General features: G+C 38.8%; 1 protein-coding gene across 1 annotated transcript; it reads left to right on the top strand.

Moving 5' to 3' along the window:
- The first annotated feature begins 11,326 nt into the window (after window positions 1–11,326).
- On the top strand, window positions 11,327–121,637 carry NID1 (nidogen 1). Its single transcript, XM_036754231.1, has 20 exons — window positions 11,327–11,730; window positions 30,126–30,422; window positions 33,322–33,548; window positions 35,535–35,959; window positions 41,835–41,984; window positions 47,767–48,018; window positions 53,422–53,622; window positions 55,154–55,399; window positions 55,823–55,966; window positions 70,845–70,970; window positions 77,522–77,671; window positions 79,164–79,286; window positions 102,159–102,386; window positions 104,743–104,915; window positions 109,444–109,570; window positions 113,337–113,508; window positions 114,476–114,633; window positions 115,644–115,767; window positions 116,367–116,479; window positions 117,808–121,637. The coding sequence occupies exons 1-20, from the start codon at window positions 11,479–11,481 to the stop codon at window positions 117,927–117,929; spliced, it is 3,810 nt and encodes a 1,269-aa protein (XP_036610126.1). The 5' UTR covers window positions 11,327–11,478; the 3' UTR covers window positions 117,930–121,637.
- The last annotated feature ends 259 nt before the right edge of the window (window positions 121,638–121,896 follow it).

Consider the following 121,896-nt stretch of genomic DNA (forward strand, 5'->3'; position numbering starts at 1 on the left):
GAAAGTCAGATACTGAGGCTGAAGCTTAAATTTTTTGGCCCCATAATGAGAAGACAGGACTCACTGAAAAAGACCTTGATGTTGGGAAAGATTGAAGGCAAAAGGAAAAAGGGGCAGCAGAGGATGAGACAGATAGATAGTGTCGTGGAAACAATGAACATGAGCTTGGACGGACTCTGGGAGAAAGTAGAGAATAGAAGGTCCTGACATGCTACAGTCCCTAGGGTTACAAAGAGTCAGACACGACTGAATGACTGAACCACAATGACAAGAACAAAACTTCCCCTCCCAGGTAGGCTTCTGACTCTTCGTACTTTGCCACCCCATTGGTGAATTTTTTCCAGGGCTTCCATTTTGGGGATGGTCCTAGGCCAGCCATGTTATACACTCTAGCTGTGCTTTTGACTCTCTGGGCTTGCCCACCAAGGTCCCACTTCCAGCTCTCTTTTATGTGTTTTGCCCCAGAAATTGTCTTTCTTTTTTGTGAATATTTATATCCTGAGCCCTTAGGAAAATGCCTAGCAAACAAGTACTTAATAAATGCTTGTTGTCTGCTTGTCTATAAAATGATGGAGTTTTACTAGATAACCTCCAAAGTCCCTTCCAATTCTAAATGTATAATCTCTTGATAGAAAGTATCTTGTTTACTCAGTTACAATGAAAGATTGCAGGAAAGAACTCTGATTTGGATTAGGAATGAAAAAGAGAATGAATTAGGAAATAGAAAGATATATCTCCCTGAAAACCTAATCTATTTAGGATTCTATTCCATACTAGGGAAAGAAATGAGATTTTTCAATTCTACAGATAGCTCATATCTACATAGTTGTTGTTCCTTCCTTTTTGAAGTGGACTGATGACATCATGGGATGATGTCTTGACCTGTGTCTGAATTGGATTTAAGTGAGGCAGAGTTGCACAAAGTTGCCAGCCTCACTCTCCCTTCCAGGGTCATTGAAGTCCAGTGGCAAGACAAAAGTCAGGGTGACTGTCGATGGCCAGGGCTGCAGCAGATGACCTGGGTAACTTTGATGTCCGACTAGGCTCTAAGGGCTCCACAGCATCTGCTTTAGCCACCTTCACAGCTGCTGCAACAAATTGTTAAATCAGTCTTGCTCTCTAAATAGCTAATTGCATGTAGGAGATACTGCAGCCAGTCAGCAGAAGGAATGGGATGGTACAAGGAGGGGAAGATTATGATACCTGGAGCTAGAGCTTTGGTGAGAAATACCTTATCCCCAGGGTGGTAACAGTGAAAATTACCCAAATGGTGAGTAGTGGTCAGGGAGCCTTCTGTTGGGAAGCTGTCTGGCCTGAATTTAGTTACAGCTGGGTCATTTTACAGTGATGTATGGAGGTTTTGACAGGCTGAACAAATATTTCCTGATTTGGTTGCCACTAGAGGGAGAAAGAAGTGGGTCACACAAAAGCTGAAGGCCAAGATTCTCAAGCTACAGCTTTGAAATATTTCAGTCTGCTAGAATAGATGTTAATATTATTGCCCCCTCTTATTATCCTGTCCAACTATTCTGTGTTGTTAACTCACCCTTTTGAAATATGGAGCTCGTTTCCTTGCTCTACCAACATGCCTATTGTATTTTCAGTACCTCTCATGTTTTCACAGTGAGCAGCAATAAGAAAACCACCTAGTTCAAAAAGTGGAATCTGGTTCAGGTTAGTTGGTAGATTCCTTATGTCCTTATTATCATCTATTTTCAGTTTAGTTAAAATGAAAGAAAAGCTGAATTTCTTAAGCAGTCTCCTACTACTTCAAAAAATGAGTGGTTACTAATGAACCCTGTTGGAATAGAAAAGTAAGGCATGGATACAAGATTTTGGCTTAGGGATATAAATAGTTAAGTTTTATGTTAATCCATTAAGAGTTATTTGTAGTATTTTGTAGGAAATAGAGTGAAATATTCTTTTAAAATGTCTCACAGAGCCATTAAGATCTCTCTCACAAGTTATTTGAGAAAATGGGAAACAGAATAACATAAGAAGCTGGGTTGTGGGGAAGTGAGTGGAATGAAATTAGAATCTCAGAATTGAGAAAAGACTTGGAGGTTATTAGCCCGCATTATTGACAAATGCAGAAGTCCCATCTCAAACATTCCTGATAAATGATCATCCAGTTCCTGCTTGAATAGTTTCAGTAATGGGTAACTCACTACTTCCCTAGCAAGTCCATTGCACTGGTATGGCAGAATGCTACAGCAGAAAGTTATCATGTCAACAAACATTTATTAAGCACCTACTATGTACCAGGTACTGTGCTAAGTACTAAAGTTTAGAGCTCTATCTTTGGCCAGAGAGCTCACTGAAGAAAACATTTCCTTTAAAATAAAAATCGGGCATCTGGAAGCTAATGACTCCATGAGACATCAAGAAACAGTAGAACAAAGGTTTGCCTTTGAATGAAAAAAGTAGGAGAAAATGTAAAATATCTCATTGGAAAAACAATTGACCTGAAAAATAGATTGAGAAGAGATAATTTAAAAATGATTGGAAAGCCACAATAAAAAAAAGAGCATAGACATCATATTTCCAGAAATTATAAAGGAAAAATACTTTAATATCTTAAAACCAGAGGATAAAATAAAAATGGAAAAAATCCACCAATCACCTCCCCAAAAGATCCCAAAGCAAAAACTCCCAGGGATTTTATAACCAAATTACAGAGCTCCCATGTCAAGGAGAAAATGCTTCAAGCAGCCAGAAAGAACCTATTCAAATTTCATGGAGTCACAGTCAGGATCACTCAAGATTTTGCAGCTTCCACATTAAAGGAGTGGAGGGCCTGGAATATGACATTCCAGAAGGCAAAGGAGCTAGGATTACAACCAAGAATAACCTACCCAGAAAAACAGCATAATCCTTCAGGGGGAAATGGATATTTAATGAAATAGAGGATTTCCAAACATTCTTGATGAAAAGACCAGAGCTAAATAGAAAATTTGAAATTCCAGCATAAGACTCAAGAGAAATATAAAAAGGTAAACATGAAAGAGAACTCAAAAGAGATTCAATAAAGTTAAACTGTTTACATACCTATAACAGATGATGATACATTTAATTCCTAAGAACTTTATCCTAGTTAGGACAGTTAAAAGGAGTCTACATAGATGGGGGCACAGGAGTGAGTTGATTATAGAAAGAAAATACCAAGTTTGTTTGTAGATAGATTTAGTTGTTAGAAGATTTAGATCATATGTATGTGCCCATAAGACACTCAGTCTCCCCCTCAGTGGGATGATCTCTAAAAAAGAAGGGATGAAAAAGAGAGATGAAGAAAGAGGGAGAAAAGAGGGGAAGAATGGGAGAAATTAGGTCATTTAAAAGAGGTGTGCAAGGAAGAGCTATAGTGAAAGGGAAAATGAGAATGGTGGTGGCAGGTAATGTTTAAATCTCACATTGAAATTGGTTCAAAAAGGGAAGAATATGTGTGTATATGTGTGTGTATACATATATATGTTATATTATATTATGTTATATTACCCAGAAGGGAAATAGGATGGGAAGAGAATAAGAGAAAATGGCGGTGGTGGTGATAAAAGGCAGAACAGATTAAGGGAGGCAGTAGTCAAAAGCAAAACACATTTTAGCAGGGAGAGGATAAAAATAGAAAGATGGATAAACAGAAGAAAATGGGATGGAGGGAAATAAACAGTAATCACAACTGAATGTGAATGGGAGATAACACTCATAAAATTGTGGTGAATCGCAGAATGGATTAGCAACCAGAATACAACAATATATTGTTTTTAAGAAACACATTTGAGACAAAAAGACAAACAGAGTTAAAATAAGGGGCTGGAGCAAAATCTATTATGCTTTAGGTAAGGTTAAAAAAAAGGCAAGGGTAGGAATCATTATCTCAGACAAAAGAAAACCAAAAGTAGACCTAATTAAGAGATAGTCGGGGAAACTATGTTTTGTTAAAAGGTACAATAGACAGTGAAGAAATATCAATACCAAAAAAATATGCACCAAATGGCAGCACATCCAAATTCTTAAAGGCACAAACAAAACCATTGTAGCCAAAATCAGGAAGAAAGTGGGAAACAGGTAGAAAAATTTTACAGCAAGTTTCTCTGATAAAGGCCTTATTTCTCTAATATATAAGCAACTGAGTTGAACATATAAAAATAAGAGCCATTCCCATACTGATAAATAGTTAAAGGATATGAAAGGCAGTTTTCAGAAGAAGAAATCAAAGCTATCTATAGTCATATGAATAAATGTTCTAAATCACTATTCTTAGAGAAATACAAATTAAACAATTTTGATATTTGACCTTATACCTATCAGATTGGCTAACGTGAGAAAAAAGGAAAATGACAAATGCTGTAAGAGATATGGAAATATTGAGACACTAATGCACTGTGGATAGAGTTGTAAACTGGTCAAACCATTCTAGAGAACAGTGTTCAAAGAGCTATAAAACTGCATCCCCTTTGACCCAGCAATACGACTACCAGGTCTGTAACTCAAAGAGATTTTAAAAAAGCCTCTGTCTATCTACCTATCTATCTACACACACATATATGTATATGTATCTATATCTATCTATCTATCTATCTATCTATCTATCTATCTATCTATCTATCTGTCTGTCTGTCTGTCTGTCTGTCCATCTGCCTGCCTGTCTGTCTGTCTGTCTATATCAGCTCTTTCTCTGGTGGCAAATAATTGGAAATTGAGGGGAATGGTTGAACAAGTTGTGGTATATGATTGTGATGGAATACTATTGTGCTATAAGAAATGATGAACAGGATGCTTTCAGAAAAGCCTGGGAAGACTTACATGAACTGATGCAGACTGAAGTGAGCAGAACTAGGCAATCATTGTACACTGTAACAGTAATGTTGTAATGATGATCAACTGTGGAATACTTAGCTACTCCAATCAATACAATGATCCAAGCCAATTCCAAAGTACTCATGATGAAAAATGCTATCCATTTCCAGAGAAAGAACTGATAAACTGAGTAAAATTGAGGTATAATTTATTTCTTGCTTTTTTTGAAACATGGCTAATATGGAAATATGTTTTCCATGATTTTATATAATTGATATCATATGGCTTGCCTTATCAATGGGTGGTGGAGAGGCTGGAGGGAGGGAGAGAATTTGAAATTCAAGAAAAATTTTAAATGAAGGTTAAAGGCAAATACAATTTTTGAAAATTGATAGAAAAATAAAATAATTTGAAGACTCGAAACAAGAAATTGATTATATTTTAATAGATAGAAAATGAATGATTCATTACTTATGTGGGAGTCATTCTGGAATCAGCTGTCTATGTACTGTCAAACAACTGGTTTATTAAAGCAAAGGTCAAAATTAGTACAAAAGCAAAACAAAGAATAAAAATGAGAAAAGGATGGCAAGCAATTAAAACAACTTGCTCCTGACATATTCAAATAAGTGATGATAAAAAGGAGCTATAGATGGAAGAAAAAACAGACACACGCTATAATAATTTCACACAGAATTTTAACTAGATAGTGTAAAATGTAAGTTAATCAACAACTCACCAGCTGAAGTGGAGATGGCAGCCTGGAATAAAACATGTTTATAATATAAATTTGTTCACAAAACTTTAGTAAGGAAGACGGTGGAAAATTAAGAGCAACGTTACCTCTTAAAATAGAGAAAAGCAGAAGAGGATAAAACCAGTTCAAATAAATTTGGTAAGAGTTACAAATAAGCAAAGTCATCCCAGTTTAAGGAGGAAATTTAAGATTTCATGGAGGACCTGAGGTTTCAGTAGCTATTTGAATAATGGAAAGGGAGAAGTTGACCAAGTTGGAGTATTCTTGGCACGGGACATAGTCTTAAAAAGGCTCTGAAAAGGTAATGAATTTTTTAAAAAGGATATATTCAACAGATTTGCCTGGGGGGTGGGGGTGCAGAGGGAAGAGGCTGAGCACAGATCAGAGCAAAGGAAGTGAAGTAATTTGGGAAAAATCTGGTTGAATGCTTACAGCAGTGAGAATTTTTAACCTGACTCATTGTTATAGTGAATAATATATGTAGAGAGGGAGAGAAAGGAAGAGGAAAAAGAAGACAGAGAGGGAGAGTGGGGAGAGGGAGGGAGAGGAAGGAGGAGAGAAAGGAAGGAAATAGGAGGGAAGGGGAGGGGAGGGAAGAGAAGGGCAAAGAGAAAGAAAGGTAGAGGAGGGAGAAGGGAAAACAGAGAAGAGGAGCAGAAAGAAGGGAAGGGAAGGGAAGAGGGAAGGGAAGGGAAAAAAGAAGAGAAGAGGAGAAGAGAGGAGAAGAAGAGAAGAGAAGAGGAGAGAAGAGGAGAGGAGAGAAGAGAGGAGAAGAGAGGAGAGGAGAAGGGGAGGAGAAGGGGAGGGGAGAGGAGAAAAGAGAAGGAAATTCAATGACCTTGGCACCAGGAAGACTTGGGTTCAAGTTCCATCTCTGACAGTTAGAGGCTATGTGACTATGGGCTATTCATTTAACCTCTGAGTAGTCCAGGCATTTCCATGACTATAACTTGCAGAGCAAGTACTTGATCTATACAGCAGGGATTTCATCTGTAACTTGTAGTTTTAGAAAGCTATGTGGAATGCTGGGAGGTTAAATTAAAGCCACCATTCTGATTATCTTTCCAAAGGGTGAATACACCAGCAAGTGGTATTGGTGTACACATAGAAGGGGTATTGGAGGTGGAGAGTGAATCTAGGGGTGTTAGTGTAGTGATGTTGGAATTAGCCTATAGAAACTTTGGCATTATGGTTTAGCTGCCTTCTCCCTTCATCCCCGCATCCCACTGGTGGGTGGACTCTCACTGGTACACTCTTCCTAGAACCTCCATTCTGAGGAAGGCCCCAGACCCACCATCGTTTATTTTCTGAAGTTCACTACCATAATGTCAAGTGAATTCATTTCCTTCCTTCCCCCTCATTCACCTTCTTTCAACATTTATTGTTAATGTGTTGTCTTCCTCCTTGAGCATATAATATTTGAAGGCAGAAAAGGCCTTTCTTTTTAGTTGTATTTGTATCCCCAGTATGGGGATACAATATACATATAATGATTATATTAGTTCTCATGTTTAAGTACACTGCAGCATGTAATCTTGAAGAGTGTGGTAACAGCATTGCATTCTCCTGGTACAGTGGCTATACCTTCCCATCCCCACCATTCATCTGTGTTGCTCACTGTAGTGCTCACACACAAGGTCCTAACTTGTGAGCAAGGCAAAAAAGAAAGAAAGAAAGAAAGAAAGAAAGAAAGAAAGAAAGAAAGAAAGAAAGAAAGAAAGAAAGAAAAGAAAAAAGGAAAAAAGAAAAACAGAAGAGGAAAAGAATTAATTTTTAAAAAATTATAGGCTTGGTGATTCTTGTAAATTCTACAAGACAGAGTTGTGCTACAGTCTTGGAGCCTGGAAATGAGTAAGTTGCTGTAGGCCAGGATGGAGATGACGATGGCTTTAAGTAACTTTAGAGATAAAGAGACAAATCCAGGAGATACTATGAATCAACCAATCAATTAACAAACATTTAAAAAAACATTTTCTTCATTCCAGCACTGTGCTAGGTGCTGGAAGATATATACAAAGAATGAAATGGCTCCTACTCACAAAAGACTAACGGAAGGAAAAAGTCTCAGAATTTTATTACCAAAGTATACAATGTTAATCATTATTTTAAATTATTATTAAAGTAATACGGTTAAGGGTTAAAAATGACATGAGGAACCTGAAGGGTTTCTATTTAGAAGATATATTTAGTATTCATTCATTTAGGCTGCTGGTTCAAGAACAATATCCTTTTATGTTTTTGACTGAACAAGTTGTGGTATATGATTGTGATGGATACTACTGTGCTATAAGAAATGATGAGCTTGATGATCTTAGAAAAACATCAAAAGACTTGCACAAAATAATGAAGAGCGAAATGAGCAGAACCAAGGGAACACTGTATAGAATAACAGCAATTGTTTCAAGAACGACTTTGAACAAATACCCAAATTAACTGCAAAGGGCATATGAAGGAAGATACTATCTGCATCCAGAGAAAGAAGTGATAAATAGGAGTATGTATAGAATGATTTCACACACACACACACACACACACACACACACACACACACACACATGTACTTGTTTCTAATAATATCCATTTCTAGGGTGAGGGGGAGTGAAGGGGAGAAAATAAATTTACATAATAACTTTATTATATATTTAAATGGAATAGCAAGTTGTACACAATAGATTCGCACACATGTACAATATACTATGTTATGAAAATGCTTGTTTTATGCCATAATTTAAAAATAAAATAAATAAAAATTTTAAAATAATAATATTCTCTTGATATTGTCTGGGATTTGAGGTTAGCTTGGAGAATTTAGCATAACTCAAGGGCCACTTCTCTATTTCCGTCTGCCTACAGGAGACTTCCACTTGAGCTTCCAATTATCACTTCAAATTTGCATTCTAAAACTCAGCCTTATATTCCCATCCTAACTAGATCTCTTTCCCAACCATCTAATTATCCAGTCTCTGAGGAGTTACATTTATGTTCTTTACTTATTCTTACTAAATTTATCATAGATCCTGTTGATTGTTCCTTCACCATTTTTTCTTGGAGTTTTCCCTCTCTTTCTCTCCATTGGTGCTACTATCACTCTATTCCATGTTCACATGACCTAATTATTGCAGCAGCCTTTTAACTGGTCTCCTTTCTCCCACTATCTCCTCTCTCCAACCTATCCAGGCCATTGCTTCCGGATTAGCAATTAGGTAATTTTACTATCTCCAAACTCTTCTCTTGACAATCCATTCTTCAGAGGCTCCCAAAGTTATCTAATGATTACTTAGTCAGAGGTTTAATCAGTCCACTTATTTTGATCAGGCCAATATTTTCTTATTGACTAATAAATAAAATACAAATTCATTAGCATGGAATTCAAGGTCCCAATGGATTTTAGTCTTGGTCCCTTCTGTTTTCCTTCACATCCTCCATGCTCCTGCCTTTTTATCTTAGCATGTTATCAGCCATGCCTCTACCAGACTTCCCTACTCTCTATCTCTAATTGTTCATGTTTTTCCTCTCCCTCAAGAACTGAGTTACTAATTAGCCTGTCTTGATCTTTTCCCCAGTCAGAAATCCTTCTCTTCTTGAATTTCTCAGGCTATTCTGCTTGCCCTTTCCTTCACACTTAAGAAATTTCTAACTTGTATTAACAGTTATGTGTGTTTATGACATCTCTTCCTCTCAACTTTGTATACACACTGGATTATAAGGTACTTGAGGACAAGAATGGTTATTTTTCACCTTTATGTTCCTAACATCTTGAGCAGTGCCTTGCACATAACATTAGCTTAATAAATAAATGCTTGTTGAATTGAATTAAATTTAAATGACTACTAGGTTTTTTTCCTCTCCAAATAGATTGTAAACATTTGGAAGTTAGTCAGGCAACAAGCATATATTGAGTAGTTACAGTGCAGCAGATACTGTGTTAAGTGCTAGAGATATAAAAAAAAAAGGAAGAAAGAAGAAAGCACTAGTCCCTGACCTCAAAGACCTTCATTCTAATGTGGGAGACAACATGTAAACAACCATGTACATCCAAGATACATACAGAATAGATGAATGATAATCTGAAAGGGGAAGGCCCTAGTAGCTGGGACAACCGGGAAAGACCTCCTATAGAAAGTGGGTTTTGAGCTGACACTTGAAGAAAGCCAAGGAAGAAAGCCAAAAAGCCAAGAGGCAGAGATAAGGCGATCGAGTGTTTCGAGCAGAGGGGAAACCAAAGGTTGTCTTCATGGAACTGGAAATAGGCCAGTTTATCTGGATTGGAGAGAATGTAGTGGGGAGTAAAGTCTAAGCAGAATGGAAAGGTAGAAAAGGGGCTGGATTAGGAAGAGCTTTAAATGCCGAACAGTAAAATACATTGTTATTCTAAAGGTAATAGGAAGCCACTATAGTTCATTTAGCACCAGGGTGATATAAGTGGACCTACACTTTAGAAAAACCACCTAGCCAGCTGAGTGGAGCATAGATTGAAATAATAAGAGACTTGAAGTGGGGAGGGAATCCAGTTAGAAAGCTAGAGCAGTAGTACAAGCAAGAAGTGATGAACTAGGCTTGTATGAGAGCAGAGAAATGTGAAGATAAAAAGGATAAGGTCTGGTTACAAATGGGATATGTGAGGTTAAAGTGAGGGCTTAAGGATAACACTGAGGTTGTGAGCCTGAGTATCTAGGAGTATGGTTGTGCGCTCAACAGTGAAAGAGAGTCATAGAATTTGGTGGAGTGTGAGTTGGGAAGGGAAGGAATGAGATAATGAGTTTTATTTTGGGCGTGCTAAGTTTGAGATACCTACGCAATATTCAGTTTGAGCTGTGCAAGAGGCTTGGGAGAGAGAGAAGGACAGGATATGAAAATCTGGACATCTTTTCCATAGAAATATTAATTGATCCCATGGGAGCTGAGGAGGTCACCAAATTAGGTTCGAAGTACTATAAAGGCAAAAGGGAAGAGGGCAGAGAACATACGTTATACGTCCTTGTATTCATGCCAGCACTGAACACAGGGTTGACAAATGGTAGCATATAGAGACAGCTGTGCTGTGGTGTAAAGGACATTGGAGTTATGATCAGAGACCCTCTGCTACTTTCTATCTCTTCGATGTTGGGAAAGTCGTGTAACCACATGGGGCCTCCTCTGTGAAATGAGGGAGCTAGACTGGAGCATCTCGAATGTCCCTGCCAGCTCTAGATTCTATGATAACTACACGCAGCTGATGCTTAGTTGATAAAAAGAACATTGCCCTGGCACGTTCCTTTCTTAACAAATAGCTGGAGATAGCACCTCTGAATTAGCAATTTTTTGACTCTACAGCTCCCAAGGCAAAGGACTCCAGCAGCCTTGTAAAGAGACCTTATTTGCAAACCAGAGATTTCTTCTACTTAAAAAAAAATTCAATTGCCAAGCCAATTGAGGATTTTATAAAATATAAAACTTTTAACAAAGTCCGGAGATTAACCCCCTTCCTCCCCAAGGGACAATTCATTTGCCTTCAGAAATTATCAAGTCCTAATATTGAGATGAATAATGATGGAGTTCAATGAAGAACGCTGGAAAAAATACGGGGAGAAAAAAAAAAGAGAAAATGTACACAAGAAAGGGTCCCAAACCTCTTTACTTCAGAACAGCTGCTGGACATGGGAAGGGGTCGGAGGAGTGACCCCTCCTTCCTCATTCCTATTGGTTCTGCTCCTCTGAGGTTGATTGGGTAGATGTCCCTTTCCCCTCCTCTCTCCATGCCCCCTTTGGCTCCCCTCCCCGATTTCCCCGTTTGGAATTTTCTAAACTGGAGGCTTGTAGGGGCTGTTGAGGGGCTTCTGATTACAGATCGGCCGCGGGCGTCACCCTTCCTCTTCGCTGCTGGGGACCCTGCTCAGCTTCTAGGTCTCTGAAAAGTTTGGATTTGAGGGGCACCTTACTGGGACATGTTGTCCCCCAGGGATCTTAAGAGGAAGAGGGGGGAGATGACTGCTTGGACAAGGGTTGCGCTACTGCTGCCTTTGGCGCTGCTTCTGCCAGCCGTGCCCGGGGGCTGCCTGAGCCGGCAGGAGCTCTTCCCTTTTGGACCCGAGCAGGGGGACCAAGAGCTGGAATCTGGGGATGACTCCATCTCCCCAGCCCTAGAGCTCCGTCTGCGGATCCACTTCTATGACAAATACGATGTCTCCTCCATCTATGTGAGTACGGTCCTCGTGTGTGTGTGTGTGTGTGTGTGTGTGTGTGTGTGTGTGTGTGAGTGTGTGTGTGCGCGCGCGTGTGTGAGGGTATGTGTGTGTGTGTTGCAGTCGGAGTGTAAGGGAAGATGGGCAGCAAAAGAGAGGGGGATGGTGAGGGATATTCTGGGCAGGGGAAAGGGCGCTTGGAGCAGAGGTGAGACCCGACGTGGGGAACCTGGCGCTAGGGGAAGGGCTCGTGGGGCAGTCTCCGGGCCTAGTGTGAGGGGAAGCTCTAGGGTCTCGTTCACACCCCTCGGGTGTGTATTTTCCTCGCCCCCACTGCCTCCTGTGCGCCGCTCCCATTCAGCCCCGGCTTTGCCTTCCTCTCCACTTCTCCCAAAGTCTATCTTTGGGAGTTGCCTTTCAGCTGGTTTCCGCCGTCCAGGGAAGAAAGGGACCCGGGGAGCCACACTTTTCTCTACTTTGGCATCCTATCTTAGCTGCCCTTGAATTGCAGACCGGAATTTGCATCTCCTCCAAAAGAAAGACTAATGTAAGGAGGACTTAGCTCCTGGGAACTTTGCTGGTAATTTTTCCATTGTCCTGTTAGTTTGGGGGAGGGAGCACACGACCTTCACCGTACAGTTTGTACTCTGTACAAGCCCAGGATTGAATCACCTTCGTCAGACTTCAGCCCTGCATAGCCTGAGAGCTGAGAACCGAGTCATGCCCAAATGCCACATGGTGCCCAAATCATAGGAGGTCCGGAGTGCTGACAAGAAGGGGTTAAGCCTGATTCTTTGCCCCAGGGTAATTAACTTGAAGAAGAAATCTCTAAGTACTTCCAAGGACTGATTTCCGGAGGCATTTTGTGTGTGACTTTCAAGGTATCTCTTGGCAATGATTCACCTCCCTAAATAGGCTTATTTTAGAGCCCAGACAGCAGTATAATGGACTGAGGGAACCCTTGTGATCTAATTTCCTGTTGCACTGTATTATCACCATTGTAGGCCCTAAAAGAAGAGTTAAAGCAGGCAACCTTTAGAGTTCTAATGAACTTCATGTCTGATGACAGAAAATCTGTCCAGGCTTCTAGTAAACTCCATATGTAAGCTAGGTTCCCCACCCCCATGTTACTGATCCCAACCCAATCTCATCCTTTTCCTCTCCCCACATGTGTATTTTGTATTTATTGCATGTGTTCCAGAAGTGGGGAAAATGAAACAAAACACACATACCATTGTATCCTGCCTGTTAAATGGAAGTGTTTTGTAAGAGGACTGGTTGAACTCTGCCTTTGACAACGCCCACGTGTAGCTTGTCTCCTTTACATAAGAATGCTTAAGTCAAAAACTCTCAGAGAATTGACTCTAAGCAGGGCTTTATTGGAGAACCCTCCAAGGGTTCTTTCTATCTATTGTACTGCTGTCTGTCCTATAGAATAAGCCTACTCAGGGAGGTGAATCATTGCCAAGAGATAACTGAAAGCCACACACCAAATGTCTGGAACTAGAGACACAAAGGGACCTTAGAGGTTGCTTAAGTGGCGTGGTGGACCAGATAGAGAGGTGGGTCTGGAGTCAGGAAAACCTGAGTTCAAATGTGACCTCAGATGCTTACTAGCTGTGTGACTGGGTGAGTTACTCAATCTCTGCTAAGATTTCCTCAATTTCAAAATGAGGATGATAACAGCACCTACCTCCCTGGGTTGTCGTGAGGATTAAATGAGATAATATTTTAAAACACCTGGCACATAATAGGTGCTTAATAAATACTATTTCCTTCTTTCTATCACAGAAGCAGTTTTAAATCTGGAAAGGACCTTAGAAGTCATCCTATCTCTCATTTTATAGATTACAATACTAAAGCCCAGAAAGGTTATGCGACTTGCCCAAGGTTACCAAATCCAAGTCCTCTGATTCCAGATCCAGTACACTGGCTATCTTGTCTCTTTCATTTATACATGAGAAAGCTGAGGTTCAGATGGTCCCACAGATGACACATAAAGCTTTAAAGTTTGCAAAACACTTTGGATACATGACCTCATTTGATTCTCACAGCAACCCTGGCCTGCAAGTACTAAAGATACTATCATCCCCATTTTACAGAAGAAGAAATTAAGGCAGTTAAGAGGTCAAGCAGCTTGCCTATAGTCACAGAGTGTGAGCAGCAGAATTTGAACCCAGGCCTCTTCTTATTTATGTGCCTTACTCTTTGTGTGGCTCCAGTTTGCCTCTTTACTGTGGCATTAACCTAAATATCTGGGGATTTGGAAACAAGCTCTGGGATTTGATTGTTTCCAAAACAAATTCCAATCATTCAGTTACCCAGATGACTGGGTAGGTTTTTATTTTTTTGTGTATATGTGAGAGAATTCCAAACTCCTTTTTGGATATTGGATAGTATATGTAAGAACTAAATATTTTATGAGCAGTGCTGAAAGTCTTTTGGTACCCTAAGAAGGAAGAGGGTAAGGTTGAGCCTTTATTCTTCTCTACTCTGTGCCTAGATCTCTTCTAGGAGGGGTCTAGGCACACCTAAGATACAATGAAGGAAGTCCTTATGCTCAGGAAATTAACAATTTGGTTGAGAAGATACAAGTAATAACATTACTAATACATAATGGTCGCAAGTACAGTAAGAAGTCATTGTGAGAGTTGGTCTGGATTGGAGTAATTAGGGAAGGCTTCATATAGGAAGAGAGACTGAAGAAGAATCTTGAGAATAAGGCTACACTTGAAATATCATGGAAGGGGGAGGAGATTCTAGGCAGGAGGATCAGCATAAGCAAAAGCATGGAAGCACATGCTGTGGGGGACAATGAGGACTGATTGCTCCTTTAAGGGATGTCAGAGATCATATAATTGAACTCTATCACCCTAAAGATAAAGAAACTAAGATGATCTGTCCGAGATCACACACATTATAAGTAGCAAAGCTGGATTTGAACTTAGACCTTCTGCTCCCTCATCCAAGGTACTTTCTACATGTTGGAGGAATATTAGGATATGAGATTGGGTAGTTAAGACAGAGTCACTTGATGAAAGCATCTGAAAGTCATACAGAGGAATTTGGACTTGTGGGATAGGTTGTAAGGGAAGAATATTAGGTCCTAAAGACAAAATGAAAACAGTGATTTTGGAAGGTTAGTTTGGAAAGGGTGTCTGAGACGGGCTGCAGCGGGAAGAGGCAGATGGTAGGAAAGCTAGGTGTAGGCTGTTGCAGTAATCTGGGCCTAGATCAAGGGAGTGGTAATGAGGAAGAAAAGGAATGTTTGAGTCCTATGTATATTTCAAAGAAAGAATGATACAACATAATGACAAGTTAGATTTAGGAGATGTGTCAAAGATGGTTTCATTATGAAGATGTGAGAAGGTGTAATTGGAAAGGGGCTCTGGTTTCAGAAGAAAGGTGAATTCTTTTTTAGACTTGAATTTAAGGTCAAGCGTGGTTGGACATTCAAGTGGAGGTGTCCTGTAGGCAATTAGGAATGTGAACCTACAAGTGAGGTCTGCAGAAAAAGAATGGGAGTTGAAACAACCATACGTATTTAATGTTATTTATAGAAATAGTACATATCAGGTAGAATATCATAGGTTTAATATAGTGAAAATTTAAAGCAAGGAAAATTTAATGTTTATGAATTAGGCATGAAGGATGGTCTGGTAGAAAACTTAGATTTGAAATCGGAGAGTATGGTTTAGGATCTTGGTTTTGTTACTTAGCATCTGTGTGACCTTGGGAAAGTCATTTAACTTTGGGTCTCATTTACTTATCTGTAAAATGAAGAGGTTGGAATAGATGGCTCCTAAGGTCCCTTTCATCTCCAATTCTATGATCCTCTGAAATAGGTTGGAGTGATTAGCCATTTTGACACTCAGCACTTTCTCACTGAAGGCTTATTCAGTAGGCCCCTACATTATATTGTTCTAGTGTCTTCACAGTACCCCATTTCATGAAAATGCAAGGTCTAAGTTCAGTCTCCCTAGTGCATGCTCAGCAGATGTGACCAGCTGTTCTTTGGACACAAGCCTATACACTAAGGAAAAGAGGTCACGCCTGGATACTCATTCCTGAGTCAGATCACTGAGTCACTGAAAATGTAATATGAGATCTGCCACTGTGATCAATGGTCATGATAATAGGTTGGTAAGCTTGATTTTGTTTCCTGGGAAAATTTTAGAATGGATCATTAATCATCAAAGAGATGATCAGTGAACATCTAGAAAATGAAATGTTAATTATGAACAGTCAGGATAGCTTTATCCAGAACAGGTCATGCCAGACTAACCTTTTTTTCCTTTTTTTTCCCCCCCACAGGGCTATGAGATTGTCAGATGAGGGAATGCTATAATATAATTTATCTAGATTATAGCAATGTTTTCATGAAGTACCTTATATTACTCTGGTGAAAAAAATAGAGGATAGATGATAACATACTTAGATAAATTTGGAACTAGTTGAATAGCCAGATTCCAAGAGTACGTATGAAATTAATGGTTCAATATCAACTTGGTCTGAGTTTTCCAGAAGAATGTCTCATGCTTGAGCTCTGTGTGTTTTAGCATTTTTACTGGTGATTTGGATAAGTCACCAATATATATTGGCATATTGTTTAGTCATCTTTCAGGTGTGTTCGACTCTTCATGATGCCATTTGGGGTTTTCTTGGTAAAGATACTAGAGTGGTTTGCTATTGCCTTCTCCAACTCATTTGATGGATGAAGAAACTGAGGCAAACAAGATTAAGTGACTTGCCCAGGTTCACACAGCTAGTATCTGAGGCCAGATTTGAACTCAGAAAGATCAGTCTTCCCAACTCCAAGTTCAGCACTATAATCCACTGAACCACATGGCTTCCAGGTCATGCAGGTCCGAGGCATTATTATTGTTCAGGGTTATCATTCAGAGGAAATATGGCATAGTACATGGAATGCTGGGCTTGGAATCAGAAAGACCTGTATTCAAATCTTGCCTCTGACTCCAGGCCGGGCACTCTACCTACCATGCCACCTAGTTGCCTTTATATCTATCTATCTATCTATCTATCTACCCAATTTGCAGATGACACTAAGGTGAGAGAGATAGCTAGCACGTTGTATGAAAAAGATGAGAGTCAAAAGATTGTACTGAGTCTAAACAAGATGAAATCTAATAGGGACACATGTAAATTCTTTGACTTGGATACCACTCTAAGTCAGTGATTCTGTGGGATGAATGCCTCTAGAATACATCTTCAAAAGGCTGAAATCTATTGGTTTCCTATTCCTTACCCTCTTTCCCCTACTTCTGACTAATATAACTTCAAAATACAGACATTCTGCTCCTCCAAGGTATCAGCAGAAGACAATCTTCATTACCCTGCAAGTCATTTTCCACATATCTCTCCTGTTAGACGTATCTATTCTAATATCTTCTATAGATTTTTTGCATGTGATATTTTTCAGATTAATTCCTTTTAAGTCATCACAGTCACTTCCTAAATCTAGGACCTTATTATATCTTTCCTACTTTGCACATAGTAGTATAACAGAATTCAGAGTTAAAAGGAAACAGCCTAACTCTATTGTTTAATAGCAGAGGAAAATGAGGCTCAATGAAATTAAGTGCTTTGTCCAAGGTGACACACAGGTTATAAGCACCAGAGTAGAAATTTGAATCTAGGCCTTCTGTCACTAATATTTTTATCTACTATAATAATGTTGTGTTGTTTTAAGGTTTGCAAAGTATTTTATGTATCTTATCTCATTTGATTCTTACAACAACACTGTGAGGTAGGTGCTATTATTATCTATATTGTACAGATAAGAAGACTGAGGCTCTGAGGGAGGGTTTGAAGTAGGTTAGTCAGTCAATAAATATTTGGTTTTTAAATTTTTTTTTCTTTTCCCAGTTTATTAATTTACTTATTTTTAGTTTTCAACATTCACTTCCATAAATTTTAAATTTACTCCCCCTCCTTTCCCAAGACAGCATGCAATCCGACCTTGGCAAACATATATTCCTATTAAACACATTTCCACATTAGTCATGTTGTATAGAAGAATTATAATGAATGGGAGAAACCAAGAGAAAGAAAACAAAACAAAACAAAAAAACAAACAAAATAGTCTGCTTTGCTCTGCATTCAGACTCCATAGTTCTTTCTCTGGACGTGGATGGCATTTTCCATCTGTTTTAGGTCTTTGCATTTCTGAGAAGGGCTAAGTCTATCAAAATCAGTCAATGCACACTGTGGCTGTTACTGTGTACAATGTTCTCCTGATTCTACTCACTTCACTCAGCATCAGTTCATGTAAGTCTTTTCAGGTTTTTCTGAAGTCCATTTGCTCATCATTTCTTATAGCACAGTAATATTTACTACAACTCATTCCCCAATTGATGGGCATCCCCTCAATTTCCAGTTCTTGGCCACCACAAAGAGAGCTGCTATAAAGATTTTTGTACATGTGGGTCCTTTATGATCTCTTCGGGATACAGCCCTAGAAGCAATATTGCTGGGTCAAAGGGTATGCACATTTTTACAGATTTTCTGTTTGCAGGTGGTTGTTCACTCAATGCAGCCTCTGAGGCTGAGATACAACAAAGTATGGATCAGTTCTCTGCTGCTTGTGCTTGTTTTGGCATAACCAAGAAAACACAGGTGCTCCATCAGCCACCACCACCACCATCCATATGTGGGACTATCCGTTACAGCAAATGGAGAAGTTTTGAATGCTGTGAATGAGTTCACTTATCTTGGTAGTGTACTTACCAGGGATGTACACATTGATAATGAGGTTGATGTACCCATTGCCAGAGCTAGCTCAGTGTTTGGGAGGCTCGAAAGCAAAGTGTGGGAGAGAAGAGGTATTAGACTGACTACCAAACTGAAAAGAGAAGGAAGGAGAAAGGGACCCCAAGGGCAGGAGTACTGACTACAGTTATTCCTGATTCCAGATCCAGCACACTTATCTATGATGCCATCCAGCTCTTTCATAATTAATTTCTCTCCTATTGTTTTTCCTTGCTTCAATCCAATTTCTACACAGTTGCTAGAAACATCATTCGGCTACTTACTGCCTCTCAACTAGACTATGGCAATAGTTCCCTAATTGGTCTCTCTGCCTCTAACCATTTTCCTCTCCAGTCCATCTTGTCAAATCGATATTCCTAAAACACAAATCTGACCATGACTCTTGCCTGGTCAAGAAGCATCAGTGGCTCCTTATTACTTCTGGAACAAAATACAAGTTCCTCCATTCGATATTTAAAAAGGCTTTCAGGCTCTAGCATTAACCTGTTTTTCTAAACTGGTTTCGTATTAGACTCCCCTGTGTTTTAAAGAGGTGATTGATGAATATACAGAAAAGGAAGCACTGATTACAAAGAGCTGTCCGTAACACATCTCATTTCCTTTTTTTGACAGGATTACTAAACTAGGAGATGAAGGGAATGCTTGGATGTAGTTTACTTAGATTTTTAGCAAAGCTTTTGACAAAGTATCTCATATGCTTTTTGTGAGGAAGATGGAGAGAAAGGAATAGACGGAAATCAATCAGTTGAATTCAGAATTAGTCAGACAGTTGGACTCAAAAAGTCATTGTTAATGATGCAGTGGTATTGTGAAAGGAGTCCTTCAGTGGAGTATGCCAAGTAATTTGTCCTTGGTCCTGTGCTATTTAATGTTTTTATTAATGACTTAGATAAAGGCATAGATGTATGCTCATCGAATTTCAAATGACATAAAGCTGAGAAGACATGATAGTTGTCTTCAGTTGGTATAATGGAAAGAGCACTGATTTTGGAGTCCAAAGATCTCAGTTCATATCTTGGTTACACAATATTAAAATGTGAGCTTTTTGAGGGCAGGAACCATGTTTTTGCCTTTGTTTCTACAGTCTTTCTAGAATTTAGCAGATTGCCTCTCACATAGTAAATGTTATGTTTGATGATGTTGATAAAATGAGTATCAGAGCCAGGATTCAAACCTGGGACTTCTGATTCCAAAGGCAGTGCTTTTCCCACTTTCTATACATTCCCAGGTTTCATTGTCTGTTCACTATAATGACTTGAATTTCTGAAGACCTATCATGTGCAATTTCTACACTCTTGTTCAACCCTGATTGGGTAATCTCAGTTACTTTTTTTTTGTAGGAGGGAAGCAGGGCAATTGGGGGTTAAGTGACTTGCCCAAGGTCACACAGTTAGTGTGTCAAGTGTCCAAGGCTGCATTTGAACTCAGGTCCTCCTACTCCAGGGCCGGTGCTCTACTCACTGCACCACCTAGCTGCCCTTAATCTCAGTTACTTGTGTGTGTGTGGGGGGGGCGGTGAGTCGGGGAGTCTGAGGACTGTTGAATTATTGCAGCTTCATTTCCATTCTGGGTTTGCCACGAAGCTAAATGTATTTGTTTCATTGACCATTGTATTGATTTGAAACTAAAGAGTACAAAATCTCATTTTAAGAATCCATATGCTTGTATTTAACTTTCTTTAATGCTTAATTTAAAGAAAAACTTTGAGACTGGAAGTGCCTTTTAAAAGGAAAAGACTACCCTAGTCTGTGTCATCTGACATCTTAGTGGTGGCCAATTGGATTTAAACAATTGTAAAATAAGTGACTCCAGCTGTTAGTCATTAGACACTTATGTTTTCAGCTTTTGGATCCTTGACCTATGGGAGCAGGGTGAAGAGCAAATATTATTTAAAGGTATTTAAGGGTTGTTTATGCATGTTTAGTAAAATCTCATTAATTTTGGTAATTTAGACAAGTTTAATTTTGCTAAGGAAATCTGGTTTTGTGATATAAATGAATATAGTAAGCTAGATTTTAAGGTACTTCAAAAATGCTAAGAGAACAAATTATTTCCAAATATGTTGAAAGAATCTATTTTCAGGTGGCTACTATTTTCAAATCATTCTTATTTACTCTGTAAAGTAAATCTAGGACCATTACTGGATGTGTTCAGCTTTCTGTGGTGATACCTTACTAGGTGTTTAATGTTTCTTGAGACAAATTGTGTAGTAGAAAGAGCACTGATTTGAATCAGAAACTGTCAGTTTGAAGACAGTCCCTGATACTTGACAAGGTATGTAACTCCAAATCAGTCACTTTGCCTTTCCCCATCTCTAAAGCAGGGATATATTTTATATTGCCATACTTCACCCCATAATCATTGCAGATTTTATGCTAAATTTTTTGCAAAAAAGTGGGGTGGTACCATTTATGTGAAGCTTTGAAAAAACTTGTGCCGGTATTACTTAAAAAACTGTCATTGTGCAAGATGAGGTTGCACAAATATTCGTCAATATATGTTAAAATTGGGAAGATGAAAGTTTTACCATATCATGTGACTTACTCATGTTCCCCTTGCGCCTGCCTACGGCTCTTCGTTGGGTTGAGTGACAATACTGTTGGTACTGCAGCCTTCTAAACAAACCACGCAAGTTGGCTTTTGGGAATATGCTGACAATGAATTCTAGGCTTGCTGCTCACAATGCTCAAGACAGAAATGCATATCCATATGCCACTGGTGAATACATTGCTGCTCTGTTTTACCTTTTAAGCAACATGATGAACAGAATTACACTGTGTGTTGATTACACAATGAAAGGTTATAAACCAATTTTTGGCCTGAAAAACCAGTGTGTGACAATTATGTGGTGAAATACGGTACCATATCTAACTGAGAGGCAGTGAGATGTAGTAGATCAACTGCAGCCTTGAAGGCAGGAAGCCCTAGGTTCAAATCCTACATCTGACAAATATCACCTGTGTGGCCCTGGGCAAATACTTAACCTCTTAGGGCTCTAGGCAGCTTCGAGGCTATAAATTGCAGAGAAGGCGCCAACCAATCTTGGCTGGTTGATCCCTTTTGATTACCAAATCTGATGGACTTTTCTCAGTCCTTATCATTACTGACCTTTGATAAATCTTCCTCTTTTCCTTGAAACACTCTTCTCTCTAGGTTTTTGTGATATGCTGTCTCTTATTTTTCCTCTTCCCTGTCTGACCTCTCTTTTTCCATTTCCTTTACCAAAACTACATCCTAGTCTGGCCTCCTTACGTGACCCCAGAGCTCTGTCCCAGGCCCTCTTTTCTGTTCCCTCTATCTTATTTTACTTGATGACTTCATCATTTCCCATAGATTCAATTATCATCTCTATACTAATGTTTCTCAGATCTGCCTATCTAGCCCTAGCCTCCAGTGTCTCATCTCCAACTACCTATTGTACATCTCAAACTGAATGTGCCATAAGTACTTTAAACTCAACATGATCAAAACTGAACTCGTCTTTCCCTCCAAATCCTCCCTCCTTCTGAACTTCTTTATTAAGGCTGAGGTATGGTATGAGGATAGTTTTCCATCCTCCCAGGCACTTAGAAGTCTCCCCCCATTGCAGTCCACCATCCTCCACTTAGCTGTCAAATTGATCTTCCTAAAACACAGATCTGACAATGGTATCCTCCTATTGAATATAAAACCCTCTGTTTATCACTCAAAGCTCTTCATAACCTGGACCCTTCCTACCTTTCAGGCTTCTAAGACTTTAACCGTGCCCATGGACTCTTTAAAGCAGCGACAGTGGTCTCTGCAATTCTTCAAATAAGACTCTCCATGCCCTGGCTTCAGGCATTTTCACTGGCTGTCCCCCATGCCTGGAATTCTCTCCTCGTCTCCATGTCCTAGCTTAGTCGGTTTCCTTCAAGTCACATCTAAAATCTCACATTCTATAAGAAGTCTTTTCCAGTTTTCCACAATGCTAGTGCCTTCCCTCTTTTGATTATCTCCAATTATATATATATATATACATACATACATATATGTATATATACATATATACATACTATATATATATAGAGAGAGAGAGAGAGAGACAGACAGACAGACAGACAGACAGACAGACAGCTTGTTTGTACATAGTCACTTGCATGTTGTCTCCCGCTTTAGATGGTGAGCTTCTTGAGAGTGGATCCTTAAAAAAAAATCCCAAACTTTCTTTTTGTCCCCAATGCTTAGCACAGTGGCTGGCACATAGCAAGCACTTAATAAAAGGCTTATTAAATAATTGTCTACAAATAATCAGTAACAAGAGAAATACAAATTAAAACATCTTTGAGGGTCCATGTCACATCTATCTGGTTGTCGAAAAATATAAAATAAATGAAAATGGAAATTGTTGGAGAGGCTGTGAGAGGACAGACATACTAATGCATGTTAGTGGGGCTGTGAATTAATCCAAGCATTCTCGAAAATGATTTAGAACCATAACCAAAAAGTCACTATTCCGTGCATAGCTTTTGACCTACCAGGCATATACTCCCAAAGAAGTCAGAGAGAGAGTGAAAGTATCCATAGGTACAAAAGTATTTATAATAGCATTTTTTGATATTACAAAGAAGTGGTATTTAAATGTAATAGGATAGTATTGTTTTGTAAGAAACAATGAAGGGGATATATTCAGAGAAACATGGGAAAACTTTTGTGAACTCATACCAAACGAAGTGTACAGATCCAGGAGAATTAGTACAATACACAGTGAGTACAATAGTATAAAAGAAAACAACTTTGAAAGGCTTAAGAACTCTGATCAATGCAAAAACCAATCATGACTTTAGGTGAAGCATGCTACCTACCTCTTGGTAGAGGATTGCTGGATTAGAGGTGCAGAATGAGACATCCATTTTTAGATAAAATTAACATGCGAATTTTTGTGCTTGACTGTATTATTTGTTACAAGAAAGGTCTTCTCTTTGGGAGGGAGAAAGCATGTGGTTACTGAGAATTCTATCAGCACCTACCCCCAAAGGAGAAGAAACTATCATAGGGCCATGGGATCACAGATTTTGAGTTGGGATGGAACTTAGAAACCATCTAATCCAAAACCATCATTTTGCAGATGGAGAAGCTGAGCCCAAAGAAAGAAGTGTCCAACATTGCACACTGATAAGTGGCAAAGGCCAAATTTGAACCCAGAACCTCAGATTCCATATAGCATACTTTCCTCTTAGAAAAATAGCATGGCATAGTGGAAAAGGTTCAAAACAACAAATAAGAGAAAAAAGCATTCATGAAATATTTAAAAAATTGAAGAGAGGAAAAGAAAGTTTAGAATAGGACATGCATAAATAGATTAGTTTTCTTAATTTCATGTTCAATTTAATATAGGGATTGCGACAAAGTAATTATACGTATTATCTCATTTTATTCTCATAACCACTCTGTGAAGTAGACATTTTGTTATTAACCTTCTGGATGAGAAAACTGAGACTCAGAAATTTAATATGAACTTTAAAAAGTCTGTTATAAAAGTTCACAGTTCTACATGCAGTCTTCTTTTTTCTGATCTTAGTCATCTGAAATGTTCACGTTCACTAATTTTTTTAAAAGTTCATAATAAAAACCCTGAGAAGCCAGAAAGCAGAGATGAGGAGGGAGAGAATTCCAGGCATGGAGGAAAGCTGGTAAAAATGTATGGAGTTGGGAGATGGATGGTCTGTACCAGGAATATCAGGGAGTCAAGTTTCACTGGATTGCAGAGCATCATGGGGGAATGGGGGGAGTAAGTTGTAAGAAAACTGGAAAGGTAGAAGAAAGGGAATTATATCATTGGTAACTTTGGAGAGAGCAGTTTCAGTTTAATGATGATATCAGAAGCCATACCACAGTTAAGAAGAGAGTGAGAGAAAAGGAAGTGGAGGCATTTTTTCATATGGTTGTTGATAGTTTACTTTTCTTCTTTGGAGAACTACCTGTTCATATCCTTTGGTCATTTTTCAATTGACAACTGTTCGTAAGTACTTCTATTAATTCCATATATATCTGAGATATAAGACCTTTAAATTTCATCTTATTATGATTATGTTATGATTATTTACATAGATATAATATATAACATATATATATTTTATATTATTATTATTATTTTGTATGTTATGATTACTGTCCTAGTCTGTTGAGATATTCTGCCATCCAGCTTTGTACTTCCATGTTCCTATCATCTTTTTCATGTAGGTGCTCCTTCAAATGGTGCCAATTGTAATCTCTATATATGCTTTTTCTTCCTGTTAAGTTCTTGTCTGTGACCTCCCTTAAAAGTCCATAAAGTCTGTCTAATATGCAGGAGGGTTTCCTCTAAGTCTTTTGACATTTTGTCATAACATGACACAACATAACTTTGAGCATAACAACTCTCTGTTATTCCTTTCTCATTACATGATCAGCTGATTCCTTTTTCTGTTATACTTTTCCTGGATAACTCTTTTGAAACCTCTTTTTTTTGCACAGGTCCTTGTAGGTAATTCACAAACTGCTCACACCCACCACAAAAATATCCTTTGCCCTTTGAGTCACTTACAATTTTGATTCCTTGGATATTATGGTGTTCCATGATTTTCAGTCATACAGCATCAGGAAAGGCTATTGGGGTTTGAAATATGGGTTTTTATATCTGAGGGCATCTTGGGAATGGTTGAAAGTACTATGCTGTGCCATTTCCCAGGGCAATCCAATATCTCCTCTTTAGGTTCAGTTCCAGTCACAGTTCATGAGACCTCTACAAATCTTGTCCAAAATATATGTATTGATATGCTAACTTGATGGACTGCTCATTCAAGTGCACGATGTAATCTGAATAATAGGTATTCTTCATCTATTTGGTTCTTCCTATTTGACTTGTTAGGCTCTCCTCCTTTGGGATGGCCACAGACTTCATTCACTTATTACACCCTTCAGTCAACTGTGTGACTTACAACGAACATGGTTTGTTGTAGAAAATTGTGGCTGAGAGTGTATGTGTTTCCTTTTCGTCAAGAACAAAGTTGATAAATATGTAGATCATTCTCATAAAGAGTATATAGAGATGAAAAGGCAGTTACATGAGTCAGTGGTTATTATGCCCTATCAATCACTATTTTGGGATAATATTAAATCTGTCATTTTTCTAATCATTCAATATCTACCCTTCATTGAAATATCTTGAAAAATATCCCTCAATGCTTTTAAAACAGGGTCACTTCCAATACAGTTTTCTTCTATATATGCTTGGCCTGGTTCAACCATTCTTTTTCACTTCGACTTATTAATTATAATTTCCATTTCCTCCATAAGATGTCTGTAAAATGCTTTGTAAGTCTCCAAAGTCAGTCAGCTATTATTAGAGAACACACTTGGTACCGAGGTGTTAGAGTCCTAATGCTGTGGTTCCATTGTCATCAATAGGGAGAATAGATGGCCTTAGAAATTCTGGCAATTTTTTTTCCATTTTCAGTTTGGGGGAGAGGAACAAGGGGAAGCGAATAAGCATTTATATAGCACTTACCATGTGCCAGGCACTGTGCTAAACACTTTGTAAATATTATCTCATTTGATACTCCAAAGCAACCTTGCTTTTAGGTGGTGTTATTATCCCCATTTTATTGTTGAGGAAACTGAGGCAAACAGAGATTAAGGGACTGGTCCAGGGACACACAGCTATTAAGCATCAGAGGCCAAATCTGAATTCAGAACTTCTTAACTCTAGGCCCAGCATTCTATCTACTGAACCATCTACTAGTTGTCCTACCATCTATATTTTAGCTTCATGTTCTGGGCAAATTTGATACTCATCAGTCCATCTATGTTCTCATCCAAAGTCATCGATTATAAATGTTTATCAGAATACTGACAAGGACAAAATAAATACCTAGGCACTCTACTAGAGATATTCCACCGGACTCTCTGGGACGAATTGGTCAGTCTCTTCTGAATCCATGTAACTGTTTACACCTCTCTATCTTGACAAATTGTGAGAGATTTTTGCCAAAATGCCTTGCTGAAATCCAGACACATTATATCTATGACATTTCCCTGATCTACCAGGTTATCAACTTTTTAAAATAAGAAAATAAAATATAGGCTACATGAGTGGTGTCCAACTCGTAGATTCCGGCATCTTCGTATTGACTTAGAAAACCACAACTTAACACAGTTTTGTTGTGCTGTATTTTTTATTTATTTTGCTAAACATTTTCCAAGTACATTTTAGTCTGGTTTGCAGCGGAACTTTCAGGCCCAGAATTTAATACCTCTGGGCTACATAATACATCCATTTCACAAATGGGAAACCTAGGACCAAGAAGCCAAAATGCTTGTCCAATGGAACATTAAATAAGGTAATATATGTAAGGCTCATTGCAAACCTTAGAGTGCTTTATAAATGTTAGCTGCTATTTCTTCTTCCTTTCTCCTTCTTTTCTTCTCCTTTCCTTCTTCTTCTCCTCTCTTTTCCTCTCCCACCTTCTTCTTTCCTCCTCTCTCCTCTCTCTCTCTCCTCTTCCTCCTCCCTCTCCTCCTCAACAACCCTGTGAAATAGTTCCTTTAGTTTTATTTGATTATACAGATGAAGAAACTGAAGCTAAGTCAGATTAAATGACTCACTTTAGTTTACACAACTGGTGAATGTCAGAGCTATAACTCTAAATAGGACTTTTGTGATTGTACATCTAGTACTTTGCCCAATATACCACACATTTCCATACTCTTCCTCCAGGGAGTTCATAGAACTTTATGAATAATTATTTCAAAATCAGTGTAATCTTCCCAGCACCCCAGTGCTGGGTCCATTTCAGGGATAATGATTCATGTCTTGAGACTGCTGTTCTTGCATCCTGGAGGCCTTAGAAATATTTTTCAAAGTTGCTGCATTGATTTAAACTCCATTCAGAAATGGCCATTTAAATGAAAACCCATGTGGTCCCCAGAAGCATGTGCTACAGTTGCCTACAAGCAGCCTGTAGCTGCCAAAGTCTTATTCTTTAAGAAAGTGAGTTCCTTTCCCACACTCCCACATGTAACTTTAACTGTGATGTTTGTGCAATACTATATCTTTGGGAGGAAAGAGAGAGAGGGCAAATGTGAGAATGTCTGTGTAAAATTCCTTCCTTAACTTCCTTCTCCATAGCCTGTCCATTTGCATTTGGAAAATAATGTCTGTACCAGTTAATTCTGGGAAACTTTCACCCAAAGTTTGGTCAGGAGAAGGTTTTTCCCTCCACTTTTTTCATAAGTTTCAAAGAAAAATATTTCTTCTTTGGAATAATGAGGTAGCTCAGACAAATCCAACAACTCCAAAACTCTGGAACTCTTCCCACTGCTTCCGCCCCACCCACCAAATATTTTGTCCTCTTTTTCAAACAAATTATGAACTTGCTTTATTTTAGTTACCCCTCTTTTTCCTTTCTCCCATTATGAACATAGACATCATCAGAAACTAAGGTAACAAAAGATAAAAAGAAAAGACAAGTCTCTCAAACCTACAAACTTGCCAATCAACCCAGAAATGGTTAAAGAGTTGACTGCTTAGATTTATGGTCTTGATGTTTATGCTGTTGCCCTTTGAAGGGTGCATGGAATGCTAAGTTTGATTCCGTATGTTGGGGGAGGTCTAGAAAAATTAATTTTAAAAAGTTAAGACCAATAGAGATGAAAAAAGGCTATAAAAATGGGAGTTCTTTTGTAATAGTGGAATTTGTCACCATCTGTGAATTTGAAAGAACAGTGAAGTTTATAAATATAGTACCGGGGACACAAATAGTGTAATGGGGGATTGCCAAAGCCTTTTTAGCGACTTTCTTACAAACTCAAGAAGAGCAGTAATTTGTAGCATAAAAGAGAATGCTGGAATGTGCTGATATATATGAAAATCTACAGAACTGTTTATACCCATTGACCACCCACGGCTGGAAGTATTTCTAAAGACTGTTACTAAAAGGAGAATGAGGTCTATGTGTACAAAAATATTCATAACAATTTTATTTTTAATAGGAAAAAATCTGACAGTGGTCTATATGTCCAGTGATTTGAGAATAATCGAATAAATTGTGGCATACCAGTGGAATGGAATATAATTGACAAATTAATGAAGATGCAGCGAAATAAAGATTCTCAAAAAATGATGTGGAACAAAGAGTCAGAACAAGATTCATACGAATGACAATGATATTTTTAAAAGCAATAAAATCAGTCAACCAGCAAGCATTTTTATTAAGTATCTTCTGTGTACCAGACACTGCTAGACGCTAGAGATACAGAGAGCTGAGAAAAGATTCATAGAGCAAACAAGATGGAGCAAACTGCAAATCCTTTGGAGTTCGTGATTTTACGTGTGATTTTATTCCTTTTGTTATTGTTGATTTGCTCATGTTTGTTGAGATAGTAAGTTTATAATAAAAAAACTATTTAAAGCAAAAAAGAAAAGAACTCTGATTTCATTCATCTTACTGTGGATTCGTCAAGTAGAGAACAAGCTGCTAAAAATCTGGTTTGGTAATTTTTTTTATATGCTTAAATTCTGAAGAAATCTGGTAATAAATCCTCAGGCCTTTTACCATTCATATTTGTTTCTTTCTACCAACCCAGCTCTCTCAGATCAATGGCCGTGGTCTCGTAAATGCATTCAGGACAGTTTCCCCCCTAGGTTTATGTAGGAGTGGAGACAATTTGGCTCATTAGTGACAGTACACCAGAGCTTCTCAATCCTCCCCAGCCTTAGAATAAAGTTTTCTTCTACTTCAATAATTAAATTGCTTTGAATGTTATCTGTGAAGGACTCACATCATTAATTATATCAAATGAGATACTGTATTTAAAGTATTTTGCAAACTCTAAGTGCTACATAAATGTCAACTATCATGGAAATAGAAATAACAGTTCAGTATTGAGTACAAATGATACAATAGGCACTGTGACTTTTGCATTCTCTGGGGTGGTTGTCATAAGTTTTAAGAAAAAAATGAACGTCATACTCATTTATAATTGCCTTTGAGGGAAAAGGACCCACATGTACAAAGATATTTATAGCAGCTCTTTTTATGGTGGCAAAGAATTGAAAATTGAGGGGATGTTCATCAATTGGGGAATGGTTGAACTGAATGTGACAGAATACTATTGTGCTATAAGAAACGATACACAAGCAGACTTCAGAAAAACCTGGAAAGACATTTATGAACTGATGCTGAGTGAAATGAGCAGAATCAGAACATTGTACATAGTAACAACCACATTGTGTGATACTGACTTTGATAGACTTAGCTCTTTTTAGCAATGCAAGGATCTAAGACAACTCCAAAAGACTCACAATGGAAAATGCTGTCCACATCCAGAGAAAGAACTATGGAGTGTGAATGTAGATGGAAGCATACTATTCGCTCTCCTTTTCTTTTGTTGTTTTGTTTCTTCTTTCTCATTAGTTCTAATTCTTCTTTACATCATGACTAATGTGAAAATATGTTTAACATGAATGCATAAGTAGAGCCTATATCAGATTGCACACCATTTGGGGAGGGGGAAGGAGAGGAATGGGGAGAAAATTTGAAACTCAAGATCTTATGGAAGTGAATGGTGAAAACTAAAAATTAATTAATTTTTTAAAAATTGACTTTGGCTTTTTTGTACAGATCACTACAAATGGCCTCATTGCCATGAGTGAACCTCCTCTTGAAGAAGCCAGCCCTGGTCGATTTCCACCTTCCTTTGGAGCTGTTGCACCCTTCCTGGCTGACCTTGACACGACAAATGGTGGAAAAGTTTATTATCGGGAAGATTCTTCCCCTGCTATTATTCAGCTAGCTGCAGATTGTGTCCGAAAAGGTTTCCCTGAGGTCTATTTCCAACCCCAGAGTGTGGTGGTGGTCACCTGGGAATCCATGGCTCCTTATCAAGGCTCAGAAAGGGACCCTACCCAAGAAGGCAAGGTAAGTATATTCTGTTGGGTTCTAACACAAATATTCTTAACATATTCATCAGTTAGTCAACTAGCTTTTATTGTTATATCCCTGGTACTGTGCTAAATACGGGGAATACAAAGAAATGTGAAAACATGGTCCCATAAGGATCTCATATTCTAGTGGGGGAGATAATATACAGGTATCTAGGTAAATACAAGGTTTATACATACATATATGTACAGTGTATGTGAAGGAATCTGAAAAGGAAAAGCATTAATTGCAGATACCATAAGTAAGGAGAAATTTAATGAGATTAAATAGAAAGTTTTAGAGAACATTCCTTTCTTTAGTGAAAATTTGCCTTTTTTTGTATCATCAGCCTTAGCGTAGTGCCTGACACATAAGCACTTAGTAAATATCTGTTGACTGACTGACATCAGCTTGTACGTTAGTTGTCAGTGGAAAACAGTGAGTCCATAAAATAATTTTGAATATGATTGTCCATGGTGTAGTGCTACCTCATGGGTAAAATGATTTATAGTGAAATCCTTTCAGTATTTCCATAAATTAACCTGCAAGAATCGAACCCAAGACAGACCTGCTTGATTCTTAATTCAGTGATACTCCTTTTGAGAGCTAGTGTCTCTGTCTATGCTCACTTGTTACTTAAGTAGCATAGCCATACAAACTAGCACTGGTCCCAAATTTTAATTAAAAGTGATCTCAACATTGGCAAGATGTTTAAATACACACTGGATTGACTGGTGGTCATGTTTGCTGGCCTGAGTTATTTTTGTACCCTATCTGCAAGGCTCTATAAATTGTTTTATTTTTTATGGTGACTGAATAGCTATAAACACAATTTATCTTTGATGAGCATTTTGTTCAAATGGATCTATGATCTCATTAACTCCTTCCATGAACGCAGATCACTATCCATCCATGCCTGCCTATCCTGTATTATTCTCATTCATGTCCACTCAAAGGTTCATCGTAGGAGGTCCATCCCATGGATAACATGGATAACAAAACACATGGCTGTTTAAAACCTTAAGAAGCTTACTACCACCTGGCTATGCTTATAGATATATATATATAACATCTTTAGTAGATATCTTTTAGAATATCAGATCAGAAGTAAAGCTTAAAATACCAAAGGTTTAATGATGGGAAAGTCTTCTGTCATATTTGTATTCTTATGTCATAATTGTATTCTTATAAAGAGAATAATAGTTACTCTTGTTTAATTAGCACTTAACAAAGTGCTTTTCTATAAAAAAGTGTGAGTATATAGGTATACATATATACAACGCATATATATTCAATTTAATTCAATAAACATTTATTAAGTGCCAATCATATGACAGACACTGTGCTAAGTGCTGGAGATACAAATAAGAAAAAGATAGTCTTTGCCCTCAAGGAGCCTACAATCTAATGGGGGAAGACAACACAGAAAAAGACACTGAAGGCAGAGGACAGGGAGAGCTAGGTGGGAGAAGCAATGATATTTCAAGGAGTGGAAACCAAGCAGTTCTGCTGATGGAAAATGGAGAATTACCTGGAAAGTACTGAGCCCTCCCATAAGGAAGGCTCTGGGAGGAGTTTATGATATATTTATATATGCATGATATACACATATATTGCAAATATTATTATCCCTGTTTTACAGAGGAGGAAACTGACGCTCAAAGAGGTTCGTTTTGAACATTTATTAAAGACCTACAGTATTCAGAGTCCAACAGCTAGGAAGTGTTGGGGCCAGAATTTGGACCCAGTCAGGTCTCCTGACTTCAAGTACACTGTCTTTTCTGCTATAGCATATCAATCAGGCAATAAATATTTATTGAGCATCCATGTTTTATTCAGATGAGATCTGTGTATTCATTGGTTCAAGAACTTCTCAGTAAAGAACTTCCCCCACCAACACAAATTGGCACCTTCTCTGCAATTGATGATTTTGGAGAGTTGCCTGGGGACCTAAGAGGTTAAGCGACTTGCTCAGGGTCACATCAACAGTATGTGTCAGGAAGTGACTTGAACCCAAGTCATCCTGACTCTGTAGTCAGCTCTCTATCGTTTTGGAACATTGCTTTTCATGTTTATTGTAAATAACCAAATAATTTTAGAGATACAGCTCAGTTCATCTTTGAAGAAAAAATAATAAAATACATTTTCTACTTGTTAATTTTATTAGATCATCGACCTGAAAGGAATCTTGTGAGGGAATCTAGTCTATTTCCATGACTTTGTCTAGGATGTCATTTATGTTTAGAGCGATTGAGCCCTTCATGAAACATGTTTTATTTTACCAATTTGTTGGCTTTTTGTTGTTTTATTGTTGACTGCTCCTGGAGAGCTCAGAATGAGAGTTTCCTTGATAGCAAGGTCTTGGGCCACACTTTAGAAGTTCCATTGCTGCAATTCTTGGCTAACTTTAGCTATATGGAACTCTTTGTCTCTATATGTGTGTCTCTCTATCTCTCTCTGTATCTCTGTCTCTCTCCATGTCTCTGTCTTTCTCTGTCTCTCTTCTGTCTGTCTCTCTGTCTGTCTGTCTCTCTGTCTCTGTCTGTCTCTCTGTCTCTATCTCTGTCTCTGTCTCTGTCTCTCTCTCTCTCTCTCTCTCTCTAGAGAGAGAGAGAGAGAGAGAGAGAGAGAGAGAGAGAGAGAAAGGTTAGCACTGAAATACTCTTAGACAAAGCTTCAGTTTTGAATATCATGGAAGACTTGTAAATCACTATCTCTTCATTTGGCTAAGATGTTTAATGGTGGAATGAGGTTTTTGAAACAAGGTCAAGGTGCTGCCCTTTCACTGCCTGCACGGGACGTAGCCTGTTGAAAATTATAGGATTGAAGTCAGTCAGTTTGAGCATTTGGGGGTGTTTTTCCAGATTTTAAACTGAATTTTAAATTTTCTCCACAGAGAAACACATTCCAGTCTGTCTTAGCTTCCTCCGACTCCAGGACGTATGCCATTTTCCTTTACCCAGAAGATGGTTTGCAGTTCTACACCACTCACTCCAAGAACGATGAAAACCAAGTTTCTGCTGTGGTTGCATTTAGTCAAGGCTCAGTGGGTTTCTTATGGAGAAGTGATGGTGCCTACAACATATTTGCTAATGACAGAGAATCCATTGAAAATTTGGTCAAGTATGTTTTCTTTGTTCTTGAGTAGACATTCCTCTCCCTGCCATCCTCTGTCCTCGGCTCTTCTCGTTTTTCAAAGTGGCATGGTTATATGCAAAGTATACCACCTGAGGATATTTGCCTCCTATAAATTACTTTTTTAATACTATAATTTTAAATTTTTATTGATAGTATTTATTTTTATGTCAGCTTTGTTTCTAGATATAGCCCTCTTCCTCCACTATCCATGAGTCATCCCTTCTGACAAAGAATAAAACAGAAAGAAAAAAGAAAGAAAAAAAATCAGTTTCATAAAACTAACCAACCTGGGCAGGGGGAGGAAACTGTGGCCTTGAGACCAAATGTGGCCTTCTAGGTCCTCAAGTGTGGCCCTTTCATTGAATCCAAACTTCACAGAACAAATCATTGTTCTGGACCAACATATAGGATCATAGCTCTATAACTGGAAAGAACCTCAGAGACCATCTAATTCAACCCCCTCATTTTACATATAAGGAAGTTAAGTGACTTACTAAGGGTCCTATAGATAGTAAGTGTCATAGGCAAGAGTTGAACCTAGTTCCTCTAACTCCAGGATGAGTGCAATGCTCTTTCCACTGAGTCTAATAATATCTCTAATATTCCACAACCATAGACTATCACCTACTTTTTAGATTTCTATAGTTCCTTTTTCGGGAAAGAGTTCATTCTGCTGTGAGTCAAGTAACCATATGTCCTATGTTTATGGGATTGTCCTGACTGCCAGCAATTTGTATTAGCCTCCCAAAGGGTATGAAGCATGAAACCTTTCTCTTACTGTGAGCCCAGGCTCTGAGAAAAAACACCCCAAAACTTTCTACTAGGACTGGCTTTCAGAGTAGAAATGTACAGAGGCAGCATGTTTCCTTCAAAAGAATACTGGTTTGGGAGTCAAAGGACCTGGATTAAAATTTTGACTCACTCAAAATTTTTGTGTTTGTGGGCAAGCCTCTTAATCTCAGACGTCTCAGCTTCCTCATCTTTAAAATAAGGGGGTTGGGCTAGATGACTTTATGGTCTCTACTAGCTCAAAAATCTATGGTCCTATTTTGTTGTGCAGAATAGGGCAAAGGGGAAAGATATTTATACTGGAGTTTTCTGGAACCCAAATTGTCTCTTTCCCTTTGATTCCCCTCTTTATAATGGGCTGGGCAAGGGGAAACCCCAGCAGCTTTCATGTAGCAAGTTCTGACTTACCCTTTACCTCTCCCGGGGCCTTCCACTGCTTGAGCCTAAGGCATTTGGGTTGATCAGACAACCTATTCAAGATTAAATTCAAGATTACCTTGATTTTTCCAACTTTTCTTACTGTACCTCTAAAACCTTCCTGATTGATGGCACGTCCCCCCTTTCCAATCTATTTGCCCTATGTAGAAATAAACTCGGTGTTGAACATTTTAAGATGTCTATGATATAAGCAAAGTAGTGAAATTTTGAGGAAGGAGTGGGGATTAAAGAGGAAAAGAGTAATCAGGGAAAAAGGGATGGGTTTAAATGGGAGGGAGGATGGGGTATTTTTAGTAGCTTTGGCATTAATCACTAAGAATCGTATTATATGCCAATATAATTTATTTTCACCAATATTTCCACCAATAAGAAGGGAATCAGTAGCATTTTAAGATAAAATAGCTTCTCTTAACTTTACTTTCCAAATATCTCAAAGGGGATTTGTTTAATTGGGAAAACTTTCCTTGGTATTTGTGAGCAAAGAGCTTCCATGCTCATTAATACATAACATAGCGCTGGAAATTCTTGGTCCTGTGGCAGGTCAGATATCCATCCATTTGAACCCATTCTCCCAGTCCCTGCCACTTTTGATAAGCGTGCTATTTTGGTACACTACACTTTCAGATGCAAAGGTCTCAAGGGTAGGGGAGAGTCTGTTTCATATCTGTGTGGGCTATTTATGATTTGTTTACTAATTTTGGATAGGAATGCTTTCTGAGAGTTGCTGTCCTATTTTGTCCCTAGGAGCAGCAATGCAGGACGTCAAGGTGTCTGGGTTTTTGAGATTGGGAGCCCTTCCACTGCCAGTGGTGTGGTGCCAGCTGATGGCAGCCTTGGATCTGATGGAGCAGAATATGAAGATGAGGAAGATGAAGACTATGACCTGGTGAGCGTGTCTGAGAGGTCCCTGGGCTTGGAGGATGTGGGCACCACAATTGACCCCTACGATGTCCCCAGGAGGGGGGATGAAGACACATATGATTTGTTAAATCCCATCTCCCCACGTCACACCAGTACGGAGAGACCACCTCCAGAAGAACCTATTGTGGTGGATCAGTACCCGGATCCTTCTACTAGGGGAACAAATTCATTCCTCTACCCAGCTGAAGGATTTCCCCAGGAGCATCCACAGGTCATAGACGTGGATGAAGTAGAGGAAACGGGGATTGGTAAGGCCATTCAGCTTGCTATGGGTCCATGTTTGGAGACTTTCCTTTGAGAAGGGAGGATTAGTGTTTGAGTTGCCAGTGGTACAAAATACAGATAATACTGCTAGGTTTGCAATCTGGAATTCATAGAATTTATAATTGAGAGTGAACCGAATGATTATATAGATCAAGAGTTTTTAACCTCATTTCCAAAGGTTCTCCAAGGTATCTGTGGCTAGATTTCAAGGGGTCTATGAATTGGGATATTTAAAAAAAGCGCATCTTTATTTTCATTATCCTCTAATTGAAAGTTAGCATTTCCTTCAATTATTTAAAAGTATTCTTTTGAAAAGGGGCCTGTAGGCTTTACCAGAATACAAAAGGGGGCCATGACAAAAAAAGGTTCAAAATGGCTAGTCTAGTCCGGTCCCCCTCATTTGACTAATAAGGAAACTGAGAGTTGGGTAGAGCAGCAGTGTGCTGGTAAATGTTTAACAACTGGCTCTCCAAAAAAAAACCCCAATAACAACAAAAACCATGTATACACAACATGTTCTTTAGGTTAATCTGCATCATTAACATTTTCTCAATCACTTTCTTAAGTCTAAAAAAATCAACAAACCAATGAGTCAAGCCCTGATTTGTAGCATTTGCCAATATCTAAGGTGTAAATGCTCAGACTAAAAATTTAGCAATTGACTTTCTCTCATGAGCCTCTTTGAGCTGGCTCTAGCACACCCCTGTGATGCAACATGAGATTGGAGCAGAGAATGTGGCCTGATGGTTTGTAAAACCCACAGTTAGAGAGAATTGTAATGTAGACCTCAGGCCTTCAGAGACTGAATAGCTTTTTGGAGTTGGGACCATGCCTGGGGAGATGATGTCAGAGTGCTTTCTCATCTCTCCTAGCATTCCATCCCACCCATTTGAAGGGATGCTTAGAAAATATGACCTTGAGAATCATATTCTCTTATTTATAACTCTTAATGTATAAGATAGAATGTAAGAGTGGAAAGGGTCCTTTGGGTCATCTTGTCCACTCAATGAAAAAGTCTCTTCCATCCAATGTTTTCTACTAATGGAGAACTCTCACAAGGCAGCATGTTCCATTTTTGTTTTAAAAAAAAGTTATTTATTTTATTCTGAACTTAAGAAATAAAACAAACATTTCCATAACACAGTAGAATAAAAAAAGATGGTTGTACACAAAATTGCCAATCTATTGTGTACAACTTGCTATTCCTTTTAAATATATAATAAACTTATCATGTAACTTTCTTCTTTTCCCCTTTTTTGTTTCCTCCTCCCAACCTAGAGATGGCTACCATTAGCCACAAATATGTATATATAAGAAAAATCATTCTATACATACTTTTATTTATCAGTTCTTTCTCTGGGTGCAGAGCAGCTTCCTTAAGAGATCCTTTATAGTTAATATGAGTATTTATAATAGTCAAAATGACTTAACAATATTGCTGTTACTGTATACAATGTTCTCCTGGTTATGCTCATTTCGCTCTTCATTATTTTGTGCATTCTCAATCACCTCTAATTGCTAAGAAGCTCTTCCTTATATTGATCTGAACCTTGCCTTCTCCTCCTCCTCCTAGTTCTTACCTTAGCACTTAAACATAATAAGTAATTCTTCTTCCATATTATAGCTCTTTAAATACTCTAAGATAGCTTGATTTCGCTTCTGAGTCTTTTCCTTGTCTGACCTGAGCATCCTCAGGCCTTCCCTTTATCCAACCAGAAATAATTTTCTAAGTTCTGTCCATGGTATTTAGGGTAGCGGGTTGTTTTCCTTTTGTAACGCCTACATTTATTGCTGCTGTGGTGATCTGTAAAAACAACAAATACAATATGACAAAACCCTGTTTTTAAGCTAGTCTTGGGATATAGGATTTAGTAACCTGTCAGGATAATAGATAGGATTTTAATAGATGGAAAGGACCTTTGGGATCACCTACTACCCTCCTATTTTATAGATCAGGAAACTGAGTGTGAAAGGTTTCGCCTAAAGTCCCACAGGCAGCAGGGGACAGAATTGGTATTTGAACCCAAGTGTTTTGGTTCCAAATCCATTGTTCTTTCCACTAAACCATGTTGGTCATGTGTATGTTTCTGAGGCACAAAATCTGGCCTGCAGGCATCTGCATCTATGTTATAACATTATATATATGCATATATATATATATATATATAATATATATAAAACATTATATACATAATTATATATAATAACATTATATAATTAAACACATATATAATTATATATATAGCATTATATAACATGTTATAACACAACCCAGGGCTGTCCAACCTCAGGTTTTTATTGAAACAATAGACAGCATATTTTGATTTGCCATTTTAGTGAGAGCTCTGCCGTAGCTTGGCTTCCTTTACTAAAGCATTTATGTAAATTTCTATGCTTGTAGGCAGGCCTCATAAATCACACTGCCAGCCTTTGCCCACGGGCCGCATTTTGGACAGCCCTGACATAACATAACTTCTTGCATTTCCACCAAAAATAACATGTTCATTAAAATTTTTTTAATGACAACATGGTATAATTCAGCAAAATAGATTTAAATGGGATGGACCCAAGTAGAAAGAACTCTGGGCATGGTATCAGAAAAACCTGGGTTCAAATTCTACTTTAGACACAAGCAGTGTGACTCTGCACAAACCACTTAACCACTCAGTGTCTCAGTTTCCTCATCTGTAAAATTAGGGGGTTGGGCTCGATGGCCTCTAAGCTCCCATCTAGCACTAAGTCTATGATCCTATGATCCAAAGATACATGAAATGCTTTATTCATGATGGGCCCATGGAAGGTTAAGGCAAGTGTTATCTCCATGTTAGAGATGAAGGACTAAGGGTCAGATGAAAGATTTGCCTGTGACTACATGGCCAGTCAGGATTCTGACTCCCCGACCAAGGCTCTTTCCACAGTCTCACCCTACCTTTCTAATGACACTGGCACAGTCTTATCCCCTTCGATAAAGTTATTACAAGGCCTTGGAGAAGTTTTATTGTTTCATTTTTATCTCCTTATGATTTACTACATGGCTAATAAAGGCAGTCGTAAGTCATATTTTGTAATTGAACCTCACTGGAAATTCCCAGTGAAAGAAACAGGCAAGACGTGGAGATGTGGTGATATTCTGATTTCATGAAGGAGCTGACAGAGGCAGAGAAAGGTGCTGATTTACTCCAGATCACATAACAAACTGGTGGCAGGATGAGGAAAAGACTGCCTTATTTTGACTCCTGACCGAGAACTCAAGGCATCTGTGTTCCCTCCTTTAAACATTTCATCATTGGTGTCTTACACGATACTAAAAGTTCTTAGGAACGTGGCAATCTGCCGCTTAAAACTATGTTTCCAATTAATCTTCACCAGATGTTTTGGATGCATTTCCCTCAGATGTACTTATTCACTTGCAGATGTCTACTTTGATTCTCATTCTGTTTCCTGCCATGTTTCCACCCTATCTAGGTATGTCTGAATTTCTCATTTGTGAAAAGATCATATTTTAAGCAAGACCACCTCCACTTCTCCTAACCTATGGTGGGATAAATTCATGTCTGTTAAAAGGAGATTTTTGCTAGTAAAAGCCTTGAACTGAAAACCAAAATCTGGCCTAAAATCAGGTGTTATTCTCTCTCTTGCTCCTTCCCAGCTCTTTGACTGTTTTCTTTAGCAAGTGAAAAATGACTTCACCCTAGCCTTCAATGTATTTGTGATGTTATCTGTGGAGACCCCCACTGACAGACAGGCAATGGGGAAACTACTTGAAAGCTTGGGGCACAGTTGGAGATTGGGTAATCAATAGCATTACAAGTGTGTTCGTTCAGTTAAAGGCCCTGATTTCCTTTCTTCCCAGCTCCCTCTTTATGCATGCCCTGAAAATGTCCCTTATGTGATGCCATTCCTAGAGGATTAATAGAAATTACATGTGATTAAATTTCTATTGCTTTTGACTTCACTCATGTGTTAGCTTCTAATTATGCACGGGATGGTTATCACAGCCAGAAACTTGCTCCCTGTTGTGTTCAGATAGACCACATTCAAAATTAATTTGCTCTGGATTGTTCAATTAAATGAGCTAGTTGTGGTAAGAAGGAACCTAAGAGATGCGATCTTTAAATAGGAAGTTTTTTTTTTCATTTTTCTTTGATCAAAGGTTTTTAAGCCAGGTGTGACTATGTATTGTGTTTGTGAAAAATATCGGGGAGTAGCTTACCTAGGTGTCCTATGAATGCTATCTTTTGATTACTGACTAAGATTTTTCTATTTTGCCTGTGGTGAGATGTCGTGGTTGCCCCCACACATCTGACTCTACCTTCGGATTTATTCTCATATATCTGGCACTTTAAAGTGGATATTAAATGTGGCAGCTTTGATACTAACCCACAGAATTAATTTGTTCTTCAGTGATATTAAGTATCCCATATAACAGTGTAAGCTGTTAAGCTACGTTGTAAACTAGTAAAAACAGCTAAGTTCTCTGCTGTGTACCACCCACTCTGTTTTCTGAAGTAGGGTTGGCAGTGGGGAGAAGGAGGAAGGAGTCATTAGATTTGTTAAGCTTATTTAAGAAATAAGTATTTTTAATCATAAAAGTTTTCCAGTTTGACAAAAATTGTTGTACTTTAGAATTTGGGAAGCAATGTGACAGTATAGGATAGGTCTTATTTAAAAAGTCATGGCATTTCGGATGGAGAGTTGGCCTAGAGTCAGCTCTCCAGGCAACTCATTGGTAGTAGAATTTTTTTCTCTTAAGAGTTCTCTGTACCAATGAAATCAGAGTTCTGCCCACCCCCTCCAAAAAAAAAGTTGTTAATTACCTTATGAACTCAAACTTTCCTATCTTCCTTGGTTATTTGAGTAATGGTACCATTCCCATTTCAATGAGTTTCTCCCTCTCCCCCTTTTTTGTCTGTAGTGAATTTTACTCTCTATAGCTGTTTCATTTCTCCTCTGGTAAGCAATTATGAATTCCTCTAAGTCAAAAGTTCTTCATGTTTCTTTGTGTTCAAAAAGACTCATTTTGGCAGTCTGGTGAGCCCTATGGACCTCTTCTCAGAATGTTTATTGCTTATATTCAAAGTTGAAAAGCAATATTAAGTTTCAATTAGAGGTTAGTGAAATTAAAGACGTAACTTTTCCCACCATCCAAGTTCATAGACCCCCTTGAAATCCAGTGGTCAAGACCCTACGTTCAGAACCCTTGCTCTGATGGAATACTATAATGTGCCATAAGAAATGATGAAAGAGGTGGTTTAAGAGAAACTTGGGAAGGCCTACATGAATTGATGTGGAATGCAGTAAGCAGAAGTGAGCAGTGAGGAGATCATTGCACACAGTGACAGCAACATTGTAATGATGTCCAGCTGTGAAAGATTTACCTCCTCTAGTCAAGACAATGATCCAAAACAATTCCAAAGGACTCATGAAGAAAAATGCTGCCCACCTTGAGAAAGAAAACTGATGAACTCTGAGTGCATATTGAAGCATATTACTTTTCACTCTATTTTTCTTGGTTTTTTTTTGTGATATGGCCTAACATGGAAATGTTTTGCATGATTTCACATATATAATTGATGTCACATTGCTTGCCTTCTCAATGGTTGGGGGCGGGGTGACTGGAGGGAGGGAGAGAATTTGGAACTCAAAATTTAAAAAAAAGAGTGATAAAATTAAATAAAGAAAGAAATAAATATGGGTGTGTGTGTGTGTGTGTGTGTGTGTGTGTGTGTGTGTGTGTGTGTATTTAAATAAAGAAGAACCTATGCTCTAGATGTGGTATGAGGAAAGGTACCCCACAGGATAGTCACAGGTAACCTCCACAAAGGCCCTCACTGGAGTGTTTCTTTTTCTTTTAAACAGTTTTCAGGTACAACACTGATTCTCGACAGACTTGCGCCAATAACAGATACCAGTGCTCCATTCATGCACAATGCAGGGACTACCCAACAGGTTTTTGTTGCCATTGTGCTGCCGGATACACTGGAAATGGTAGACAGTGTGTTGCAGAAGGTGAGTAACTCACTTTCTTATAATGGATATGATGGGGTGTTGGGGGTGGGGTGTCAGGGAAGGGAATACTTGCTTTTAAATTGCTGGCTTCACCCAAATCTCTGGAGATATTTAATACTTTTAGAAGTGGGATGAGAGGCAGCTAGGTGGTGCATGAGTAGAGCACTGTTTCAACAATCCGGCTAGCAGCTGCTGTGGGGGTGTAAGATCCACCAACAGCCAGCATCCAGAAAGCTGCCAGCACGCTGCAAAAGCATAGGTTCTTTTGATCTGCTTTAATAAGGAAAGCAAGGTTAAAGGGGTTGACAAGCTTACTTTAATTTGGCATACAAATATCATTCACTTAGTTCAGGGGAAAAAGCCAGCACCCTGAACTTCAGAGCAAATTACAAACATCAACAGACAGACCAAATACAGATTCATAGTTACCAACATCTAGGTTCAGCCTGGGAGCTCAGAACAAGGGCTGGCCCAGAATCACACGAGCCATCACTGCTGTGGGTGAAAGTTCCAAAAAAGAGACAGCCAGCCCCTGGTTTTATATCTTTTTCAGGGTCAGGGGTGAGTCACACATGCGACTCACCCGCGTGACCTAGAATCATCACAAAGAGGGGACTTAAACCCACGTGGTCTAAAAGTCTCTGCTGTCTCAGACATGTAAACTAGGCCCTCCCTGGAGTTAGCCCCACCTTGGGCCCCACCTTAGTTGCCAATCCACACCCACTAAGGTTTTACACCTAATAGGGATTTGGGCCTGGGGCTTAGCACCTAGTAAGGCTCATGAAATACACTGAATTACTCAAAGGGAACAAAAGCCAAACTATTCAAGGGCACTTGCTTGACCTAAGTGCTAAGGAGACCATTTTGCTTACCAACACAAGCACTGGCCCTGGAGTCAGGAGGACCTGAGTTCAAATCAGATACTTGACACACTAGCTGTGTGACCTTGGGCAAGTCACTTAACCCCAATTGCCTTGCCTTCCCCACTCCAAAAAAAAGTGGGATGAGGAGTCTCTCAATACCAGAAAGAAAGTTGGTCACCAAGTGATGGAATATTTAGTTATGGGGCTTCATGAAGTATGTCTCCTGAAGAGGGTAAAGGTTATCATTTGCACCAGTAGAGTGAGTCTCAGGTCACTGAAATCACAGACCCTTAAAGTACTAAAACAAACAAACAAACAAACAAAACCCTAAAATATGTCTAGATGATGCAAGTGAGTTTGAATCTCCTACTCCCTGCACTTCCTTTATACTTTGCTAACGGGCTAGCCTTAAATCTGCTTGTTTTGGTTTGAGTAGGCCTATATCTTTCCCATACTATATACTTTTTTAATCTTAGATGCTTCAGCCCTTAGTGCAGATAAGCCTAATGCAAGGACATGGGCAGAAATAGTGAAATTAGGTAAGTAGGGGCTAGTGTCATTAGTACCTTTTCATTTCCCCTGCTTTCCACTCTTCCTTATCATCCTATAAACACTACTAAATTCTACTTGAATTTGCTAGCAAAGCAATATGTTTCACAAATGTAGTTCTGTAAACCTGATAGGTCGTTAGATTCTGGGGCTGTCCTTAAACACATTGTGAATTTGGCAGTCTGTTAAAACACGCCTCCTCTTCCAGCTTCACCTTTCAGTTCCTTTTGTCTGGTGCCCTTGAATCAGATAGGACAAGCCGTGGTACCTTGGAATGCAAGGGGGACTAAATCATTAGGCTCCATGGGTATACGCCCAATGATTGAGATCTGCTTTAGCTGTGTCCTGCCCCAGAAAGATGTGGTTTGGTTCTTTTTAAATTTTTTTTTTGCAGGGGTGAGGGCAGGGCAATTGGGGTTAAGTGACTTGCCCAAGGTCACACAGCTAGTAAATGTGTCAAGTGTCCGAGGCCGGATTTGAACTCAGATACTCCTGACTCCCGGGCTGGTGCTCTACTCACTGTGCCACCTAGCTGCCCCTGTGGTTTGGTTCTTGACAGACCTAATGATCAAAAAGGTTCCTGACCAATTGTATTGGTCTTAGCTTCTCCAGTAATGCCGGTTCTCTGAAGTGGCTCTGGGGGCCCTAGAACCAGCTCAGCATGCTGTCACAGCCAAAATAGCTTCTGTGTATTCAGAATAAAGGTGGTAGTAGTCTTCTTTATTTTGACAGTCATAGACCTTATCTGTATAACTTTATTCAGCTTTGAGAGCAACATTTTAGGAAGGACGTTGACGACAGGAGATTTTTCTGCTTGAGGAGGGTTGGAGATCATGGCATATGGGGAAGTAGGAATGATTATCCTGGAGAAGAGGAGACTAAAGGGCACCAAGCTAGCTGTCTTCAATTTTATGAAGGGCTGTCATATAGAAGGCTTGTTCTTTTTGGAAGGGCTAGGACAAAACTAGGAACAGTGGTTTGATGTAAAGTAAAGCTTCACAATAATGAGAACTATCTGAAAGTAGAATGAGCTCCCTTGGGATGTAGTGGGTTCTTCCTCACAGCAAGTCTTCACATGAAGGCTGTATGACTTGTTGGGTATCTTGTAGAGCAGAGGATGCCTATTTAGATACAGGTTGAACTAAATGACCTCTGTAGTGTCTTTGAATTCCATGATTTTGTAAGTTAGGCCTCAGGAACCCTGAAGGCATTTACCAGGATAAAGAATGATTTTTTTTTTCAGTTTCCTACAATCCATTTGTTTCCTTTTTTAAAAAAAAAAAAGTTAAATTGATGCCTTTTGTTTTTGTATCACAGTCATTTCTGAATATAAACCTCCCTTCTTGACCTTCCAAGAGCTTTCTTTTATAACAAAGAAAAGGGAGTAGAAAGCTACTAATAAATCTTCAGGAAAAAAAATCAACCTTATCAGTGCTGGAAGCAAAGGTTTCCTATTTTACAGCAAGTTCAGAAATTAAACCCTTCTGTAATTTATTTTTCAGTTGTGCACACACACCACATACTTGTACCAAAAAATGGTTTTGTGGCTTAAATATTTGTTGGCTTTCTTCTTATTTTTAAAAACTTAATTTTTCAGTTGAAGATTTGACATTTCATTCCCTCACCCTCCCTTTATTAGCTTAGCTTGGCTCAACTCTTTATTGTAATTGTTCCTAGGATGCATTTTTTTGGTATTAGTCTACTGAATTCATAACATTCTCCAGTGTCATGAAAAATTTGTGTGGAAAACTATGCCAAGCTCAAAATGCCATGTAGTAAACTGTCTAGTACTCTAGATTAGTTACTTGTAGGTGTGGAAAACAGCTAGATAATAATGTAGATATGGAATCCACCCGGATGTGAGTTTAATTATTCTGTGCTCATTCATTCAGTTGTTTCTCTAATAAATTTTCATGGAACACTTACCATATTCAAGATGTAGAATCACAGAATCTCAGGGTTGGAAGAGAATTCTAAGGTTATTTAGTCCAACCTATTGTAACAATAATGTGGCTAGCAGCTACCGTGGCTGTGTAAGACCAACAATAAGAGCACACTGAAAGGCTGCTAACACAGATTCTTTGATCTGCTTTTCTAAAGAAAGCAATTTTAAGGGGTTAATAATCTCAGTTTAGTTAAACACACATATATCATTCACTTAGTTCAGGGGAAAAAGATCAGCCCCCTGAACTTCAGGGCAGATACAAACAGAAATTACAAGCATACATTATAAACACAGCAAACAACACAAACCAGTCTATCCATAGCAATACATAGTTATCAGAGAAGCACCAAAATCTATCTGTCTGGGTTATCAAAGCTGGGGGGCTATTTCAACGGCTTGCCCAGAGTCCTGTCACCCTTTCAATGAGTGTACCCCCACAACTGAAACACTAACCTTCCAACACATATGCTGTGCTCAGGGCCCTGGGGGCTCAACATCCAGGGTATGGGAAAGTACCACATCGTATACAAATCAACGACTCTCCCTTGTGCTAAGAAGCACTCCAAGGCAAAAGATCCCACTTTACCTGCCCCATTCAAACAAAGTCCAGACTCATTAAAGGCACTTGATAGTCTTAGCATCCCAAAAGAGAAGAACTGCAAGAAATCCTTCCCTGATTACCATTACACCCATCCATACCTTATCAAGCTGTCCATCAATCTTCCACTTGAAAATCTCCAGCTAAGGGGAACCTACTACCTCCTTTAAAAAATTGTTATCTGTTGTTGTTAAATCATTTTTACTTCCAAATGTATGCCTCTTCCTGCTTTACTTAGCTAGCCATCCTTTGGAACAAATAAAACAGAGGTAAAAAAAAGCAGTTCACCAAAACTAATCAATGAGTGGAAAAGATATGTGATATTCCACACTCATAGTCTCAAAACCTCTGCAAAGAAGAGAAGGAGTGTGTTTCCTCAATTCTTTTCTGAGGCTGAGCTTGGTTAATTACACAGACTTCAATTTTCCTTCTTTTTTTTTGTACTTTCTGTTTACATAGTTGTAGTTCCTGTGCATATTGTTTTCTTGGTTCTGATAATTTCATTTTGCATCAGTTCATGTTGATCTTCCCATGTTTCTCTGAATTCTTCATATTTGTCATTTCTCACAGCTTAGTGATCCATTACATTCGTGCACTAAAATTTGTTTAACCATTCCTAAATCTGAGAATATGACAATTTCTTGGCCCCAGGGTGGAGAAAACACTCTGCAAAGTAAAAACTGTTTGAGTGAAGTCTAATTTTCTTTTGTGAGGAGACCTTTTTTGAGTCAGGTCACCCCTGCCCCAAGGAGATTGGTTTCTTAGTTCTAATAGAAGTCCTAATCTGTATTGAGCAAACTTCCAGTGTTAGACATCACATCTCTAGGAGGTTGGAACATTTGTGGGGGAAATGGGAGCTTTGGAGGATAGGTCTAATTGTTTGGGGCCATTTAGAGGTTAACTTCTCTGGGTCTCTATGTATATTTCAATTGAGTCTATGCCAGAAACTTAAACTAGGCTTACTCCATTGCGTGAGACCACAGGAATTCTTTGAATCTAGGACCAAGAAAGAGAGTCAAATGGAATATAATGAACAGAAATATTTAAGGACTTATTGTGTGCCAAGAACTGTGCTCCATGCTGGGAATACAAAAAAAAAATCAAGACAGCTCCTGCTCACAAAGTGCTCACCCTCTAATTGGGGGCAGATAATATATATAGAACAGTCTAGCTAGGATGCAGTCACAGGACTAATGGTGAGGTCCAGAGATCTTTAGGGTATACTGTTGGGAGGGGGAGGGCAGGATTTGCGGTTAAGCTTTTGGAGGAAGAAATCTTATAGCGGTTCCAGTTCTAGGGCCCTGGAATTATCTCTGAGAGGGCAAGGCTTAGGCTGGGGTGGTCGGGATGGGACATCTTAGGATGAATGGATCCTCTTCCATTCAGAAGTAATGATGGATTAGATAATATTCTGGTGTCATAGGCTTTTCGTGAATTTTCTGGATGACTGTGATGTATTTTGTTGTTGTTCAGAGGCTTATTGCAGATGTGTTCCAAACTGCCACCTGTGGTGTACACAAAGGGATTTCCCTGATCTCATAACAGTTAAAGCCCCAGTTGCATAATGATGTTTCATATCATATTTTTCATTTCATTATCAACCTTTTCTTAAATTTAGTCCTAGAAAAGGACAAGCTTCTTAGCTTATCCTAATGTAGTGCATCCTGGTGCTGTTATCATGGTTTGGTTTCTCCAGGAGTAGGAATTTATGATGATAGATGTGGTATAACTTCCCCTCATCCCTTCCCCCCTTTTCAAAAGACTGCCTTGAAACTAAAATCTCAGTGGCTTGTGGGTTTTTTTTTAAATCTTTTGTTTTCCAAACAGGTTCTCCCCAACGAGTTAATGGTAAAGTTCGAGGAAGGATCTTTGTAGGGAATAGCCAAACTCCAATTGTCTTCGAGAATACTGACCTCCATTCTTATGTTGTGATGAACCATGGGAGATCCTACACAGCCATCAGCACCATTCCTGAATCTCTGGGTTATTCTCTAGTACCTCTGGCTCCTGTGGGAGGCATCATTGGATGGATGTTTGCTGTTGAGCAGGAAGGATTTAAGAATGGATTCAGCATCACTGGTAATTTCCTTATATCATAATCTATGGATCAACTGGCCTTTTCCTAGAGTGCCTGTGGAGGCTGGAAATGGGGTTGGGTGTTGGACATCAGAAAGGAACACTAGATCATTTTGGTCTCTGTAGGCAGAGCACACTGTTAATTCTATTCTTTATAATAGTACAAAGACAAAAGGTTCTGTCAGTTTTCAATGAGGGATGCTAACTGACAATGCCTGGGGAGACATCATGATCCAGCTGAGATTTCATGGCTGAGGTAACTGGTAATTTGAAATTCTTTGGCAGCGCACCATCAATGCATACATAACAACACAATCCTGGGCCTGAGCTCACACAGACTGCCACATTTTGTAGACTATAACGTTTCAGGTTCAAAATTTAAGAGGCATTTGACATTTAACCTTTTCTTGATATGTTAAGAGGGAAAACAACCATCTATCCTTTCTTGAGCTGATTTTTTTTTAAATCTTGAGGCCTCAGTTTCCTTATCTTCAAAATGAGGGGGTTGGCCTAGATGACCTCCAAAGTTTCTTCCAGCTCTAGATCTTATATTCAAAGAAGGTCATTTAGCAGTAGCTGATTGTTTCACTAATAGGTCTCTGGAAATAAAGGAAGCTCTTTTATAACTAAGTCATTGTCTTGGAAAATCTCCATTAATCATTCAAAGCATAGAAAAAGTATGTACACAGAGCTTCTGTTTGTTCCCTCCCTGATGAATATAAATGGGGAAATCCCACATAAACTTGTAGTCTTAGAAATTTGTCTTCCTCAAGTCTCCTCCAGCTTCTGGTGCCCAATGCCCCCTAGTTATTTTTTCCCTTTCTCTCTATCCAAACAATAAAGGATCAGAAATCAATCTTTATATGTACCCATTAGCTAATTGTCAAATGAATTACTTTCACTGTGTTACCTCCACCTGCATTTGCATATTGTTTTCCATCTTTAACTGTGGAATAAAAGGCTTCCCTTCTTACATCCTTCCCTATCTGTGCTGACCGCAAAAAAAAAAAAAAGAAGAAAAGAAAAGAAAAGTTAGCTTCTTCGCTCCACTCCCTGCCTCCACTAACGTTATCCCAGTGGCTCACCTTTCTTTCCCTCCCTTTTATTCTGGCCCTAGACTTCAACTTTCATACATCATGTTTTCTACCACTTCTGGCAGTATTTTTGTTACTACTTAATAATATTGTCCTGCTGGAACCTCCTGGGATGTGTATTTGTACTGCCTGGGTTACAAATCTCCCAGTAACAACCTTTCTTATAAAGAAATGTGTCATTAAAACTCATCCTCTTTGTTAATGGAGCAATGCCTGGGGGCAGAATTAAAATTCTTTTATTTCAAATTATGTCTGCTGAGTCTTCACCTCCCACAACCGTTTGTCAATTAATTAGGATAATGTCTTTCTTAAACATTCTCCTTAGTTATCATCATCACAGATGTTCATTTAGTAAACATTTATTAAGTGCTTGCTGTGTGCATTCCATGTTTCAGGATACAAATGAAATGGAAGACAAGATTCTTCCCCTTAGGTTGTTTATAGTCTAAGAAGGGAGACATACCAGAAACAACCAGAGAATATAAACAAATTTTAAAAAACACATTACTTCCCTAACTGTGACCATATTTGTGAGGGGCCACTATGTGTTTTTTCAAATGGGTGATCCAACCTTTAGAATATTTCGATTTCTAAATGTTAGCATTTTCTCTTCCTGTCTTGGTCATAGTCCAAGGGCTATTTCATGATCGTATTGTGAGAAACGTGGTTTTGGTGATCACTGGACTTCCTAGGCAGGGCCAAAGTCCTGAAGAAGAACCCTGTGATAATCCCTAGGGAAGGCTGTACAGACCACAGGACTCCCAGAGGAAGACCAAGTGGTAGCCATCCCTTAATCTGTGGGGATCACAGGGCCTCCTAGGGGTCAGACCCTAAGGAAGACCCAAGTGATGGCCCCTTAGGATGGCAGTAAGATCACAAGGCTCCCGAGACAGGGCCGGAAGTCCCATGTGATGTCCCCTTAAGAAGGCCGTGCAGACCACAGGGTTCCCCAAGGGAATCCAGACTGGTAGCCCTCTTAACACCGCAGTGGGGATCACAGGACACCCCAAGACAAGATCCAGGAGTAAGCCTGGCGAGCTTCCGCTGCCTGTTGCTTCCCTTCACTTGACCTTAGGAAAATCCATGTGATTTGCCCATTCACACCCAAAGAATTCAGGACCAGAGTGGGCAGAGGAAGGCATTTTATTACGCTCCCCGGGAGAGCGGGTGTAGTGCTCGCGGGAACACTCACACTGATACAGCTGCAGGAGCAGGGGCAACCATTCCCTCCACTCCTGCTAGAGTCATGGTTAGTTTACAATCTTTGTTTTTTACATAGTTTTCCTAGGTTATATAGTTTATATAAATAGGATAATAAGGATACAGAAGCAAAAGTGAAGTTAATTAGATTTTCCTTGTCTTAGTTTAGGATTAAACTATATTCTTTTACTTCCCCTACTTTCCCTTTTTAACATATGCAAATTATGCAAATCAGTAGGCCTGGATTCTTGACCAAGACCAGACCCTAGATAAGCTTGAACAGGTTCAAGTGGGTTTGGCCTCTCTAATTCCCCAGACTGCCTTCTCAAAAAGTATGCACATGCGTACAAGCCTCTGACCTCTCACCTGACCGAACTTGAGGCCTGGTCTCTGCTAAAGCTGGGGTGGGGGAGGGCAGGGAAGCACACCTTTAGTTCTGTGGAAACAAAACTCCTCCTCCCATTTCTTACAGTATTAATGGTATAACAATAGGAACTGATGTTTATCTTGTCTTTTTAAGATTTATACAGATTTTTTATGTACATTGTCTCATTGGAACTTCACAATAGCCATGTGAGATAATTACTACAAATTTTATTATCCCTTTTTTTCAGAAGAGAAAATTGAGGAGTAATAGGTTTTAGAACCTGAAGGGAGACCTTATAGGTCATCTAGTCCAACCCCCTCATTTTATAGATGAGGACACTGAGGCCCAGAAGGGTAAAGTGATTTTCTCAAAGTTACCCCCAAAGTAAGTAGCAGTCAGAATTTGAACTCAGATCCTGTAATTTCAAAGCCAAAGCTTTTTCTTCTGTACCACCCTAATGAGATTCTTGGTGTTTCATGGCACAGGATGAAAATCTGAATTCTCATCTCCTCAAGAAAAGTAGATGCTTTTACATACTTTTGGTTACTAGAGTGTAACATTATATGTTTTCTTTGCAGCCAGAGAGATAGCGTATTGACCATGACATCCAAATCATTTCCCTTCTCAAATGGTTTTTGATGATTATAATGCTTCAGGGAAACACAGAAACCTGAAATTGAGTCTTGACTTGTGTTTTTCCAGCACTTTGGAGAACGATTTTTTGCCCTGTTTTAAGCCAGTCTCCCTGGCTTCTCAGTCTGCCTCCTTTCCAAATGCCCAGGATATCAGGGAGGTTATGATACTATTTCAGCTCATTTTTAGCCTCAACTCAGGGCTCATTCAGATTTAGCCTCTTTTATTAATTGAATGACAATCATCTTTTATTGGAAATAAGTTATTGGTTTTTTTTAGATTACAATTACTTCCTACTAACTACCCGCCTATAAAGCCCTCCCTTAAAACAAGAAATACTGTCAAGCAAAGCAAATTGATGTGTTGACCATGCCTGACAATATACAACTTATTCCATAGTGGTAGTTCAGCATCTCTCTGCTGAGAAGAGGGAAGCATCCAACATCTTCAGTCCTCTAAGGTCAAGATTTCAACCCTCCTGTCTCATCCCATTCCTCTTTCTGTGCTGATCCAACTGCCTGAATCAGTTTTGCATTTCAAAATTAAATGTGCCACATTCATATGACTTTAGCTTTCAGGCAGACATTGAACAGAATTTGTTTTATCTGAGGACTTGTTTGGCTTAAAGAGGAACCTACAAATTAGTAGGGGCAAAAGCAGTTATAACATGCCATGTTGTATATGTGTTGGCTCTACCCTATACCACTTCCAAATTTTACAACTTCCTTTGGGTTTGAGTCCGTGTATGGACAGAAGCTGATCTTTTGTATTACACTATAGTGAACAAATAAGGCACCAAAAAGTTTCATCTAGCCCTGGTCCTGTATATTTGAATACTCTTAGAGCTGAATCCGAGGCAGGGTTAACACATGCTAGGCAATAACTTTCCTTGGGCTGCACTTGGGATGTGAGTGAATTTAAAGAGGAGAGAGCTTATACACTCTCATTTATGGACACTTCTGCCAATAAGATTTGGTGGATTAAGAGAATCTTTTATACTCACTACATATTTGTTCAGTCTATATTTCTTTTCTTACTACTTCTCATCCTTCTCTGTAGCCCCAGAGACTCCAACCTTACAGTTGGGGCTTACATAACCATGTAATAGGAATAGACAAATGTGGGAAAGACAAAGATAGGAGTAGGAGAGAAATACTAATTTTATTTTATTTTATTTTAAATATATTTTATTGACGTCTTTATATCACTCTCATTTATGGGGGGGAGGGGAGACCCTCTTCTTCCCCACCTCAACTCTAGATTGAATTCTCCTTGAAAGAAGAAAAAACATTAGGCAAAAACAATCATCTGATGATATATTCAGCATTTTATTCTAATAGTCCCTGCCTCTCTTCCAGGAGGAGGATGGTATGCGAAATTCATTTTTCGTGAATGGATGCTTCATCCTCCCTCAAGGAATGTGATGTGGCTGAACCACTTTCCTCAGTAGTATGTGTCCTTCTTAGAATTGTTCTGATAGTAGTAGTGGGTTGTACTGAGCCATTATCTTCCTTCATCAGCTTCTGCTGGTTATGCAACAACATGTTTTTTGTAAGATCACTAGCTGGCAGGCACCCAGTGGCCATGTAGCAGAAGGTAAATTGGTCCTAAGAAGGTTAAACTCATGATTCTAGCTGTTTTTACAAATCAAACCAAATCAAAACAAGGATCCAATACAGACTTTTTTTTTAAAAAAATTCTACCAGCATATTTTAAAGTATCCATTAGGAGTAAGAATGGACAACATGTAATAATGGTTCACATTTCTATAATGCTTTAAGGTTTGCAAAGTGTTTTACATATATTGTCTCATATGATCTCCAGAACAACCCTCGGAGGCAGGTACTACCACTGTGTATTTTTTTTAATAGATGAGGAAACTAAGGCATATAAGAGGCTAAGTGAGTTGCCTAGTATTGCAAAGCCATTAAGTACAACAGAGACTTTTATAGTTATATACAAAGAAAGTTCAAACCAACCAGAGCCTCAACATGATTACTTTTTTTGTCGTTTGTTTGGAGTTAAGCATGAAAGTGTTTATTGCTGGCCCAATAACAGTTGAATCTGGTAAGCTGATTACTTTGTGGTGATCATACTGATTTTACTTTACAGGAGGAGAGTTCACCCGTCAAGCTGAAGTGACCTTTGTTGGGCATCCGGACAAGTTGGTTATAAAGCAGAAATTCAATGGCATTGACGAGCATGGCCATCTGACCATCACTACGGAGTTGGATGGACGTGTCCCTGAGATCCCATTTGGCTCCACTGTCCAGATAGAACCCTACACTGAGCTCTACCATTATGCCAACTCTGGTGAGCCCAAGTGTCTAGACAAGGTGATCTGTGAACCCCAGACTACCTTACTGAGAATCACACAGCCTCAGTTCAATAAATCTGTATGGAACGCTACAGGGACAGAAAGCTCTCTTATCCTAGTAAGGGAGATAATACAAAGTTATCATACAATTAGAATTTAAGAACATAGGTAAAGTATGGCCAGTTATTATGACAGAACATAGGTAAGATGGATGACTGGAGGGGACTCAGGGAAGGCTTCACAGAAGAAGTGGTATCTAGCGGCTTTAAGCTGGACAAAAGATTTTAATAAGAGGAGATAGGAAATATGTATTCAAGACTGACAGGATAATGATAAATAATGACACACTGGCAGGAAAGGGATGCATGAGTTCAAGACTCTATATTGGCCAGAGAAGGCCAATCCTAAGGGATAATAAAAATGACAACAATCATTATTCCTAATGCTCATATGTCACTTACTATGGGCCAGGCACTGTGCTAAGTGCTTTACAATTATTATCTCATTTGAGTCTTCCAACCATCCTGGCAGGAAGATGATATTATTGTCCCCATTTTATAGAAGAGGAAACTGAGACAGAGGTTAACTGAGCAGGGTTACAAAACTAGTAAATGTCTGAAGCTAGATTTGAATTCAGGTCTTCATTATTCCAGGTCCAGTACTTTATCCACTGCCCCCACCTAGCTGCCTAAATAACTAAGAATCTAGGATGTCTCATCCTACAGGGATGAGTCTCTCCCTGTCATCCTCCAAGCCCCATATCAAAGAGTTACTAATAAAATGTTTTCTTGACTATAAGAAGCCAAGAAAATGATGTGCCTTATTTTTTCTTGCTGTTAAGAATAAAGAAATGTATAACCCTTTAAATATTGAAACTCACTCGGTTCTCTGCCTCTGTGAAAGGTGGCAGAATGTAGTAGTAACACAAAATCCTGTAAATGTATAATTTAGACAGCACTACAAGCAGCATTTTGATATAAGGAAGCCTACTCGTGTCATTAATTTATAATTTTATCTTTTGGTGAGCTCCTATTATGTAGGAAACCACAGTAAAGCATAAAAATGTAAAGGCTCTATATAAATTTTTATTTTAAAGCAGGAAGTTGAAGGTAGCCAATGCATGAGTGAACAGCAAGATTTCTTTTCCTTTGAAAGTCTGCCCCTTATTGCCTTTCTAGGTTTGATTACTGATTTTTCATAACTCTGTGGAAACTGCCTTCTGACACAAAACTGGCTTCCTAAGTCCTGGGTCAATTTTGAAGTTCTTTATTTAAAAAATCTCTTAATCCTAGAAAGCCACAATGTACTAAAAATAATAGGAGAAAGAAAGAATTTCTAGAGGCAAAAAGATTGGTCCTAGTAAAGGAAAAGTAGTTTTGTTTCACCTGTTCCAGTCTCTCATCTGGTAGAACTACAGGTGAGAAGTATTTGGCCCACTAAAATAGGCCTTGGGGTATCATTCCTCAAACCTCCTTCAATATTTTCTTTCTTGCTGTTGATGACTCGTTGTCTCTCTTCCTTTTCCAGTTATCACATCCTCTTCCACCAGGGAGTATAAAGTGACTGAACCTGCTCAAGATGGGATCGCTTCTTCACGTACCTACACTTACCAATGGAGGCAGACCATTACCTTCCAGGAGTGCACTCATGAAGATCCTCGACAGCCCCTTCCTCCCACCCAGCAACTTTCTGTGGATAGTGTATTTGTCCTATACAATAAGGAAGAGAAGATCTTGAGATATGCTTTGAGCAATTCAATTGGTCCTATTGGGGGTATGTAAATCAGTAGTTTTATGGGGAGAGTGAGAGAGAAGAGAGAGAGAGAGAGAGAGAGAGAGAGAGAGAGAGAGAGAGTTTTAAATCCGTGCTTTGACTTTTCATACTCTTTCTTTGATTCTCAGTGTCTAACATGATTTTGCAAAGATGGAGTATGGAGAGGAAGAATGTGCAAATGTACCTTTGGCCCAAAGGGAAGACTAAAGTATAGTTTATAGTCTTAATCTATAATGTGGGTCAATTGTTATCCTATTCCAGCACTCCATCGAAGAGTTATTGATGTGCTGTCTTAAGCAGAAATGAAGAGCTCATATAGAACTTCCCGTGCATGTTTGTCAAAGTCAAGGATAAAACCAAAGGCATTGCACTGAGTGCCTAGACACACTTACAAAATTAATTTCAACATCTCTCCCTTTTCAGATGGCTCCCCTGACTCCCTTCAGAATCCTTGCTACACGGGTACCCATGGCTGTGACACAAATGCAGCATGCCGCCCAGGTCCAGGAAGTCATTTCGTTTGTGAGTGCTCCATTGGCTTCCGAGGAGATGGACAGAGTTGCTATGGTATGGCTATTAATTCTGACTTGGGAAGAATTGGGAGGGAAGTTAAAGACCCAATCACATAGGATCAAAAGCATTTTATCACTTCTCACTAATTTTGCTCATACTTGAGCTCAGGGTCCATTGGTTTCTTCCTACATGTTTTCTTTTCCCAAGCAGAGACTGCTGGTTACTTAGAAGTGTGTCATGAATTTATTCAAGTCATCACTGTCCTTATATGCCAGGATTGCTTATGGGAACCAAGACCCAGAGGCTCACTCACTTTGGGTACAAAATTACTTCCAAGGGTTCATGTTCACATGCCCTTTCTCCTTCACAATCATTCCTTAATCCCAAGAATTCATATCTGGATAACTGACACTGACTCCTTAAGGATTTAATACGTAGCAAGGACTTTGTTAAGTATTAGGGATACAAATATTGGTGAAAAGAAAGACAGCTCCTGCCCTCAAGAAGCTTACATTCTGATGGTTGAAGACAAGACACAAAAAGGAGATGAAAAGTATGTAGAGAGGTAAAGGTGAGGCTGAAGGTCCCTGGTGAGGCAGGGGATGGTTTTAAAGTCCAGAAAATCAGGAAAAGGGCTGGGAGGGAAATGAAGGCTGCATGGCCTGGACCCCTCCACAAAATGGAAGCCCCAGGAGGAACTCAGCAATTAGAGTAGGAAGCAAGCCTTGTGGAGGAATATTCCAGGGTGAGAAGGCTACAGGCAATAGCCAAGGAAATTAGATATTTCAGGGCAAGGAGACCCTAGGGTAATGTTCTCTCTTCTGTTCTTTCTCTGTCTTCCTCTTCTTCTTTCCCTCTCCCTCTCTTCCTTTCTCTCCCTTCTTTCTCCCCCACCTCCATCTCTCTCTCTCTCTCTCTCTCTCTCTCTCTCTCTCTCTCTCTTTCTCTCTCCCTCCTCCCCCCCCACCTGCTGCCTACCATCCCTCAGTGTTTCAGCTCTTAATATATGACTGCCAAAAGGATGTCAAGAATCTCTAAACCTGAGTGGTTCAAAATTTGATAGCCATCTATTATATTGTGCCTAGCACAGTGTTTGCAGAAAGCAGAAAACCAGATAAGTCTGAATCAGGTAAAACCCTAATAGAGATGCTTGGATTTGACAGTTATAAGGCGTGTGAGCTAATTGAACAAAATATATATGAGAGGGACAGTTAGGTTCAGAGATTTAAAACTGGAAGGGGGCTCAGAGGTTATCTAGTTCAGCCTCTTCATTTTGCAGAGGAGGAAACTGAAGCCCAGGGATGTTAACTGAGGTGATCCAGGTCACAGAGGGAGTAAATACCAGAGGTACGTCCAGAGCTGGTGTTCTTCCCACTGTCCATTGCTGCCTCATGTTAGACTTTATCAATTGCCCATCATCAGACACCAACACCAAGTTTGATGAATACAAGTTGTAGTGCGGTTGATGGAATGATAGCCATCTAACACCAATAAATCAAAAAGTTAAAGGAATATGGAAGTTACTGACACCTCTTCCAGGAGCACATTTCCCCCTAATCTCAATTCCTTGTTTATTCTCCCCAAATTAAACTCAAATATGTTTTGCCTTTCTGCCAGATGATTTCACCTTCAAAGAGCCAAACTATAAGTTATTATCACGTGGCATAAACTCAAGTTGCAGTTCCTAGACTGCAGCCTTTTGGGTTTCATCTACGTTTGATGACCTAGCTTACAGATAATTTGATTTTCAAGTCAAACAGTCCCTGTCCTGTAAAATCAATATGCAAGTGATAACCAATTATTTTAGTATTTCATTTTTTAAAGAAAATCTCATTCTTAAATTTTGCCATCTTGAAAAAAAAATTTTAAGTTATTATCTCAGAAGGCACGAACACAGTTTACTTTTTGTCCTGTCATTATTTCTCATAGCTTATTAACATCACGAAATGTTGGCATTTTCTTATTCAAGCTGCTCATTGTTCTGGACTACTAAATCATGCCTCTGAGTGTCAGTGCCCCATGTCAATAGCCCTTTAATCTGAAATTGCATTAAGCAGATCACTTCATGTATTATTCCAACGTGGGAAGTACCCGGGGAGTATGGAGGAAACAGCTCTGAAAGTGAGTTAATCCTTTCCTTTCCAACTGGATGTGCCTGTTGAATTCCATGCCTGCAGCTATGATCTAATATAATAAAATTGATGAACAAAGTGGGGCTTCCTTTGATCAGTCATCAGATGGACATTAGATGGTCCAATTTTCCTAATTATTTTAATTGTGCCAACAGAAGGAGTTCTGCTACTTGACAGAATACATCCATGTGTTTCTTCAGAGGTTAGGAATTTCTCAGAATGGATTACTTAGTAAATAAACAGAGCTCACAGAATATATGACATCAGACAAGGCACTTGGTGTGTGTTTTATAAGACTGAGCCCCAGCCCTAAAGCAGTTTATAATTTCTTAGGAGGACAAAAGTAGATAAGTATGTAATGGAAACAATATGGGAAAAGCAAACATACCAAAGCAGAAATAAAAACAGAAATGATAATAGCTGGCATTTATATAGTGCTTTAAGGTTTACAAAGTACTTTACAAACATTATCTCATTTTATCCTCACAACAACCTCTCATTTTGCAGATATGGAAAATGAGACAGACAGTTCAAATGATTTCCCCCAAATCACACAGCTAGTAAGTATCTGAGGCCAGATTTGAACCCAGGTCTTCCTGATTCTGGGTACAGTATCCAGTCCACTGTACCACTTAGATATCTATAATTATAAGAGTAAATGTGCAGGTCATGGATTTTATTGCAGGTTGGAGAGTGATGGTTATGACAAGGAAGAAAGGAAACATGCATTTATTAAATGCTTGCTATTTGTCAGCCACTCTGCTAAGCATTAGGGACTCAAATACAAATAAAAAGACAGTCTATGTCCTCAAAGAGCTTACATTTTAAAAAGGAGTGGAAAAGTAGCAGGGGGTGGGTAGAGCAGGATGGGAAATGAAAATACCTCATGTGATGATCTTGAAGTCCAGAAAATCCAGAGCAGGGGCAGGAAGGAATGAAGGCAAGCTGGCTTGTGCACCTTCACAAAAGGGAGGCTCCAGAAGGACCTCAACCAATGGGAGAAAGGAAGTGGGTCCTGAAGAGGCATGTTCCAGACTGAGTAGGAGCCAGCTAATGGGATGTTACACGGTGAGGAGGCAGGTTGGCCTGGCCCCTTCACAAAATGCAAACTCCAGGATGAACAGGGAGAAAATTTTCCTGGTGAAGGAAGGATGACTAAGAACTTAATTTTATGGTCTTTAAGTATATATAATAATATATGAGAGACATTTATCTCTTCTCTCCCTTCACTGAGTCAAAAATGAAAGATGCTGACTCAAACTGAAATAAGGTCAAATTTTGATTAGTCCTTTTCCAATACCCCATGGCATGGGGATTCTTAAAGGCTGTACCAATGCAGCATAAGCTCTAAACAGACCATGTCTACTTTTTGAGGATCAGTCTGGGTAAATGCTGAGAAGCTCATTACTAACAGGCTGACCACTAGATGATGAATTTTTGTCCATGGTAATTTAGGAAAGAAAGAAAATAAGAAATGACCTTTGTTCTGTGTGACTGTTTTCTATTTCTGTAATGACAGCTGAAGAAGCATAGTAAAGGGGACAAAGAAAGGGTGCTAAGACTCACATAGTTTCTACACCCTCCGTAAACATTAACTTACTTGTCGATATGCTAAATTTAAGATTCTTGTCCTCTGACTGATGAGTGGACACACTCATGGAAAGAATGGAAACATATCAATCTTAATGTTCTTGCTGTAAATGGAATCAGAAGTTAAAAGGAAGGTGCAGCTAAACAGAAAGAAGGCTCACTAGAGACCTGATTCTTGGAAAGGTGAATGAAGAAATAGAGCTAGTCTTAGCATGCTTCCAAAGGCAACAAGAAACAACATTCTGTGGTACTTTTGTTCTAGGACTGCAATGCTTATGATAAATATTTTTTTTTAAAACTGTCTTGAAAATAATAATAACTTATCCAACAATATTGGTGACAGAGAATGAAATGCTAGAGAAATTTTAAGAATAATTCAATAAGATCCTCCATGAGATTAACCTTCAGGGGTAAGAAATGAGAGTAGCCAAAGACTCATAAACTATACGCAAGTCTCATGTCTTTATCAGGAATATTTTTTTCAAGAACAGGCTCTAGACATGTTGGTTACTAAATCATATTACAAAGAATCTACTTGATTATTTTTAACAGACGGCAAATAACTGGTTAGGCAGATGGAAGCAATTTCTGCATCAACACTTCTGTGTGGTGTCAGAATACTTGTTAAAACATTTACCAAAATCAATTAAAAGTTAGAAGAAAGAATAAAAATGAGAGGGCATGGTATGAGATTGAGGCAAATTCAACCTGACCTCTTTGAATCAGATACTGATGGTGAAAAGTGGGAAATGGATAAAAGAATTTTAAGGATATTAAAACAGACTATTACAATTTACTAAGGAAGTTTAGCCAATGTAAATGAAATACTAAGAGAACCTAGAAACTCTATCAGATTGCAGATCAAAAGATGAACAGAATCCAAATTCTTTCCATGGTGTCTATTGTTTGTTAATTTTTTAAAATGCATTGAGCTTGGTAGAGAAAAATAGTGTCTTAAAACAAGTGTTCTTAATACTTAAAAAGAGCACCAGATCAAGTAGTGTAGAAATCCAAGGAGAAAACATGGTGAATCACTTTTTCTAGCCCAGGAAGCAGGAACAGAAGTCAGATAGCTGCTGTGTCTCTCCAACCCCAGAGCCAGACTGTGGATCTAGCATGGCCTTGGGAGTGGATCTATGGCTAAGCACAGGGCTGACCTGTGGCTATGTTCCAAAGCAAAAAGTGGCTGTGGATCCAGCAAAGATGGGGCCTGATTGCAGGGAGCAGGAATAAGAGCCAGCCTGCATCTATACAGCATTAATCCAGTCAGAATTAGGAGGATATCTGTGCCTTGGTATGAGGTTGATCCGCTATATTCCAGGAAAAGGACCAGTCACTCCTCTAGGAGATCCAGCTCAGATTTATCTATCTGTAGTCTGTGTACAGCTCAGGAAGCAGGGATAGAAATGAGCAGCAGTCATGTGGCATTGATCTTGGAGTGAGGTTGTAGATTTAGCCCCTACATGGGCTGCAGACTGCAGCTATATGTCCTAGGTAAGGAGCTGAGACCAAGGGAGAGTCTGTAGTTCTGTCACTCTGAACTTGCAGAGCTTTCTAGCTAGCTGACAGGAACTGGGACCAGTAGAAGTCCATTGGATTTCTAATGAGGGGCATACCTATGGTTGTATCACACAGACTTAAAATGGGGTCAAGAGCTTGAAAAGCTCAGACCAAGAGAGTAGTTACATTTCATACTGGATCAGAGTATTCAGGGATCACTGTAAGTTTGCATGTCTCCAGCCTACACTGCTCCTGACATCTTTGAAAAACACAGCACTAAATATCTAAAGAAAATAATATCAGCATTCCAAAGAATACAAAACAGGATCTAAAAAGCTCCTGACATTCCCTTCAAAAGTGTGCAGAATCTAGAAAGACCCATTTTAGGAATTGAGGCTTGAATAATGATTGAGAGAGAGGTGGAGGAGAGAGAGGGGGAGAGAGAGAGAGAGAGAGAGACAGAGAGAAAGAGAGAGAGACGCAGAGAGAGGAGAGAGACACACACACAGAGAGACAGAGAGAGAGAGCTATTATGATACTAGGAATGCCCAAGACTCAAACTCAGAAGGAAATACCTTCAAAATATCAACAAGCAATGCCTCAAGAAAAAAACAGCTCAGCCACATTATCACTACTCTTTGATGTAGTGTTAGAAATGTTGGCTATATTAATAAGAAGAAAAAAACAGAGGAAATAAATATAGGGAAAAAGGACACAAAATTATTGTGTTTTGTAAACAATTGGATGGTTTACTTAGAAAACCCTAGATAGTCAACTAAAATTTAAGTTAAACAATAACTTCATTGTAGGATATAAGATAAAAATACATAAATCATCAACTCTTTTGTAAATTACCAATAAAACCCAGCAGAAAGTTAAGAAAGAAATTCCTTTTAAAATAACTACAGAAGGTATAAAATACATTCTGATACTAAGGGGTGCCCATCAATTCTAGAATGCCTGAAAAAAGTATGTTATTTGAATGAAATGAAAGACTATTGTGCCATAAGAAATGAGAAAATGGGTGGTTTCAGAGAAACTTGGGAAAATTTGAATCAACTGATGCATAGTGAAGTTAAGCAGAAGCAGAACAATTCATAAAATAACAACATTGTAAAGACAAATAATTTTGAAGGATTTCAGAACCCTAATCAATTTAATAACTAGCATAAGAACCAATGATGTAGCATGCTACCTACCTTTTGACAAATAGAGGATGGACTCAAGATTCAAAATCAGACATATTTTTTTTGATGTACCCAACACAGGAATTTGTTTTGCTTGATTATGTATATTTGTTACAAGACTTTTTAATTTTTCTTTACTTTTAAATTCAGTCTGGTGAGGTGGGAAAGAGAAAAAGATGCTTGTGAATTGAACAACAAAATTAAATTTTTAAGAATTATACTGTAGAAGTTGAAAGGAAATGAGTTGGTCCTATAATGAGAGGAATAGATAAGTGACAGACAGCTCATCATTGACTGGTATTTATGCAATGTCAACTCATCTAGGGGATAAAACACAACAAGAATCCTACAGGATAAGGTTTTGTCCTGAACTATTGGAAGAAGAACCCATGGAGATGGAATTATGTGGCTGCGTCAATATTGAAATATTCGAAGAACTTTCAGAATGAAAGGAATGTTTCATTTAGACTACTAAGAGTACTGTGCTTTGTTCAGTTTAATACAACAAGTATTGATTAAATACTGACTACATGAAGAATATCATGTTAGCTGCAAAGGAAAATACAAACATAAGACTCACAAAATGAATTGCTATGAGAGGTTCAAGGAAGGAAGAGATGGGTAGTGATTCGATAGCAAACATGAAGAGGTAAGACATTCCAGGAATAGGGAATAGCATGAACAAAATGATAAAAGTGGGAAAGGGCATGTTCACCTGCCCTGTGAAGTAAGTAGGATAAATAATGGGTATCGTATGTACGGTGCTTTAAGGTTTGGAAAGCACTTCACCAATAATAATATCCCAGTATTTTGTCTTCACAACAATCCTGGGAAGTAGGTACTATTATTGTCTCCATTTTACAGATGAGGAAACTGAGGTAGCAGTGGTTAAGTGGCTTGCCTGGGGCCACATAACTGGTAAATATTCAAGGCTGGCTTTGAATTTGAGTATGATTGAATCCAGGTTCAATTCTTTTTTTTTAATATTGGGTTTGTTGTTTTTTTTTTTTTGGCAAGGCAATCAGGGTTAAGTGATTTGCCCAGAGTCACACAGCTAGTTAAGTGTCAAGTGTCCAAGGCTGGACTTGAACTCGGATCCTCCTGACTCCAGGGCCAGTGCTCTACTCACTGCACCACCTAGCTGTCCCCAGGTCCAATTCTCTACCCACTGCATGACCTTGGTTGTCTCATTTTAATTCCATTTTTTAAAAAGGACTACAAATCAAGTGATTTGTGTAAATTTACACAGTTAGTAGCTGCAGGGCCAGGATTGAACTCTTTTTCCCCCTACATTGTGTACAAGGGTTCCAGAGAAACATCTGGGCCTGGAATTCTCTGAAAGCTTTAGTGGCATAGAAAGCAGAAGCCCCAAATGAATTCTAACCCCTGCATCTAGCATCAGAGTCAGCAGCTGGTGCCCTAGACTTGGTTATGAAATCCACATTTGTGGAACATCGTTGTTGAGATGAAGTTTGTAGTTAGGATTATTATATTTTTTGGAGCAGCTTTGTTTCGTGACCTTCCAACTATGCACAACACATTCCTTTGGTCTGAGATCGTGTATTTTAAGTGTTTCACAGGATTCTGGTTCTCAGTGTGTACTTTACAGAGTAAAACAATTTGGCTTGGGCTTTTGCCTCAATGTGAAATACTTTATAGGGCTGATACAGCAAAAAAAAAAATGCTGCAAACAGATTTGTGTGGGGTCTTTTCCTTGCCTTGTGCAGCATCTATTAGATCTTGATAACACCTGACAAATAAAACAAGTGATTAAGTTACCTACCTATGCTTTGTCAGAGGAGTTGTTCCTCCCTCCCCCCAAGGCCTACTTTAAGGTGTTTGAGAAGATATAGACTCAGCCAGCAGTCCTGCCTATCAGCCTCAGATTGTTAGAAATATCAGAGCTAAGATGGCAGAGAAAAGATGGGGACTCACCCGAGCTCTCCCAAATTCCCTGCCAAACAACTTTAAATAATACCTCAAAACAAATTCTGGAGTGACAGAACCCACAAAAGGACAGGGTGAAACAATTTTCCAACCCAAGAGAACCTAGAATATCAGCAGGAAAGGTCTATTGCATTAAGGTAAGAGTGGAGTGTAGTCCAGTGCAGGATGGACAAATGTAGGCTGGGCCCCAGCAAATAGTAGATGGCTTTGGTGGTGACTGGATCAGTAGTATCAACAGTGGCTTCCAGAGCTCTCAGCCCACAGATGGTAAGGGGGTCAGATAACTGGTCAGAAGGAGATTAAAGGGAATCCTTTGCTGGCACTGGGGGCAGGACTCTATTACATTTTCCATATGCAGATCTGGGTCATAGTCCTGGGTTGCAGTCCCAGGATGAGGAGAAGCACTAGCATACCAGAGTTTGTGGCCACAGGGGACTGTGGACCCTGGTCACAGTTCCAGGGTGGAAAAGAGTGCATGTGAATTCACAGATCAGAAAACAGTTGAGGAGAGCACTGACCACACCTTTCCTTAGATAATACCACCTTGGAAGAACTGAAAACTTCTAGCCCCCTAGAACTAGCTCTGGGAACGACAGCAAGAAAAGCCCAAACCTTCAGGAAGTGCTTCCTCCATCCCAGGAGCAGAGAGAGCCCTGCTTTAACACAGAGGTAAAAAGTAAAAAAAAAAAAAAAAAGACTGGAAAAATGAACAAAGAACAAAAAAGAACCTGACCATAGAAAGTTACTATGATGACAAAGAAGATCAAAACACAAACTCAGAAGAAGACAACAAAGTCAAAACTGCTTCATCCGAATCCTCAAAGAAAAATGCAAATTGGTCTTAGGCCCTAAAAGAATTCCTGGAAAAGCTGAAAAAGGATTTTAAAAATCAAATAAGAGAGGCAGAGGAAAAATTAGGAAAAGAAATGAGAGTGATACAAGAAAATCATGAAAAAAGAGTCAACAGCTTGGTAAAGGAGGCATGAAAAATACTAAATAAAATAACTTTTTAAAAAATGGCCAAATGGTAAAAGAGGCACAAAAATTCACTGAAGAAAACAACTCCTTAAAAATAGAAAAGGAGGCACAAAAGCTCACTGAAGAAAATAATTCCTTAAGAATTAGAAGTGAGCAAGTGGAAGCTAATTATTCCATGAGACATCAAGTAACAAACAAAATCAAAAGAATGAAAAAAAGTAGAAGTGTGAAATATCCCAATGGGAAAACCAATGACCTAGAAAATAGGTCCAGGAGAGATAATTTAAAGATTATTGGACTTACTACTTGAAAGTCATGATAAAAAAAATCTAGACATCACCTTTCAAGTAATTACTAAGGAAAACTGCCCTGATATTCTAGATCTAGAGGGTAAAATAGAAATGGAAAGAATTCACCAATAACCTCCTGAAAGATATCTCAAAATGAAAACTCCTAGGAATATTATAGCCAAATTCCAGATTCCAGCTTAAGAAGAAATTATTGCAAATAGCCAAGGGGAAAACACATTTCAAATGTCATGGAACCACAGTCAGGATAGAACTAGGTTTGGCAACTTCTACATTAAAGGATCAGAGGGCTTGGAATATGATATTCTGGAGGGCAAAGGAGCTAGGATTACAACCAAGAATAACTTACCCAGAAAAGCGGAGTAAAATTATTCAGGAGAAAAAAGAATAGATATTCAATGAAATAAAGGACTTTAAAGCATTCCTGATGAAAAGACCAGAGCTGAATAGAAAACTTAATTTTTCAAATATAAGAATCAAGAGAAGCATAAAAAGGTAAACAGGAAAGAGAAATAATAAGAAATTCATAAGGTTAAACTGTTTATATTTCTACATGGGAAGATGGTACTTGTAACTCCTAAAAACTTTCTCATTATTAGGGCAGTTAAAAGGAGTATACATAGAGAGAGGACATGGGTGTGAGTTGAATATGATGGAATGATAGCAAAAAATAAAATTAAGGGGTGAGAAAGAGAAATGCACTGGGAAAAGGGGAAAGGGAGAAGTAGAATGGGGTAAATTATCTGACATAAAAGAGGTCTGAAAGAGCTTTTACAGTGGAAGGGAAGGTAAGAGAGGTAGGGAGTGCTTGAACATTACTCTCATCAGGATTGGCTCAAAGAGGGAATAACATTCACACTCAGTTGGGTACAGGGATCTATCTTACCTTCAGGAAAGTAGGAGGAGAAGAGGAAAAGAGAAGCGGGGCGCTGATAGAAGGGAGGGCAAATTGAAGGATGCAAGAGTCAAAAGCAAAACACTATTAGGGTGAAAGGAGAGAGGAGTATGATAAACGGGGGAGAAAACTGGATAGAGGGAAATGCACAGTAATAACTGTGAAAAAATACTTATAGCAAATTTCTCTGATAAAGGCCTCATCTCTCAAATATATAGAGAATTGAATCAAATTTCCAAAAATAAGAGCCATTCACCAATTGATAAATGGTCAAATGATACAAATAGGCAGCTGTATGTAAACTATAAATATTTTTGTACATGTGAGTCCTTTTCTTTTTTTTTATGATCTCTTCAGGATACAGACCTAGTAGTGGTATTGCTGGGTCAAAGAGAATGCTCTTTTTTGATTGCTTTTTGCACATAGTTCCAAATTGTATAGCAGTTCTTTTGGTGGTATCAAGGAATTAGAAATTGAGAGGATGCCCATCACCTGGGGAATAGTTGAACAAGTTGTGGTATATGATTGTGATTGAATACTATTGTATTATAAGAAATTATGAGCAGGATACTCAGTAAAACCTGGAAAGAATTATGTATACTGATGCAAAGTGAAATGAACAGAACCAGGGAACATTTTACACAGTAACAGCAAAATTGCACATGATCAATTGTGAATGACTTAGCTGTTCACAGCAATACAGTGATCCAAGACAATTCCAAAGGACTTATGATGAAAAAATGCTATCCATCTCCAGAGAAAGAAATAATAGAGTCTGAATGCAAATCAAGCCATACTTTTTTTTACTACTTTATTTTTCTTCACTTTTTTTGGTTTATGCTTTCTCTTAGAATATGACTAATATGAAAATATGTTTTGCATTATTGCACATGTAAAACCTATATCAAATTGCTTGCCTTCTCAGTGAGGGGGGAGGGGAGAGAGGGAGGGAAAGAATTTGAAACTCAAAATTTAAAAAAATAAATGTTAAAATTGTTGTTGCATGTAATTGGGGAAAAATAAAATATTAAATAATTTTTTTTAAAAAAGAGAGAGTAAAGGGATGTCCTGTTTTAGGTCACCTAGTTCATTTTCCTGTACAAGTTTACATATGGTCAAATTTGTGGATTGGTCATTCCAGCATAAATCTAAATCTGTGAAATCAGCATTTCTTAGCCTTTATAATTAGGGAAAAGTAGCATCATTTGGAAACAAAAAATTAAATCTTTTATTATGTTTAAAGCATCAAGTCCAGTTTGACCTTATCAGTCACCTAAATTAGGCTTAGTTATGCCAAGTGGCAGTTGGGTGGCAGAGTGGATAGAGTGCTGGGAGTGGAGTCAGGAATACCTCAGTTTAAATTTGGCCTCAGACATTTACTAGCTATGTGATTTGGGGCAAGTCACTTAACTTCTGTCTGCCTCAGTTTCCTCAACTGTAAATTGGGGATAATAACACCACCTATCTCCCAGGTTTTTGTAAGGATTAAACGAGATCATATACATGCATACATTATATATATGTGTGTGTGTGTGTGTGTGTGTGTGTGTGTGTGTGTGTGTGTGTGTAATCTGTATATGTATGTGTATATGTATTTCAAGAATGTGCCCAGTGATAGACTGTGTGTTATACAAAAACCGAGAGAGAGAGAGGTTAGCACAATGCCTGACATATAACCTTGTTTCTACCTCTTCAGTGGGCAATTTTAAGGCTTTTAGTACACTCTCTCTAAGAGTGCCTTGCATAAATGTTTGTCCAGATTGAATTTGTACTCACCCAAAAAGTTTTTGCAATAATCCAGGTAAGAGGTGATGCGGGCTTGCAAAAGGGGGAGTGTCTATGTGACTGGATGTAACGACAATGCTGCTAGCAGCTACTGTGGAGGTGTAAGGCCAATAACACCAGCACACAGGAGGGCTGTTAGCACAGGTTCTTTGATCTGCTTTTCTAAGGAAAACAACTTTAAGAGGTTTACAATCTCACTTTAATTAAACATACATATATCATTCACTTAGTTCAGGGGAAAAAGTCAGCACCCAGAACTTCAGAGAAAACACAAATAGAAATCACAAACAGAAATTATATGAACAGAGCAAATAACAAATCAGCAGACAGGGCTTCTGTCTGTCCATAGCAATACATAGTTACCAGAGAGAGAAGCACCAACATCTGGGTTTTCAAAGCCAGGGGGCTCCTCAACAGCTACCCAGAGTCTTATCTGGTTAAATCACATGAACACTCTTCCAGTGAGTGAGCCCCAAAGCAAAATGCTAACCTCAGAGTATATATACACTTCTTCAGGGTCAGCCCACAGAGGGCATCCCAACCATGTTACTCAAACTCATGTGACTTAGGCTTTCTTGTGACTTAAGCAGGTCATCAAAGGATCTTGATTCAATCAAAGATTCTCGATTCAAACAAAGGCACTTGATTGCCTTAGTGCTGAGAAGTACTCCAAAAGAAAAAACAACAAAAAGTTCTGCTATGGTTGCCATTACACTGGAGAGGAGGAGAGATATAGGAGAGTTATAAAAGTAGGAAGGTTAAGATTTGGCAACAAATTGGATGTGTGGGGTGAGTATGAGTGAAAAGTTAAGGATGTCACTGAGATTTCAATTACTTGGAACAAGCCACCTCACTTATTCTTTTCAATTTCCTTTTCTGTTAAATGAGGATAATAATACTTGTGTTACTTATTTTCCAAGGTTGTTGTCAAGAACAAATACTATGATTAATAGAAAGCCCTTTATAAATGGCAAACACTGTATGAATGCAAACTATTATGATTATTTTATTAGGAATTAAATGATCTTTCACTTTCTCTATGTGAGTAATTCTTCTTCTGTAGGTCATAATCTCTCCATGATTTAGGACATAGTTTAATGAATTACTCTGGGTAAAGAATTCGCCTGCCACAAGCCTTCTAGTGATAAGTTTCTGAGAACCTAGCCATGCCAGTTTTTGGATAACACACGCAGTCTATCACTGGGCGCATTCTTGAAACCTTTCTGGCTTAGTCAGACCTACCACAGCTTTTCTTACAATGCCTTTGTAAATATCCCTCATGCCATAATGTTTCATCAGAGGAGAACTTTGGTGGAAGAGGAAGTCTGGGGCTAATAAAGGACTGCTAGGTTTGAAGCCTGAGAACTCTGCTCCTTACTACCTATGTTACTTGGCCAGATTACTTACCTCTCTGAGCCTAAGTTTCTCCATCTACTAAATTGGGGTGGGGGGGTTGAACTAGATGAGATCTAAAGTAATCCCTTCCAGCTCTATAGCTGTCATGTTATTATTGCCTTTAGTGTATCATGAGTAGCAATATAACAGCCATATAAAAGGAGAAGTAGAATGGCCTGGTGTCTAAAAGCCAGCCTTAGAGTCAAGAAGTCTTGGGTTAGAGCCTTGCCTCTGACCGCTCTAGCCAAGTGGCCATGAGCAACTTTCTTATTTTTTTAATGTGAAAAATTTTACATTTTATTTTTTTCAAATTACATGTAAAAACAACTTTAACTTTTCATTTAAAAAATTTTGAGTTTCCAATTCTTTCATTCTCTCTCACCCCTATTCCCTCCGTGAGACAGCAAACAATTAGACATGGATTATACATGTGCAGTCATACAAAAGATTCTGATATTAGCCACATTGCAAAAGAAAACAGATTTTAAAAAACCACACACACACACACACACACACACACACACACACACACACATGAAAAATTAGGCCAAAAAAAGTATGCTTTGATCTGTATTCAGACTCCATTGGTTCTTTCTCTGGAGATGGATAGCTTTTTCTAGCATAAATTCTTCAGAATTGTCTTGGATCATTGTATTGCTGAGAATAGCTAAGTCATTCACAGTTGATCATTTTCCCATATTGCTGTTACTGTGTACAGTGTTCTGCTGGTTCTGCTTCACTTTGCTTTAGTTCACGTAAGTCTTCCCAGATTTTTCTGAAATCGTCCTGCTTATCATTTCTTGTAACACAGGAATATTCCATCACAATCATATACCACCATTTGCTCAGCCATTCTCCAACTGGTGGGTATCCCCTCAATTTCCAATTCTTTGGAGGAAGCTAGGTGGTACAGAGCACTGACTCTGGAGTTAGGAGGACCCAAATTCAAATCCAGCCTCGGATGCTTACTATCTGTGTGACCCTGGGCAAGTTAATTAACCCCAATTGCCCCCCTCCCCAAATTCCAATTCTTTGCATGGGCAACTTTCTTAACTTCTGCCTGAAGTTACATAATCTTTAAGACTATAAATTTCATATTAATTGCAGATTTTCGTGGGTAAAGAGATTCTGTACTGGACATTTGTTACTTATACTGATACAACCACAGGACTGGACAAAAAAAAATGAAATCTTCTAAATTCTTATCTCTCTTAGATATTGATGAATGCTCAGAGCAGCCAACAGCCTGTGGAAGCAATGCCATCTGCAATAATCACCCAGGAACCTTCCGTTGCGAGTGTATCGAGGGCTACCAGTTTTCTGATGAAGGCATGTGTGTGGGTAAGTTATCAGTGTAAGATTTTAAGAATCTCATGTATTCTCTTCCCTTTATGGTTTCTGGGTTGTTTTGAGACTAGCAAAGTCTCTGTAATGTCATTGAGGGAAGTGGGCTGGGTGCTGTTTATTTGTTAGGTATTTAATTATGGTTTAAATGGTGATGATGAAGGAGAGAGACATGGAGGAGAGCCCAGATTGGTTCAAGATTTTTACTTTATTCCCATGGGTATCCTTCATCTCACTGGTTCCAAGAATTTTTAGTTCAAAGATTGCTGGAGGTCTCCAGGTCTAAAGGGGCAAGAGTGCTGGACATGACATCTGAGCTCAGCGCTTCTTCCCAAATTTAAAACAGTTCAGCCTTTTATGCTGTCCATGAACCATCTCTTTGTCCTTTCCCCACTGTTTGGCAAACCCGGATATGCTTTATGTTTGTTCTGTCTTGGAGCCCTGGATGAGGCTTTGCAGAGGTCCCGAGGTGAGATGCTTTCACAGGGGCGGGAAGGAACAGACAGTTCTCATTTTGAGCAAGACCCAAACATCTGTGCTTCTGGGCTGTTCCCTTTCTCTACTCAGTATTCTTTTAGAAAATTGAGATTTTTTTAGCTCTGGTGAATTTTATTTTTGTATTTAAAAATTGATTTATTTTTCTTGATTTTTTTCCCTCCCACAGTTCAGTTAAACTTAAATCTAAATGAGAGAGAAAATTCCACTTGTGCGATGATTCTGTGTTCTGTATATTGGGTGTATACTGTGGCCAGGCTGACACTGTATATAGGCAGGGACCTCAAAGACTTTGTTGCCTCAGTCTGGTTTCTGGATCTGATCCTATCCTTGACTCACTTAAGACACTTAGGACTGTACTTAGTTTCCTCTAGTGTAATAATAGCATAATATAAAAATACATATAATAGTGTAATATAATAATAGTATAAGCATAACTACATTAGTAGTAACTTACATTTATATAGCACCATTAAGGTTTGCAAGGTGCTTTGCTTTCGTTATCTTATTTGATCTTCATAATGTCCCTGTGAGTTACATGCTATTATTATCTCTATATTATGTTAGATGAGAAAGCTGAGTTTTAGAAAGGGTTAAGTGACTCCCAGGGTCTGGAGTTAAGTGACTTTCCCAGGGTCATGCAGTTGGCGAATGTCTCAAGTGAAATTGAAGCCCATATCTTTCCTGACTGTAAGCCCAGCATTGTATTTGTTACACCACATGTCATAAATAAAGATCAGTGTTGTGATCCTATATGTAATTTTTTTTTTGTGGTCCATGAAGAAAAGGCATTCTGATCAGCTTAGTAATGTAATGGTTTAGGCAATGTCTATTCAAACTAGTCCTTTAATTAAAAAAAATTAACAGAAGTAATTACAACCTCTCATCTCTCTTCTTCCCAACCACAAGCAAATCATCTTTTTTTATTTTACTTTGGAGGGGGAAGGCAAGGCAATTGGGGTTAAATGACTTGCCCAAGGTCACACAGCTAGTAAGTGTCAAGCGACTGAGGTCAGATTTGAACTCAGGTCCTCCTGAGTCCAGAGCCAGTGCTCTACTCACTGTGCCACCTAGCTACACCTATCCTTTTTATTTTTTAAGCCACTTTTGTGGATCTCTTCGGATTCATTAAGAAGAAAGGTAACTAGCAATATAAAGCTCTTTTAAGGTAATTTATCAGCAAAATTTACTTTTCCTTCACTTAACTGGTGAAATTGTTCATGCTGGATTGCAAGCCTTAGGTAGGAATACTCTCACATGAGATCAGAAAAGATGGGTTTGAGCAGGGGAGGGGTGAAGAAGTGAGCAGTCAGAGTTGAGGACATCAGATGCTGCCTGTTATTTGCGAAGGTGACTGTCTTTAACTTTCCAGTACTTGGGGCTTTATTTAGATGACATAATGGGGATGTATGTAGATATATGCAGATGGCACATACACATATGTATATGTGTATGTGTGTGTACATGTGTATGCATACACACATTTATACACACACACACACACACACACACACACACACACAAATACACATATATTTTCCATTCCACTGTATACTTACCTTTTTGTGTTGGTTTTTTTCTATTATAGAAATAGATGCTTTTTAGTGTTGTCTTTGAATTTTCTATCAGTATTCCCTTTTCTTTATTCACTGATGGCAAAGCTCAGAACTGTTATGGTTCATTTGAAAGTATCAGTTGCATAATGTGCTTGGAGGGAGGGAGGGTAGGAATTAAGCCAACCTTAGCCACGATGGTGATGCAAGTTTATCTCTTGTGTTTCCTACCCTATTCTCTTGCGACATCAGCACCCACATACTCTCACTCTTTGGGCCTAAAAAGTTTCATTAAGAAAAGATTCATGTTTAAAATTACCATTCTCCCTATCCAAATAAAAAGTGTATTCTTCCCTCCTCCACAAAGTTATATGTGATTTTACTTTCAACATTTTAACTGATTAGGACATATGGTACATAAACTCTAATTAATTTTATTTCCACATTTTAAAAAGGAGGCTCCTTTTCTAGATTTCCCCCTCCCTCTTCAGCGATTGTCATCCCTCATGTGCCTTTTTTTTGCTCTGTGTTTCTTCTCTTTCTCCCTCTCCTATGTTGGTTCCTTCATCTTTTCTCCCTTTTCACCCTCTTTCTAGCCCCTCTGCCTTTTTTTAGTACTCAGCTCCCATCTTCTCTCTCAGACCCCTTTCTTTTCTTTCTCAATTTTTTTTCTCCATATTTCCCCTGCCCCTAACCTGAGGGGAGAGAGAGAAGAGAAAAAGAAACAGGGAGAATTTGGGAGAGCAACATAAATTGGGACGGGGATTTGATAGACTCACAGGGAGAAACAAGTTCATTCATTCAACAACTATTTTTTAAAATGCTCATTGTGTACAGAGAACTATGTTAGATTCTGGAATATTTAAGACACAGTCCCTGCCCTCATGGAAGGTTACAGGTTGACAGAATCTGGCTTAGATTTCCCCAAGTCGGAGTATATTCCTTTTCCAATGCAAAGAAACGCAAGAAAAGAGAAAAAGCAAACCTTCCAAAGCATGAGTATAGTGTCGAGCCTTGGGCAAAACAGTTTAAGAAGGATGCTGAGAAGCTGTAAAGTTGAGAAGCTGTTTCCCTCTATAAGAGGGAAACCTCTACAGGAGGAGAACAGTCTTGAGTCTACAGCATATGAAGATCAGTTGATAGAATAAGGAATATTTAGTCTGGAGAAAAGAAGAGGAAACAATAGCTCTTTTCAGGTTTTGAAGGTCTGTTGTGTGGAAGAGGCCTTATACTTGTTGTTTGGCCAAAGAATAGAACCAGGAGCAATGCATAGAGATTACTAAGAGGCTTGATTAATTTAGGCTTGATGTTAGGAAAATCTATCTATAAATTAACACTATCCAAAAGTACAATGGGCTGCCTAGAAAGATGATAGCTTCCTTCTCTTTGGAGGTCTTCAACAGAAGCTGGATGGGCTTGTTACTCATTGCGCATGTCATAGTAGGGATTTCTTTCAATAATGGGTTGGGCTAGATGGACATGGAGGTCCCTTCTAATTCTCAAACTTTGGAATTCCATGAAGATATTTTTCAAGTCCTGCCTCTGCCACATACCAGCTTTACCCATATTCGTTTGGCCCATCTACTTTTGATTGTAGAGAAGCTACCATATTTGTCTCCATTCCATGTATGATGATCATCCAATGACCATCTCACTTGGATGCTTCCTCAACTGTAAAAATGTCTGTCTTTCAGTCCTCTTAGAGTTGGCCCACACAATAGTCACTGTCTATGTCTATGTATGAGCGACCAGGTGGCAGAGTGATGAAAGAGCTGCCCTTGGCGTCAGGAAGAACTGGGCTCATGGGCCACTTTTGACAAATACTGGCTGCATAACCCTAAGGAAATCACTTACCCTCTCATCTGCAGAGAAGTTGCTGACCTCCATTGGTACAGGTAGTTTCTCCACAGGAAGTTCCCTATATCAATGAAATCACACCTCTGGTCCTAAATCCCTAAATGTATGTGCTTATTTTACCCAAGCACTCCCCCTCCCCAGTTTTTCCCTTTATTTTGCTGAGCAAGCCTAGAAAAAGGATGAACATTAATGATAAAAGGATAAGGAGGAAGGAGGACATAAGGAAAGGCTCAGTCCTCCCTCTAAGACTAAGTCCTTTAGGTGAGGTAGAGAGGGCTGGGTCTGAAGTCAGGAAGAATTGAGTTCAAATCCCTCCTCAGACACTTACTAGTTGTGTGACCCTGGCCAAGTCACTTAAACTGGGTTTTCTTCCATTTTTTTGACATAAAAATAGAATACCTATCTGGCAGTCTTGTGTGGATCAAATGAGTATTCGTTAAATACTTGGCACAGTGCCTGCCTAAATAGTAGGCATTATATAAATGCTTATTCCTTTCCCCTCTCTGTCCCTTTTCAATTCATCTCGGGGCCATCTCCAGTCATCCTGATCTATATCTTGCCCTGAACCCAGATGACTACAGAGAAGAAAGTGAGGCTGGTGACTTTCCACAACTCTCCCTCACTTAAATCCAATCTACTTGCAAGTCATGGCATCACCTTCCTGAGGCCATGGTCCTCTTCGAGAACAAAATACAAACAACAATCCTTTTCAACTAGGACTCCATAACCTCTTTCCCTTTGTAGACTCACTACATTGGCAAAGTTGATCAGTGATAGATTTATTTTAGAGGAGTTGCCTGGACCAAATTCCTTACCATCTCTAGGAATTTTAAAGCTGTAAATTTGGGGGCAAGAAGAGAGGCAGGCCCACTGTGGCTACAATAATTGTATTCTTCTAGGTCCCATGGAAGTAGGTCACATTCTCACTTTGAAGACTCAAGCTGCTGAACATTATAGGTTGGCTTTTGGTTCCCAAATTCTTTGGTAATTCTCTTGTTTGGCAAAGAACTTTGATCTAAGTGACCATTTGTTTAAGCCCTATAATGCTCCCAAAGAAAGGGAAGTATATCTAATCTTTGTTTATCTTGTTTCAAGTGGCTTGGCCCTGTTCATTGAAGAGGAGGATTAAGAGTCCTGCTTTAGGAGTCACAGAAAAAGTTTTGGGACTAGCCCTAAAGTATTCTTTTTCTTTTTTCTTTTCAGATCTGCATTCTCTCTCCCAGCTCCCCTACCACTACCCTACACATACATTGAGAAAGCAAGAAAAAAATTATAAACATGTATAGTTGGGCAAAACAAATTCCCCTATTAGCCACATTTTTAAAAATTCTTCAATTTGCACTCTGAGTTCATCACCTCTCTTTCTGGAGGTGGGCAGTATGTTTCATCATGAGTCTTCTGGAATTGTGGCTGCTCATTGTATTTATCAGAGTTTCTAAGTCTTTCAAAGTTGTCTTTATAATATTGTATAAATTGTTCTTCTGCTTACTTCATCTTGTATCAGTTCGTATAAGTCTTCCTAAGTTTCTCTGAAACTATCACTTTCATCATTTCTTACAGCACAATGGTTAGCCTGAAGTTTTCGTGCCATTTTCTTTATTCTACATCTTACCCTGGTCCTTTGTTTTATGGAGTGGTAATGGGGACCACAGAGGCCAAATGATATTTTTGGGAATTGTGTAGTTCCTGGAGCTGCAAGACATCCCAAAAATCTGACCTGAGGGCCCTTTGTTTTCATCTTTAAACCACATTCCTATTTTGATGTCAAAGCCAAAAGACAGCTTATAATTTACTACCTCCTTATCACTGGTCTATAGATTTAAAGATGAAAGGGACTTTAGAGGTCATCTAATACAACATCCTCTTTTACAAATGAGGTAACTGAGGCCTGGAAATTTAGGCGAATTATCCAAGTCTTACAAGTAGTAAGTAGCAGAATTCATTGGATTTGGAGCCCAATTTGAGCCCCAGCCTTCTTACCGCGGATCCAGAAAGCTCTCTCTGTTATGTTACACCACTTCTTCTGACCTTCTGCCTTCTTGCTCCATCTTCCCTGGGCTCTAGCAAGGGAAGCGTAGACAGTTAAATGCACAACAGATAGAACATTAGGCCTAGACTCAAGAATACCCAGATTCAAATCTAGTCTCAAATACTTACTAGCTCTGTGATCCTGGGAAAGACATTTAACCTCTTGTCTGCCTCAGCTTCCTCATCTGTAAAAGGGATAATAATAGCATCACCTCTGAGTTGGTTATGAAGATGAAATGAGATCCTATGTGTAAAGTACTTTGTAAACCTCAAAGGTCTCTATAAATACCATTACTATTATTATCGTATTTCTTTCTCCATATGAGCAGCCCATATAATTTCATTTGGTGATTTTTTAAAAAAATTATTCATTTTTAGTTTTCCACATTCACTTTTATAAGATTTTGAGTTCCAAACCTTTGGTGACTTTTAAGTGAACCTTTATAGCAGAGACCCCATCTGTTGTATATGGGCAAGAAAATGTCATTGTAGAGTCTTCTTAAATTCTTGACATTGAATTGGCCATTTCTAGCAAATGAGTAACCATAGGAAATGGAGTCGTTTATTACCTAAATGGAAATTTTATTTAGAACCTTCTGTAAATCTGTCTTGCAGCTATTATTGATGATCGCCCTATCAACCACTGTGCAACTGGACTCCACGATTGTGACATCCCCCAGCGGGCACAGTGCGTGTACACTGGAGGCTCCTCCTACCACTGTTCCTGTTTGCCTGGCTTCTTAGGAGATGGGCACGCCTGCCAAGGTACATGAAGCTTCTGTTTCTTTCTTCAATTGGGGCATAAAAACCAATACAAAGCAATGTATTTTAGCCTACGTTCCTGTGGGAAAATTCCGTGGTGACAGTAAGTTCTCTGCCCAACCCGACAACCCTTTATAGAGTCAAAAGTAGTTATTATTTTAACTACGTAGGATAAGAAATGTGTGTGTCCTATTTATTTGCCTTCCTTGAGTATAACAGTTGAGAATCTATCCTCATGCAAAGTAGTATTTGGATCTTGAATGCCACCTAAATGAATAGATAAACAGCAAGTGTGTTGTCTTTTTTGTAGCTGTTGTTTTCAAAGCGGAAGCACAAGATAAAATTTAAAATTAAATGAATGGAAACTAGGATTCTTAAGGATGACACTCAGATGAACTCAAGGTCCCTTTAAGGCCTATGCATCTATACTTTGCTCTATTTTAAACCTTTAATGTTTCCTTTAAAGGTTACCTTCAGTAAAATGATATATGAGCACAGTGCCTCAAGTCTCTTGATATACAACATCAAGTGCACCTTTCCAGTAAATTGATTGTTTAAAAGTGATTCCACAATGCATTCAGATCTGAAGTTTTCTGCCACAGATCCTGTTTATCTGATTTGCTTTGTTACACAAAAGATTTAAATTCAAGGATAGATGTTTAGAGGCATACTAGGAAATGATTAAGGCATAAAAAACAAAAGACATCAATAAAAAGTCTAACAAATAAACACAGTGAACTCATGGATTTAGAAGATCATTTCAGAGATACTTCATCTTCATGTCTAAATTGGTCTCCAATTATAAGTGGCCTCAAACAGTTGAAATTCTTGTTCCTTGAGCCTCATTGTTAAGTAGCTACTGATCAGTAAATAAACATTTAGATTCACTGTGGAAGTGTAATAATTAAAAGAGTCCTTTTATAAAGTGAAAACTCTTTGAGAGAAAAAAAAGTCATCTCCCCATTCCCTGTTCATCTTCTTTGTAAATTGGGTTTAGCAATTTCCTTAAAGAAAGTCATCTTAGTTTATACTTGAAATATAGTCCTGTTAGGAGATCAGAGAGATGTTGTATATTGAGAATTAAGGCAGTGAGTTCTAGAACCTGCTCAAGAAATATTTCCCCTTCATTGTAATGAATAATTTCACTCAGGCTTCATTGGTAAGGCAGTGGGTTTGGGGGAGGGGCAGAGAAAAAAGAGAACAAGCATTTGTTAATGCTTATGTGCCAGGCACAATCCTGAGCACTTTACAAATATTGCCTCATTTGATCTTTACAGCATTCTGGGAGGTAGGTGCTATTATTATCCCCATTCTACAGATGAGGAAACTGAGGCAAACAGAAGTTAGGTGACTTACCTAGAGTCACACAACTAGTAAGTGTCTTAGGTTGGATTTGAACTGACTCCAGGCTCACTGCTCTATCCAGTGCACCACCTGACTGCCTAACTGAATGATGAAGAGAAATCAGATTTATCTATGATCTTGTACTTTGCAGATGTAGATGAATGCCAACAAAATCGTTGTCATCCGGATGCTTTCTGTTACAACTCTCCGGGCTCCTTTGTTTGCCAGTGTAAGCCTGGATATCAGGGTGATGGTTTCCAGTGTGTTCCAGGAGGTAAGATTTGGAGTTGAAATACAAATTTAACTGTTACTGTTTTGATGCTGTACATTCACTAATGGGAATGGAGTAGGGGGGCAGGCTGAATTTTTGCCCCAAAAATATACAGCATGGGATTCATGACCTTTTCCCCCCCAAAACAGGTAAAATGTCCTCATCATTATCAATCAATATTTATTGAGGAACTACCATGGTTGGACACTGTACTAGATATTGCCATTTAAGTTATTTTCTTTGTTTTTTTTTTTGAGGGGGCAAGGCAGGGCAATTGGGGTAAAGTGACTTGCCCAAGGTCACACTGCTAGTGCGTGTGTTAAGTGTCTGAGGCTGGATTTGAACTCAGGTCCTCCTGACTCCAGGACTGGTGCTCTACTCACTGTGCCACCTAGCTGCCCCTAAGTTGGTTGCTTGAAATTAGAGATGTGGAAGTGTTGATTCCCAAGTAATGGTGTTGGCAAGAAAATTCTGAGGATATCATGGACTCTGGAGCTAAGGGATTCTCATCGGCTTCTAAATGAAGGGAAATCTCGAACCGAGTTTTGCCGAGTTTTGGATGAGTGATTTTAACATGTTAATATCATCCCTTTTCTCTACTTTTGCCTATGAATTAGCATTGCACCCAGATAACACTAGAGTTGACTTTATATAAAGGCAGAATTTGACATTAGTTGACTGATTTAGGGAATTCTACCAGTCAAGAAGTATTTCTTTGAAAATACACTTTATATTCTGTTAAGATACAAACTATCCCTGGCATATGCCACATTTTAAGCTTTATAAGTTAGTTATACCTTAATGTGAATGAGTTTTTCAGATCTTTTTTTCTGTTGCTGAATTTTAAAATTTAATTTTTTTCTATGAACACACATTTATTTTTCTTTCCCTCCCACATCCCCACCACCAACTGAAACAAAAATAAAACTTTCATAGCATATATGTGTGTGTATACGTATACATACATACATAGATACATATATATGTGTGGGTATATATATGTGCATACATACATATGTGTATGTATGTAAATATGTGTGTGTGTGTATATGTACATATAAGCCTCATTAGCCATATCTTAAAATGTATGAGTTATTTTTCTTCTTGAGTCCATCATCTGTCTCTTAGGTAGATAAAATGTTTCATTTTTGGTCCTTTGGAATTATGGTTGGTTATTGCATTGATCAGAGTTCTTAAAATTGTTCATTTTTATAATGTTGTTATTATTCTATAAATTGTTCTCCCAGCTCTGCTTACCTCTTTGTAACACTTCATACAAATTTTCTCAGATTTCTTTGAAATTATTTCTATCCTGATTTCTTACAGTATAATAGTATTCCATTACATCAAATGCCACAATTAGGTCAATCAATTCCCATTTTACACCAAAAAGAGCTGCTGTCTATAATTTTATACATATGAATCTTTTTTCTCTTTGATTTGTTTGGGGCATAAGTCTAGAAATAGGTCAAAGGATATGTGCAATATAGCGATTTTTGGGGAGGCATGGTTCCAGAGTGATTTTCAAAATATCTAGTCCAATTCATAGCTTTATTAATAATGCATTAAGGTGCCTGGTTTTCCACATTCCCTTCCACATTTGTCATTTTCATCAAGTTTAGGTACATGAGGCAAATATACTTTAATTTGCCTTTCTCTAACTTGATAATTTGGAGCATTTTTTCACATGGTCTTGTTGCTTGTATTTCTTCCTTTGAAAACTGCCTGCTCATATCATTTGATCATTTATCAATAGGGGAATGGATCTTATTCTTATAAATTTGAATCATTTCCAAAAATCTTGGAAATGAGATATTTATCAGAGAAATTTTCTGCGAAGAGTATTTCCCCAGTTAACTGTTTCCCCTCTCATTTTAAATATTTTGGTTTCATTTGCACAAAAACTTTAATTTTACATAATCAAAATGTCCAATTTATCTTCTGTTGGTAGATTTTTTTTAAATGGGGAAGGTAACTACAGCTTTGGAGCAGCTAACTGGCACAGTGGATAGAGGGTCAGGAAGACTCATCTTCCTGAGTTCAAATCCGGCCTCAGACACTTAATAGCTGAGTAACTCTGGGCAAGTCACTTAACCCTGTTTGCCTCAGTTTCCTCATCGGTAAAATGAGCTGGAGAAGGAAATGGCAAACCACTCCAGTGTCTTTGCCAAGAAAACTCTAAATGGACTCATGAAAAGTCAGACATGACTGAACAACAACAAAGCTCAGTTTTATGAAAGTGAAGGGAAAAAGAGAAGAAAAGGAAGATTAAGGATCTCAAAGTTGGTTTGCTTTACAGTTTTGCACATTATAAGTTACTATATTATAGTATTATAAGCTAGGTGGTGAAGTGGATAGAACACTGAGCTTGGAATTAAGGAGACCTGAGTTCAAATTTGGCCTCAGATACTAACCAGCTCTGTGACACTGGGTAAGTCACTTAACTTCTGTCTGCCTCAGTTTCTTCAACTGTAAAATGGAAATAAATAATAGCACCAACCTCACAATGTTATCATGAGGATCAAATGAGATAATATTTGTAAAGTGCTTAGCATAGTGCCTGGTAGTAGTAGTAATAGTAGTAGTAGTAGTGGTAGTAGACAACAATTAATAAATGTTTGTTCCCTCCCCCCAGAAGTTGTCCATTGCCTAGAGGCTTTTGTTACATTTTTACATATCCTGGTACAAGTATAAACTGGGTTAAATAGTACAAGTTTCCTATGGAAATTCTGTGATTAGTAGGCAGTATTTTGAATTTTACTTTGTTGTTAGTGTGGGTCAGATATATCTTTGCCACTTTGAATGGCTTAACGCTGAAGAGAAAATCTTCTCTGTCCTTGTTCTTATTAAGGTCAATACCCACAGCTAACTGTTGCATGAAAAACTTAATTGAGGATTTAATCATGTGTTTTTCTTTTTTTTTTTTTGTTCGGGTTTGTTTTCTTTGGCACTAAGGAAATTCTAGGTTAATTGAAACCAAATTTATCTCTGACAGACTTTCATGGAAAAATATATGAAGGGACAAAAAATGACCTCTAACATCCTTCCTTAGCTCTGGTGCTGAGTTAGTTATCTCCTCCCTGAGTTAGATGATAGACATATCTGAGGTCGACACAGTCAGCCTCCAGAAGGATTTGTTAGATATGCAAGTATGCACAGAATTAGCTCTGCAGGGGAAAATTGACCTGTATCGTCACCGTCATGGTGTCTAACTCTTGCCTTGATGTTTGTTTTTTCCAAGTTAACAAAATAGCTGTTGTTGTGGTGGCATTTGTAAGAAGTAATTATATCTATATCTATGTATGTATATATATTTTTTACATTTTATATATCTATATATGTGTATATATATATATATATTTGTTACATTTTGAGTTCTGAATTGTCTCCCTGCCTGCTTCCCTACCCTGCATTAGAGAAGGCCACCATTTGACACATATATAGATGTATGTAAAATCATACTATGTATATGTCTATTTATCATTTCTTTCTCTGAGGTAGATAGAATCTTTCTTCATAGGTCCTTTGTAGTTGATTTGAGTATTTACGATACTCAGAATAACTTTGCCGTTCACGATTATTCTTCGAACAGTATTGCTGTCACCATACACAGTGTTCTCTTGATTCTGTTCATTTCATTCTTCGTTATTTTGTGCAAGTCTATTCATGTTTTCCTAAGATCATCAAGCTCATCGTTTCTTTTAACACGTCACAATCATATACTACAACTTGTTTAGCCATTCCCCAACTGATGGGCATCCCCTCAATTTCCAGTTCTTTGCCACCACAAAGAGATCTGCTATAAATATTGTATAACATAAAGGTTCTTTCCCTTTTTCCCTGATCACCTTAGGAAACAAAACCACTTAAAAGTGGTATTGCTGGGTCAAAGGGTATGTGTAGTTTTATAACTCTTTGGGCATAATTCCAGATTGCTCTCCGAAATGGTTGGATCATTTCACAGTTCCACCAACAGTGTGTCAGTGTCTCAATTTTTCCACATCCTCTCCAACATTTGTCATTTCCCCCTTTTGTCATTTTAGTCACATGGTAGCATTTTTAATAAAATGCCTACCTGAGGGGGTTCTGAAAAATGGTAACTCTTAGCTCCCCCACTTCATCTGCTAGATAACCCATCTCTAACTTAGTAGATACATCTTAGAGAATTACCTGAGGTTCAGCAACTCACCAGCAATCACACAGGTAGGTAATGTTAGGAACAGATTTGAAGCCAAATCCTCCTAGCTCAAGGTACATTACACTATCTTTTATGCCAGAGGTTTGCAAACTTTTTGGTCTCAAGACCTCCTTTTACTCTTAAAAACAAAGAGCTTTTCTTTTAGATATTAGAAACTGATAAACTGACAAATTTTTAAAATACTTATTTAATTCATAGATAACATTTTTAATGAAAATAGCTATGTTTTCCAAAACAAAAAGAAATTATTTGAACAGTGGCATTGTTTGACATATTTTTGCAAGCTTCCTTTAATGTCTGCCTTAATAGAAGACAGCTGGATTCTGTGTCTGCCTCTACATTTAATCTGTTACTATATGCTCTTTCATTTAAAGTATTTGAAGAAAATCTGGCCTCACACAGATATGTAGTTAGTAAAGAAAGGAGTGTCTTAGTAGGCAAATAACATTTTAGTATTACTATGAAAATAGTTTTGACCTCAGGGACCCCCTGAAAAGATCTTGGGGGCTCCTGAGAGTTCTCGGATCTCACTCTGAGGACTTCTGCATCTCTAACAGTAAATAAAATCTCCCTCTGTCTCTTTCTCTCCTCTCTCTCCTCTCCCTCTGTATCTCCCTTTCCTTTTCTTCTCTGTGTCTTCCTATGCCTGTCTTTCTGTCTCTCACTGTTTCTCTCTCTGCATCTGTTCCCCTCTCACTCCTTTCATAGCTAGACAGTACTGCATGTATTATCTGCACCAATTAGACACTTCTCAGACTATTAAAAGAGAGACAGCTTGATGTATTATTGCCTAGATTACTGGATATGGAATAAAGAAGACCTGGGTTCAGATCCTGCCTCTAATATTTACTATTTGACCTAAGTACCTACCAAGTATTACAAGTAGCTATTCTCAACCCCAAAGTTTAGAACTCTTTAAAAATTTATAAGCTTTTAAACTCATCTACTTTTCCTGGAAGGAAAAAGCCGCAAAATCGGTTTGTAGGCATTTTACTCCCTTAACTTCTCTCAACTTTGATCTCTTCTGTTAAATGAGGGAAAATTATACTTATAATACTTATCTTAAAGATTATTATGAGGCTCAAATGAAATATTGTGTGCAAAACACCTTGTAAATTCAAAGCACTACATAAATATTAGTTCATACTACTAGGCCCACTTCTAAGTTAGGCATTATTCTCTAAGCCATAGGTGAAAACCAGCCTTATTACTTAGTATTTTTACCCTCATAAGTTCTCATTAATCAAACTGTGCTATATACCTAGGATAATCAGCATTCACAAATTTTGCATTTTTATTATCATGACCAATGTTTTTAAAATGAAAACTTGTTTGAATATGCAAGTTCTACATGCTGTCTGAAATGTTTTGGTTCTGCACAGAATTATTTATCCGAAACGAACTTTTCATTTCCTAAATTGCTTTGAAAGTTTACAAGGCTGCCTAGGCATTCTGGAAGTAGTCAGCTTTTTAATAATGTAAAAGTTCATCAGAGTTTGAGCCACAACAATCTAGCAGCTCTTCAGAATGACTGGAGTTCATTAGTTCTCCTCTGCACGCTTCACTTGTGCAGTTCAAAACAAAACAGATGTCTAATTTTTGCTTCTCTCCTTGCACCCCCTGACGACCTTGTTTACCAAACAGAAATAAATCCAGACACGTAGGCATGTGAGCTATAGTAGGAAAATGGGGAAGTGTGACCAGTTAAAGCTTTTACCAAGATCCTTGGTATTTTTAACCCTTCCCACTGAACAAGCTGTATCTCTGTCATCTTGCCTCTTGTTTGCCATGTTTCACTGGTTGTAAACCCATCCATTTCTTTCAGGGAAATTCCATGGCCAAGAGCTTCCCTAGAGCCTCATAGCTAACTATAGTCTTGAAGTGAGAGTGGAAGTGGGGCTGGGGTGTTTGGTCTGCAGGGGGAGGCCATGGGAAATCGTAGTAGCGTTAATCATGAACATTCCTGGAGAATAGATGGGTAGAGAGAGCTTTCTGTCGTCAGAACAGGAATCTTCCCCCCCACCCCCACCAAAAGAAAGGACACATGTCAGTGACACTGACAACTCGCATTGTGGATTCTCCCCACAAAGGGGAGAACCAGTTTGGTTTACACTAGAAGTATGTATAAGGACCCATGGGTCCTTATAATATATACTGATGATAGTCAATGATAAGAAAAAAATTGTTTATATAAATGACTACTTCCTGGCCATCTTCATGCTGTTTTGCTCCTGAGCTCTAGCCTCCACCTCTGACCTGGTGCTCCAAGCTCCCCTTCGAGGTCCTTCTGGCTTCTGATTGCTAAGTAATCACCATGTGTAGCCTTCACCCAGAATTGAGCAAACTTCTCCCCAGCTGTCTTCATGCTGCTGTGCCTCCCCCTCCTCCCCTTTCCTGATCTATATCTGAGAACGGCAGACAAATCAATATTACCAGAACATAACTCTGGGACCACCATTTTTTAATATGTGTTGTCTTCCTCTGTTGGAACGTAAGCTCTTTGAGGGCAGGGACTCTCCTGCTTACTTGTATCATCGCTATGCTTAGTGCTAATTACAGTGTCTGGCACATAGGAAGTGCTTAATAAATGTTTTTCTATTCCATAAAGTAATTTATTATTCTTTTGGGGGTATACTGTGAGGTCAGCACTAGCGTATAAAACCCTTGGTCATCTTATGAGTAATGTGAGAATTGAACAAGGAACCCTTCGTGTACTTGTTGACACTTACACTGAGTATTTTGAGTAGCTGTTCTCAACCCCAAAATTGAGAGACCTGGAAGTTACAAATGGTCAAACTTGGCTGATGTACAGGGGTTGAGGGCTGGGGAAGAGTCATTGCAAAACCAATGTGTAGATGCTTAGGAGGCAGGCTAATAGACCACATGAGTTTATAAAGAACAAATCTAGTCAGATTAACCTAACCACCTATGACAGCATGACTGGGTGGGTTGATTGAGGGGATCCAGTGGTATTTATCTCAACACTAGTCAGGCTTGGTTAGAATAATCTAAGGTGAACTCCACCACTTCTGGGAGTCATACAACCAGTCTGAGGATTGTGCCTTAGATGAGATTATCTGTGGTTCAGTGATAGAGGGGATCATAAGGATTATATAGTTTACTCCATCATTCAAGCCCAAATTTTTAGAATCCAAGACCAGTGATCCTGGTTGCCTCTACAATGCCATCTCCAGAAAGGCATTTGATATATTGTTCTAATGATTTTCTACTAGAAAATATCCTTGAATATTCTTATTTGAATACTTCTAGGGATCTGTGAGCATAACAATATGTATATTCCCTCTTATAGCACAAATTACAACTTATCTATACTTTTTTATCCTATGGCACTCTTATTTCTATCCCCCACAAATTGTCCACAAGAAGTTTAGCCAACTTTCTGGGGGCCATCCTGCAGTTCTTTTGCCCTGACATGTATACTATGTAATATTTAGGCTGTCCATCTATTATGCCTCACTCTCCATGCATGACCAGCTCACTTCCTTTGCTGGTCATTTATCTCCTTTAATGGCATCTTTCTTACCATGTTTTTGTCATTGGCAATGTTTTTCAGCCTTGTACATTGCCATTTGGGATTTAGTTTTTCTGAATGGGAAGTCTCATCTTGAATTCATGGACTTCTTCCAAACTACAAAATTATGGGTCAACAATTTCCCTAAAAATTGTGCTGGTCCCTCTCTGATTTAATGTACTCTGCCATGATTGTAAGCCCCAGTTTGAGAAGTTGTGCCCTTAATGGTCTTTAGTCCCAACTTCAGTGCTCATTGAATCTTAATGGGAAAAATCCTCCTTGCTACTTCCCAAGCTATTGTAATGAAGAAGACACTGTATACAAGGAGAGCTGAACTCAATTGGAGTTATGCAAGAGATGACCTATAACAAAAGAAATAAGTAGAAATATGTACTATATTCCTACATACACATGAAGAACCTTTAAAAAGCCATTGCTAGTCTCTCTAAATATATGGCATTCCCCTGATCAGCCTATAAAAGCAGTCAAGAAAGGAAATTAAATTATTCTGCTATAAGCTGTTCTATATGAACCCATGCTGACTCTAAATGGTCATTTAACTTTTGAAGAGCTCATAAACCATTCATTCAATGTTATGTTTTAAAATTCTGTCAGAAACAGAAGAACAAGTATAGTGGTCTTACCTTTTTTAAAAATTGAGATATTTGTCACACTTCAGCACTACGGCTCCCCTTCTTTAAAAATTTCTCCTGATACCGGTCAGGTAAACAGTCACACCTGTAAGTTGTTGCAATACACACACACACACACACACACACACACACACACACATATACATATGTATATATACACATATACATGTACATATATATGTATATATGCATGTGTATATATATACATATGTATGTATATGTGTGTATATGTGTATGTGTGTGTATATAGATAGATCTATGTGTGTGTGTGTGTGTGTGTGTGTATACATAATACGTATCCTGATAGCCTTGGAAATGGGTTATCCAGGCCCGGCAACTTGAAATCTCCTGACCTATCTTGGGTTTCAAGACCTGGGTACTATTTTTATTGGATTCTTTCCAGTCTCAAAGACAATTCTTTATTGGAGAAAACAGAAACAAAACCAACATTGAATAGTTCTGTCTTTTCTTCATCATTTGTTTATCATTAGCCCAAACACCATAAGTAGGAGCTCTGTCTTTCCTTTGATGTTCTTCTTGTCCCCAACTTAGCTTTAAAAAAAAGTCCTTTTTGTTGTCTTTGGGATTTAGCACACAATTCATTCTGAGTATTAGCATTCCTGACATCATTCTTACAAGACTACATCACCCTTTCATTTCATTCTAAGTGATTTATCTCTGCCTCCTTCTTTCTTCTGTATGTGTCATTTAAAAAAAAAGTTGGTTGATGAGTTACTTATACAGCTATATCAGGCATTTTAGACAGTTCAACCATACCACCCCCTCATCTGAATCACTTATGTTTGTGTCCTTAAAATTTTGTTCTTAAAAAATAACTGATTCTATTTGGACTGAGTTCTATAGCGGTATTTTAGGTTGTGGGATTCTCCCTATCCCCTTCCCTGAAGTTTTTGAAACCTTCTCTAAAACTATAGTGCTCATAAGATTGTGCTTGCTTTTCCCATCTTATCTATCATGAAATCTAAGATGATGTAACTATTACCTCCCTGTTAATTTCTGACTTAATAACCAATTCCTCCCTCTTAATCATCAGTATCACAATCCTTTCTTATCTCTTTTTGAACAATGCAATTATTATTAAGACAAACTAAGAATTTTAGCAGAAAGAAAACACTAGTTAATATTGATTTAAAGTTCCTCATCACTACTATATCGCATTTCTGTTCCAAGTTTATCATTGGTTTTTCTGAACTCATCATCCATTTCTCCCTTCTGTCCAAGTGATCTGTAGTACAATCTCACCATAATATCACTTCTGTTTCTCCTAATATTGTGCCTAACTCAAAGATTGTTTACCATGTTTCCCCATTCTAGATTGTGGATTTCCTCACATAAGTATATTTTCTTGTACTTACAATGCAATGCTGCTTCACTACCCCTTTAATCTATTACTTTTGATTAATGTTTACATTTCTTCTATCAGATTCTAGTTATGGAATCATAACAAGTCTCAGTGATACTTATAAGATCATACTCCCAGTAAAATTTTTAGTTTATAGTTTTTCAGAAAATCGCATAACCTCTATAGACTTTCCTTGGAGGAATCTGTGGGGATTATTACAGAAATCCTGTTGGGCAAGCTCATGCCTTAGGACATCTTACTTTTGAAACTCAGATGTGGCACAGTCTCTGCATCAGCTTCTACATGGCCTGATGGCATAGATCCTCACTGATTACAATATAGTTATGTGTTTTGGTGTTTATTGAATATTGACTAAATTACTATTTTCCCAAAGTTTCTTGATTTTTAAATAAAGTCAAAGGCTTTTGCAGGGAGCTAAAGAACACAACATTTTCTAGATATAATTAACTTATTGCTACACCATTTTGATGCAATGGTTTCACATCCTTACTTAATGGAAAGAGAATCCGTGGCCTAAAATCAAACTATACTCTTAAATGAGTTCAGAAAAAGTTCATTCAATGATCAAGAATGGACCCAGAATTTCTGGTAACCATCCCTGAGTGATTGTGGGCAAATCACTTAACAACTGAGCCTCATCTATAAAATGAGAGGGTTAGACAAGAGATCATCTTTGATATTCCTTCTGGCTATAAACATATGATCCTGTGAATGTAATGACAACGAACATAATTCTAGGGACATAAAGAATCTATGATTTCATCAGCATAGGAACTTCTGCTCTCCATGGGAACCTCTTCCATCAATGCAAATTCAAACCTAGCTATAACTTGGAAGGTAAGATCTAAGAAGTTGCCTGAGATGCATAGCATTTAAGTGACTTGTCCATGGTCACACACAAAATTGGCATACTCAGTGGTCCATCGCGGGCAGAGCCATACTAATGCTACAACTTCAAGAAAGGTAAAAACTGTTAACAAGGGGGAAAAGAGAGACTGCATATATTAGGCTGGAGAATGTGGCTTATATACTACAGCTCTATCCTACCAAAGTGACATTAGTAGCCATATAATCACTCCATTGCTGAATTCAATTAAATTGATTAGGAATTAAAAGTCACTCAGAACCAGTCCTATAAGGAAATCTCTACAATGGAACTATGCTCATTTATGAATTTATTTACTGCTATGAATAACCAAGTAACATATGGCGCATAGAGGTAGCACAATCTAGTGGTTAGAATGCTGAAATTGAAGTAAGGAAGTTTCATTTTCCTGGGTTTTCAAATCTGCCTTTGACATTTATTCATCATAAGTGACCCTGGATAAGTCACTTAACAGCGATGCACCTTAGGTAGCTCCTTAAGTCTCTGATCAGATTCATTAGATTACAACTAGAATACAACCAGGCATGTCAATTGCTACAACAATATCATAATATTATTTTGAAATAAATATTTTCATTCTCTGATCTCTATTTTACTTTCTTTACAGATTAAAAAAATGCACAGCATCAATTGATGTGGTTTGGTCCTTCAAGGCATTCTTAAATTCCAGGGCTTCTAGTTCTAATGAAATAGCTGTGCTGAGTGAAGCTTGCCATAGATTGAATATCTGCAGATATTTTTCTGACTTTTACTATAAAATCACAGATGTGATCCCGGAGGGAAAAACAGAACAAAAAATCAGAAAACTTCTGAAACAGTTTGATTTTTTTTCTATTGATTGAATTTCTCAGAATAAGGGAAACCTCTATTTGCAAACATTGCAAGTTTTTATTGGGAAATATTTACCCAATTAAACAAAAGCTGTCCCCTGGCCTTGGATTTATGCATTTCTGAAAGAGACTTTGTGTCTAGCTGCCTGTATTTTATTTAAACGCCACTCTCTTCAAAAATGGATTTTTTTTTGTAAGTTACTTATTGTGGTTTCATGAAACCACTAATTTTCTCCATCTGGTACAGTATAAAGGGTAGTGAAACCTAATCTGGTGGGATTTCAGAAAGTTTGTTTTTACTGAAATAAAACATTGCCAGATTGGAGAGCATTAAACAGTGATAAGATGATCCCCCAAACTTCTCCGGGAAGGCCAGGAAGGCCTTTCTCAAGCTGAAAGTTTTCCATTTTGTGTCTGACTTTCATCAGAGTTTATCTCTCATAACCATCAGCTCATGTTTGACATGCACATTAGTTTATTTATCTACATACCATTTATGACTTCCTCTTCTGCTTCTCTTACCCTCACCAGATGGGTAGGTTTCCATTCCTGTCCTAGGGGGATAACAGTTCTCTTAAAAAACGAGAGAACAGGTCTAATCAATTTGTTCTTTCATTTAACAACAGTTATTAAGGGCCTACTGTATGCTAATAGAATGCAAGCTCTTTGGAAGCATTTTGCTCTTTAGAAGCATTTTGTTGTTGTGTTTCAGTCATGTCTCACTCTTTATGACCCCATTTGGGGTTTTCTTTGCAAAGATACTGGAGTGGCTTGCCATTTCCTTCTCTGGTTCATTTTACAAATGAAGAAACTGAGACAAAAAGGGTTTAGTGACTTGCCCAAAGTCACATAGTTAGCAAGTGTCAGAGGTCACATTTGAACTCAGGTCTTCCTGACTCCAGGTCTGGCATTCTATCCTCTGTGCCTCCTAGCTGCCTCACTTCTGTATTTTTATCTCTAGTACCTAGCAAAGAGCCTTAATAGGTAGTTAATACCTACTGATAAATTATATGCTAGGCACTGTCCTAGGAACTGGGGTGGCAAAGACAAAAACCTCAAGGAGCTTTACATTTGGGTGTAGGAGGAAGCACAAAATGTACATAGAAAATTAAATTAAAATATGTAGAAAATAATTTGGGCCAGCTAAGTGGCACAGTGGGATAGATAGAGCACCAGGCCTGGAATCAGGAAGATCTGAGTTCAAATGCAGCCTCAGACACTTATTAACTGTGTGACCCTCGGCAAGTCACCCACCTCCCAGGGTCATTGTGAGGATCAAATGAAATAATAGTAAGTTCTATATAAATATTACCTATCACCGTTATTGTTATTAATTTCTCAGGAAAGGCACTAGAAACTGGAAGGGGTTAGGCTTCCAGTAGGATAGGACACTTAAGCTCAGCTTTGAAGGATGTTAGGGATTCTGTGAGACAGAGGTGAAAAAGTAATGGATTCTAAGCATGGGGATAAGAGATGGAATATCAAGTATAGGGAACAGCATGTAGAATATATAGATTAAATTTATTAAGCCATATGTATTTATTGAGCATCTACCATGTGCCCAGAACTTTTTAAAAGGATTGTGGAAATATAAAATCAGTCAGTATTTATTAAATGCCTGCTATGTGCTAGGTACTGGGGATAACAAGTATAAATGCCTACTATATGCTAGGTCCTGGGGATAACAAGTATAAAGAATGACACAACTGAAGTCTAACATGGTCTCCGTTCTCAGGGAGTTTACAATCCAGGTAAGATATATGAATATACATGAGTCAATTAGAGATGACCTAAGTGCCACATGGGGTGGTATTAATGATAGAGAGCCAGCCTTGAAGCCATAATTCGAGTCTTGCCTCTGTCACATACTGGCTGTTACTCTGAGCGAGCTGTTTAACCTCCTAGTGTTTTATGCAATTCTCTAAGACCATAATTTGCAGAAATGTTACCGGTTTGCATTGGGAAAAGGAGTTGCCTCATCGAGGAGTTCCCTATACCAATGGAATCTTAAGACTATTTCTTATCCCTATCCTACTAGGAGTTTAGAAAAGTAAACTAGGATCATCAGAAAGTTATGTGATATAGTGTAAAACAGAGGTGTCAGATTTGGGGCCAGCAAAATTCTGGAGTGCCCTAAACTAGATTAAAATGTGATTGGGAAATATTTAACAAAATAAATAAAAATGTAATACAATATAAATAATGTTAGTTTGTGCTTTTCCAAGTCAATACGTGGGCTGCTAGGTGACGTAGCAAAGAGAGCACCAGGCCTGAAGTCAGGAAGACTCATCATCCTGAGTTTAAATCTGGCCTCAGACACAGACACACTAGTTGTGTGACTCTGGGCAAGCCACTTAACTCTGTTTACCTCAGTTTCCTCATCTGTAAAATGAGCTGGAGAAGGAAATGGCTAACTATTCCAGTATCTTTGCCAAGAAAACTCAAATGGGGTCACAAAGAGTTGGATACAACTGAAACAACCATAACAATGACAAAGCGAATATGTGCCCACAGGATCCATTTCTATTTGAGATTGACACCACTGATATAAAGAACAACACTGAATTTGGGTCCAGAGAAACTGGATTTACAATCCTAGCTTGGATATTTGGTGTAACCTGTGAGACCTTGGGTAGTCCACTTCTCAGGACCTCAGTTTCATCATTCTGATTTGTGTGATGAGGTGGTTTGACTTGGTCTGTGAGGTAACTTTTAAATACTGTCACGTAATTTAAGCTACATTTTGAAGGACGGTGGGGTTTATTGAGACAGAGGAGAGAAGAACTGGTAGAGAGCATCAAGGGTAAAGATATGGAGATAAAAATAAGTATGACACACATAATGGACAACTGTGTGCCAATGTATAATGAAGAGACACTGTAGCAGGAAAAAAGGGGGTTGTAACACCTCTCCTCCCTGCCCCTCAGTTCTCTCTAGGTTCTTGATCTTCCTGAGCTGGAATCAACTCACTCATCCCTCTCTGTATCCCATCCTGGAAAGTCAGGATGGTTCTCCAGAAGGCTGGCTACAACTTCCCCTTGGGGTCCTGGTGTAAGGCAAAATACATGACTGTACTCACAATTATAGCTCCTGAACCCCCTCTGGTTTACTTGTCATTCCCCCAAACCAGTCACAATAACATTAACTCTTAAACATGAAACATTAAATAAAAGCCTGAAACAGGAATTCTCAAAAGAAAACAGTCCATCTCTTAACCTGGTTCACACTCTTACCAATACACGAAGGAGTGGACCCAAACTAAAAGAAACATAGCAGTGAGACATATGAACAGGAAATAGTATGCTTATGACTACTATGACTCTGCATTTCAGGACTAGATATCTGTGATCTCTTTAGGAATCAGTTTGCAGCACACGCCACTCATTTCTTTGTTGAGCTTCTTTGCTCCTCTGATAGATGAAGCCACTTCTTTGCTACTCTCTGGACACTGAATCAGTGTAAGCAACTTTTCTAGCTAGTAGCAGTAAAAGCCTGAGGTGGATAGTTTGCTAGGTCTGCTCCCTCGTCTAGGCACTGAGGTAACAAGTCACTCTTTCAGTGAGAAGCAGTTTCCTTATATCCAAATATATATTCAGGTCATTGTTGTTCATTAGTTTCAGTTATTTCTGACTCTCTGTGACTCCATTTGGCATTTTCTTGGCAAAGATACTGGAGTGGTTTGCCATTTTCTTCTCCAGCTCAATTTACAGATGAGGATCCTGAGGCCAACAAGGTTAAGTGACTTGCCCAGGGTTACACAGCTAGTAAGTGTCTGAGACCAGATTTAAACTCAGGAAGATGAGTCTTCCCTATTCCAGCCCTGGCCCTCTATCCACTGTACCACCTTGCTGTCCATTATTCAGGTCACCTCTTTATAAGTTGAGGGTCCTTCCCCTCTCAAATCATAGAGGGCAGTAAAATCCAATGTCGGCAAGTTTCTAAAGCTTTTTTCTTTCTCAAGGTATAGGTAGTAATTGAGAACAAGGCAGCTTTTTCCAGCTAGCTCTCATTCACACATGCCACTTTTCTCTAAACAGCTCTTGGCACCAAAATTTTCTTCAATCAGATCAACTGCAGAGCCTACCTGACTGTGTTCAGCTCACATCAGCTTCTCATATCCATGGCTTCTGCTGTTCTGTAATAAGCGTCTTTTGTTAGCTTCTCTTAGTCTGCTCAGCGGGCTTCTTAATGACTCTCCTGACTGCAATCAGGACTTCTTCATGTGAAGTAATTTACTTCTCAGGTTGATAAACTCTAAATCCACATTTCTGTCAGATATATCCAATAGGAAATTTTTTCCTCATCCACAAATAGTTCATTGACGCACAATTTTCTAGCAATAACCTTCAAAAGTCCTGAAAATAGTCATATTCAAATTAGTTGCTAAGAAACGATGCATTATGGCTACTGCTACCATCAGTACCTTTCCTTCTGATGAGCAAGCTTTGCTTCTGGTCTATTCGTAATTTTATATATCTCTTCTCAAGCACTTTTATCTGAAGGACAGCTTCTCTCTTAGGTTCCCTCAGCATTATTTGTGTTTCTCCTCTAGATGTTTTTCTATATGCTTCAGACAAAATATCCTTTTTTCTTTCTCTTTGAATAAATAACACGTCCACAGGAAAAAAGGACAGCCCCTCACACTAGTATGACTCTAGTGTGTACACATAGAGATTGTTCAAAATGTCTTGCTGCCTTTAGGACTTAGCAGGCAATAATTATTTCATGAACTGTGCAGATAATAATTCCTTGAAATAGCATTTTATGCTATGTGAATCTCTTTTCTGTGAGGTAGGTGGAAGGAGTATCAGTATCCTTATTTTGCAGATGAGGAACCCAAATATTTGGGCAGTCAGATGGTTTGCTTGTGGTTATACAGCTAATCTCGGAGATGAGATTCAAACCCCAGTCTCTTGCATCTAACTCCAATACTCTACACTTCCTCAAGGCCATGTGAAGAAGTCAAATAGTAGCTTTCTTTTGTTATCATTTTATCAGCAAGACATGAAGGATCCATGTTCTTACCCTCCAGTCCTCAGTGGAAAATCCCCCATGGAGTGATGGTGACCCTCAGTTCAGAGGAAAGGAAAACCTTATTTTCGTTATCAGCCTTTCCACTCTTATCTCTATGCTTCTCCCCAGGCCCTGTACTTTAGGCAAAGAGAGGTCAGCCCAGTAAAACTGATGGTATCGTAATGTCCCATAAACACACTTGAAATTCCATTTCCTGAGTCACAATCGAGGGGAATTTTTTTGTGTATGTAAATATGAGACGCAACATTTAGTAACATTGCTATCTAAATTATAATTCCAGATCTTGTATGGTAGCTGAGCATCACATTAACTTTAAACTTTTTATCAAGTTTCAACCATTAAAAAAGAACAAATCGCATTTCCTTGAAAACTTAGTTGTAATTAGCCTATCCATGTAATATGGAGAAAGCCTCTTGCTTTTTAGTCTGAAGACTCTCTAGTCCAACCCCCTTCTTAAATTTTTAAGAAGTTGTTTTATCGATGTTTTTGTCTTTTTAATGTACTTCCACTTCCTTCACATTGAACCCTCCCTCGTGACAAAGAAAAACCCTTAAACCAAACAAACAACAAGAACACAAAAAGATAAATACATCTACCAATGTGTAAATTCTCTTTCCTATTATTGTAATCCAGTATGATGATATGCCAACATTCTCATCGGCAACACTGATTGAGCTCCTGCCATGTGTGTGAGCACCATGCCAAGTGCTCCTGATAGAAAAGGCTGTAAGACTCAGAAATGATGACAATCAGGTTATGCCAATCAATGATTAACAGTCACAGAGATTAAGGGAAGATATGTTTTATTATTGTTTGTTCTCTATGACCTTCCCTTTCAGTGATATAACCCACTCATCTCACAGAGGAAAAAGCTGAAATATTAAATGGTTTGCTGGGGTTACATGGGTAGCAAGCAGGAGAGTCAGGACTTGAACTCAGGTCTTTTGACTTCTGTTCCAGTGCTCTTTTCATGAAACCATGTTGTTTCTGTGCATCAGGAGAGATAATGACAAGCAGGAAAATGGGGGTGTATAAATGAAGGTGCAAATAAAATGAAAGTGTAACTGTTACACGGGGCTGGATTTACATGTGTATCATCGATGTCACCACCCTCCTGCCTTCTTCCTGTATTAAACTGCTTTAATACCTCATCGTGGTATGGTGGGGATTCTAATGCTATGTTACTGTGATATAATCAGCTTCATGGGGATGATTTCTCTTTGTCCTACAAATCTGGAAAGGCTTTTGAGTATTGGGCCCAGTGACGGACTTTATATCTGTCCTCTGACAACCAGCCTGATTAAATTCAGAGAGGTTCATCACTTAATCAGCCACGGGGAGATCCATTTTTCTACCACAGTAATGATTTGAATACAATCTATTAAATCAGTGAAGTTGTGCTTTATGTCTTGAAAGAGTAATGTATATGCACTCCCTTCCCTGATTGGATGGAGTGTTAACGACATACCAATGTGATCATCAGCAACACTGATTGAGCTCCTGCTATGTGTCTGAGCATCACGCCCAGCACCCCTGATACAAAAGTCTATAAGATGCAGAAATGACAGTTAAAGACACTCTTATTCTAAATGATTTACTCATTTGTGTTGGTTTTGTGTGCTCTTTCCAAAACTAGTGTAGGGGAAGTTTGTTTTAATCCAATTTTTAAATTAGCTTAAGGAACAGGAACACAGTTATCACTTGACAGACGCAACAACAATCCTCTTGCTGTACCAATAGTCCCTAATGAAAGCAGCAGTCACGTTAAGTAGGTCAAGAGCAGAAGTATCGATACCAGCTCAATAGGATCATAGATTTGGAGTTGGAAGGGACCTTGAAGGTCATCAAGTATAACTCCTTTATTTTTCAAATGAAGAAACTGAGGCCCAGAGAGATTAAGTGACTTGCCTATAGTCAGGAAGCTATTAAAGAGCAGAGTTGTTGTTTGGTCATTTTTTCAGTCATTTCTGAGTCTTCGTGACCCCATTTGGGGTTTTCTTGGCAAAGACACTGGAGTGGTTTGCCATGCCTTCTCTGGCTCATTTTCCAGATGAGGAAACTGAGGCCAACAGGGTTAAGTGACTTGCCCAGGGTCACATGGCTAGTAAGTGTCTGAGGCCAGATTTGAACTCAGGAAGATGAGTCTTCCTGCCTCCAGGCCCAGCACTCTATCTACTGTGCTCCCCTGCTGCCCTACTAAACAGCAGGACCAAGATTCAAAGCCAGATCTTCTGACTAAAGACAGTGTTCTTCATCAAATATTGCAGTTCTGAAATGGATCTGTGACCTCTTAAATTTGGATGTTCATTCTAGTGAATGTCTAATGGTAGAATTCAAACCCAGATCCTTCTGATTCCAAGTCTAATACTCTATCCACTACATCAGGTTGACTCCAAGACAGAAATGTAGAGTAAGATTAACCAGTTATTAATTAAGTTATTATATTATTAATTAACCAATCATTAGTAGACATTGGACTAGAGGACATTGCTAAAGAAGATAAAGAAATATTTGTATGTGTATTCACATACACATAATTCAATATTTCAGAGTTTTTTGTTTCATTGTTATGGGTATTGCCCATACTTATACAGATCACCCACCCCCTTTCATAACTTAATAGATTTTGTGAGAGTTGTTGAGGCTGAAAGATTCAAAGCCCTGCAGTCAACCTGGTGATGAAACTCTCCAAACTTTATTAGGCTGGTTTGGGGATGAAAGCATACAGTTTGTCACTAAGCCTATGCTCAAGGACTTTCCAGAGCTTTCATTATCTGATGCAACGCTCAAGAACTCAGAGAACTCATGAAAATCCTATTCCAATACTTCATAGCCTCATGAAAACAGCTCCAGCTTCCTAAGAGCTGTGCCAATTGGGTCTAAACTGCCAGATTCAAACTGGAAAGGCCTCAAATAGCAACCCAGTGACTGACTTATCTGAGGAGCTTAATGTTTTAAGTCATACAATTGATGCAGGATCTCATAGCAATGAGAGGGAGGGGGTATCTCCACCAGGGCACTGATAGCTCATCTGTGCCTTCTTATTCTGTGGGACTCTTGCTTCTTTTCCCCTAAATCCTCGAGAGGATTGATCTGACATGCTAGATGCTTTTTTTGTCTGAGATTTTTGCTTTTTGTGGGTATCAGCCCTCAGGTTATTCATCTTTTGCTGTCCCTAACTCTTGTTATGCTGACTTTGAGTGGCCCAGCTTCTGTTCCACCTCTACATTTCTATGTGACATCCTTTATATCACTGATTGCATATAGGTCATCTTTGGAAATAGCCTGCAGCCTAAGTGAGGCTGCTAAGAATCTGAGTGCTTACTTAGGTTAATTCAGGAATTCTCATCACTAGAAGGCTGGCTAATGGGTGATATTAGCCAACCCACAAATAACTTCTACCAAGGCATGGAGGGAAGCTGTGCTGGTGAAGTGTTACCCATACAACTGAAAATTATGAAATTTTGAAGGATTGGAGTATATAATGTATATATATTTCCCATCCATTGAATGCTGATACTAAGGCTATATAAAGCACACATTTCAAGTCTTTGTAAAAATTATTTTTAAAATGTCCTTCTGTTCTTATTACTGTGCTTGTATTTGAATAAATATGAGGAAATTGTTGCTTGTCCATGAATTTCATGGAAGAAGACTTGAGGGGTTATTTGAATGGTAGAGGAGGGACATCTCAGATAATTAGGCCTAGATTGCAACTTAAGAGAAAAAAAATCTGTTGAAAAGAAGTTTAAGTGCTTGTGAGGTTGTTTTGGCTATAGAGGACTTGTTATGGAGAATGAGGATTTTGGGCAGAATTGATGCTTACTTCAAGGAATAGCCATCACAGGGATTTCAAAAGAAGCGTGCTTTGTTCAGAATAATGGTCTGAGAAGACAACTTTGGCAGCAAAAATAAGTTAGAAAATCGATAAGAGGGAAAATGTTATAATAATCCAGTTAAGAAATGTCCAGAGAATGATCATGCATCCTACTAGGTCTTAAGCTCCCACTATATTAAAACAACAACTTCCTATTAGCATATAAACTCCACAAGTGCACAGATCATAGCCCGTCTCAGTTTTGTTCCTTTCTCAGGGCCTAACACAGCGCTTTGCACACAGTTTAGCATTTCTTGGATTTCATTGAATTGAATGATCTACAACTTTGAAAGCAGAGAGGGGGATGCCCATCAATTGGGCAATGGCTAAACAAATTGCGGTATATAAATGTGATGGAATGTTGTTGTGATTTAAGAATTGTTGAAGGGGTTGGTTTCAGAGAAACCTGGAAAGACTTGTGTGAACTGATGCAGAGTGAGTTGAGGAGAACCAGAACAATTTATATACAATAACAATAGTGTTATAAAGACATACAACTCTGAAAGACTCGGGAGCTTTGATTAACATACTGACCAACCGCAATTTCAGAGGACTCATGATAAAACATACTGCCCACCTCCTGATAGGGAGGTGATAGCCTCAGAATGCAGATTTGAGACATTTTTTAGACATGCTTGGCCAATATGGGAATTTGTTTAGCTTGACTACATATGTTTTATAGGGGTTTTCTTTTTCTTGCTTACTTAATGGGGACGGAGCAGGAGGAAAAGAAGTAGGAGGGAGAGAAAGCAGATCTTCATTTGAAAATAAAGTAAAATTTAATTCTAATTTTATTTAAATAAGAAAAAGTCAGAGAAAAAAGGCATAGATAAAGGAAATATATGTAAGAAGGTTTGGAATGGACTAGAAGAATGAGCACTGGATAGAAAGTCTTAGATTCACATCCCAGCTCTGATATTTGCTAGCTATATAACACAGGGCAAATCCCTTAACCTCTTAGTCTCAGTTTTTTTAAAATCTGTAATATTAGGATAATAATATATGTACATTGATAATAAAACACATAGGTTGTTATGAGGTTGAATTAATACGTGTGAAAATGTTTTGTAATTATAAAATGCTAACATAAATTTCAACTTTGTTACCTCTGTGTGCTTTTTAAACCTTAAAATGACCTATAAGTGTGAGTTGGTTATTATTGTTTTGTTATCATCATCATCATCACCATCAGTGTTATATATAATCAAAATAAAATCGCTTGCCTTTTCAAGGAGGGAGTAGGGGCAGGAGGGAGGGATAGAATTTGGAACTCAAAATTTTTTAAAAATTGTTAAAATTCTTTTTATATGAAATAGGGAAATATCTAATGAAATGAATAAAAATAATTTTTCAAAAACAAAAAAAATCATTGTATGTGTTATAACAAAAAAGTTAATTCTAAGACCGGAGAGGAGCCTAGTCAGGTAGGGTGGTTAGGAGCTAGGACCAGGGCAAATAGAGAAGGAGAATTACTTTTGACTGTATCCTTTTTAGCATTATTGTGTAACAGTTGGGCCAAGATGTCTTGAGGATATAAGGCATTTCATATATTTCCCTTGGCTGTCAAGCAGTAGTGTTTGTGTGTGCATACTTACATCTGTTTTAATTATCAAACCTATTTCATTATCAGTCAATCATTTCTGCCAGATGTTCCAGCACTCTAGTGGCCAAGCCCATCTCTTCCCACCACTGCATCTTTTTTTTAACAGATTTAGGAAGCATGCTTACACACGAAAACTATTGCTTAATAGTCAGGGAAGTACATGAGAGTTCATCAGCACCACAGCTGGCATTCATTTAAAGCACAGCATGAGACACAGATAATTAGCCACAGGTCACAGGCCATCAGACTGACACAGTAAGAATGCCAGTCAACTTTTAGTAGTTTTTTGTGGCAATACTAGGCACAAAGGATACTAAGACAAAAATGAAATCATCCTTTCCCTCAAGGAGCTTACAGTCTCTCAAAGAAAACACGTATCCACATAAGTAGAAAGAAAATATATATATATAAAGTAAATACAAGGTAACAGGAAGGGATTAGCATTACTAGGAAGTGGTGGAGATCCAGAAAAAAAAAATCCTTATCTCTCCTTTCAGCAAATGAAAGCATGCAATTCTCTATATTGGGATCCTGGTTGTATAACTGAGGAACTCCTTGGATAAATGTCAGGCACCTCAATCTGATAAAAGAAGAATATACAAATGTCAGGAAAAAATAATTTCACATTTTGTCACTAATACATTTGATCTTGGTTTGATGCAATAAATGCTTGTTGAATTGAATTAAATTGTGCGACAATATAGGGCAAAGGTCAAAAGAAAATTTAAAAAAATTTTTAAAGTCCAGACAACACTCAAGCTTTAACTATAATGGTTCAATCTGGAAGTAATGGAAACTTTTTTTTCTATGCTCAATAAAAATACAAATCAGTTATTAGCAGTGCTAACTACCACTTTTTCTTCTTAACTCTTTAATAGAAGTAGAGAAAACCAGATGCCAGCGTCAAAGAGAACATATTCTAGGAGCAGTGGGTGCCACCGACCCAAGATGGCCCAGACCTGTGGGGCAGTTTGTTCCTGAATGTGATGAACATGGGCATTATGTACCAATGCAGTGCCATCACTCCAGCGGGTACTGCTGGTGTGTGGATCGAGACGGCAATGAGATTGATGGCACCAGGACCGGCCCTGGAATGAGACCTCCGTGTAAGCTGTTAACTTTAAACTCAGAGGTTTTATATGAGAAAATTCTTCATATCACACAAGTGAACCTGGTATTCATCAGGCTATGCAGTGGAAACTAACATGGTTCAGTTCAATGACTGCTGACTTTGGAATCAGAGGACCCCAAGTCAAAACCTGGCTCTGTCACTTACTACAATACTATGCGAATTTGGACAAGTCACTAAGTGCTCTGTGCCTTGGTTTCCTCTTCTGTAAAATAGAGATGATTTTAAACTAGGTGATTTTCGATGTCCCTTCCTGTACTAAATTTCTGAAGCTACTGTGTCTGTGATTTTTTTTAAAGGGGGGAAGGCAGGGCAATTGGGGTTAAGTGACTTGCCCAAGGTCACACAGCTGGTAAGTGTGTCAAATGTCTGAGGTCACATTTGAACTCGGGTCCTCCGGACTCCAGGGCTGGTGCTCTACTCACTGTTCCACCTAGCTGCCCCTTCAGTATGTTTTAATACATATCCGATTAAAGACAAAGACCCCATTTCAACGCCCATCAACTATATCTATCAGATGCTCCAACCCTGAACTGGTACACTTGCCAAACCTACCTCCTCCCACCTCTCCAACTATCCTTTCCACCAGCACTATTCACAAACTGTTTGGTCTCAAAGTCCCTTTACATTCTTAAAAATTATTGGGTTATACCTATCAATATTTACCATATTAAAAATTAAAACATCTTAGTATTATTATGAAAATAATTTTGACCTTGCAGACTCCCTGAAAGGGTCTCGAGGACCCCTACATATCCCTGCACTCCTTTTTAAGAATTACTGCTCTACATAAAAACATACATATGCATGGTGTCTCAAGAAAAATTTCAACCATAAAATTATCCTAAAAAGTTTAAGTGTTCCTGTCATCAGTGTGCCCTTTAGCTAATGGATTGAAGGATTTTGGGCCCTGGTTTTAGATATTCACCTTTTTCTGACCCTTCTCCCTCATTATAATTGAGATTACTGATGGTATTCATGCTAAGGGCTGCCTGGTGTGAACTTTCAGAAACTCAAAGTCCAGGGTTTTTGAATTCTCTTCTAGTACTGGCCCATCAGCAACTCTGATCAGAGTGTATGGATCTGTAGAGCCTGGTTTAGACCTTACCTCATGCCTTGCTTGTTCAGATGAGTGGGAGCTGATAGCTTTTGAGTCTCAGTAAGTGATTCGGTGTCATTTGGTTTGTATTTGTGTTCTAAGACCTTTCAGACACTGGGTAGATTTTCCAAAGGTAAAGTAAAGCCATAAAAGTTCCCAATGAGCTTGAATTCACAACAGAGTGGTGAGGTGGAGTCATGGACCTGGAATCACGAGACCTATGTTGAGTCCCAGATGTGCCTGTAACTGGCAGTGTGATGTTGGGCTAGACCCTTAAACTCACTTGACCTGACTTTTTTTTAGCTCTCTAAATTAAGGAAGATGGACTCTAAGGACTATTTATGCTCTCAAATCCCTTAATTTTATCACAAATGGCATTCTAGTAACTGAAAGCCAGTAAAGTCAACCTTTGATTACCTGTGATAATGTAAAAGACACATAGAATGTCCCAAAATAATCCAGAATCTCTCATGAACTACTAATCTCATCCTAGTCTGACACCAAACACTTTACCAAAAGTATTAAGTAGCAAACAACACTAATTTAATTTTTCTTTGTCCCCCTTGCCTTGCTCCTTCTGTTAAATACATTACCAGACAGGTACCATTAAATTACCAAGATAGGCAGTAGTGGGGAAGAGTAGAACCTGAGGACCATCATAACTGACGAAGGATAATCACCTCCTGGCTATACACTTTATTTGTTCTTGCTTGGGGTTGAAACCCACCAGTCTTTTAATGCAGAGAAAAGTTATTTCTGATGCTGTCAGCCCCAATGCTATAACTTCCATAAATTACACCTTTCATGGAGATCATAGAATCATAGATCCAAAGCTTGAATCCTTATAATTCAACCCCTTCTTTTTACAATTGGGAAAACTAACAGCTAGGTAGGTTAAGTGACTTGCCTCAGGTCACACAGATATTATCAGAAGCAAGATTTGAACCCAGAGTCTCTGAATCCAGAGCCAATTCATTTTCCACTGATCAAAACTATTCCCTATCTATTCATAGTCCTTTAGATTCAATACAGAAGGAAACCAGGTCATCTTTTCCAATTTGCCTTTATGTTCAACTCATACATTGTTACATCTTCTTAACAAATAAATGCCTGTTGTTGGGCTGTCGGCTTTTTTTTTTCTCTTTTTGCCATCTCTTACTTTGGTCATTCTTCTAAAATGGTCTGTTTGCCTGAACCCTTGCATTGGAATTGATTATCACCTTCTTCCACCTAGGTCTGAGCACAGTCGCTCCTCCAGTCCACCCTGGACCTTCAGTTCCTCCAGCTGTAATCCCTCTCCCCCCTGGGACACACTTACTCTTTGCCCAGACTGGGAAAATAGAGCGTCTCCCACTAGAAGGAAATAATATGAAGAAAACTGAGGCCAAGGCTTTACTTCACGTCCCTGTAAGTACATAACTGTTGCATCTGATCATAACATCTGCTTTGGAATAGACTTGGAGAAACAGTGTGGTCTAGTTAGATAAAGACCAGAGTTCTTTCCAAGGCTCTAATGCAATTTTCACTGCATGCGACCTTTAGGAAGTTGCTCTGATTCAGTTTCCTGTTGCTAGAATGGGGACAAGTATGATGTGGCCTCTACCCAACTTCCAGGGCTGATTATGAGGCTCACCTCTGAGACACTTTTGAGCTTCTCCTCTTGTCCTTTTTTAAAAAAATATTAATTTATGGAATAAAACAAGCATTTCCATAATATAGTACAATAAAAAGGTTGCACATGAAACTGTAAATCTACTATGCACAACTTGCTATTTCTTTCAAATATACAACAAAATTGTCATGTAAATTTCCTTATTTTTCTTTCCTACCCCCACCCTAGAGATGGCTAGATAGGTAGATAGAATTATATAAACTGGATCCTGAAAAAGTCTCCTTTTACAGTACTCTTCAGTGATGGAGAGCTTGGACCTCTGGGAGTGTGTCACCTTGTTTCCGTATTTCTATTGGGCTTGTGCTTTCCCTTTCCAAAGACTAAAGTGATTCATTCCACGGTATCAACTTGACCTGATATGCTCACACTTTCCAGAGGCATAGAAATTATTGGTTTTTGTTTTGGATTTTTTTATGTTTCAGGAATAAATTCTGGATATGTCAATTTTTCTTATTCTTTAGAAAGAATTTAATATTGAGTGATATCTAGAAGGCCAAACTATCTGACTTCCTTCTCTATTTTCTAGCAAAAGACCTGACATAATACCTATGGATCATTAGGTTTCTTCCAAGAGTAGAGGATATTCACTTCCTAACCACTCCTCGACCCTTTGGCAGCTGGCTAGTTTTTATTCTTCTGCTCATATTGTTCACATGGAAGTTAACCATGAACCAAGGGACTTTTTTCGACATGAATCCTCCTTGACTTTTCTGTAGCACCTCCTCCCAAAGACTCTCTCTTCTATCTCTCATCTCTGTCCAGACGACTCTCGAATACACATCTCTAGCCTTACTTCTTACCTGAGCTCCACTCTAATATGCTCACTACTCCCCATCGCCATCTGTGTTCCATGGGTCCCTCCGGCCCAACATGTATAAAAATGAACTCACTTTTCCTTCGAAACCTACTCCTCTTCCTGATGTCCTGGTTTCTATTAGATTGCACCACTATCTCTCTAAAGTCACCCATTCTAGTAACCTAAGAGTCATATTTAATTCATCCCTCTCCATTATTCTACAAATACTATCAGTTACTAAGTCCTATCAATTCTATCTCCACAATATCTCTCCCATCCATCTGTCTGCTATCACTCCAGTTTGGCTGCTCATTATCTCACATCTAGACTAGTTTAGTAATTGCATAATCAGTCTTCCCATTCCACAAAATGACAGGATCTCAGAGTTGAAAGGAATTTCAAAGATCTCCTGTACAACATTCCTAATTAGTAACCATCTAATCAAAGTGTTGTCCAATGACCCGTGAAGGACCTTGAGATCCTTACAGGGAGTCTGTGAGGTCAAAACTATTTTTGTGGTAATACTAAGATGTACTAATTTCTAATATGGTAAATATCAACAGCCATAACCCATATAAATAAAAGCATCCTCATCTATAGGGATCCTGCTATCAAAAAGTTTGAGGACCACTGATCTAGACTCTACTTTAAGACCTTCGGTGTTGGGGAACACATTCTATTCAGAGGCAATCCATCCCACTTTTGAACACTTCTAATGATTAGAAAGTGTTTCCTTTCATTAAACCTAACTCTGCCTCTGTTCAGCCTCCACCAATTGGCCCCAAGTCTGTCCCCTAGAGCCAAGCAGGGCAAATCTGATCTCTCTTCTATATGACAGATTTTTCAAATACTTCAAGACAGCTGTTGTGTTTTTTCTAAGTCCTCCCTTCTCTTGGCCAAACATCCCTAGTTTCTTCAAGCAATCCTTCTATTGCATAGTTTCCCACCATCTTAGTCACTCAGTCTTAGTCACTTAGTCACTTAGACACTTAGTCCTGAGCAAAGTCCAGCTTGTCACTGGCTTTCCTAAATTGTGGTGCCCAGAATGAAATACAATACTCCAGATGTGTGAGATAAAGGAGAAAGAAAATCTGGTGCTGTTTTGTCAGCCCAGGGCAGAAGACAACAGGGCTATCTTTTACCTCCTTATGGACACTAGTCTTTTCTTAATGAAGATTAAAATTGATTTATCTTTCTAAACTGCATTTCATATGTTGACTTACTGAGATGTAAATAACCTATATACACTGAGATCTTTTTTAGACTAACTTTTATCCAGGCTTCCCCCATCTCATACTGAGATAGATGTATGTCAGTTTTGGACATATTGAGTTTTAGGATGCTGGGGTCATCCCAGTGGAGGTGTCCTGTAGGTAGTCATTGATGCTTAGCTTCATAGTAGGTACTTAATAAATGCGTGTGTTTTGGCTGATGTGATACAGAAAAGAGCTCAAATCTAGAGACTTGACTCATCTCTACATAGGTCTCTTCATAATCTGTAAAATGAAGAGTTGGACAAGAAGACGTCTGAGATGATTTTTAGCTCTAGATATATCTTTATCTATAATCTACAAAAAAGTGGTAGCTGAAGACTTTGGATTGAATGAACTTATATCAAGGGAGAGACTGTAGAGGCACAGAACTCTGGGCGATACCCACAAGCGTTCAGAAAGAGAACAAGGAGGGCGAAGAAGATTGAGAAGGAAGTACCCTGAGATAACCAGAAGAGAATATTGTCTCTGAAGCCAAGGGAGGAAAAGCATTATGTAGTGGGATGGAGTGGTCAACAGGGAAGGGTGGGAGAGAGGAAAGAAGGGAGGAAAGTAAGCAAACATTTAGGTAACCTCCACACTGAAGGCAGTTAACTTTCATAAAAACACTTCTTCCTTTGCCCCTTTAAAATTAATACATTTATTTCACACGAATATGTCATTATTCTCCTCGTTTCCTCCTCGGTCTTTCTGTTTTTCTTTTCTCTTTTATTCATCTTATCTATTCCTACAACCACTTCTCTTTACCATTGCTCTTCTTCCATTCTTTCTTATCACAAAGGAAAGGGGGGAAGAGAGAGAGAGAGGGAGAGGGAGAGAGAGAGAATCCAAAAATAGCTGCATTTTTGAAACAAAGTAACCATAGTTAGTTGTGTGTTTCTATTCATCTTTGTCATCTTTTTTTAAAATATAAATTCCTTAAAAAAGGTACTCTCTTTATCTTAATTGTTTTTAACATCTAACATACAAGAAGTAGTTGATATCAGAACATGATGATTTGGAAAATTCCATTTGATGAATAAAAATTTCCTCCAAATCTAGTCATGGAGGCAGAAACTGGGCTATGACCACAAGGGGCAGGGATTGAAATGGGGGTATATGAGTGAGGAACCCAAGCCCCAGAAAATTCTTGGGCTAACTTGTCCCTCTTACCACCCCAGTGTTTCCTTATAGAATTATAAATGCTCAGCAATTCAGTACACAAACAATTGCATGCGCACGCATGTGTGTGTGTGTGTGTGTGAATATATGTGTGTATTATGTACTAGGCAAAACTGGCCTTTCCATGTCCCCAGATTTCCCAGTGACTTACCGGAAAAAGCATCAGGTGTCTAATGAAACAATATTAGATTTTCTTCTGAGTCATTGACATGAGTCTCTCTAAAGAGATTAACTTTTTCTTAATGTCTGGCCAAGGAGAAAATTGATAACTACAGTACCCAAAGGGGTTTATTTAGATGGAACCTCATGTAGAATAGACAAGCCTGTTGTGAGGGTAGCATTCATTCATAGGAGGAAGGATGCTTGTTTTAAGGAACTATATGGAAAATTGCTTCTCCAAGGCAATTAATGGGACCTACCCTCTTACCAGATTATAAACTTCTTCATGGAAAGGACCATGTCATTCATTTTGCATCCACTATAAGATATAACACATTGCCTTGGGCAGACTATTATATTATTATCCCCAATTTATAGAGAAGATGACTGAGGCTCAGAGAAGTTAAAGGACTTGTTCCAAGGGTCTTAGCAGAGCTGGTCTTTGAATTCAGGTCTCCTAACTTTAAGACCAAAGAAAGAATTCCTCTGAACCATGTTGCCTGATGTCGCTTAGAAAATTTATGGCGAATTAAATGGAAATAAATATTTGTACTTACTTAACATGGGGAGATGATGAGAAGAGTATGAAATGGATAAAGCTGGGTGGGACTAATAAAAATTTCGTTGGTGGGGAGGCCTTTGGATTTTTGAAAAATATCCAGCATTGCTGGTATCATTAAAATGACCTGTGCTACAGAAGAAGAACATAGACGAAGGAAGTATTCAAGATCTTCCCAGAGGCTACCTAGTAATTGACTGGCCATGTTAAAGATCACATTAGGGATTTCAGCTGAGCTTCTTGCAGGCCCCATTACTTTTTAGTGTAAACTTTACCCTTCAAGATATTGCTTTATAACAGCTTGTGTTCGCTTACAGGATAAAGTTATTATTGCACTTGCCTTTGACTGTGTGGATAAGGTGGTTTACTGGACAGACATCAGTGAGCCTGCCATTGGGAGAGCCAGCCTTAATGGTGGGGAGCCAACCACCATCATCAAACAAGGTGGGAGATGCTTTCTGTTGTTCATTGATTTTATCTCTAGGAAACAGGACAGACCTCCATGGTGTGGTATAAGAGGAGATGATATTTCACAATGCAATGAATCAGGCAGGGGTCCCTTGCCTTAAATATCATTCTATAGCCAACTTGCCTTAAGAGTTCCCTTTGAAAATGTACCTGTCCCTAGAAAGATCATAGATTTAGAGGTGGAAGGGACCTCAGAGGCCGACTAGAACAACTCCTTTATTGGGTGACCTACCCTGTTTTTGGAATAAATTTGAGAATAAGGTTGGGAAATGGGATTGGTTTCCAAATCACACTGGACAGATGTCTACTGTGCTATATTGCCTTTGACGGCTCCCTTCCCCTTCCCAACCCCCTACTTTACAGACAAGGAAACCAAAGCCTGAGGAGAAAGGTTAAGTAATTTGCCCAAGGTCACACAGGTTAGGTAGTTGATCAAGACAGAATTCAAACTCAAGCTTTCCCACTCTAAATCTAGTACAGTTTCCACTGAACCAGAATGGGTCCTATCACAGTGCAATCAATAGGTTTGTGTAAATTCTGTCATTGCATAGAGTTTTTGTGTCTTGACTATTGCTTGAAATAAATGGGCCATTAGCTGGACTTAGAGACATTTTCATCCAACAGATCTGTATTGAAATGGCATTGGTTTTTTTTGGGATTTGATCTATAATCTGGACTATAATGTAATAGAAAATCATTTTGCTTCCAACATGGGCTGCTAAATCACAACAGCATGCCTTTAAAAATTGGCTTTTGGCTTTTGGTTTCTCCTAGCATGAAACAGAGCATAGCACTCCAATTTCCAATTTGACATTTTGCTGACCATTCCTATTCTGAAAGGGTCCCAGAGCTTTTGAAGCAGACCCCAGGGCTTTTTCCCTTTGGTCGACTTTGCCAGAGGTTAATGCAGCAGGAATTAAAGTTGAATTAAATATGTTTGGCTGTGGATACAGCCACTGAGTTCTTCGCTACAAAACTCTGTTATCAAGAGACTACTGCTGATTTTCCATGATTGGATTGATGAGTAGAAACTTTCCAGATGCCATTTTGCATTTATTCAGTCGTTCCTTTTCCCAAAATGTTGTGACTATTATCTTCATTTTGAGCTCAAAACTCAGTGGGCTAGGCTAGGCTAGTAGGTCAGTGTCAGCTATTTCCTGTTGCTCTTGGACCTGATAATCACCCAAGACAATTCTGCACAGTCAGAAACGTTCCCAACAAAAGCCTACTTACTCATTGCCAAAACACTGAATGAAAGAACCCGAGATCTGATCCTCGTAGAAGAAAAGTCACTGTGTGAGCTTTTCACCAAAAGCAGGGAACTTCAACATTTGCAGGTTGATGCTTGACACAGAATGCAGCCGTGTTTCCCTTTCCCGTTTGCCTATGTTTTATACTCTGACTTTCTTCAAGTCCCAGCTAAAATCCAACATTCTACAGGAATCCTCCCTCCATCCCTCTTAATTCTAGTGCCTTCCCTCTGTTGATTATTTCTAATTTATCCTGTAAATAGCTTGTTTGCACAATAGTTGTTTATGTGGTGTTTCCCTCCGTTAGACTGTGAACTCCTTGGGAGCAGGGACTGTCTTTTACTTGTCTTTGTGTCTTTAGTGCTTAGCACAGTGCCTGGCACACAGTAGGTACTTAATTGTTGCTGTTGTTAGGGCTCTGCTCATTCACATTCAGCGTTCTTTACTTAAAGTCCCAACCAGATCTTTCTAAACATCATTGTTACTATTATTTTTCATTTAAACATGAGCAAGTAATACAAGATTTGTTGCCTTATCGTCCTACCCAAGCTGCATGCTGGTTGACGTTTTCCAGATCTCAGCACCGTAGGCCTTAAGCAACACGTCCCTGGGGGGGCCTGAATTTTCTTGGAGCTTGAATTGGGACCAAGATTTTTACTGATGAGATAATGAGATGTAGAGCTCCCTCTGGGAGTTCTTTAAGCATCTTATAAAAATATTAAACTCTTAACAATCCCTCCTCTCCCCACCCGTCAGTGTGAGCATGTATGTGTTCTGAGTATCCCACATGGCCCATGTGGGATGGAGTCATTCCAAAGTTACCCCACAGTGATTTATTCTGATTCTGTCTCATGGAATCAAAGGGTGGGACATGACCTCAAGAGGTCATCCTCCCCCTCTCTTTGCCTCCAGGGACATGTGAAATATTTTAATACTTTACAAATCCATACTTTCCTTTGAATAAGAAAGACTTTGCCCCCACTGCAGCTTTTCATTCGTAATGAACTTCCTCTAGGAGGGGGTCTGAGGTGGCTTTGATGTCTCCAACATGTAATGGCTTGGTTCCCATCAGAAGTCTGAGGGGAGAAAGGGTAGGGGCAGCAGCCTTAGTGTTCGGATTCTTTAAAATTTAATGAAAGTTAATACATACTGAATTAAGCATTGTGCTGACTACCTCACTTCCCTAAATCACCCAGGTAGGAGGCTGACTCGAAACAAAAAACACCATAGAGAACAAATTCTTATTATAATTGGGTTTTTTTCCCTCAGCTCTACATTTTTTTAAGTTGTGTTGCTGACTTTTGTTTCCTACATGACAGTTATTTCACAATGTACTCCCTGACTGAACCCTGCCTTATAACAAACAAAAACAGTTAAGCAAAGCCAACTTAAAAAGCTATAATGTCTGATGGGATATACAGTATTCTACACCCATAGACTCCTATCCTTCTACTGAGAGGAGGGAAGTGTATCATCTTTCATTCAGAGGATCATAGTTTTAGAATTGGAAGGCACCTTAGAGAATATATAGTTTTATTCTCTCATTTAAAGATGAAGAATCTGGAGTCCAGACTGGTTAAATGACTTAACAGCTAGTAAGTATCAGAGGTAGGATTTGAATCCAGATCTTCCTGACTCTAAGCTTGGCAGTCTATCCACTATGTCTTACTTTCTAGAATAATAGCTAACATTTACATAGTGCTTTGAGGTTTTAGACCAATTTCAGGTGTTTTCCAGGGACTCGTAAATGAACCCTAGACATTATGGTATAGATTAGAACTGGTCTTGGAGTCAGGAAGACCTAGGTTTAGGTCCTGCCTCTGATACAACTGACTGTGTGTTCCTGAGAAAGTAACTTAACATCTCAGTACACCCTCCCTGATAACTCTATGAATTTAAGTTATAGGCAAGATGCTGATCTGAATTAGTAGAGGGAGTTTCCACATGGGGAGTTTTACTTTCACCAATAAAATCACAGGTCTAGATTTGCTCCCTTCCCTCCCCTCTTACTGCTTAAAGTGAATGAACTTGTCATCACTCTGGCTTTTCTGAAAGACCATAGAAGGGTATATCTTATAAGCCCCCATGTGCTGGAGCTAGCTCGTACTGGCTTGAGAAAGCCAACTGTTAAATTTTCAGTGTGAGCATTTAAATCTCAGAAATAGGCAAAACATTACAAATCAGAGCTTTATTTATTGTTTTTGTTGATTGTCTAAACTTAAGAAAGAACATTTATAATGCAGATTAAACTTAAAAGTTTATCACACGTGCATTTAAACATTTACCAACACACTTCTGCCCATAAACAACCAGGATTTCATTTTCAGACTGAGCTTATGGAAATGGCACGATTGTGAACTGCATGAGTTAGCATTAAGTGAGCTCAAGATATGGTAGCACAGAGGTACCCGTCAGTAACTTCATAATCTTACCTAGTTTACCAAATCTATTTTATGAAAGTCATTTGTGATTTTTTCCATGTTTGATTCTAGATCTTGGAAGTCCAGAAGGACTTGCTCTTGATCATCTAGGTCGCAATATTTTCTGGACTGATTCTCACCTGGATCGAATAGAAGTAGCAAAGCTCGATGGCAGTCAGCGCCGAGTGCTGTTTGAGACAGATCTGGTGAACCCCAGAGGAATCATAACGGATTCTATTAGAGGGTATTTTTTGTTTGTGAAAATATTTATGTCTCTCTGGGATATTTTCAGATAGCAGGCTCTAACACCAGTCTTGTTCCCTTTCCTAAATACAAGACTCCTGGAAATAGTTGATAACTCTTAGAAAACTTTTTTTTCTTTTTCTAGAAGTTTCCATTTTTCAGAAACCCTATTTAGTAGATTAAATCCTATTTGGTAGAAACCTTGCGTATCATAGCTCAGGTGTAATGTGTCCACACCACCTTGTTCTACTGAAAAACCATGCACCAAGAGGCTTTACAACCTGGAAGTATCATATTCCTTACTTGTGTTGAATGTGAATAATGTTGGAAGTGTGACTAAGGTGGACAGCTCCAGAACTCTTACCTGGGTTCCGGTCCACCACTAGCAACAGTTATTATCATTGTCATTGTTTTATCATTCCTTTGGATATCAAACACTGTAACATTCGCAAACAGTACTTTGTCCTCACTTCTTGTGTAATTTGGACTTTGTGGATCTCACTAGAGTCAGTTTTCACTTCATTACATGTATTGGACCTGTTTGCAAATATCATTGCTCCCTCCCCCCCATTTGAGTCCACATCTATGCCTTTATCTTCGCTCCTCAAAGCCTGCAGTGCATTCTGGGTTATTGTACTATGTAGTGACTCTATATAATGAATGATTCTGAAAATAGCTATACTGGTAACGTATCAGCTCAGACTGTGGAATGAGTTTGTTCTTAAACTAGTTGGTCCAATTGGCTTGTGGGAGGAAATATAAACTTTGAAAAGTTAAATTTACCCCTTCCCCATTCTCTTCTTCCTAGCCTATTCATTTTATCCCATGATTTATTTAGTATCTACTGGTATTTTTTTTTACCATAGATTCCTTTTAAAAAAAGAACTTAAAAAAATCCTTTCAATATCACTTCCGTGTTCCTTTGTTTTCTTCTCTTTTCTTCCCCACTGACATCTTTCCTCTTCTAGAAACCTTTATTGGACAGACTGGAACAGAGAAAGTCCTAAAATTGAAACTTCTTACATGGATGGCACCAACAGAAGGATCCTTGTGAAAGACGACCTGGGATTGCCCAATGGATTGACTTTTGATACTTACAGTTCACTGTTATGCTGGGTAGATGCAGGTAACTGGAATGCCCTCGGGTATGCTAAATAGAGAGCAATGCTGGCCCTTGGCTTGGATGGCGTACTTCAGGAGTATCTACCAACAAAGGGAGGGGCTGGGAACTTTCCAAGTGTAATTCATCCCACTCCAAGAGCCTTTACAAACACATCACCAGAACAGACTATACTTTGTTTAAACTCATATTTCTATAGCACTTTAAGATCTGCCAAATTCTTTATATATATATCATCTCATTTGATCCTCAACAACCCAAGGTTCACCCCACTAGTCAGTGTCCGAAGCAGAATTCAAGTGCAGGTCTTCCTGACCCAGTGCTCTACCCATTGGACCACCCAGCTACCTGACCAAAGACTATGTCAGAGCTTATTATTCTTTATGGGAAGGTTCCTAGCAGCAACCAGAACATATTTCTCAAACTACTGTCAACAGACACAGGCAGGGATCTCATCATGAGTTTTTTGCTTTGTTTTTAATCTGAGTCGTGTCCTAGAGGACAGCTTTTTTAGCCAAGCTGGAGAGAAGGGGCTCACCACTACCATCCCTCAACTAGGAGGCAGACCTAGGTCCATCAAGAAAATCTAATGCTAGATCTCCTCTGATTAAAGTAAGATGACTTTACAAATGGTACCAGTCCCTTACATCAGTCTAGGACTTCACTTTTTCAAAAGCCCATTAGTTGGTAGTTATCAGCTGCCATTGGCCTTTGCACCACCTACTTAATAGGGTTATGCTAAACAGTAAATTGCTATAAAAATACGAGTTGTTACTGTGATTGTTAACAACTATCGGAAATAAAAATGGCCTACTCCAAAGAAGGCCTGAGTATGTGAAGGAAGAAGAAAGCTGAATGTGTCAGGGAAAGCTAGGAAAAATAATTTTTTTAAAAATTGAATTTATCCACTAAGCTATGTCATTTGTAACACTGACTCTTTCTCACCCATGTCCTGTTTTTGACACAAAGGGGCTATTTTTCATGCACAAAGAACAAATTGTTTTGTTTCTACACAGGCACCAATCGGGTGGAATGCATGAACCCCAGTCATCCCGGCCAGCGCAAGATCCTTGAAGGGCCCCAGTATCCTTTTGCCGTTACAAGCTATGGGAAGAATTTGTATTACACAGACTGGAAAACGTACGTCAGCTGTTACAGTGTTGGGGCCCTTGCTGTGTTTGCGGCCACAGACCTTCCCATCTGTCCATTTGGCCCAGATTTTGGCCTTCTGAGAAACTTCTCCCCTACTCTCTGAGCTGTCAGTGGCTAAGGTGGGAGGAGGGGGAAGACTAGGAAGAGAGAGAAAGGAGAAAATGAAGCCATTTTTCATCATAATGTTTTGGTTAGCAGAATTTCCCCGTATTTTCAAAAATGGACTTCCTTGGGAATGATGTCACTTTTGTTGTTTCTTTCTTTACCACAGTACTTAATTAGCTGTATATACTGAGTCCCCTTGCTAGCCTTGCTAACCCTGCCTCCCAGATAAAGGTAGGCCAGAGAGATGGCTGCCCAAAGAGCTTCAATCTTAAGCCAGAGAGAGGTGATGAGAATTGCCCGTTGATCCTTGCTTACCTCCAAGAAGTTGGCACCAGGCTTGAAACTCCCCCCCAGGAGGAATATATTCTTGCTCAGGACAAAAGCCTTTTTCCTTTTTCCTCTGGCAACTCTAACTGTGTCTACAAAAAGGTGCCTCTGTAGAACAAACAGACCATGTTTTGTACTGTTTTCTTTGCTGGTAGGAATTCCGTAGTGGCAGTGGATCTCGCTATCTCCAAAGAGACGGACAGCTTCCATCCTCACAAACAGACCCGGCTGTATGGCATAACAACAGCTTTTTCTCAGTGTCCCCAAGGTATCTGTCATTGACATTGCTGGAGTTTAGTGGCCAGTGGTATTGTTGAGTCCCTTGAAGCTGGAGGGAAAATTGAAGTGGGAGTGTGGAAGGAAGTGGGATTGAGTGGGTGGGTGGTGGGATGTCCTATAAATTTGACTTGCCTATGCTCAGCGATGAGGAATAGGTTCCATTAGAATCTTTGGGTGGCCCATCCTCTTGAGCCACCCAGCCAGTCTCTACATACATAGTGACTGTTCAGTCTACACTGAGATGAGGATTGGAAAGTTGAAGGGAGAGGGGAATAGTCTTCCTATGCTAGGCGTAGCATTTTGAGATGTACAATGTTCTAGACAGTTTTTTTAGCCCCTTAAGAAATTACTTTGGGGGAGGCACCTAGGTGGTGCGGTGGATAGAGTACTGGGCCTAGAATCATGAAGACTCATCTTCATGAGTTCAAGTCTGGCCTCACTTACTAGCTGTGTGCCCCTGAGCAAGTCACTTAACCCTGTTTGCCTTAGTTTTTCATCTGTAAAATGGGTTGGAAAAGAAAATGGCAAACCACTCCAGTATCTAAGAAAACCTCAATTGGGGTCATGAAGAGTCGAACACAACTGAAAAATGACTGAACAAGTAATAGCTTTCCAGCCGAGTTTTGGTAGTTTGGGGAGCATAGCTTACAAACCAGAGGATCATTATATTTTGTTCCCCAGTGTGGGGTTTGGTTTGGATGCAAGAAAAAAACCTAGGGAGGGGACTTTCAGCAAAAAGACTCATGCAGTTCTGAGCATCCTGGACAGTTTCACATATTAATATTCTTTCTTTTTTTTTGAATCAAGAGCTGTGATTTAAGTCATGTAATGAGCTCCCTGGTCTGAAAACTCACTTCCCTGATGAGGGTCAGGAACTCATCTGTATCTTTTTTGAGAGTTGCCTGAAGCATTGAGCAGTTTAGTGACTTAACCAGAGTCACATAGATTTAGAACTGGAAGAGGCCTCAGAGCCCATAAAATCCATTTTACAGATGACAAAACAGAAGTGAAGTGACTTTCCCAGGGTCACACATAGCTTGTGTCTGAGGCATAATTTGAACGGAGGTCTCCCTAATTCCACACTGATGCTCTGTTCACCATACCAACTAGAGCTACCTTAAGGGGCAGGATTTGAACCCAGTTTTTCCTGTCTTCAACGCCAGCCTTCTCTCAACTATGCTGACTGCCTCTTGATATTGAGAGGCCAAAAAAAAAAAGAAAGACTCAAGAGAGGGGCCATCTTGTTAACATTGCTGTTCGTATCAGCTCAGATGACTTCCCTTGATACTAAATAAACACACTTTTGCTTCACAACAGGCCACAACTACTGCACAGTGAATAATGGAGGCTGTACTCATCTCTGCTTGGCTACCCCAGGAAGCAGATCCTGTCGATGTCCTGACAACACCCTGGGGGTTGACTGCATAGAGAGGAAGTAATGCACTGGAAACAAAGAAAAGAAAGGAATGCCACTTACATTTACCACACTTTCGACCACAACACCCTACCTTGACATGGGCCAGACTGAAATCAATCTTTCAGAGCCAAGTTGTAATTGACCCAGTGACCAACACAACCTGGGGACCTTCAGTGTTCCATTTGCCACTAAAAAAAATACATCCTGTGCTCTCTGTAATAGGAAAGCCTCAATCCCTATACTAGAACTGTAAGGACCCTCTTGGTGGAGGCTCCTGGAGAAATGCATGAAGCCCTGCCTCCATGTTGTCTGGCTTCTTGAGTCTCAGCCTCTTGATACACAGCCAGCCTGAGCCAACTTGGGAAGAATTGTGAGGTAGGCTAGGTTCCTTTGTGATGGCCTACCATCTCCCTGCCAGGTGCTCTCTTAACCTGTTTCATTGCCCTCCTCTTCTAGTATACATCTTCAACAAATTCAGTTCTCTCATGCTGCCAAAGGCTTCCTACTATAATGTCTTATATAGGCCCTTTTGTTCTACTCTTTACTCTTGGACAAAGAAAACCTTGTGTATGCTCCTTCCCATTTCCTGGGAATTCTACTGTCTGCTGAGGAATTCTTGTCACCTGTCCCCAGTAAAATATTAGCATTTTAATGGTGATGTGAGGTAGAACAGGCCTTAATCCAAATGAATGAATCTAAAATATATTTTAGGCCAGCACAAGAGACATTTAGATGCAAGAGGATTCTTTGGATCATCCCTCAAGCCACACCAACAACTACTCTCTCTAGTGCATCCATCCACATGTACCCCTACCACCAATAATCCAGTATGCCAAGACCATAGAATGTAAGAGCTGGAAGGGTTATTTTGGGTCTAACTTTCTCATTTTACATATGCGCAAACTGAGCTCCAGAGAAGCTACATAGGCAACAATTCATTCCTTGTCTCAACATTTTATACAAGTGCTCTATTCCTGGGTTCCAGATTTCTCTAACACCAAGGCCAGGAAACGAATGCTATGGAGATCGTTTTCTCCTCCCATGTCTGGTCCATTTAGCAGGCTAACCGTCCTCACAGTTAAAATTCTCCTCAGATCTGCTTTTCCTCCTAATTTGATTTCTTTGATTTCACGTGCTTTATCCAGTATCCTCACTCATTATGTGGATGGTCCTTGTTGGCCTTCTACCTTCTCATTCTTGAGGGATGAGTCCTGTCTTCTCATTTTAGGAGAAAAACTGAAGAATTAATGAAGCTTCAGAGGGAGGTATATGGCTGTGAGAAGTAGTGGGGAGAGATAGGAATGGTCTCTTTCTTAGCATATGGTGCTGGGCACATCCCAGTGGTTTGGACATCCTAGGAGGCATTCCAGGAAATGTGTGGCCATAACACTTCAATTCACCATTTATTTGGCACCTACTATATGCAAATCTCTGTCATCATTGTGCTGTGCAGACAGTAGGTACTTCTTAAACATAAACCAGATTGAATTCCTAGTTTAAAAAACCTAATTCTTAATTGTTTATCGATGAAGACTTTTTAAAAGGCCCCTTGCCTCTTTTCATCCCCAGTGCTTAGCATAGTGCCCAGCACATAGTAGGCATTTAATAAACATTTATGGATTGATTGTTCCCATTAATTTTTTTCTAGGTATTTTCTGTGATTGGTTAAAAATGCTCTTTTAGCTGTTTGAGTGGATAGCATGGGATTTTTATATCATCTGCTCTTTAGAGGCCAGTAGCTAATGCCACAGTAGAAATATGGGTCCAAAGCTACGTTTCTAAAGTTGGGGGTTTTAATGGTATAAAGACCAGGGATATTAAAGCTGTGGAATGTAGTGTAGAAGGGAACGTAGTGATTGAAAAATAGTTTTAGACAAAAATAACTGGAGAGGCAAAACAAATGTTAATATTATCAACAAAGAAAACTCAGTAAGTTCTGAGGTGAAGGGATCCATGTGCCAAAGAATAGTTAGTCTCTGTCTGTCTCTCTCTCTGTCTCTCTGTCTCTCTGTCTCTCTCTCTCTCTCTCTCTGTCTTTCTCTCTCTCTGTCTCTCTTTCTCTGTCTCTCTCTTACACTTTCCCTGGCAATGTCATGTAAGATAATCAGCTCTCTCTCTCTCTTTCTCTGTCTCTTTCTTATACTTTCCCTGGCAATGCCATGGAAGATAATCAGTTAAGTGCCAAATGAATAGTATAGTAAGTTCTGTAGGAGTCCAAAGAGGACAGTGGACTAGATTGTTCAGAAAAAACTTCATGGAGCAAGTAGAACTTTCTGTGGGCCATGAAGGATGGCCAGAACTTGAATCAGGGGAAGGGCATAGGGTTGGAAATTCATAGAGTTGGGAACAAGTACAGTGTATTTGAAAGACATTCAGCAGAACAGAGTGGGTAAAACAGTGTTTGTATAAGAAAGAAATGGGAAGTAACATTAGAAAGGAAGCTTGGCATCAGGTTGTAGAGAACCTTGAATGCCAAGGAAAGGAATTTGAATTTTATCTTAAAGGTAAAGAAGAGCCTTCAAATTGTTGGGGGGAGGAGTTCTTCCTCTGAACAAGATAGTGAAATAAGTCATTGGTATTTGAAGGTTAATCTGGCAGTAGTGTGTAGGGTGGACTTGGAGGGGGAGAGGAACAAGTATAAGCAGGGAGAAGAATCATGGGATGATCGCAGTAGCCCAAGCATGATGCTAAGCATCTAGACCAGGGGGATATTACTTGTCAGCCTGTTAAGAGAGATTCCTGTTTAGATGTGGGTTGGACTAGGTAACCCCTGATGTCCCTAACAAAGCTAAGAGCTATATTCAAAATTTCTTTAAAAACTGTATTAGCTGGTAAGGATTTATAGTCTGACCCTTTTCAGGGCCATTTGCATATTTTTTTCCATAGAAGGCTCTTGGAGACAAAGACCTTTAAGACTCAAAGCAATTAAACTATGATGGCAAAACAACAAGTGGTATTTTCTGTCTTTGGAGAGCTTCAAGCAAAGACAGGATGACTTTTTTTGAGGATGATATGGTTGAGATTCATGCCTCAGGTAGAGCTTGCACTAAGTGAGCTTTGAGGTCCCCTCCAATCCTGCAATTCTATAATTCAGTGATTTTTCCTTCCCAAGAAAGGCCTTCCCACACCATCTCCCCTCTATGCTCACTCCAGTTTCTAGCCCCCTTCCCCTCTCTCTTTCTATATATCTATAGAAGAAGAACCTTGGGACCCAGGTGAGGAAAGAACCTTTCCTTACACATGCTAAATACAGTTTTATTTTGTGATGCAAGTGATACATCTCCGAGAAGCACAAAATTGAGGAACCTTTTGGTCCCTCCAGTAGTGTTGGGGTTGATTTGAGGCCTATCCTACAGATGAGATTCCTTTTGATTTATATTTATCAAAACATATCCAGCTCTATATAAAGTGTTTTTCATGATTTTGTATAACTTTTATAACTTCATTTTATTCACATTTTATCAGATACATTTTTTTCAAAAAATTTTAAAAGCTGTCAATTCTAAAAAATGTGCAGAACATTGAAGGTGCTTAATAACTATGTTTCCCCAAAGTTATGCAATTATCAGGTGATTCCCTAAAGTTTACATCTGTACCACTAATAGTGCAAAAAATAATAAAGTGGTTTTTTTGTAAAAAAAAAATCTTCTTGTGCTCAGTGGTGTCACCTTTTCTGAATGATGAATTTTACAACCTACAGTTTTCTTATCACTGGCTGGTTAATAACTATTTTTTAAAATCTGGGCAGGAAACATGATTTAGGAATAGGATTTTTCTAACTTGAGTAGGAAACCTAATTTAACTATAGGATTTGCTTTGGGTTTTTTTTTATGAAACAAGTCCTTTTAACAAACTTGTTTCACACAAATTCAATTCAACACATTTAGCAAGAAACGCTGCTGTCTTGTTTTGTTTTGTCTTGTCTCATTTCCCCTCTCTTTGTATTCCCAGTGCTTGGCACATAGGTACTTAATAAATGCTAGTCTATA

The sequence above is a fragment of the Trichosurus vulpecula genome, chromosome 4 (assembly GCF_011100635.1).
Source record: "Trichosurus vulpecula isolate mTriVul1 chromosome 4, mTriVul1.pri, whole genome shotgun sequence".
Classification (NCBI taxonomy): Eukaryota; Metazoa; Chordata; class Mammalia; order Diprotodontia; family Phalangeridae; genus Trichosurus; species Trichosurus vulpecula.

Excerpts from the sequence above, each read along its gene's own strand:
- NID1 (XM_036754231.1), top strand. The coding sequence starts at position 11,479 with ATGTTGTCCCCCAGGGATCTTAAGAGGAAGAGGGGGGAGATGACTGCT. Across the intron at positions 35,960-41,834 it reads AGTAGAGGAAACGGGGATTG|TTTTCAGGTACAACACTGAT; the intron begins GTAAGGCCATTC and ends TCTTTTAAACAG. Across the intron at positions 55,967-70,844 it reads AGATGGACAGAGTTGCTATG|ATATTGATGAATGCTCAGAG; the intron begins GTATGGCTATTA and ends TATCTCTCTTAG.